Below are 118,549 nucleotides of genomic sequence, written 5' to 3'. Positions count from 1 at the left end.
TTTCATGCTGTCTATAGGAGATCAAAATATGCTTGATTCAGCAAGAAGTCAGAAGTAGCTTGACAATACCTGATCCAATAGCAAATCCTCTAGGATACTGTTAACCTTCACATTTTTTACATATACTTGAGGTTTTGGGACGGGTTTGTATGAGCTCAGGACTTTGCATCACCTGGCTTCAATGTATTTTATCCAAAACCGTGGTCCTCAAGGTGGAGAACCACCTCAGGATACTGCAACAATGACAAGGGTGCATTAATGTCAAAGATGAATTACCTCCTGTCCACAGATATGGGGGAAAAGGAGGAAGGCTGCTGAAGGTTACCTAAGACTAATTACCATGGTCAAAATTACAACCCTGAGAGAGAATCAGACCTACTAATGCCAGGCTGCCTCTGTGTAATGAACTAGTCACCAACTGGAGCGTGTGCAGAAATGCATTGGTCAAGTTGACCCACGAACAGGCTTTGAGCAACTTCCTCTTTGTTGTAACTCATCTAAAAGCATGCAAATTCTCCAAAGGGAGGTGCTAGCTTTGTGATCTATTGCCTAGCACCTCTTTCTGAGCTGAACATCATCAAAGGTCAGAACGTGGATCTTGGCTCTGTGCACTCATTGACAGTCCAGCAGAGGAAGTGTGGCTTCAGAAACCAATCCTTGGATTTAATTGGTCTGGTTTGGTTTTACTTTGGTTTGGTTTGTTGTTCTAATGAAAGCACCCAGGTAACAATTTCAGTTGCACTGTGATTCTGAGTTAGTGCATTGTGAAGATTATTTTAATAGGGACAGTTTCAAGTAAAGTTTCCTTCTCATAATAGAATGTGTCACATGGAAAGTCCATTGTTTAATCTCAGGATGAAGAAGTTTTTTGGTGTGTGGTAATTGATTGTATGGTCACATTATAGATTCTCAAAAATTTGTCAGTTTTCTAATGGAAATCTAAAATTAGTATATTCTATCCATATTTAATTTTCTACATATGTAGTTTGATTTTAGGCAACAGTAATTAACACCTGCCTGGAAGTTCATTAGGAACAATCAGGTATCAAATTTGAAAATCAGTTGCTTATTCAGTGCCTATCTTAGTATCTCATTCTTAGCCTAATGAATACAATGATAGTGGTACAGAAAAGCAGCAGAAACAAACTTAACACCAGTTTATAGGTATTAAAAGGGCACTGTTTATTCAGCATGCTGGAGGTATGGAGGATAGCTCCTCTAATCCAGTGTGCCAAAGGACACATGGACAGGGGGGTTTATTACACATACTGTTTACATATTCATTAGCTAGCCTCACTTAATACATATTCATTAGTTTGCTCTACCTAGTCACACCCCTATTGGAAGTCATTCTTTGGTCCTTCTGGGTCTTTTACCTCTTGACCTCAGTCCTTGAGCAGGCACAGCATCATTGTGTTTCACCACCAAGAACTGTAATGTTTGTTCTTTATTTTATCTGGGTACACAGAATTTAGTTTACATCCTTCTTGTTTGAGTTACATCCCTTATCTAATTCTTGAGGACTTCTCTAAGGTTACATTGTTCCTTATTTGGGCATTCCGGGATACTTTGAGTAACGTTTCTATTTCTCCTATCAATAGAAAAATCTACCTGATCTGAATAATGCGATTCAAGAGCTTTTTTAGGACATTGAGAGTTAACTTTATGAAGGTAAGGATTAAAGCATAGATATTATATTCTAGTGCCTGCTGTCTATCTCCTGGAGCAATATTCTTAAAGAGAAATCTTGGACTTGTATTTAAAACTTAAAAAGCAAATTTCCAATCATGTGGTGGTGAAGGAAATGCTGCAATCATGAATTATGTATGACTGACTGAGGGTGTGTAATCTCCAAGCGTAAATAAGAAATGTAAGCAGAAACCACCACTTAGTGAAAGAACTCTGAGAACAAAAGAAGTCACAGATGACTTCTTTCAGACTAAGACACTTGCATAGCTTAGCTACAGAGGAGTATTGTCTATGAATACCTCCTCCTGCTCCTGCTTCTTCTCTGAAGAGAGATAAGTATTCCTGCTTCATTGTTCCTGAGAGAAGTCATCCCCTGAGACCTGTCTGGGAGGAGATAACAGAATTGGTGCTCAGGCACATGGTGTGATTCTTGGGATTCTCTGTGCAGGGCCAGGAGTTGGACTTCAATGATCCCTGTGGGTCCCTTCCAATTCAGGATCTTCTACAATTCCATGGTACTGTTCCTGACAGGATAGTGGGGAAGGCAACTCCTGCCACTACTGCTCCAGCAGAGAACCCCCAGCAAAGCTAACTGGAACCCTTGTCCTGACATACCTTGACTGCTTCAAGAGCTAGGAGAAGATGCCCCAAAAATTTATGGAGAGTGCACTGGGATTTGTCATGCAGGTCTTTTAGGCTGAGAATTTGCTAATCCCCACTGTAACATAGGAAGGAGTAGGGAAGCCTCTGAATCTTTCCAGCATAAAAATTTACAGGATGATGAGGACGTCTTAAAATAAACAGAACCCCTGAGCATATTTGAGCAGTTACAAATCTTCAGTCTTCACTTGCTGCTTAAAGATGAATATCCCCTTTGCTCACTTCTCCACTTAAATACAACTGTTCTAAATGACTGTGTTTAAAGTCTAAATGACTTTCAATCTTAGTACATTATTCAAATTATGATCAAATTGGAGTAACAGATTTTATTGTTTTTCAGGGAACTAGAATACTAATGGGGTAAAACCTGTTGTAAAAGGACACAGATTAGGAAATAAGCAATGCTGCAGATAGTAGAGGGACATTTGAAACTGAGGGTCTTTGGACAAAGAATAAAGGAAATATATATGGGTGTCACCACAGTGGGAACTTATTATAGATCAGTAAAACAAAAGTTGTAACTAATTGTGGGCATGTAGACAAATGATCCAGAGCAACTATTTGATTGCAATGTAGATTATTAGTTAGACTTATTATTTGTTGGAAAAAGAACACAGTGGAACACAGACTATCTGGTCTGTGAAAACTTTATGTCTCAGGGGAAAGCACCTTGAAGGAAGCTTCTGCAAGATACATTTTTAGCCAGTTGAGCAACTGGTTGAAATTGGGAGGTTAGGGGAACACCTAGGAAGGAAAGACTAGAAAATAGGAACTGGAGATCTTTGAAAAAATAAAAGCAAGCAGAAATTGGAGACAAGCTGCCAGTTCCTTAATAATGTACACACACAAATGTGAACCCTTTAATTGTGTAGGAAAGATAGCAAATGTACAAAGAGACCAACCTGGTTAAACCATGAGTTCTTCTTAAAGAACAAGGAAACAGAGAAAGTGCAAAGCAGGTCAAATTATCAGAGAAGAAATAAAAATATGTAGCATAAATATAGAGGTACAAAAATCAGAGAGGCCAAGGCACACAAAAATGTACTTAAATACTTTAGCAATACCATGAATATCAGGACAAGAATTAGCCCACTTATCAATACACAAGAAAGTTATCAACTGACATAATAGTTTAATGCGTTTTTTTTTTTTGCATCAGCTTCTGTCACCAAGGTCAGTCGCAATCAGATGGTAGCAAACGGCTCATAGTTAAAGGAGTAAGTATGCAGTCAAGAATAAGTAAGAATAGATTAGAAAATTCTTTGAATTGTGTACTTTCAAATTGTCAAACTTAAGAAACCACAGTCTAGGATATGGATGAAGTAGTTAGCAGCTATCTTTGATGAATTCTTTGAAGTAATGAGAGATTAGAAAACGGAAAACATTTAAAATGGGGGAAGGATAAATCTGGGAATTATAAACCAGACTTTCCTGTAAAAGTGCTGGAACAAACTGCTTATAAGAATCAGAAAGGCCAAATTTACAACCAGCATAAACCAAATCATAGCAATCTAGTTCAGTTGTTTTCTCTGTCAGGTTAATGAATCTTACAGATGAAGAACTGGTTGATGTTTTGTATAGTAACTTAAGTAATGGTTTTGATATCCTTGTATGTGAAAGCCCAATAAACAACCTGGAGAAAGATGACCAAGATGAAACTACCACAATGCAAAACTGTCCTCTGGCTATGTGGGAGAGTGGACAAAGTGTTGACAGGAGCCCTTCACGGGCAGAGTCCAGTGTTGTTCACTATTTCAAAAGGTACCCGAGTAGTTAAACAGAAAATCCAACTTTGCACAGAAACAGGAGAGATTTTAGCTGTGTTTAGTCAGGATTAGAATTCAAAAATAAGTTAGAGAAGTCATTTGGAGGAAAAAAAGGATATAACTCAACAGGGAAAAGATGCTACCTTCAGGCAAAAATAATCAAATGTAGGATGGAGAATAATGAAGTCCTAAGGTGATTGTTCTGCAAAGAAGGATGTGAGACTTCTGCTGTATTGCCAAAATACAATAGTGTTACAAAACCCTCAGCAATAGTGGGATGAAGAAACAGAAATACAGTCTACAAGACACAGGAAATAAACACACATCATGTGGCTCTGGAGACTCTTCTAATGCAATGCTGTGTTCAATTCATGGCACTGAACAAAGTCATGCATCAACTTGCAAGAGTCCAGAGAAAATGAAAAAAAAATATTAGAGCTAGAAAGCACAGGCTGAAAGAAATTAAGAATATAGTCTGTTTACACTGGTTCTGAAAAACAAGAACAATTCAAACTGGATGGTAGAGAAAAATTTTGTATGTTGAAGGTGTGGAAGCATTGAAATTTAGTTACAGATGTTCTTTAAAGACAAGCTCAGGTTTCAAAGAGCAGGTCGGGAATGTTAAAGATATAATTCATTCTGCATTGGGCTAAAACAATGGGCTACATGACCATGAGAGATCTCTTTCTGCCTTGACATTCCATGTCTTCTCCAGAACCTACTTAGTTCTAACAGATTTCAGCCTAGTGAAGCCGAGGATAAGGATCAGTTTCAGTCTTAATTACTCCACCTTTCCAAACTGTTACTGAAATACTGGGGTTTGGGTTTTCTTAAACATGAAAACTGCCTGCTCTGATGTTTTTAGCTCCAACTATTCAGTAATAATATTTATTTTCAGTATCCTGTACTTTAAGGATTAGGACATCCTGGCGAGGACTTAAGTCCTACAAACAGTAGTGATAGAGTGTGTTTCTACAGACAGAGATTATCGTGTGGGTAACTAGCTTGAGCTAGCTAGCTTAATACCATGCAGGAATTGGAGCACAGATTGCCTTCTCAAATGGCTGAATGAATCATTTCGCTAATCCATTCATGGCAGGAGGGTAAGAGGCTGATGTGTCACTTTGATACCATTTCCTCGAAAAGCAGCTGGAACTCTTCATATGTGAACAGAGCCATTGTGGCTTATTGTCTGTTCAGGGAATTCTTCTTTGTGGGCCTTATTGCTTTCATTATTTACAATTCTTTGCATAGAATACTTTAGACTATTTTAGACACCTTTTGCACCTAATCGTACAGCACAGTAGTTGAAATGGAATTAATTATTCATCCTCTGATCAGTATCTGAGAAGTCCCAGAATATTTGTCTGATGTTCTAAATAGAGCTGGTATGGCACACTGTCACATGCTGACCCCTTCTGATCACTCGGTGTGCACAGACTGCTGCAGAGTAATTAGTCATTCCCAAAGGTGCAAGACAGTTTCTTTTACATGTATTGTGGTTGTCATTCTCCTTGACTTTGTCAGTTTTATGTGCATAAGATACTATGTCTGTAATGACTGTCATTTTTACTCCTCGCAGTGGTAAATTTCCCAGGAATAACTGTTCCAGTGCTTCACACTATCTTTGCTATATTCTAAACTGTAATTTTAACCATAAAAGATGGAGGAAGTTGTTCCCTTAAGCAAGTCCTTTTTCTCCTATAATAACATCTGTGTTAGCCAGCACTAGCACACTTTTGATTTCATGTTGCATCTTTTTGTTTCCACAGAATTCTGTTTGTGCCATTCACAAAGGACAAGCTGCTTCTAGTTGTGTATCCCGATAATCTCACCTCGCATCACTGAAGGCAAATGTGAGAAGTCCATTACTCTGCTTGTCATTACCTTTTTTATCTCCCTACTTTTACCATCGAGTGTTTGAAAACATTTGTTTCTCTAATGAGACACCTGCCATTCCAGGTATTCCTTTTTTAAAAATTACAAATAAGGATAGAAGGTCCATCTTGCACTCCTCCCAGCTTCCATTCCAGTCTCACATTAGCACACCTGCTGAGGTGCACTCTTTCTAAATAAAATTAAATATGAATATATACAATTAAAAGAGGCCACCTAAATCCAGCTATCAGTCAACAAAGGAGCTGTCTCCAGCCTGAAAATTAAAATTTGTAGATGTTACCTAGAGGTGAAGTAAGTTGCTTTATCCATATCCATACTGGTGATATTTTCCCAGTTCTCAGAACTTCTTATTAAGGCAAACATGGTTGGATTCTACACAGGTAAGAACTTTATAGTTAAAAATAGAAAAGCCTTCAGTATCAGCTTCAGATATTTCAAAATACTGCTTTTCTTGTCTCCAGAGGAAGAAGACAAGTTACATGCAAATATGTACTATGATATTAAATGATCATTTCAGAGTACAAAAATGTAATGACAACTGGAAACTTTGGTCTGCTGAGACCAACTCAATTTTTCTCTACTCTATAATGTTTCATTTTAATTTAGCTGTTCTGATCTGATCCAGTGTTAGGTAAAGGAGCTGCTTCAATGACTAAAATTCCCAGAAACAAACTTCAGCAAATCATACTACATAGTTAAAATATCTAAAATCAGCTTTTCATTGGTGGAATTGGCCTTTTCAGTGGTATTCACAGAATCACAGAATGGGTGTGGTTGGAAGAGACTGCAGTGGGTTATCTGGGCCAACCTCTCTGCTCAAGCAGGGTCTTCTTAGAGCACATTGCACAGGATTGTATCCAGATGGTTCTTGAATATCTCCAGTGAGGGAGACTCTACAACCTCTCTTGACAGCCTGTTCCAGTGCTCAGTCACCTGCACAGTAAAGAAGTTCTTCCTCACATTCAAGTGGAAATATTGCCACAAGTTCACAGTAGAACTTCTACTTTGTTTGGCTTTAAACTCTTTGTTCTGTTCCCTGTAAAATCATACTCAGCTGCAAAATACATTTTGGAACTGAGAGCTGCTGTTGCTCACTTGTGCCACTGAGAAATTCAAGAGGCATCAATGTGTGTCAAGGCTTATATCCTGTTCATAGAATCATAGAATCGATCGGGTTGGAAAAGACCTCCGAGACCATCAAGTCCAACCCTTGGTCGAGCTCCAGTCCATTTACCAGATCATGGCTCTCAGTGCCACATCCAATCTCAGTTTAAAAACCTCCAGGGATGGGGAATCCACCACCTTCTCTGGGCAGGCCATTCCAATGCCTGATTACTCTCTCTGGAAAGAATTTTTTTCTGATCTCCAAGTTAAATTTCTCCTGGCAGAGCTTGAGCCCGTGCCCCCTTGTCCTATTGCTGAGTGTCTGGGAGAGGAGACCAACCCCCACCTGGCTAGAACTTCCCTTCAGGAAAGGGAATTCTTGAGATCTGCTTTCTGCTCCTATGTTGTTTCCCCTCCCACTCCTGTACTTGCACTTGACCAGAGCAGCCCAGTCCTCTGCATACACCAGAACTTTCTTTGGTTCATTTTATCTTTGTCAGTGGACATACACTTGACTATTGACTTAATGTGGTAAATCCTTTTACAGTTCTGTCTTCCTGAGTTCAGCATCTTCTCTTTACTCACAAAGACAACCTGTGGTTTTTGGAGTGGCCTATTTGCATGTTCTATTGCTTGTTGAGAAATAGTAGGTGGAAATATTTTCAGCTATGAATACATATATGGTTTTAAGCATTTTAATTTCAAAATGCTTCTTATAACTGCTTTCAGTATCCATTGGCTTTTGCTAGACTCATCTTAGAATAATCATAGAATCATAGAATCAGTTGGGTTGGAAGAGACCTCCGAGATCATCAAGTCCAACCGTTAATCCAACCCCACGTTGATTACTAGGTCATGGCACTCAGTGCCACATCCAGTCTCACCACCTTAAAAACCTCCAGGGTCGGAGAATCCACCACCTCCCTGGGCAGGCCATTCCAATGCCTGACCACTCTGTAAAGAACTTCTTCCTGATATCCAACCTAAACCTTCCCTGGCAGAGCTTAAGCCCATTCACTCTTGTCCTACTGTTGGTTGCCTGAGAGAAGAGACCAATCCCCACCTGGCTACAACATCCTTTCAGGTAGTTGCAGAGAATGGTAAGGTCTCCCCTGAGCCTCCTCTTCTCCAGGTTAAACACCCTCAGCTTCCTCAGCCTTTCCTCATACGATTTGTGCTCAAGCCCCTTCACCAGCCTTGTTGCTCTTCTCTGGACTCTTCTCTGCTTGTCAACAGCTGATAAGGAAAACATATGTAGTATTTTAGGCAAAGAAGGTTGACCTCAAGACAGTATTATTAAACTTGCATATAAAAGGAGAACCCTCCAAGCACTTAACTTTTATGGTTTTTTCTCTATAATGCATATTTTTTTAAATTATGAACATTTTGCATTTAAATTATGAGTATTTTGCAATTGCTTGCTCTCAAATAGTACATGACTCTTTCATTTTATAGCAAAGAAGAGTATCATGGTTCCCTGGGCCAGTGCCAAACAAACAAAAAACTGCCTATCTCAGCTGGTGTACAACTGGGAATATTCAGTACATCAGCTTCTAAGGGACAATCTGCAAGTGAGAAAACTAAAACAGGAAAATGCTGCAGTTTATATTTTTCCTTAAATGATTCACATTTAATCTGAAATTTAAAAGGGATCAATGTCCAAGAAACACCTGCTTTAGAATTTCTAGAACTGAGGGAATTGGGAGGGGTAGGAATTCTGTGAAGCTTCTGAAACCCTCCTGTGAAACAGTGAAAGAAAGAAAATTAAAACACTTCTGACTGTTACTCCATATACTGAGAAATGTTTGTTACAAAAGTGCATCTCTTAAAATATATAAGTGAAGGGTTTGATGTTAATTTAATTTGTTCCATCCAAATTCTTGTTTACATCTCTGATCTAATTCTAGTAAAATAGTTTCATTTTAATTCTGAAAGCACCACATTGGATTAATGAATTTATTTTGATTATGACATTTCCATGAGTGACAGACTTGATACAGAACTGCAACAAATTCAGAATGCACTCATTAATCCACACAAAAAACCATCTGAATCATATTACTTTGTCTAGCAAATATCAACAATAATAACAATGTTATTAGTAATGTAAAATATCTGAGTTTCTATCAAGGTAAATGTGAAGAAAATTAAACCCCTTGCTGTTTGTTGCTGGAGGTAAACCAAATTAAGAAATGCAACCCAATTCAGGAAAAGTAACTGGTCAACTATTATTAACTGTTCTTTGTAAATAAACCATAAACTTTTCCTGCCATGCTTATCGTAGAATTTAACAGCACTCGAAAAGCTCTCTGAAATGTGTGATTGCTATCAACAACAAAATCAACAACACAAAGCCGCTTAGTGGAAAATACAATACTTCTGTTTAGTCAGTGAGTTTCCCAACAACTCTGGGTGTTGATTTGCTTCCTTCAGAAAAACAAAGTAATAAAGTCAGTTATTTCTTGATACAATCCCACTTCTTTCCAAAGAAATAAAAATATATATACTCTGAGGAATATGGAAACAATTTAATTTTAAATAAACAGTAACATGAAACTCATTAGTCTTCCTCTGCCAAACTGATTAGACCATGTGTAGTGTAAGTGCCACAGGACATTTTTCCCATTTGTCTTCTTAATTCTTGATTCTAGTTAAACTATCTGGGCCCTGTTATTGAAAAAAGGATATTCAGGATGGCTTCCCTGACAGAAAGTCAGGAAGTGCTGTTGTGTCTCCTCTACTGAATGATTCTAGAAGAGACCCTCAGGTGCCTAATCAACATAGAATGAAAGCCTTTATAAAAATTAATTCCCATGTGAGTTATATTATAAGTTTCAGAGGAAAAATTATTAAAACATTTGTAGTGATGAAGAATCCATACCAAAGGTGGTAAGTAGTTCCAAAGCAGCCTGTGCCTTTCTTTTGTTCTGTTATGTTTGACCTCCACATTTAGGAGCTCTACTACCAAGCATAAGTTTCTCATGGGAGAAATGTTAAATAAAGTTAGGATTTGTATAAAGCTAAAGTCACCTGAGCTTCTCAGTGCAGTGGTGACTCTCACTACAGATTGACTGCTTTCTTCAGGCATCCAAAAGCTGGCCATTTAGAATAAGCACCAAGACTACCCTACACAACCAAAGGTCAATTCAGTACTGATCCACAACTTCACCAAGTACAGTTGTAATGTAACTTCCCTATAACGTCTTAAGAATTTGTTATTTATACATTTAAGGACTATAGTGGTCCTCTTGCCTACAAAACCGTGCGGACAAATCATATTTCACTATGAACCAAATAGCACTGGCCACGATAGAGCCCTTGAAAGATAGTAAAACAACTAGAGATAGAGAAAAATACTCTATTTTTTAATCCAGTAACATGTTGTCCTAGTTCAGCAGGTGGGACCAGTTATTACTGTGTGGAGGTGATCAAAGTTGTGTATTCTACCCCCTCTATTCATTTCCTAAGAACAATAGACCATTTGCAGAAGCTGCCCAGGGACTCATTAGCACCTTCACACCCAGCCTGAGGGGGCGTGGCTGCTAATGGGCCATCAACAGTTCAACAATACCCCCTGATTCCCAGAGTTAATCACCCATTGTGTGAGTCCCCGCCCTGGGGGAGGGACTGGGTGTTCCCTGAGGATACATAAGTGGTGGGTAAGAAGGCCTTGGCAACCTCTTGTCAGATCCAGAGGAGCAGCAGGACCTTGACCAGACTACAACCGCCACTCTTGACCAGACTACAGTCATCACCTGCACCAACAGGTTTTTCACTTCCTTTTGCTTTGGACTTGGAGGAACCACCCAGGTCTTGGCCCAAGGGCTAACAGACACCTTTGGGTTTGTGCCCCAGGACACTGGGTTATACTGTTGGGTTTTGTGAGTTGAAAGCAATTTCCTTTTGTGTCAGTGTATTTATTGTAATATTCTTATTAAATTGTAGCTCTGACTTCTAATCTCTATCGTGTTGAGTTCATTTCTCCTGCCGATTTACCTTTAAACCAGCACACGTGTATGTGTTGACAATTTCCCATTAAATTAAAGGTCTATAAACTGCATGGAGTTAAAATTTATGGCACTTGGCATTGTTGTAAAGGGATTTATTATAAACAATACTTCAAGTTCAGATGAAATTTTCTCCTGTGGATTATTTGGTTGTGAGCTTCCTCTCTCATGTGCTACATCAAAGTTCTACCGCTTCCTGAGACTAAGGCAAGACCTCCTCACAGTGCTGATCTTTTGTCTCTGGTGACCAGCGGTAGAACTGAAGGGAACAGGATGAAGCTGTGTCAGGGCATGTTTGGGTTGGATATCAGGAAAAGGTTCTCCACCCAGAGGGTGGCTGCACAGTGGAACAGGTTCCTATGGAATTGGTCATGGCACCAAGCCTGCCAGAGTTCAAGAAGCATTTGGACAACACTGTCAGGCAGATGGTGTGGTTTGGGGGATTGTCCTTTCCAGAGCTGTTGTGCTAAGTGTACGAAATCTGTTGGGAAATAATCCCCCTTGTGTTCCAGCTTGTCATCAGAGATAAGAGGGACTAGGTGTGGCTGAGCTTAATTCCTGATTTATAACCAGTTAGGTACTAGAAGTGTGGTCACATTCAATGAAAACATTCACAAATCATACATTCAGTAATAATGTTGTTTACCAATTCCACACTAGAAGCCTGGCTGCAATGAATAGGAACTTTCATGATCACCGATTCACAAATGGTACAACGGGTAATAGATTTGTGTTAGATTGCTGATAAATGTACTAGACCTACAAAACGTAAGTGCATAGTACTATATACAAGTGTTCCTGGTTATGCTCCAACACACGTACAGATCTTACTGAGAGGTGTCCCTGCTTTGCAGGGCAGAAAGGAGCAAGCCCACAGACTTGTCTGCAAAGTGGGGCAGGTATTCTCATCCTTCCAAAGTGGAGACCTTCAAGTATCATTTTTATACTTTTGGAAAAATGGAGGCGTCACTGTAGTAAAAAATTGACTACCTGTTAACTGCTGTCATAGATGCAGTGCCAGGCACCACTCAGTTGTTGGGCCTTGCTCAAGCCCAGGTGCCAAGATAAGCAAGTGGCTTAGCTCATGTTTTTGCTCAAACAGCCTCATAACTTGCTGTATTTGGACATAACAAGCCAGTCAACTTTCCAGGAGCTGGACTTGATCATCCTTGTGGGTCCATTCCAACTCAGGATATTCTATGATTCTATTCTATGATTCTATGATACCCTGTCTAGAAATTAGCTGGTATCTCACTTGTATTTGAGTAGACAAACAAGCTACCTACCTTAGTGTTCTTCAGCAGTGGGTCATCTGTTCTCCAGACTTTGGCCTGGTGAGGTTGTTTTGATAATATGGTCAGTGTTAAATATCTTGATGTCTCGAATCTTCAAAATGTAACATAATGTAATTACATTAAACAAAAGTCCCATAGAAATCCACAGAAATCTCCTGTTTGTTCCAAAAGAAACCTTGAAATCAATGTATTTAACAACTATGATCTGTGATAATATATGTAACCCACCTTCTTCCCATCTCTCTCCTTCCTGATTTCAATTCACTGATCTATATTTGCAAAAGGTACAAGCTGGAGGCTGAGAGAATATTTGGGAGATATCACTCTATTGCTATCTTCTGCTGTTCTCTACATTTCCACCATTGGCCACTGTGAGAGGTGGGATCCTGGACCAAACTGGTTTTATGTTTCTGTGTTTCTCTAAGCTTGAAATTCTCTGTTTGCTCAAGTTAGCTTGTGATTGATACATTTTTAGATTACATACATGTCCTAGTTCAGCAAGTGGGACCAGTTATCACTGTGCGTGGATGATCAAAAGCTGTGTATTCTACCCCCTCTATTCATTTCCCAAGGACAATGGACCATTAGCAGCAGCTGCCCAGGAAGTCATTAGCACCTTCACACCCAGCCTGGGGGGTGTGGCTGCTAATGGGTCATCAACGGTTCAACAATACTCCCTGGCTCCCAGAGTTAATCACCCATTGTGTGAGTCCCCGCCCTGGGGGAGGGACTGGGTGCTCCCTGAGGGTACATAAGTGGTGAGTAAGAAGACCTTGGGAACTTCTCGTTGGATCCAGAGCAGCAGCAGGACCTCGACAAGAGGAGACCACCACTCTCGACCAGACTACAGCCATCACCTGCACCAACAGGTTTTTCACTTCCTTTTGCTTTGGACTTGGGGGAACCACACGGGTCTCAGCACAAGGGCAAACAAACCCCTTTGGGTTTGTGCCCCAGGACACTGGGTTATACTGTTGGGTTTTGTGAGTTAAAATCAATTTCTTCTGGTGCTATTGTATTTATTGTAATATTCTTATTAAATTGTAGCTCTGACTTCTAATCTCTCTTGAGTTGAGTTCATTTCTCCTGTTGGTTTACCTTTAAACCAGCACACATACATATTGATATGCTCCAGTTTGAGGCGCAAACTCATTTTTCCTGAACAGCTTGCTGTAATATTAAGATCTGCAAGCAGGGAAGCGGTGCTGGAATACATAAATGGGAGCAGATACGCTTGAGGGGACTGAAGGATAAAGAAAAGTATGTGAGCTGGAACAAAGTTTCAAAGAGATAGGGGATTAGGATATAAGCCTCAAATGTGCCAGGAAGTGTATCTTCAAACTGGATGTTAGGACATAAGTGAGAAAATAAAAGACTGAGACATTGGATGCAGGGCAAGTAATGATGGAGAAGAAAATGGTCCTTTTGAATGCAGCTTAAGATCCAGAATTCCTGAGGCAGCTGGTAAAGAGACAACAGAAAATATTATCTTATCTCTCCCTAATGATTGAACTGCACAGAATTCACAGATGATATTTTTCTCCTGCTTTTATTTGCTACTAGCTTATGTCACCAGAATTTGTTCTATAAATTTCTGAGTTTTGAACTTTTTGAATGAGCCCCAGGGATGTACATTTGCTGCAACAAGACAGAATTTCTGGTGGCCGTTTTTCTGGATTGCCTTTTAGAAAGTTAGCTCCTAAAAGTAATTTGGAAAGTTTTAGGAATAAAGAGACTGAAACATTAAAAAATTAAAGAGCACTCAAACTCAGGTTGATGTGAAAACTTAATTCAAACTCCTGGAGTATATGTACTATGATACAGAGTTTTATCTGTGAGATCATATGCTATTTGCACCACAGGCCATTCCTTATTTCAGTACACAGGATACCTAGTGTTGAGTAAGGAAGACATAGAAGACATGAAGGAGCCTGTTGATTGTATAACCCTTTCTTCATCTAGTACAAAAGCTACACAGTGAAGTGACTGAGGCAGATGATTCCAAAAAGAAAAAGTTAATTGTGTTTTTCTGGACAGAAGAGTATCTCCTGAACCACTGGATTCTCTCTTTGTATTATTTCAATGGATCCTGTGTGAGGATGAAACTATTTTAATTCAGTTTTGGGACAGGCAATGAGAAATAGGTATTTTCACTTTCCAGGTACCCAGCCTCTCATGCTCAGTGGACTTCTCAACTGCAAACAAAGCTTATATCAGATGTGATTGCCAGATCAAGTGAAAAAGAAATGCTATAAACTTGACAAACACAACCACCCAAAACAGGCAGCCAAAATGACACGAATTTTTGACACTAATATAATTGTATGCTCTCCTTGCATAAAATGGGGATAAATGGAGTAAGGTTTGTGAAGCTGTCATGTGCCAGTGATAGGTGTCAAAAGAACCATAGAATTGTAGAATATGTTGAGTTGGAATGGACCCATGAGGGTCATCAAGTCCAACTCCTGACTCTACAAAGAACCATAAAAGTTAAACCACATATCTGAGTATTATCCAAACTGTTCTTGAACATCTACATGCTTGGGGCCATGAGCACTACCCTGGGGAGTTTGTTCCCATGTTTGACCACCCTATCAGTGAATAACTTTCTAACATCCAATTTGAACTTACCTCATCGCAGTTTTAAGCCATTCCCTTATGTCCTATCACCAGGCACCAGAGAGAACAGCACCTTCCTCTCTGCTTCCACTCATGAAGAAGTTGTGGGCAGCAGTCTCCTCTGAGCAGAACAAACCCTCTGCTGTTCCTCGTAAGTCATACCCTCCAGTCCCTTCACCATCTTTGCTGCTCTCCTTTGAACACACTGCAATGTTTTTAGATCCTTCTTATGTGGTGGAGCCCAATACTGCAGACAGTACTCAGGGCACAGAGCAGAGCAGGATAATCACTTCTTTTGCTCTGTTAGATACACTGTGCCTAATGCCCTTTTGGCTGGTGAGGCACATTATTTACTCAATCAAAACCCTCATATCCCTTTCTGCAGGGCTGTACTTGCACTGTAGGCTCTTGTTCCCTGTTATATACATGCATAAGGGATTGCACCATCCCAAGAAAATTGTTCAGACCATGGAATGGTGTTTCTTAAAAAAACCATGAACTTAATACCCTAGCATGGGAATAAAACAAAACATGGGAAGACATTTGTTCTTCATCTTATATACTGAATGTGACAGGGGTAATATGTAAAAGGAGTATTAGTGCAATTTAGGAACATGACATAATGCATATGCTAAAATATGCATTGCCAATTAATAATTAACTCAACAGGTGCAAAGCCCAGGAGCAGATTTGAAGGTGGAACCACAGGGTGAGAATTTTTGAGTCTCACTCATCATAAGCTGACAGAGTGTGACAAGGAGCTGCCTGTTGAGCTAAACATAGGCAGCAAGAAACAAGGATAGGAGACAGCAGCTCCAAGGAGTGGAGAGTATGGGAGGCAGTTCTCAAAAGCCGTGTCATGAATTGGATGTCATCATCACAGCTGGCTTTTTAGAACTGAAGTTGTGTGGGCATGTAGGAAATGTTGCATTTCCTAACCTGTAAGCATTTGACTTTGTAAACTTACTACTGCTTCAATTCTTTTTCATGTATATTTGTTTATGATAAGCAAGAATGGTTTAGAACAAAATGAAGAGAAGTTTGTGAAAGAAAATGATAGTTTTAGAGCAAGAGCATGAGATTGAACAGAAGGTACCTTACAAGACACTAAAAAGTTAAAAGGGAATGATGGACCTTTGAAGAACCACTGAAATAAAGAGAAAACCACAACAGATTCAGCATTGAAGGTGGGGATGCAGCAGTGATGGGACTGAAATTAAGGATCAAACACTGGTTAATGCGACAAAGAAAGAAGGAAGAAAGTGTTGTAGTTTGGGATTATTATGTAAATTCTCTCCCCTGCCACTAACTGCCCATGCCAGCAGTTAACAAAAGAAGCAGTTAACTGTTGATCACTTGGATGGGGGCAGGTTTGTCTCTTTTGGTTTTTTTGGGGACATCTTTTTTTTTTTCTCAGCTCCGAAGGCAGGAGCGGTGGCTGCCGAGGAGAGATGTGGTGGCACTGCTGGGGCTTCTGGCGGAGCTGCTGCTTTTCTCCTCGCCGTGGCTGCTTCTCCCGGTTCCTGCATCTGGGATCCCGGCCTCTGTTCCAGCCTGGCCACCGCCTGCACTGACCACCGCCTGCACCGTCACAGCCTGCCCGCCCCAGCTGGGGCAGTGACCCAGGAGAGAGAGAGGTTTGCAGCTGCTTTTGCAGGACACGTGGTGGTTCCCCACTTTCAGCTTTCTTTTTCCTTCATCTGGGACAAGAGACACAGAGTTCATCTGAGAGCTAACCACTCGTCTGTCTCGCTGGAGAGGGACTGGGAACTACTGGGAACTCACTCCGCAGCCAGTCGGACTGTGACATTTGACACTGCTTAAGTATAACTTTCCTCCTGGAGGAAAACCTGCTGGGTTTTGTTGTTGTTTGTTTTTTTTTTTTCTCTTGTGGTGTTGGGGAAGCGGTTTGCACTAGTCTGTTTATATATAGCAGTTAAGAACAGTTATCCTTCTTGTATTAAAATTCCTTTTTTTTCCTTAAATTTGATAAAGAGTGATGTGATTATTGTGGAGAAGGCCCCCTCCCCCGCTTGTGGGTAAACATTTGGGTTTTTTTCCCCTCAAACCAAGACAGAAAGATTTTGGGTATGTGAAAAAGAGGTTGCAGCGTGGTGACAGACGTTTAAAGAACAAGAATTTTAGTTTTCTGGTCACAAGTCAAAGTTCCATTCTGTAGTCTTTCTGAAGGAAGAAATGCTAAGGTCACTAACAAGTCTTATGACAGTCTCATCACATAATGTTGCCTTCATGGAAAATAGGGTTGGATCCTTCCCATTTGCAAAGCTCTGTGTGGCACATATTTTGAGTCTCATAGCAAGGAAGGGGATCTGTTGTTTAGAATAGTCTCCCATATACATTACAGTTTATCAAAGCCCTGGTGGAAAGATCCTGTAGTAAATGTCCTGTGTCCTGCCCTAACTTATTTTTCCAAATGGCCTTTTTCCATATACAAGAGCAGTACATTAATCCGATCTGAAGGTAGTGGTGACTATGGCACAGTCCTCACCCAAAAGAAAAGGACAAGTTGCCTAGAAAAACAACTTTGTTCATTGCTAGAACTGGCTCAGACACTGAATGAATCTGAAGAAAAATGTCTTTCTTTTGAAAATGAAAAGGTCTGCAGAAAATTACTTTTTTCTGGTTTTTGCCTACATGTCAAAATATTGTCAAAACTATCATCACAGTGATTTGTAAGAGAATCTTACTATGATTTTAAATAATTTGATTTTTAAATTAAATTTCCTGCAAGAAATTTATTAAAGAATGTTTTTAAAACTGACCAAATTTTAGCATTAGGATTTAACATGCACTTCACAATTTCGTATTTCACAAGTTTGGTTTTTTCTCTCTGAGAGGTCTAAACAATGCTAGTAACTAATTGAAAACTACATTGTGGATCTTACTGAGATAAAGCAGAAGCCAGATCACTAGTCAAAAACTACTCATTCCTTTTCATATGTGTAGCATCACTTTGATTTATCAGTGCTGTTTCAATAATGGGATACCCATTATTCCCCTGTGCCTCCTACTGCACCCCCTTATCTGGCACTATCACTCATCTAATTGCACATGCAGCAAGATCAATGCATTGGTCCAACTGAAAATTGGCAAATTTTTATCCACATGAATGCTCATGTCAGCATAGAAAGGTGACACAAATCTATAGCCAGTCAATGAGGAGAGGACAGGACTGGTACTTTTGGCAGCAGCTCCATCACACAACGACTTGCCTGTGGCAAAGTCATACGTTAAACCTCATGGAGCGTGATCTTATTCAAGTTCCTTAGTATGAGAAATACCAGGATAAATAAAGGAATACCACATGTGAGATTTATTGGAGAGAAATAAAGGTGAAGGTGTACTGAAGCTTGCTCTTCCAACATTGTTCTTACAAACCTCACAGATCTTCAACCTCTTAAGTAGAAAGGTCTTGTTTAGGAAACTAGAAAAGGTTTGGTTTACCAAATCTAGTACTTGATGAACATTAATGATCAGACAGTTTTTGAGATCTTCTAATGAAAACCTGGAGAGAAATTGGATTTAGAAAGAATAGGGAATACAAACGCAGATGCTGCTCCAAAGATAGGTTCTGGTAAGATGAGAAGCTGGGCTCATGCAATAACTGCCTCCTGCTGAAATGGAGTCACTCTCTCCTCCTTCAGGCTGCATGCTCTTCTGTACTGTCTTTGTGGGGGCTTTAGTACCTGGCTGATATCAGTCACTTCAACTCACTAAGGTGGCAAAAAGCTATTTGCCTTTTTTTTTTTTTTACTTAATTGGTTTAGTAGGTTGGAGAACAAATGTTACTAATGGTGGCAGGGCCCCAAATATAACTGCATGTCATAGCTGACAGGTTTTCTCAGTAAAATGTCAGTAAAACAACATGAAATGATGCTGTTTTAGACTTGGACTTACAGTTCGAGGACAATATAGAAAAATTGGTTGTAGAAAATGATCCTGAAGTTGATTTGGGGTAAATTGCATGGAAAGGAAAGAAAACAAAAGCAGGTCTGCATCTAAATGTCTTGATTTCATACGGCAAATTTTGGTAAACTAAGAGACCTAGTTAACCAAGCCAACTGAACTGAGGAAGTCAAAAGTTTGAAATTAAGATTATTCATGCTTTCTTCAAGGGGCAGGTGCTAACATAGTTCATAAAAAGGATAATTAGGTAGAGAACTTTTGAAGAAAGAGGGACTGACTAGCAGAAAAGCTTTGCTATACACTGCTAAGCACAGAGATGATATTTTCTACAGCAGAATGAGGGAAATGGCAGCAGGTAGTACCAAACAGGAGAGTGTCAAATTGAATAGTGTCTGCTAATAGATTTCTTTGAAACTTATTCTTGGGATTGATCTTATTGTTTGGCAAAGAAGAGAAAATAAGCTTATTGCATTGGCTAGTTTCATGAAACTAGGCAGCATCACCAACACAGCTGCAGTGGGATGTCATATGGAAAAACAATGAATGACTTTGATGACTGAAATAGTGGAAACAAAACAAACTGCCATAATACAAATGCAAAGTCATGCACTTGGAGACCAAATTTTGCTGTTAATGGAGAACTTTCACAGTTAATGAGTGGTGTAGAACAGAACATAGATACTACTAGAAGAGATGGTGGTTATCTAATGTACTTGTGCAAAAAGGCAGGTGCACACCCAGGGCTGCAATATTTCATGGAGATACAGAAATATTGATGTACTGTACAATGGATTAATTTGGTCTAAGATGGGATATTGGAAGAATTTGGACCCATTTTCAGACAGATATGTTCAGACTGGGACAGGTAGCAATAAAGGCTAGTAAGAATGACCAGTGGAATGAATATCTGTTGAGCAAGAAGAGATTAAAAAAATCTGTGTTTAGTCAAGCAAAAGGAAGGCTGAGAGGGAACATGATTACCGTCTATAAATATATCAGGGCTAAACACCAGGGAGGCAGAAGAGCTATTTAAGCCAAAGGATGAATATTGGCACAAAACCCAACTGGATTCTTGAATAAATTTAGTCTGGAAATTAGAAGAAGGTTTCTAACCACTGAAACAATGAAGTTCTGGAACAGATTTGCAACAGAAGTAGGGGGTAAGCATATCAAACTACCATTAAGATGGAGCTTGAAAAGTTTCTGGAAGGGATTATATGACACAGTTTCCTGTAATAGCAAGAAAGTGGACTCGGTGACCTAGGGAGTCTCTTCTAGTTTAAAGATCCTATATTTTGTTTTGCAGTGTCATTTCTTGTCCATAAAGACATGAGATTTATCCAACTAAACCCCTCAAATATTTAAAAATTAATAAAAACTCTTTTGCAAGGAGATTATGTCAGTTACTGTAAACCTCCTGAAAATTATTTCAGAAGAATAATTTGTTGGGTATCATATTCCTAGTCTTTACAGTATTGAAATGTCTTCTGTGGGAAGTTTCCCAGTTTAGAATATAAACTATTAGCTACTTTTACAAAACTGAAATATGGGATGTGGCATAAAGGTAATTTGAAGGCACATTATATTATGAAATGAATAGTAATATTATAGGATAGTGTATATTGTCTCATTATTTGACCTTTTGAAAGATTACTTTTGGTTAAATAAGCTGCAAATTAAACAGATGAACACAATTTGCTTATAGATACATATTGATTAGTTTATAAATATTATGAAATGTATATGTAGTTCAACAACCATAATGAAAACCACAGGTAATGTTTTGTACAAGGCATTTTTTTATTTTTTAAAATTGTATGGATTCCGTTATGTACAGTACACACACATATGGTATCATAGAATCATAGAGTGGATTATGTTGGAAGGCACCTTGAAGATCATCCAGCTCCAACTCCCCTGCCATGGGCATGGACACCTCCAACTAAAAGAGGTTGCTCAAAGCCCCATCCAACCTGGCCTTGAACACCATCAAAGATGGGGCATCCACAACTTTCCTGGGTGACCTGTTCCAGTGCCTCACCAACCCCAGAGTAAAGAATTTTTTCCGAAGTATCTTTTCATTAAGAGCCTTAGTCTATAAATAATAGCTGCTAATGCATAAGTTAAACCAAAAATTTGAGCGCTGATAGAGGGAATATTACACAATAAATCAAAATGATCAAGGTGTTACTGGTCATAGGGTTTTAAGACTCTAGCTTTGTTTGTTGTTGTTTGGTCTTCTGTTTTTAATCTCTTTTCCATCCACAACTCTTTCTTGAAGCTGTGTTGAGCAACCAACTAGTAGACCAGAATTTCATTATGCCATGACTATGAGAACACATGTTCAATCAACCAATAGTTTGTCCACATCTTTCTTCTTTGTGATGGCCAAGTGGGATTAAGGCTAATTAGACAAAGAATGAGATTAAGGACAAAAAGCAAAGGAAATACTTGCAGAAATTGTAGGGGAAGAAAGCAGAGAAAATAATAAAATAAAGAGGATAAATCAAACTGCAAAGCAGTGATTACAAACTTTTTGGGGCAGGACAATGTAGAAGCCAACAATGATTTTTGGGGTCACATACTTTACAAAGGATTACATTTCGTTTTCATTTTCGGGTTGGTGGAAACACACAGACATTTCTATAAACATAAGCTTTATCTGCACTCCAAACACAATTTTTTTCCAAGCCAATGTTTAAATCAGTTGTAATAAACTGTGTTCAAAAGGGATTCATGAACCTCTGCTTTCCAAGTGTTACATGTACAAAGTAGTGAAAGACATCTTGCTCAAATATTTCCTCTTGTTTCCTTACAACTCTGTTCTAGACACCTGAACAATTAGGTTGATGTAAACCAAAACAGTGCTCAGGAAGAAGTCCTTCAGTCAGAGGAAGACGTTTTCTTCTAACTCTAGGATGAATGCCACTATTCTTTATCATAGAGAAATACTGCTGATAGGAGATGGTAGCTTTAAACTGTGTTCATCCTGCTCTTACAATATACAATGCATCACCTGAAGGTTGGCTTGGTAGTGTTAAGATTTCTGCTCAAACATAAACTCTTCAAAATGTATCAGATTACTCCTTCTAAGATCAAATACAAGTTGACTGCTTTTTGAGACAATTTTACTCCATGACAGATAGAAGGATATCACTCTTCTTGTAAGCTGTTGAACAAACTGTTGGTTCAGTTTTGCTTAATTTATCTACTGCCAGTCAATATATTTGATGTTTCTTAGTGAAGTTGCTGACATCAGGCCTGTCCATGAAAGCAGTGGCTGGAGCCCATAAATACAAATGTTTGAGGTCTCTGGTGTTCATGAAGAGCTTTTGATGCTTAGTGTTTGAGCTAATGCTAACTCTTTTGAACCATAAAAAGAATTGCTTTATATGGATTATTCTTTAAAATAATCGGAATTATACATGGCTTTACAGATGAAGATGAATTTACACAGGTGTCTGAGCATTTTTGCCCTTTCTCCCAATGTCTATTGAAAAAATATAGGAAAAGTGAAGGTCTATTTCATTCTTTTTGGCTATATTTGAACATAAAAATTTAAAAATAGGGTTACATGTCTATAGGGGGACAAGGGGTCCCTGGGCTTATTAAACTTACATATGAATACATTTCAATATAACTCCTATATTGCAAGAAAAAACATTACAAATTTTTTGAGCTGTATAATCTAAAACATTAATGAAAATGTTGTATTGCTACATAGTACTCCTAGATGACACCATTAGGTAATGCCTTTTGCTAGGGCAGTTGTAAGATGAAAGTCTCCACTGGTTACTTTTTTAATGACTAGTAAGAGTGATAGGTTTCTCTTATGTGTTCTAAATTAGAGAACCACTTGTTTCCACCATCCATGTCTGATGTTTAAGCCCTCTTGAATTCCTTTCTGAGTTCATCAGAACTTCAAGTGAATGGGATTCCATGTTGAAGTTTCAACAGCTGTCTGCTCACATAATTAGCAGCATGGTGTGATGCTGTAGAACAAAGATTCAATTTATAGGGCAACTTCGAGGAGACCTTCAAAATGGGTGATGATGCACCACCATGGCACTTTCTTCCTTGGCAGTGGCTGTGTTGAAGCTGTTTTGCCATCAGCTCACATACTTTTCGGCAGGCATGAGCAAGCTGCCAGCCCTGAGGTTAACTCTCTCCCCCGACACCAGGTAGCGCTTCCAAGCTTCATCAGATGAGGAGGATGTCATGAGAAAAACCAAACAATCCTAAAAGCCAAAACACACGTTGATTACCATCAACAACATGCACTAATAGAGTAGAAGATTTTGGCTTGAGTTGTTGACTAGAGCCTGTGTCTCTGGGTGGGATCATTAGGAAGAAAGTAGAGGTATTGTTGTGACAATGGAAGATAGAAATTTTCTGGCCTCTCCCACACTTGCAAATGATTAGCCAAACACATCAAGGGTGGTGGAGAAGGGAGACAGCCCTCCAGTGCCTGCGGCGCAGACCGAGGGGAAGGCTGTCCCGTGGGAGGCTCCGGCTCGGGAATGGCGCCAGCGACGGAGTGCGGCTCCTGGCGCACACGGGAGGCTCCCGCTCTGGGGACGCCGCTCCGCGTGGTTGATACTGGCTGATCCCGGCTAGAGGAGGCAGGGCGGGTGTCGCTCTCTCTCTCCCTCTTCTGGCCAGAGGAGGATGGGGCCATGGGGCAGAGCTCTCCAAGCGCGCCGCACGGACGGCTGCGCTGCGCTGGTCTTCGAAGGAGCGGGCGCGAGTGTCATGGCCATGGCGGGGGAAGGAACCGCGCAAGGAAAGCGCGCATCCTCCATTTTGGCGGAGGGCAGGCAGAGTTGGCTCCCAGCGCTGGGTCGGAGCGCTCGTCCCCTCCCTGCAGCACTGCCGGGGGCACCCGGCTGCTCTTCCCGAGGGGAAGCCGCGCAGAGGCGCTTCCAATGGACGCCCCACCGCGCCTCGGCACGTATTGGTCCCATGCTCCCCGCAGCAGCTTCCGACAAAATGGAGGACGCCACCACTGCCACCAACACCACCACCAGCACCACCAGCAGCAGCTCCTCCAGGAGCCATGTCGGCGGCTGACATGGCGCCCTCCCCCGCGCAGGGCGGGGGCAGCAGGGCGGCCTCGGGCGAGGCGGCGCTGCTCGGTGGGGCGGGCTGCGGGGCCTCGGGCCAGGCGCCCGCCCCGAGGGACGTGAACTCTCCATCTTCCCTCTGGGAGCGCTTCCATTATCCAGCTCTGTCCATGATGAGAATGGCCCCAGTTTCAACGCTCCGGTGAGGGAAGGGAAAGAGCGGAGCGGGACCCCTCGGAGGACCTTTGCCAGCCCCATGGCTTGTTGGTGGGGGACGGGGCGGGAGAGGCGCGCCCGCGCCCCACGGGCGGAGCGGTGGCTCCCACAGGGACGAGCGCACGGGCGGGACGGACGGGCGGGGCGCGGGCGGCTCGGCGGCACCGCAACTTCGGCAAGTTCCCACCATCCGGGAGCGGCGGGGGCAGCGCCGGGCAGCCCCCGGGCGAGGGTAACGCGCCGGTCGGTGGGCAACGATCCGGGTTCCTCAAACCTGATGGATCAAAATGGGAAGAACCCCGAGCATGGCCAGGAGGAAGATTGGCAGTTTATAGGGTCAACCGGCTGCGGGCGGCTCTGATGGATGGGCGGCGCACCCACTCCGCTAGCCCAGCGCCAGAGCCCGCCCTCTAGGAAAGCCAATGCCGGGGCAGGGGGGCGGATCTCCCCGAGCTCGCTTGGCCCGGTTCCTCCTCCCCTTCGCCAGCAGCTGCGCTTCGCCCGGGACTGGACCGAGTTAGAGTTGAGGCGCCGGAGGAGTAACGCAGAGTGCGTGCGTCCCCGCGGGGGGGTCCGCGCCCGCGGGCGGAGGGGACCCGGTAAGGCGGGGGCGCTGCGCCGCACCGGGGGCGCGCTGGCGAGGGGGCTGGCGGCGCTCCGCTGCCCCCAGGGCGGGGATGGGAGAGCAACCACCGTGCCTCCCAGCTCCCCGGGCGAAGTACCCCGCGGTGCTGCCGCCACCTCTGGCGACGGGGGCGCGGGCGGCCCCCGGGGGCAGCCCCGCCGGGTACCATCGCGGCACGGAGCGGGCCGGCGGGGGCGAACGGAGGGCGCCCGGGGGCAGCCTCGGGGGGGGGAGGGGGGCAGGGGCATTTGGGGGAAGGGCCGGGTTTGCTCTCGCGCCTCCTATTTTAACTCTCTCCCTCCCTTTCCCCGCCGGGCCCGCGGCTGTTGTTCTGCCCCAGTGCCTCCCCCACCACCGCCCTCGCCGCCCCCCCCCCGGGTGCCTCCCTCCCTCCCTTGCTCCCTCCCCGCTGCTGCCCGGCGCGGCGCTCCGCGGCTCCTGCCGCCGTTCTGCTCCCGTATTGTTCGGCTGGGTCCCTCTAATGGCGGACAGGAGGCGGCAGTGCTGCTGGCCGACTGCAGGGGGGCAAACCCGGCTCCGGGGGCAATTGCGGCGCGGGCGCTCGCCCGTCGCCGGGGCGCTGCCGCTGCCGGCCCGCGGCCCCCGGGGCACCGCGGCGGGGCCGCTCGGCCAAGTTCGCAGGTAATTGTCGCTGCTCCGCCGCGGGTGCCGCCGCCGCTGCCTCCTGCCCCGGCACTCGCGCGGAGGAGCCTCCGGTGCGGTGGCGCCCGGGGCGGGTGGGCTCCATGTCGCCTCTCCTTCAGCAGCGAGCGCAGGCGGCGTGGGTGTGCCGTGAGGAGTGGAATACCCCACCGCCCCCGGGGAGGGCAGTGGATCTATTTATTTATTCCTTTATTTATTTATTTATGTGAAGGGTTGGAATTGAAGGGAACTGGTGAGTGATGCAGGCGGTACCTGCCCTGACCGGGTGAAGGCAGCGCTGCTTGGGGGCGCTGCCTCGTCCGCGCTGCCCCGCGTTAACCTCGTGTCTTTCCCTTAGGCTCCAGCCCAGTTTGGTGCAGCCTTGGCAGAGACCAACAAGGAGAGGGAGCTCCATTGTGAGTGCTATTTGTGTATCTCCTTCTGCCTTTGCTGGACCTGCTTGGGCAGGGCTTCACCCACACCCCGCGTATTCTCCCGCGGGCAGGGCCGGAAGGAGGTGCCTCCAGGGTTGGGCGGGCTATTCCTGGGTCCAGCAGTTGCTGCCCTGGGGCGAAGCCCCAGTAATGGCTGTGAGACGGCTCCTCCTCGGGGTGGACGCTGCTGCTGCAGACATCGCTCCTGCAATACCAACTCCGGCAGGCAGACGACGGGCTGTGCCGCCGCTCGCCTTACCCGGCTCGGAGGGAGGAGGACGACGAGGGCATATTTCGAGTGCCCTCTAGAGTTCCAGAGCGTGTATGAAAATCCGTGACAAGACACCTTCAGCCATCTTGAATTTTTTTCCCCCGTTTCTTCAATCTCATGCCCTGCATATCATCTTGAGGCTAAGAAGAGGCATGAGAGGTTTAAAGTCACCCAGCAATTTGTGAAGCCTACTCCATCGTCTCTCCTTTGTGCATTCAGACTTGTTCTCTACACACAGAGATTTGCTTGGGTGGTTTTGTTGGGTGTCACTCACACAGTTTGTGTGCCTTTGCAGGCCTTCTGAGCTGTCTGCTTTGCCCCTTCCCTAAAAAGCTGGAGGACACTGGGGAAACCCCCAGCTTCCCAAGAAGTGACCACTTCTGGTGTTTGTGTGGGATTTTCAGAGCAGGTTGTGATCTCGGTTGGGTGTTAGGTTGGCTAAGGAGAGCCTGGGTGCCAATTTCTGTCAGCACGACTGAGGTGTAATTTGGCTTTGGTTTCTGCCCTTTTTAATGATGGGGCTGTTTTTGTACAGTGAAGGAGCCAAGTAAAGTGGTGGGCGCACGGGGAGAGGTTCGGGCGCTCCCAGATTGGGATGCGGTACCGGGCTGTGCCACTAGAGGTGCCGGTGGGTGATTCAGCGGCTCCAGCCCGAGAACAAAACAAAAAGGCAGCGCTTGTCTTGCACTCTGGGTCCCTCGCTTGGGTACAGCACGGATTCGCGTATTGCAGTCTTTCCTACCACTTGTATCTTTATTTTTTTTTCTTTATTTTCCTCCTTCGCCATTGTACGTGGTAGACTTCCCAGATTTGCAAAGCTTGCAACTGTCATTGTCACTTTTTGGTGGCTTATGAATACTACAAAGAATGAGTTGTTCGCTGCAAAACCTCATTGCTTAGGCAGAAGGTATCAGATCTGGATTTATTTTGAGCATCTAAAATTACTAACCACATGAGAGACTCTTTATGGTCTGTTATCATTAATAAAGTGGTCTGTTCTAAGCCTTGACTTCCTGCTGTAATTTAAAAATTGTAATGTTTTAACTCTTACCATGTCTTGGATGTAAGGCTACCATCTAATTTTACTTCTGATTCCTTATGCGTTCCAGTCTAACAGCTGTTCTGCTTTTTCTGATGCTTCTTCATGTCAAAAAAAGTTACTCGTAAGAGTGATCAAGGCATTTAATGCTTTGGAAGTAGGGAGGCTGCTGTGATGGGAGTGAAAAAGGCTGTTGTGTACTGGAGCTGGTTTGAAAAAAACTATTGCAGCTTTGTGTGGCTGCCTATGAAAAGATGAGAATACTGCCAAGAACAGCTGTACAGCTAAGATTCAATAAACTTTACTGAGACTCTGTAAACATCTTGCAGAAAGCATCCTAGTAGATGTCATGTTGTCCTCCAACTGCAGTGATGGTGGTACAGCCTTCTTGTGGCACATGATAGAACCATTCTGTTACATTACATGTAGGAATGTCTTTGGTGCTTAGTGTTGCAAGTTCAGCTCCAGGAACAAAACGCCTTAGCCACATTATTAGGTGGTTAAACAAAATAACTTGTTTTAATAAGAGACTGTCTTAATTAGAGCAATAAATTTGCTTTATATTACTAATCCTCTTCGATATGATTGCATTCTGCTGTTGCTGGCCCTGGAATAACATGCTAAGAGAGATTGCATCAGAAAGAATGTAAAAGGGCTAGTGAAAAAGGGAAAGCAAGTTTCTTTGTCTTCCACAGAGCATGTTCAAATATACAGAGGCATGTGGGACCAAAACTGGTACAACCTCTTTCAGATTTTTGAGGTTGTTTGTTTGTTTTTAGTTTGTTTGTTTGTTTTGTCCAGAAGCATCATGAACAGTCTTGTTACAGAGGTTTTCATTGTGGTTTTGAGGACTCAGTACGGAATTACTGAAGTTCTATCACAATGTGTGAGTTTGCAACCAATTGATACAGCCTGCAACAAAAACAGAAAGAGGAGTTCCATGAAGAATTTGTATCAAGAATTGTTACTAATAGAAAATTCACTGTTCATTGAGAACTATTTCTTTTTTCCATCACAAATAACAATGAACTGTGGAAAGGGGTTGAAATTTAGAGTTCAGAAGAGTTGGCAAGTAAGGTGTCCCCTGTGAGAAGTTTGAGATAATACTTGCCTCATGAGGCTTTTAAAACCCCGGATACTGCAGGAGTTTTGTGTCCGCTGACGTCATTGCGTTTAACTCCACAGTTGAAATTGCTTTCTTTGCAACTTCTTGTAGTGATTTAGTCTTACTAGGTAAATGTTCTGTGTGGATAACTGGGTTTCTGAGATATTAGAGTTCAGAAGAAATTCAGCTTTTCTTCCATACTTGTAGCCTGCCCTTTGTGCTGCTGGCAAGTACTTCTGGCAGTAGATGTTGATATATGAGCAATCTACTCTATTTAAATGCTAATATTAACAGTGGTTTGTACTTCTAAGAGAAATTTCAGGTAGAAAGGAGCAGTGTGAAACTTCTGGAATGCAGTTGAATGGCATGGCTTCTTCAGTTAGCACTTTGACTGTTGATTTTATATCATAGTTTTCCAGCTGCACAATAACTTCCATCTCCTTCTGTTTGTTGCCAGCGCTGCATGCATTGATGTAGATGCACTTCATTTAGGCTATTCATCCTGCCACCTATTTTGGGAGAGGCCCTAATTCCCGTGGGACTGTTTTCTAGTGTTTCTGTGGTTTCTAATGTATCAACAAGCTTTGTGTCTTTGCTGTCCTGTGGATCTCCACCCCTTACCCCACTGAGATAGCTAAGGAGCATTCTTTACTGCTCTGTTTGTCTTGGTTGAACATGAGCAGGCAGTGTGGCCAGGAAGGCTGGTGGCATCCTGCCTGTATCAGCAACAGCATGGCCAGCAGGACTCCAGGGAAGTGATTGTCCCCCTGTACTTGGCAGTGGTGAGGCCACACCTTGAGTACTGTGTTCAGTTTTGGGTCCCTCACTATTAGAAAGATGTTGAGGTGATGGAGTGTGACCAGAGTGGGGCAACAGAGCTGGGGAAGGGACAGGAGCACAAGTCGTGTGAGGAGCAGCCGAGGGAACTGGGGTTGCTTAGCCTGGAGAAAAGGAGGCTCAGGGGAGACCTTATGGCTTTTCTACAGCTGCCTAAGAAGAGAAAGTTGTAGGAAGGTGGGGTTGGACTCTTCTTGCAGGTAACAAGCAATAGGCCAAGAATAAATGGCCTCAAGTTATACTAGGGGAGGTTTAGGTTACATATTAGGAAAAATTTCTTCATATAGGGGATTGTCAAGCATTGGAATAGACAGCCCAGGGAAGTGGTGGAGTCAGTATCCCCAGAGGTAATTAAAAGATGTGTAGATATGGCACTTGACATGATTTAGTGGTGAATATGGTGGTGTCCAGTTTAATGGTTGGACCCAATGATATTAAATGTCTTTTCTGACCTAAATGATACTATGATTTCAATGCCACTTTTTTAGACTTAAATTGTTCTGACAATTTAAGGCCTTTGTCTTCTGTGAACTTCAGAAGTTATCAATTTTAAGATGATAAACGTGTTTATTCTGTGCAACTCAATGCCATTAGAGTTCAGTAGGAAACACATACATAAAAAGTTTGATTCTAAATATGTGGATGGATGATAACATCTGCAGTTGTAATAGCTCAGATTAGTGACTGTCCGTTGTATGTATCCACTGAGGTATTCTCCTGCGTTCCCCTGAAGTATCTCATGGATTGGACATGTCAGTGATGAAAGGTTATTTTTTTTTTTTACTCCAGTTTGCTATCATAACAAAAGTAATTTCAATCAAGGATTATAATACAGATGACAAATTCAGATTTTACTAATCCAGGAATTAAAATCTACAGAGATTATTAATTTTTGCGGTCAACTGAGAGTTTCCAGCGACACAACTGCCACCAATGTGTTTTTCAAATTGTGTTCAGAGGGCATTTGCCCTTTGTAAGTTTGTCCTAATGCTTAAGTGCTTTATTTTGTCCATGTTTTCTAAACTTTTTTGGAGCTAGCTTCACCATAACTTCCTTCTCTGCTCCTTCCACCATCAGCTAATGGAGAATAATCTGTTGGGGGTGGCAGGCATTTGTCACAGGGGCAGGGGTGCAGAAGCAAGTATTCAGGGCTCTGAACAGAGTAGCTGCAGTACAGGTTTGGAACATACTTGGGCATTACAGTGCTCTAGCCAAGCATGCTGTGTGTCAGTAGTGTTGTGATGGGGGTTTTATTTGCTTTAAGTTTGAGATGAGACTACCTAATGATGTTTGCTGTTGTGCAGAAATGATGGGTTTAGGTCTCTAAAAAATGTAGTGCATGCTGTGTTCCTTCTTTACTTAAAAGGCATTCACTGGGCACTCTGTGCCTTACAAGACTATCAGAATCCTTCAGTTAGCATCAGTGTAACTTCCAAAAGCTGTAATACCTAACTTTGTGTACCTAGTTCTGTGCAGAAGTCTGTTGAGGCATGGTCCTTGCTCATCTGTTTCAAAACTGACACATGCTAACCAAGATGTCATCTCAGTTCCACCTTTTCCCCTGTGTAAGAGGTTGCCTGATAGGACAACAGCTGCTTGGATACTTGCACCATAGCTCACTGATGGAACTTCTGGGGGGCCAGCAAATAAACCAGATGCTTGGGAGAAGTCAGTGGTATTATGGAAGAGTTTGTATTGATTGCTACATGCAGTTTGCTCTAATCTTCTGTTGTGAAAGATGACACTGGAAGAAGATAGCAATTCAGTGGATTATGCCAGATTTTACTATGTGCACAATTTTCTAATTGAGGGCTGTTATGGCTCATAGCCAGTCTTGGAAAGATGGGCATGTTTACTTTCCTCCTGTAGGGTTTTGTTGGAAGGGTATTGGCATCTTACGTTCTTTTAGGCTCTTCCGTGTGATACAACCATACTGAACATTAAACAAAAGCCCACTCATAATGCAACTGTGCCTTTCTTTCTTTTGCTTTTTGTTTTCTCCTTGAAACTATAACCTTGGTGAAAACCTTACATCTCTCTTGAGTTCGTTTTCTTTAGATCTGTGTAAGGTCTCTCCAGTTTGGTATTTACCCCTGGCACTACATCAAATTTCTCTAAAAGTTATTTTGTTTCATTTCATTCATACTAAGCTGTCATCCCTGTATGGATGACCTTCAAGTCTCCCTCTCTTCCAGACTTGCTGCCTTCTGTACCAGCTAAATCTGTGTGTGCTTTTGACTTCTCTTTGGGAAGGTCTGACCTTTGGCTAAGGCTACTATCACAAAGGCAATCCTTCCTCCCCAGAATGAAAACTCCTTGCTGTCTGTAACTTGTAGACAGCCTTGTCATGAGATCTTTGGTTTAGGCCCATAATGGAGCCTGTGTTTTAGACACAGCACACACTACTCTTCTACCAGGCTGCAGATTTTCCCCACATAGTAAGCTGTGTCTAAACTGTTAAAAAACAATTAAGTGTTTGTGTTAATAAATCATGTGACTACATCTCACACCATGCCTTTGATCTCTCTATTTGTGGTAACAATTTTTCTTAACTGTTGGCATAAAAATAATGATCCTTCTCTCTTGATATGGATTCAGAATCCGAAACCAGAGTGCTTTCCTGGGTATTTTTTTATAGTGGGTATTTTTTTATAGTCTGGTCTTTTTCATCTCATGGCTGTAAAACCAGCAGGTTATACTTGCCTTTAATTTAAAGTTAGAATTTAACTGTGAAGATGCTATCTGTCTGTAAAGATATTATCTATCTTTTGTTGTTGTTAGAGATTATAAGTGCTCTGTAGGAAGTGACATCATGGGCAGTTAAACAATTTTTTTTCATTGTCCTGTGCTGCTCCTTATGCTTGGAGAAGTTCCATATGTGCACCCTTACAAGAAGTTGCAACCTGTCAATGCAGAAGAAGCTGGCTTGAAAACAAAACCAAACCATCACCACCTTTCCAGTCACCCTGCGACTCAAACATACCATCCTTAGAACAAGAACTAATTCTAACCATTGTTTATGGTGGTGCTGTTTCCTTGTATTCTCATTTTTGTCTCTCTCCATTTGTTGCCCCTTATGTTTGGGTTGTTTGCTCTTTGAAAAGTCTTACTCTGTGTTTGCACAGTGGCTGCCATAATGTGGGTCTATAACTTTGACTCCTGGGAGTCTGATAAGAGTTGTAATCTATGGGTGTGGTATCAATGTTTTTATTTTTTTTAATGTGTTGTGTGTGTGGAAAGGGGAAGAAGACCTCATGTTCTCTTTCACCTGAAATAATTTCATCATTTTGTTTGAGAACCAACTGACCAAGTAAGGCATCTGTTTCTGATCTAGCCATTCAGCAACAATCTATATATGTTTAAGAATTCCTATTAAGCTGGAAGAATTTACCAGATATCTTTTGATTTGTAACTGGTTTTCTGTGTGCATGGTTGGGTTTTTGTTTATTATTATTATTATTTTTAGTAGCAGTAGTAGTACTTTTGCTTGTGATGGTGGTTATGTTAATTTGGAAAAAAAATGCACATTCAGAAAGTGATGTTTTGTTCTGGCTGGTGGTGCCTCATTAAAGAAACCAAGAAGTATCTAGAGAGATCAAGTAAGAAATCCTTTGTAATACATATAATAAAAATAATCCCAATTTAGAAGTGACACAAAATGGAGAGTACAGCTAAGGTTGGTTGCTTTTTACTGCAAACAAATGTTGACTTTATCTTGGTATTGTTGCCATTGTCACTGTTTGATCATCATTATATATACTTCTATCAAAAGAATTAACAAATAGAATTACTGAGATGGTCTGACTAATGTATAGTACAGTAGTTATGATCTAAACTAAGTCCAGCAGCTTTTAATAATTTCAAAGAACTGGAAAGTTTGGAAAAGACTTACAAGAATGACTTAAGAAGGAGTGGAAAACATGCTTTTTATTAACAGGCTTCAGAAACTCAGTCTATTCCTCAATTAATAGATTAGGGTGTGACTTTGTCCTGGTCTAGGAGAGACTATGCACCCAATAATGTGTTAGGTGATAGGGTGAGCTTTCCTACCCCATCCACCACCCCCCATCACTCCCCAATGTTAAAGGCTTAATTTCTAAGTGTCAATTCCTGCCTAAGCAGCACAAAATCAGACAGGGAACAGTGTGGTTGCCTTTCAACAGGTACAATAACTAGGAGTTAGAGTAACTCATTGAGGCATAACTTCTTTTTAGGCAAAAGTTTTAGAGTATTGGAAAAGGTCCCCAATGGAAAAGTTGATAAGAGGTTTGTTTTTTTAAACGCTCAAAATACACTTTCAGTTGCAGATTTGAACTCAAAAGACAAAATACTATCTTAAATACTGTGTAGTGTGTTTTTCATGGGTTTAATTTGAAAGTATGTATCCTTGTTTGTGTGACCATTTAAACTAGCCTAACTTGGGTTTGTTGTTTGTCATTTGTCTCCTCCTCTTTGTACCAACACTGGTCTTTTCTGGCTTTTTAAAATTATCTTTTGTTTTTAATGTTGAGAGGGAATTTAGCTCCATGATCATAGCAATGAAATTTGGGGGTGAAGAGCTGTGTAGTTGTAGGGTATTTGCTCTATTTTTTGTGTTTCTGCCATGTTAACTCCTGATATGACCCATAAACAACTAGGGAGAAAGGGAGGAAGAGTGTGCTGGAGAAAGTGGGAGATAGGAGTAGGAATTCAAAACCAGAGTAGTCCTGTCCTAGACTGTATGTGGTTTGCAGTTGTGGAACTGCAGCCTTAGATAACACAATATGCATTTTATTTAAAAATAAAACTACCTTTTACATTATAAAAATAGTTTGATAACATGGGGCCTTGATTGCATAATGTGACTTGCAGCCAGCCAGTGCAGCTGTGAAAACCTATCATACTTGCCTTGCTGACCGTATCTATTCTTGCCTTGGATCCCATTTCCACCAACCTTACCTCAGCATGGAACTTGAACTCTTTGTGACTTTTTGTTTTCTTCCCTTTCCTTTTTTATCTCGTTTCGTTTGTGGTGATAAGTTTTTCTTTTCATTGTTATTCAGTAGCTTTGTTGGCCATTTACTTGGTCACAGTCCACATGGGTTTCCAAACCTTCTACAGATAGCATAACATTCACCTACTCTTTTAAATTCAGTTTTCTTTGTTCTGAATCACTAGATGCAATGAATACTAATCAATTCAGGTAAATTGTGTTGAAGGAACTTGTCCACACCAGGCCCAAAATACTAGGTTGTTAACCAATACTTGATTATTTCTTAAGGCTGAAAATATGGTCAAGACTGTTAGCTGGTAGTAGTTGATAAAGGCCAGAAAAATGGTCTACCTCCAAACTTGTTAATTTAGGAGCTATGACATGACAGTTTTTCCTCTTTCTAAGCACATCCAAAAGTAAAAATAAAGTATTTTAGAAGCATTAGTAAAAAAATATTTGTGCCATAGGCACTGAGAAGTGATGTGCCACTAGGCATGGTGGTTAGAATCATAGGATCAGTTGGGTTGGAAGAGACCTCCGAGATCAGCAAGTCCAGCCCTTAATCCAACTCCACGTTGATTACTAGATCATGGCACTCAGTGCCACGTCCTGTCTCGCCTTAAAAACCTCCAGGGTTGGAGAATCCACCACCTCTCTGGGCAGGCCATTCCAATGCCTGAACACTCTCTCTGCAAAGAATTTTTTTCTGATCTCCGACTTAAACCTCCCCTGGCAGAGCTTAAGCCCAGGCCCTCTTGTCCTGCTGTTGGTTGCCTGAGAGAAGAGACCAATCCCCACCTGGCTACAACATCCTTTCAGAAAGTTGTAGAGAGTGACAAGGTCTCCCCTGAGCCTTCTCCAGGCTAAACACCCCCAGCTTCCTCAGCCTCTCCCCATAGGGCTTGTGCTCCAGTCCCTTCACCAGCCTTGCAGCTCTTCTCTGGACCCGCTCCAGACCCTCAATATCTTTCCTGAACTGAGGGGCCCAGAACTGAACACAACACTCAAGGTGTGGCCTCACCAATGCAGAGTACAGGGGAAGGATCACTGCCCTGGTCCTGCTGGCCATGCTATTTTTGATACAGGACAGGATCCCATTGGCCTTCTTGGCCTTACCACACAAAGCAATGTGTTTTATGGGCTGTGCATACATGAAAGTAAAGTGAGTGCTAGTTTAAAATGATAATAAAACCCCCAACAAAGTAAGAGGCATCACTAATGAAGAAAAACATTAAAAATCCATGTTGATTATTAGAAAAGTGTCCTCATTTCCAAAATGTTTGGCAATAGTACAAGCTGGGCACTGATAGGGTAGAAGGCAGCTTTGGCTAGTCCTGGTGGACAGCAAGTTCAGTATGAACAGTGTGCCCTGGCAGAGTGGATGTGAACAGCATGCTGGACTGAATGAAGCAAAACTCTAGCCAACAGTTTAAGACCACTGTTTGATACTTGGGAGAACCCATCTACAGTGTTTAGTACAGTTTTGGTTAGACCCTGTTCTAATAAAGATACGGATGTTCTGGAGTGAGTCCAGTGTAGGGCCACCAGCTTAGAGGGCTGGAGCACATAACAAAGAAGGAAAAGCTGAGAGGGATGGGTGTGTTCAGTCTAAAGAAAAGGCTAGAGGGACAGGTTACTGCTGTCTTCAACTAATTAGTGGGCAAATATGGAGAAGAAAAAGCCAGGCTCTTCTCAGCGATGCCTATTGATAGAATGGCACATAATGGGCTTAAGTAGCAACAAGGGAAACTGAATAGCTAAGACAATCAAATACTGGAAAATTCTTGCACTTGAGATTTCATCTCTCCTGTCTCTGGTTGGGTTTTTTTTCAGATTTCATTATGGGTACAGCCGATGATAGATAAACCAATTCTTTGTAACTTGGCAAATTGGAAGATTGTGTGCTATTTGTGTGTATTAGGTGCTCTTCAAATGCCAGCCAAAGCTAGGGACTTCATAGATTTGAATTCTCAATTAATCTTTATTGCTCCCTAGGGAGCTGGAGTAAGGCATGTTTTTGAAATGTGTGCTGTGACCCACTGACATTTGTCAGTGTCTTGTATTCTATTGCCCAGGCCAGACATGTAAATAATTTCACTATTCTCACATCTGTTACTGATCTAGCCATTCAGCATTTATGTTTTTCCTATTAAATGTTAAGTTTTTTAAAGTTCAGATAGATCAAATGACAATTTGACCTCTTTGCATGTTGCATTAATGCCACTTTCTGCTATTTATTTTTATTTTTCAAGATTTTGCTTTCTCTTTTCCTGTTTTTGTGTCTTTAGCATAGTGTTGCCCTACTCTTACTCTACTCCCTTTCCACTTAGGTTATCTTTCAAGTTTGTAGCTGTGGTCTGGTGTTGCCCGTTTTTCTGGAAGGAGATATGCATTTGGATATAAGTAATAGATGTAACTTCCTTTGTGGGTCCTTTGTTTCTTTGTCTTGTTTCACCTTTCTGTTCCATTTATAATAAAGGATATCTTTAAGGAGCATCTTGCTGCTTGAATAGCAGAGAGATAAAATTTACTGTCCAATGCATTATACATAATGGCGTTTAATGCTAGAATTGGTGCTGTGTTCTTGCTGATCAGTGTCTTTTCATGATTAAACAGCCTTGAAATATGTTGAAAATGTGTGTGTATAAGGGGGAAATATAGTCAGTATAGCTGCCCTAAAACTTAGACACTGTTAGTCAACATTATGATTTTGGTTGATCCTGAATTCCTGTGCCAAGTGCTGCTTATTCTCTGATGAGTAATCTTGAGAATGATTTATAGATGTTTGGTTTGGATACTCTTGCATAGAATCAAGTTTGAGGTTGACCCTGAATTTTTATTCTGTTCTTGCATGCAGAGGAGCATTTCTTAGCAGTCATTGAGTAGGAAGACTCAAGGAAGAGGCTGTGTTAAGTAAAGTTATTCAAATGTTCCTGGAAGCATAAGTTGAAAACCAGATGTTGGCATTCATATGTAACACTGATGGCTTTGGTGCAGTTAAGATGCTCAAAGGCTACCAAAGTTTGTAAGCTTTAGTTGTATGAATAGTTTCTCTTGTGAATAAACCCAAAATTTAGTGACTTACCTGCTTCAATGTATTTCTTTCACTATGTAGATCTTGCCCTTTTACTATTCTCAGTTGCTGTCTCTGCTGGATTATAGGTCTTTGCGTCTGCTTTTTTATTGAACTCTCTGACATCTGCGTGACAAACACATTTTGAGTGTTACATAATGACTTTTAGTAAGCTAATTTCTTCAATCCATACAACTTCCATGAAAATCTGAGCAAAGAATGAAATTTGAAGCAGCTCCAAACCTATTGGAAAATAAATTCTGGAGTAGTCTCTCAAGACTGAGGTAATAAGATACCAGGCTTTTATAGTGATGGTGCTCAGAATAGATAAATGAGTTGTGAACCTACACTTAGGCAAGAGCTTTCAGGAGCAGGGTACTGTGTTCTGAAAAACCAGCAATATAAATATATTGATGGGTTTATGTTAACTATTATTCAGACTCTTTTGTATAATAATGATAAAATGGTTGGGTCATTGTGGCATCAATATGTCTTAGGTTCACTTAAAGTCTTGCACATTTCAGGTATCCCAGGGATTGTAACCAGTGGATATACATGTGTTACAGAATTCAGTCTGACATGTTTTAATATTCAGTCTGTCACTGTTTCACTGTCAATTAGCACATGCCTGTTGGAGTGTTTTACACAGTAGTTGCTGTCAGGGTAGTGCAGTTCAGTCTGTGGCTATCAGCTTGTCACAACTATCCTGTCTGCTAAAAGAACCTCTGTGCTGAAGTTCAGGACTTCAGTGGTATCAGCCTTGTTATGCTGAGACACAACTGTAGGGTTCTTGCACAGAAATTTTTGTTTCAGGGAACTGATCTGGCTGGAAGGGACTCCAGCAGGAATCAGCTGGGTCAGCTTGTGTCTGGTTATGTGTGTGGTTGCAGGAATAGCTGTGCCACATGATAACGTAACAAAGTGAGTCTGTGGGTCTGGTAACCAGGTGGACCTCCAGAAGTAGAGTTGTAAAAGTTAACAGTAAATCAAAGGCACCATGTAGTGTAGCCAAGGCTTATCTGAGCATAAAATGCTCGGGCTGATGACTAGATACCCGTTGGGAAGGATATAAGGAGAAAAAAAAACACAAACCAAGACCCAACTACACTGCCCCCTTCTCCTCTTCAGCAACTAAAAGTGCTGAATGTTTATAGTAAGAATGTTTAACAAAAATTGTTTTATTGTGTGGTTGCCCATGGTAAGAGTTTCATATATCTGGTGACCCAGGAGGACCCTGCAGCTGGTTTTTGCTTGGGGCTTTGGGGACTTGAAACCCCTCATCAGATTCAGAAGAGAACCAGAACCTCAACAGGAGGAGACCACCACTCTTGACCAGACTGTGGCAGTCATCTGTACCAACAGCTTTCTTGCTTCCTTTTACTTTGGACTTGGGGGAATCACACAGGGCTCAGCACAGGGGCTCCAAACCCCTTTGTGTTTGTGCCCCAGGTTGCTGGGTTACACTTCTGGGTTTTGTGAGTTAAAACAAATTTCTCTTTGTGCCCTTGCATTTATTGTAATATTGTTATTAAATTATAACTCTGACTTACAATCTCTTTTGTGTTGGGTTCGTTTCTCCTGCCGGTTTACCTTTAAACCAGCACAGTTGCTGTACTAGGTTAACAGACAATTCAGTAGCCTGTTTGCAACAGTGATATCTAGGAGTAGAGGCTTTTCAGTTACAGCCTGATTATTCTGCAGGTGTGTTGTAGTTTTCAGATGGCTGAGAATTGTAGAGTTGCCTTTGGACCGCTGTATTTAAGTGGTCAGTGCATTTATTTCATGTTTGCCTAATCCCTGTCTGAACTGGTTGCATTTCTAGCCTCTGTAGCCTTCTACAGAAGTAACTCTCACAATTAAGAAGAAAAGAAAATGTTTTCATGCACAATATATTATTAAAGCTGTTTAATTATTTCACTTGGCACCTTTTTGTTCTTGTAAGATACTGGTCAAATCTATCTTCTGTGTATTTTTTTTTATTCTTGCAGATTTAACATCTTTCTTCAGTTGTTTTTCTTTCAATGAAAAGTCTTTTCCTATAGTATTAATTATTCATGGAACTCATCTGTTTTTCCATTTCTCTGAAAAGGAACTCATCTGCTTTTTCCCTTTCTCGGAGAAGGGAGTGACCTGAACATCTCATGATAAGCAAGATGTTAGTGAGCTGTGTTTTTTATATAGTGACAAATATGTTCTGTTTTGTTTGATTTTTTCTTTTATTTTGTTTTTTATAGTCTTTGGTTGTTGATGATTGAGTAGCTTTGATTTGAAAGAGTGAGAGACTTGCAACTTGGATCTTCAATTGTAGTTACTTTTTGCTCGCTTTCATTACCTTGCATTTATCACTACTGCTTTTGCCTATCACGCTGTCTAAGCATTCAGTGTTGTAATATCCTTTGTGCAATCAGTTTCTGTTTTCAGCTGCTGTAAGTGTATGATTAGGAAGCACTCACTTTGGGAGTCACTGTCTCTTTTGACCCATGTTGACCTATGTCATTTTATTGTGAAATCCCTCTGATAACGTCTCTTGATTCTGATAACAGCAAACAAGACATGATGTTTTTCTCTTTATATAATTATGAATCTCCTAAAGAACCCTTTCTCAAATATTCTTATATGCTGTAAACCAATTTAACCAGGGTTGATATGTGAACCTTTCAAAATATTTTTGCAGTAGCCCTATGAGACATTACTTTTCTTTGTAAAATATGTTAGTTCCCCCCCCCCTTTTCTTGATGTATTTTCAGCTGTAGTTTCTGTCAATTTATCTAATGATGGAGGTAGGACTCTAGTTCTCACCTTCTGTATAGGTAATTGCAGGTAAGTTTGCTGACTGTCTTTAGAAATCTTAAGTGTCTGCCATGTGGCCCCAGGGATTTGTTCTAAAATCCCCTCATGTTAGCACTTTCTGACATTTTTCCTCTGACCTGACCCCTAGAAAGGGAGTTTAAAGATGGTCTTCCCTTATCTTTTCCTTATTGAACATCAGTGCAAAGAATTTATTCCATGTTTTCTGCAGTGGTTCAGGCTTCTTGGGTACTCTTTTTCTTTAGAAAAGTTGTGCTGTTTGTAAAATTGACAAGAATTGGAATTTTAAACTAACTGTTGCTCTGACATAGCTCAGAAGCACATCTAGCAAAAGTTAAAGAATAGGGCAAATATGTATGAAACTTCCCCGTAGTACAATTCCATCATCTTTGTTGATCAGACTTGCTAATAGTAGTCTTCATAGGGTTTTGGGGGTCTTTTTAGACTGGTTGTATACTTACTATGGTGAGGTTTTTCAATGGCCTTTGTGCTCTCAAGCTTTTTGTTCTAGTTGCTTTATTTCTTTTCCTTACACTTAAGTTGTTCTCCTTTCTGAAGATGTTGAGGTAATGAGGTTTTTTATTTTATTCCCCTGGGAATTTAGATATGCTTTGCTGGAGTGCTATCTGGATAATTACATGTTGAACTATGTTGCACGGCTCAGAATTCGACCAGAAGTTCGTTTTCCTTCTGTCTTCTCACTGGTTGCAGTTGGCTGTGTTGTAAAAATTTGTCCCCATTGTCCAGTGGTGGGTTGGTTTGTGGTTTTTAGAGGTTGGTTTCTTTTTCCCCTTTTTTGAGTCTGTCCTCTTCCCCTTGCCTACACAACAGCAGCTGGAATCATCAATTACTACTTTGAGGTCCTGTTATCTCGCATGCCACCATTGAGTGGAAGTGGTTGATAGTATACCATTAATATGCTCTTCTAGTTTGGATGTGGAATTTAAATGTAGCACAGTACCTGTTGAGGTGAATAATTTAGTTATAATACGGTACTTGCCTAGCAGAAAGTAGTATTCTTTTGCTGGGGTACATCAATCCCTCTGTTCTTGTTCCTATGTTTGTATCTTGTATAAGAATGTCTCCTAAATTTTATTCATCTGTTTACATTTGAAGATGTATCAGTTATGCATTATCTCCAAAGTAGTCTTGCGAGATTTCCTTTATTTTTAGGCTTACAGCCTTTATATCATTCAACAATGGAGTTAAGACTGATCTGAGTGCTACCTAGCTGGCTGTCTTAAAAACTCTAGTGGTTGCCATCCTTCTAAAGAAGGGGCTTGCATTTTGCCTTTTATTGATTTGAGCAATCAAACCTTGAATATAGCAGTGGGATTGTAAATTATTTCAGTGTGAAGACCTGTACAGGTGAGTGATGTAGTCTAATTTAAGAGGGACACACATGGCTGGGTTCAGGAAGGGCTGTTGTATATTGGCAGTACCTCTCTTTCTGTCCAGCTGCAATTTTCCTGCCTGTGCATCACCACAAAGCCTTGAGCTTATTCTGGAGTAATACTGAACATGCATCTTCTGCAGAGCAGTTCTCATTAGTTTAGGATTTTTTTTTGTTTGTTTGTTTGGGTTTGTTTGTTTGGGTTTGTTTGTTTGTTTTCAAAATCTCTGCAGTTCATCCAGCAATCAGTTTAATCAATCTTACAGGTTTCTAACAGTTGTATTTCTGTCATTAACCATCTTTTGCTGTTGCCAGTTGTGAGGTGTTTTTTCCTAGTTTCCCCTTTGAAACCTCCTTTTTCACTCTAAATCACACCTGTTTTGGTTGTTCTTATTTAGAAATACTGACCGTGACATTTTGTGGGTTTTGTGTTTCTCCTTGCTACTGGTGCCTTTAGACAACAAGCTACCTCACTTTGCACATTTCTGGAAAAATAATTCTGATTTTATGGGTAATTTTTTTGCAGAGGAAGGAGCTATTTGCAAGGAAATATATCCAGATTTTGCTTATGACAATGCAGTAACCGTTAAGCACATAACCTTTTCTTAGTTTTGTAGTACCTAACAAGGTCATCAAAACCTTTCTAAGGGCTTTGTGGGAAAAGTAAATAGATTTAGGCAAAACTATACATATTTTGGGGCTTAACTTTGCAACATATTATGTGCATGAACTGTAGTACAACCCAAGTCTGTCTTTCTGCTAAGGATTTGTAAAAATAGGAATAGCAAATGTTTGAGTCAGACTTGAGGTACAGTCTTGGCAAAGTCTCATTTTTTATTTGCTTCCATCTGTTCAGGTGTATTTAAAACTTTATTAAAAAGCTTTATGTGCCTGTGATGCTTTTGTTCTTGTAGAGAAAGAAAATACATGGCATAAACCTGTGAAACTTCATTAATGGCATTAATTCTTTCAGCAAAAGCTGAGAAGCAGGAAAACCTAACTTTACATTACAGCCCTAGAGGGGAAGAGTAAGATACGTAAAGGAGAATATTGGATTAAATTAATCTTCAGTGCAACTGACTGATTTCCAGGGAGATACAAGCCAACTGCATTGATAATGCAATTTTTTTTTCATAAGAAAACCTCTTTTATTCCAATTCAATGGTACCTTTATTGTGGTTCAAATGCTATTACGTAATGGCCTTTGGCTGTAAGGCTAACATAGGAAGGAATTAAAAGGTGGTCGCCTCTCTTCTAGGATTAATCTGGTTCACAGCTTTGCTGTTAGGGCCTTGTCCTGCCCTCCCTGCTCCCACTCAGTTAATGGACCAGAGGGCTTGAGTAATGTTATAAATGTGTAGAAGAGTATCTGAGCTTTATTCCTCTGGGCATTTTTACTGTCTGGAGATTTTAAGGGCTGTCCTCAAAGAGTAGGTAACTACACAAGTTGATACTCTTTCTTTTAACAAAACTACCAAATCTGGGAAACATAATGACTGTTATAAAACCTGAAGAATAAATAGAGGCTTGAACTTTGAACATTTTCAGTCCCTTGTGAATGATCACACGTGTTACTATAAGCCGTGGATGCCTGAATCTGTGCTATCACTGCAGTGCGTATATACACCCTGTAAATTATTAGCAATGCAAGGTTTGTATTGCATTGTAGGCCTGATTTGTAATGTATGTTCTGTCATTTTCCTTTTGTATCTTAATTTTAGCATAATATGTTCTGCTGCAAGCAGCAAGGAGGTTGACCCAATATAAAAAGGAAAGAAATGTAGCTGCTAAGATTTTTTTTTCTCGATTGCTCGGTTTACTTCAACCATCTATTTCCTTAATATTTTATTGCGGATATACTTCTTAATTCAAGTGTTTGATTACTTCATTGAAGTTATGTCTGTCTGTCCCTAACCAAACATGGTATTTTTTCTCTCTACTATGGAGCATCAAACGAAGGATTCTGGAAGTATGATGTGAAAGAGCAGAAAGTCTCAAACAGTCCTGCTGCTGCTTTATTCACAGCAATGACTTGAACAGAGTCACATTCTCTAACTTTGTAGGATGATAGTGCTGAAAGTCAGGTTTGCACTTAAACTGCAAATTTAGAAGGAAGTCACTTTAGGGAACAGAGTTGGTGGATGAGGCTTGAGGTGAAGAAACCATTTTGCATATCTAATACTTGTTTTAACCCTCTTTCAGAACGCTACTGTTTTGAAGGGCAGCAAGTTGGTATACAGCAGTTTGCCTGCAGGAAAGAAAATAAAAGTGCTTGGAGCAACTTATAAGGTAAACAGATTGCAGTGGATTTCTGGATGGGTAAGTATTGATGAGCAGGATATTTTTACTTCTTGTATTTATTTTCCTGTATAAAGATTTTATTAAAAAGCACAGAAAACTACTTCTAGCCTTTCCCAGAAGCTCAATGATGTCACAGAGTGTATACTCCAAGACATACCCAAATTATAACATAATTGTGTCTATATTTTTCCTGTTGTATGAATCAAGTTCAATTTAGCTTACTGTTAATATTTAGGAGAGTGATCTCATGTCCCTTAGTTTTGATTATATCCAGATTGACTTTAATAATGTTTTAAATTCATTAGAGAACTGACTATTATGAAGAAGAGATTACCCAAAACAAACAGTACTAAAAGCAAACAAAACCCTCCAGGCAAAGTAGTTGATGAGAAGGAGCCTGACTAAGCATCAGTTGTTGTTAAAAGAGCGAAAGTTACTGAAAGTTGTGCAGTTGAACATGACATAGTAAGTCATGGACTTGAAATGAACTGTTAGTGGTAGTGGCTACAACTGAGAGGTTGATGTCCACTTTGTGCTGCTCAATAATGTATCTATTCCTGTCCTGTGCAATGGTTTCATATATCTCTTCTTTGTTCCATTTGTCTTGGGGCTACTTAAGGAGCTTTGGTTGTGTGTGGTTGGTGGAGAATCAGTTGAATTTCAAAGTTGTTAATATAGAGAAAGATGGTGCCTTTTTTTTTGCTAGGCATTTGGATATACGCTTCAGCCTTTATCATCTAAGTGTATTTATATTGAAACTGTGACATTTCTAATAAGAATGAAATTTAATAGGAATTTGGAGTTTCTGCATGTCTGACTTTTGATCTTGCTTTGCAGTATGGCAAAGGCATTGTTAAAGGCTCTTTTTGTCCTTTTGTGGGATGGGAAAGAGACTGAGAAATCAGGATAATGTAATAAATGTCATCAAAAGTTCTATTTCCTGTATATGTATGTATTGCTAAACATAACCGCATGTAGCTATTGTGTGTGAAATGTTAATTGTGGCAGTATTTTTTCCCTAGTATAGGATTAGAAAATAAATTAATGTTAAGACATTCAAAGAAGAACATAGAAAAACTTTGGTTTTCTTTTTAGATTATCTCAGGAAAAAATAAAGTAAAAGCTGAAACAATTATGTAATTATTATAAATAACTGTTATTGGAAAGTTGTATCTTACTCTGAAATTGTGGTTTCTTGCTTTGTTTTTTTTCAAACAGCACATCTGGAATGGACACAAGTCCTCTGGGAGGATTAGACCTGTCTGAATATACTCCTGGTCTGCTAGGGAATATCACCATGGCAGCAGGTCTTGCAAATGTAGGAAATACATTTGGAGGGCCACCGAGTTCTTTGGTTTCTAGACCTAATAAATTCCAAAACTTGCCTATAGAAGATGATGATGATGTAGTTTTTATTGAACCTATACAACCTCCACAAAATTCTACATCCCTGGTAGCAGATCAAAGGAACACTGCGTTTACATCATCCAAAAATGAAGAACTTCAAGGGAATGACTGCAAAATGCTTTCTCCTCCAAAAGACTTAAATTCTCAAAAGGGGAGTGTAAGTGAAACTATTATTATTGATGATGAAGAAGACATTGAGACAAATCAAGGACAGGAGAAGAATGCTTCCAGTTTTAATGAACGAAGGCTTCCAGAGTGTAAGAATAGAACCAACGAAATGGAATTCTCAGCTTCCAGTTTTTCAAGAAGTAAGGTAAATTCAGGAGTAGGTAATAGTGGTATAACCACAGAACCAGACTCTGAAATTCAGATAGCTAATGTTACTACATTAGAAACAGGTGCTATGAGCTCTGTCAGTGACGGTCATTTAGCAAATACTGGAGGGCGTGACATGAACTTAATGATTACACATGTAACGTCACTGCAGAACGCCAGCTTGGGAGATGTATCTAACGGACTGCAGTCACGTAATTTTGGTGTTAATTTGCAAACATACACCCCATCTTTGACTTCACAGACCAAGACTGGTGTAGGACCTTTCAATCCTGGTAGAATGAACGTGGCTGGAGATGTATTTCAAAATGGAGAATCTGTGACTCATCATAATCCTGGTAAGTTCTAATTTTGAGTGTTTCCTTAAAAGCTGAAAATAAATTGTGAAATATTTGATTATAGAATGTTCGATTAAAGTATTTTTAGCATTGGCACTGCTTAGTCTTTTAGCTTAGTATGTATGAAAGATCTTGGTTCCCTTCATCTCCATCACTACCTTATCTGTGACTGTAAACTAAAATATTCTCAATCACATAATACATTAGAAAAATTGTCTTCACTAAAGGGTTATCAAGTATTGGAAGAGCCTGCCCAGGGAAACATATTAAGTCTCCATCCTTGGAGGTATTTAAAAGAGGTGTAGATGGGATGGATCCCTGGGACATAGTTTAGTGGTGGACTTGGCAGTGCTGGGTTAAGGTTGGACTTGATGATCCTCAATGTCTTTTCCAACCTAAATAATTTTATGAATATATATGTCTGGTTTGGAAGATTTCTTCAGGATCAGTGTGAGTCTGTTGCTCTTGGCTAAGTACCTCCACTGTGTATGAAGCAGCAGGTGCATAACAGCGAGACTTCTGTCCAACACATTAATTGAGAACCTGATGTCCCCAGTAAGCATTGCAGTACATTTGATAGAATGGCTTTGGTTGGAAGGGACCTATCACCTAATCCAGCCACCCTGCCATGAGCAGGAACATCTTCCACTGGATGAGGTTACTCAAAGCCCCAGCCAACCTGACTTTGAACACTTTCAGGGATGGGGCATCCATAGCTCCTCTGGGTAACCCATTCCAGTGTCTTGCCACCTTTGTTTTTAAAATTTATTTGTTGTGTCCAATGTAAACCTACCTTCTTTCAGTTTGAAGGCATTGCGTCTTGCCTTGTTACTTCAGAGCTTATTATAAAAAGTCTTTCTCCATATTTTTTTTAAACTCCCTTTATATATTGAAAAGCTGCAATAAGGTCTCCCCAGTCTTCTCCAGACTGAACAACTGCCAACTCTCTGCCTTTCTTCACAGGAGCAGTGTTCCAGCCTTCTGTCACTATTTGTGTTCCTCCTGTGTACCTGCTTTGATAGGCTCATTTCTGTCTTGTACAAGGGACCCCAGAGCTGGATGCAATACTCCAGGTGGGGTGTCAAGAGAGCAGAGAAGAGGGACATAATCACCCTGCGAGTATGGTGCTCGCTCATGTCCAGTTTTTCATCTACCAGTGTTCCCAGGCCCTTTTCTGCAGGGCTGCCTTCAATACACTCAGCCCCCAGTTTGTACTGATATTGAGGATTACCCTGATGGAAAGGAAAGACCTTGCACTTGGCCTTGTTGAGCTTTATGGTGTTCATGTGGACTCATTCCTCAAGGCTGTCAAGGTCCCTCTGTGTGGCATCCTATCCCTCTGGTTTATCAACTGCACCTTAGCAGTACATCTGCTGAGGTGTGCTTAATTTCACTGTTGGGGTCGTTGATGAAACTACTAAATAGCATCCATCCCAGTGTGGACCCTTGAGGGACACAGCTCATTACTGGTTTCCACTTGGATGTTGAGCCATTAACTAGTTTTTTGGATGTAATCATCCAGCCAATTCCCTGTCCATCAAATCTGTGTCTTCAATTTAGCTGCAAGAATGTTGTAGGGGACCACAGCAAAGGTCTTGAAGAAGTCCAGGCACATGAATTTCACATGCTTTGGACTGAACTTAGGTTTTGTTTCTCTAAGTAGAAACTAGTTTTTGGGCTCCAAAGATGCTCCAGAAACAGAGCCAATATGTAGGAGATTGAGGATGCAGCTCAGAATTGCCCTGATCTGAACCATGTTATTACTGTATATGTAGCTTGATATGTTTCAAGACCTCCTGTAAAACTTCAGTACTGTGTTTCTCCTCACCTCTGCACCAAGTTGCACTGACACATTTTTTTCAGCTCTTTAAAAGATGTCTCTTTTGCAAGATGGCTTTGCAAATAAATGGTACAGATCAGAGTAAGAAATAAGTTTATAACCATTTAGAGCAGGAATGAATGAGAGAGAATGGGAACAACCTGAAAAGCCATTGTAGTTAGAAGCAGAACATGAAGCTGTATGTATGGCCAGACTTTGCAAACGCAGATATGGGCAGGGCTCTCCCCACGTGGGTGTGCCCTTCCAGCCTGCGCAGTGCATTTTTTAGGTCAGGCACAGCGTGTGCAGAACTGGCCCCACCGTTTCAGTCCTGAGGTCCATCTGCCACGGTCGAGCAAGCTTGGACAGTGACAGGGAAGTCCTCGGGACTGTCACAGCACCCGGTACTAACCGGGGCTGACCCTGCTGAGCATCCGAGATGTGATGGGATGGGATGGCAGGGGGGCATTGAACTGACAGGGGACGGTCCCACTGAGACTGGAACTCAGGTCCTTGGGATTCAGAGTCCAGAGTGCTCTCCTTTACACCACGGGACCACACATGAAGCTGTATAGTCTCATAAACTTGGCCATTAGAGTATTGCAGGTAGAAACCTGAAGGATGAAGACGTAAGGCAGTGGGGCATGGAAACTCATCAGGAATCAAAGAAGAAAGTGCGATACACCTTTTCAGTTCAAGGACATGAAAACCAGATTTTTACAGCTCCTTTGTAGAAAATATAAAGCAGAGGAGGTAACACGGTTGAGAATGAGATGTGCAAAAAAAGGCATCATATAAAAATGGAAATCAATGAAGATGGGATGTGGAAAATGTAAAGGCAAAAAAAAGCAGATATCTTTAGATTTTCTTTTGGTATGTTCACGGAAGGAGAAATGCAACAAAATGTCAAGGGAAGCTATCTGAAGCCTTAAGAAACCAATGAATAATTGAAATAGTGAGGTTCTAGGAAGTCATGTTCCAAGAAGAGTTTCAAACCCAAATGAGTCTAGCAAATTCCAAGTTTTCATGAGTGGCAGTTGAGTGCTACTGGAATTACAAGCAGATGTAACTCTACTGCACATGCTGTGCATTCCTGGTAAGAGAGACAATGTGCTTTCATTTGAAAGCTGTGAGAAAAGAGAAGAATCTCGAAATACTTTGAAGTGTTAAAGGTGCTACCAGGGTATTATTATACCTCAGGTAGTAGACATACAGAAAAATTTGAAGAAGGCACTCAAGTGAATTTTAACATTAAACATAGTGGTAGCTCATCTTATTTTGTCAGTAAGGACAAAGCTTCAAAAGTAAACCTCTTTAATGATTTTAAGAGAAGAGTGTTTTCTTCTGTGACTTTTTCCCCTCACCTCTTTATTCCAGCTCTCCTGTTTACCTTCAGCCATTACAATGGATAGATTCCTAGATTGTCATACATGCCAGAGAATTAGGACATCCTTGACAGCTACAAGTCACACCAGAAAATTATCTTTTAACTGCTAAGGAATATGTGTCATTCATTGCACTAGCTCAAGGGTTCTTGGAATTTTGTCCCAAAAATGAATTTTAAAGTTATGCAGCAGTGTATGTTAATAAAACCCTTTGGGTAAAGAAAGGACTTCAAAGAATAGTATGAGGAAAGGATGCCTTTCAGTTATGGACCAAGGTGTGCCTTAAGAACGAGGTATAGACTGTTGCTGATGTCTGTAGGTTAAAGTTTTTGTTATCTGAAGTCATAGAATTTAAAATAATCTTTTTTATATTTGTGTAGTAATACTGGTTGTAATAACACTCCAGGTATACACTGAATTACTGCACAAAGACATTCAAGGCTGTAAGTCCCAAGTGCCATGCCAGTATTTGGTACAACTGCCACTGTTGAAAATCTGTGTAAATGTTTTTTATAATGCAAAGTTGTTTGTTGTTCACTTTTAATTCATGTTTAAGTAATTTATTATTATTTGTAGTTTTCAGAAACTCAGCTTTCCTAAATTCAAGTGATAATTATTTTGAATGAAATCTTAAATCCTAGAGAAAAGCCTAGAAACGACGTTTTATTGGGAGATTTCTTTTCCTCCCACAACTGTGTATTCTGCTCCAAACCAAGATACAGGACATATAATTTAACACCTGATTTTTCTGGATCTATTTCTTTCAGCAAAAATGTTTTACTTACATTCTTGTTATGCAATTTGCTCCTGTAGCAGGTTATGCTACAAAAGGTTGGGCAAAGTTGGCTTTGTTCCATGATAATCTATTTTCCAAAAATACAGATGGAAGACTAATGGACTCTGCAACACAGCAACATGAATTTGTGTACTGCCAGAAATTAATGAAAAATTATTTTCTAGGTTCATTGATTTCTACTGAGGAAGACCTGGAACTCTCATGACCTTGCAAGTTTTGCACACTAACTGTTATTCCTTGCATTGAAAATGTTATTGAGAAAACCACAAACTTTTACAGGAAATCAGTGATAATAGATGCAGATCTCAGCTGTGGACCCATTGTGTTTCACTCTGTCTGCAATACATTTCTCTGGCTGTGGGCTGGACTAGGAAACTAGTATGGGAAACCCCAGTTCTGGATTTAGCCCTGAGGCTGGACACCAGAGGCTTGTTACAGCCTTTTTATTTTTTAATTGCAGTTGCTAACTGCAGTTTTGTTTGTCTGAACATAAAGTTGCCATTTTGCAAACCCAGTGCAAGGTGAATCAAAGTCTGCAAAACTTGTCACTACTTGTAGGATGGAACCATCTTGAAATTTGTTAATGTTTGAAACTTTGTAACAGTGGAGAGTGGTACCATCAAACAGGATTTTGCTTTAAACCCGAATTGAAAGTATCTTTCTTCTGTTTTCAGTTCCAACAGAAAAATGATTTTATGATCATACATGGGTGAGTGTTTTTCTATGTGTATGTATGTGCCTCTTCACTTACTTTTATTTTTCTTTGGGTTTTTTGTCTTGAAGATTCTTGGATATCCCAGTCAGCTTCCTTCCCTAGGAATCAGAAGCAACCAGGTGTGGATTCCTTGTCACCTGTAGCATCACTTCCTAAGCAAATTTTCCAGCCTTCTGCCCAGCAACAGCCTTCTAAACAGGTTAAAGTCACATGTGCAAACTGCAAAAAGCCTTTACAGAAGGGACAGACTGCGTATCAGCGGAAGGGATCAGCTCACCTTTTCTGTTCTACTACCTGCCTCTCGTCATTTTCACACAAACCCACTCCAAAGAAACTCTGTGTTATGTGCAGAAAGTGAGTTTTTTTACTTTGTTTTACATTAGCAGCTAAATCCAGTCATACTGAGATTCTCATGCATGTGTGAGAGTTGCTTCATTGATAATACAAAATCTGACTATATGAGTACTTTATATAGTGTCACTTTAATGTTGTTTGCACATGTTGAATTCACTGTATCTGCTATAACAAAAAAAATGCACCAGCTTTTGAATTCAGAGTATGGGAGACTATTTCCTTAAAAGCCAATACATTATAAAAAATGATTTTTCTTTTTTTTTAAGACAAGTTGTCCAATTGTAATACATTCTGTGGTGAGATATACTTTACATACCAAGTCCTTAATGAAAATGGACCTCACATAGAAAGCACTCATTTTGATAGATGATGATACAAAATCAAGAGGCTTTAAAAGGAGGATAAAGGGCTAATTACAAGAACCTGGAAGAAGCTTGGGAGCTCTTTCAGTCTTGGCAGTATGAGGAGAGGAAGAGCCTTAGATTTTCCCCATAAATGGGGCAACTATGGCAATTTTAAGCAGGAGATACCTGAAGTGGGCAGTGCAGAGGGAGTGACAAGCATACCTAGAAGTGGCTTGTTTTAAATTACTGTTTAGGTTTGACTTGTAATATTTCATTATTTGTCAAACTTAAATTGCCAAAGAGAGGTCTTCTGTAATTGTGATCTTTTAGTGTTAAGTCTACAAAATAGCTGTATCATATTTTTCAGTGTACTGATTACTGAGTTACGTGCACTTTTTCTCAGTCTGGTACATGCTGTGGTGACCCTGGTTAAAAGGCAGAATCTTGCTGAACTAAAGAAGGCTTGCAGTAAAGACTGCCTTTGTTAATGTGTGCTTTGCAGAGGGTGGTCTTTACTCACAGATTTAAACTCATGAAAAAGTTTTACTTCAGTGTGCTGTGTGGTGGATTACTGGTTTGGAGCCAGTTGTAAGCTCCTGTCTTTTTTTTTGCTTCTATTTTTTTTCTTCTTGACACTCAGTAAAAATAAGCTATAGAAAGTGTGGATATCTTGTGTATACATACCTTGGTATACTAAAAACCTGGAAGAGGTAACATATTGTAGATTTTCAAAAATGCATGTAAAAGCTCCAGTTCTCTGAACCCTTTCCTTTATAGGGCTAGTTAAAAGCAATCTATACTCCTTCTGTTGGCTTGTTATGTGTTTATACACTATTCCATTTTTTAGAAGTAATCTGGTGACTACCATATTCAGCTAGCTGTATGATATATGAAGATACACGTAGTCCGTATATTTTAAGAGGCTACATACAAAACTGTCCCAAATGAAAGGCTTTATTTTTGAGTAATGAGGAAAATACTTTATTTCTAGATTTTGGGGTTATTTAAAATAGTTTTACTATGTTTAATCTCTAGACAACCTCTGTGAAATCACCCTTGTCGATTTTTGAGGTGATGGAGGTCTTTTGCTCTTGCACAACTACACAGTTTTTAGTCAACTGCAGTTAAATAGAAGTTAGTATATGTGTTAAATTGTTCCTCTGTAGTGTGACTTCATTATGAATACCAATCATACCCACCTTTTTTTACTTTGTTGCTGTGTTTTTGCTACCTGGTGGTAGCAGACCAGGTCCTCTGCCTGATACTTGTGTCTGTGTTCTTTTCCTGCTAAAGCAGGCATAATGTTAGGTTGCAGTTCAGTGAAAGGCTAACAGGACTCTAGGAAAATCCAGGAGACCTTGCATGTAGGTTGCATAGATGATAATACATGTCATAGGCTAGATTTTTGGAGGTTATGCTTAGTTGTATCTTTAAAAACTTAGATTACTTTAAGTGGAGACAGTGAAGCCTACAATAAACTTTTTAAAGGAATTGTATAACCCTATCTGCAAAGTAAAAATTCCTAGGTGTTTTATTCTGATCCACTGTTTTAGCACTCTTCTGAGCCTTTGTAACTACATAAATAACATAGCAATTATTACGAAAAAGAAAGTATAGTAATTACCTGGCATTCTCCTTAGTCTTTGTAGTCTTTATTATCTTGTGTTACTCTTTGACTTTGCGTTGGTCTCCTTTGATGCAAGTTGATATGTGCTTTGATACAAGTTAATAGTGTGTGTAAGTGCTGGTGGAGTCCTGCCAGAAGCTGTGAGCTGCTCAGGGCAGGAGCTCTGCCTTTGTTTGCAGAAGTAATAGCACTCCCTAGCACAGATCTTAGTGGCTTTCGAAAGGGTAGGCCCAAATATGCTGACCTGGATGGAACAAGGCAGGCTTGCAAGGGTTAATATCCAGGGGCGGTACAATTTTATTTTCAAGGGCGTCAATCTAGGCAACCATATATTTTTCTAGGTTTTTTTAATTCATCCTTGTCTTGGGGCTCATAGTTATTGAGTGCCTGGGGCATATATTTTCCAGCTGGTGATCCAGATGTGCCCAGTCAATTTGTTTATATATTCTTTCCAGGAGTGTTTCCTGTGTGTCAATTGTAGGGGGTTTTTTGCTTAAAAGGCAAAAGGGGATGCTTTTATTTCTTCTCCTTGCTCCTTCTAATATATGGTATGTAGTGGTTTGGAACAGTATAAATAAGTTTGGTTTAAAGGTTTGTTTGACTTCAAATTAAGTTTGTTGATGGTTTTCTGGTTTTTAATGCATTGAATTGGTACAATTTCATGGGAAACTTTATGAACTGTTCAGATGCTTTGGAACTTTACTGTAGTTGTGCAATTAATTTTAAATTGTACATTATAAATTACAAATCTTCAGTACATGTTTGTGGTAGAGTTTTAAGCTTTTTGGTTGCATTTATAAGTTTTGAGAAATATGAGAAAACCTACTCTCTTCCTTTCATCCTGTCCTGAGATTAATACTTGAAAGGGTGAAACTATATATAAGAAAGACAATTTCTTAGTTTTTACTATAAATCTCAGTTTTTTCATGTGAAACTTAAGTATGTAACTCCTATGTAAAGTTAGAAAATGGCTAGTTCAAATTTGCTGTTCATGTTTTTGTATAAAATTCAGTTTGTCACAATTGTACCTAATGGTGCATTAATAGCTCTTAGTTCTAGAATAATCTACTGAGAGAAAAATAACCCAAATCCAAAGAAAATAAAATAGTATTTTGCACAGTAAAAACATACTTGCAGTACTTAGAGTGGTTGTAAAAATGCTGTTAAACTTAGTGTTCATCCTGTTACTAACAACTGTAAAGTAGAAAAACTTTTGAAATGTAAGCATTGAAAGGAAGAATGGATCGTCTAACACATGAAATGTTCTTGTTTAAATGTATATATACCTATACACAAGCACACGGAATTTCTTTTGTCTTTCAGAGATATAACAACAATGAAAGGTACCATTGTTGCTCAAGTAGATTCAAGTGAGTCTTTTCAGGAGTTTTGCAGTACATCATGTTTATCCTTCTATGAAGATAAACAGAATCCCTCAAAAGGAGCTTTGAATAAATCAAGATGCACTATCTGTGGTAAACTAACTGAGGTCTGTTTTTTCTCTTTCTCAATAATGACATATTAAATTCTGAAATAAGTGAACTGAAAATAAGGAAATTTAAAATCTTCAATATTTTCATATGCAGTGGGATATTAAGATATGCAGGCTTAATATTCATGAAAAGCCATGGAGGGAAGAAAGAATTCCAAGAGGTTAATATTTGATTTTTGTTTCAGAAACTTGAAGTGCCTTTTGCTGATAATGTGTTCTGCTAGGTGTAGAATCTTGTAATTATAACCCAGATATCCCACACAGAAGAACTGATGTTGGAATAAAGTCAAGATTTTACTGTATTACCTGCTTCTTTTACTGTATGTTTTGAAAGATATTGCAGATGGTTTTAGAAATCTGTAGAATACGTGTAATTTTAAATTCCCCTGAATGCATTTATTAACTCTTGATACCATTATTGAGTCCACTACAGTTCAGGCTACTACTTTACATAGTGTATATGTCTGGCCAGCCTTCATAGGCTATGTTGTTAACCTGTAAATCGACCATTTTATAGAATTGCATAAATTGGCCAGGTCTAATATGCAAATACTACATCCTTCTCTGTGGTCTTTCCTTTAGGCTGAGGAACAGGTGGGTCTAAGATTTTTTTCCTAGAACATTGGAGACAACAGAAACACCCATTCTTGTTCCAATATTTCATGGTCATTTCAAGCATCTCTGTTCTTAAATAGTGAGCTAGTAGAATCTGGTTTTAGTTATTGTACTTGAATATAAGACTTCTGTCTGCTCTACTATTTCAGGGAACTTTGTGCTTGTGTTGTGACAGAATACTTTTTTTTGTTTGTTTTCTAGATTCGTCATGAAGTTAGCTTTAAAAATATGACTCATAAGCTGTGTAGTGACCATTGCTTCAATAGATACAGGATGGCAAATGGTTTAATAATGAATTGCTGTGAGCATTGTGGGGAGTATTTGCCCAGTAAAGGAGCTGGAAACAATGTTCTTACTATTGATGGTCAGCAGAAACGATTCTGCTGTCAGAACTGCGTTGGTGAATACAAGCAGGTAATTACTTCTTTATCTATAAATTAACTTGAAATAAACATTGATATTTCTTAGGTTTATCCTGTTACTAATAGCATGGTTTTGCTTCTCATGAGAAAACATAAGTAGCAAAGACTTCTACAAATGAAATTAATGGCAATGAGGGCAAAGTAGGTGCAGTGGACCTTTTTTATTACTGGCTTTTTTTGATGTTGCTGTAATAGGGAATCTAATTGTTATTAGTCAAAATATAATTGAAATTAAACTTTCTGTTAATAGTTTCTATTTCCTTCTAATGGGTGTATCTGAAGTATATTAATAGCAAGTGCAACACAGGCTTACTGGTCCTTAAGTGGTATTCTTTTTTAGATAAAAATGCTTACTTGTGTGCAGTGGAAACATTTAACAATATGCAGAGCATACAGGTTGGGCATTACTGTAAGAAGGCTCTAGCTGGTTACACTTTGGCTGTGTACTTGTACGATGTCTAATCTGCACTGTACAGCATAGGATTAAAAAAGTTACTGTTACTTTCATCCTTCATTGTGTCAATATTTGTGCCTTCACTTTCTTTACTTGGTTTATTTTTCATTTGTTCTTAAGACTGTTAAGATTGTAATAATTGTTGTGGTTAAAAATAATTCCAAAGCAAGAAATCTGATGCTGGTATTTTTTATGTATTACAGAACCAGTTTAGCTCGGAAGTGTTGTTAATGCTGGTTGGAAGGTTTAAATGTTAATCACAGTATTTACAGTATAATAGGATAGCACTGAAATATTAAATATTTCTGGGGAGGATATGCCATTTGGAGATTCTGGTGTTTTTTTCCTTTGGGTTCTTTTGCTTGGTGTGTTCTGCTCTGAGTTTATAGGGGTAAGTGTTCTGAAGTACTGTTTTATCAGCAAGAAATTTCTGTTTCTGATTTTGAGATTCGGACTTGAATAAGTGAGTTGCCCCAGTGCTGCACATTGCATGGGGTTCTTTCTTCATCTCTTTCCATTTTTGAGAAACCAGTGGTCCAAGAGATGAAGAGCCATTGCAGTGCTGAATGTTGTAAGATTCTTCGATGTCGTCTCACATGCGTTTGTATTTTCTCATTGGACATCCGGTTCTGATGCTTTTGGGGTTGTCTGTTCTTGTGTATAAACTGTGTGTAAAGTGCAAATCTGGAAACTGCACATGTAAACAGTGTAACTGGAAACATAACATAAGCATTATTCTTTTGTCACAGCTATGCCAGAAGGGACAGGATAGGTAGGTTTCCAAGACACTAAATACATAGGCATGCCCAGAAGCCATAAAAAGACTTGAAGAAACATTGAATACTATATCTTGAAGAAAGAAAAAGGCCTGAGATTAAATTTGAACTTATGACATTCCCACACAGCCAGTATAACATATACTGCACATGGAATTACAAAATGAACATGGAATTTTGAGAGGTTGAATGATAAATTTGCACCTAACTTTAATGACAGAATGTACTCTATTTGTTCAGATATTGTTGTATTTTGTGTTTAGATGTGTATTTGAAAATGAGAAGGATATGGGCAACAAGTTGTATGTTCTGATTTGATTTAGGGAGGAGAAGCAGTTTTCAAGAACCAAGAATCTTCACAAGTAGTGTTGAGTATTGTGCATTATTGTGAGGATGCTTAGGAGAACTTTTAAAATTTCGACACATTCTGTGAGAAGCAGATTTTTTGCAAGCAGGTTCTTAATTCCTTTGTTAACATACTTGGTACTATGCAGCTGTAATAGACTGTGAGAAGCTTAATTTGAATGCTCATGTGCATCTGGTTTGGCATGTATTTTAGTGTATTTCTTAACTGGTAGGTTTCAAATATTCCTGGAGTGTGAGGGGTTTGGAATGTTTTTAATACCAAGAGAAACTTAAGGGGAAGTCTAGTCTGACCAGCCTAGTGGCTTTCTATGGTGGAGTGCCCCATCTTTCCTCTAAGTTCCCTTCAGGTACTGGAAAGCCACAATTAAGTCACCCTGAAACCTCTTTTTCCAGGCTGAATAATCCAAATTCTCTCAGCCTTTCCTCATAGGAGAGATTCTCCATCCCTCTGATCAACTTGTAGGCCATCCTCTGGACTCACTCCAACAGGTCGATGTCCTTCCTGTGCTGGGGACCCCAGAGCTGATGCAGCACTCCAGGTGGGGTCTCACAAGGGCAGAGTAGAGGGGCAGAATCCCCTCCCTTGACCTGCTGGCCACACTGCTTTTGATGCAGCCCGGGATTCAACTGGCTTTCTGGGCTGCAAGTGCACAGTGCCAGCTCATGCCCAGTCTCTGATCCACCAACACCCCGAAGTCATCCTTGGCAGAGCTGCTCTCAGTCTATTTATCCTCCCAGTCTGTATTGATACACTGTGGGTTGCCTTGACCCAGGTGCAGCACCTTGCACTTGGCCTTGTTAAACTTCATGAGGTTCCCATGGGCCCAACTTCTCAAGTGCTCCAGGTTCCTCTGGATGGCATCACGTCCTTCAGGTTTGCCAACAACACCACTTGGCTTGGTGTCATCCACGGAGTTGCTGAGGGTGCACTTGATCCCTTCATCTATGTCATTAATAAAGATACTAAATAACAGTAGTCCAAATATGGAGCCCTGAGGGACACCACCTGTCACTGATGTCCATTGGGACTCTGAGCCATTGACCACCATCCTCTGGATATGACCATCCAGCCAATTCCTAATCCACTTAATAGTCCACCCATCAAATCCATCATTCACCAGTACAGAGAAAAGGGTGTTTTGGTGGACTGTGTCTAAGGCTTTAAAGAAGTCCAGATAAATGACATTGTACAGCCTTTCCCTATAGATCAGGACTGTTTGCAAGAGCACATAGTGAGAGGAGAAGGGGGAACTGGTTTAAATTAAGAGTAGTTTTAGATTAGATATACTACAAAAACATTCTTCACTGTAAGGGAGGTGAGGCACTGAAACAGGTGTTCAAGGCCAGGCTGGATGGGGCTCTGATCAACCTGGTCTAGTAGAAGGTGTCTCCTCTGTCCGTGGCAGGGGCTGTGGAACTGCATGATCTTCAAAGTCCCTTCCAAGTCAAAACATTCTGTAATTCTGTGCTACTCAAAAATAGGAGTTTTAGTGTATGCTGTATGTTGGTGTCCACAGTTGCTCAGGACAAAATTATTTGGGAATATTTAGTTGTCTAGCAGGGTTTATTTAGGTCTCAACTTTTATTTGACTTGAGGTTTTTTGAACCGAATGTATTCCAAGGAATTTTTTTTAAAAAAGAAATTTAGAAGGCCACTGGCAACCCATTGGTTAACAATTGGTAAATTACAGGTTGTTTTGTTCAGTTATAATACTATTTTCTTCTGCTTTTAAAGGAGAACTAGTGAATAAGAGGGTTTGGGAAAGTCGTTAGTACATACTGAAATAGACTTAATGAAACCAGTAATACAGAAAAAGTTTGTCGTCGTTTGATTACAGCATTGTGTTGTATGACTAATTATTGTCTGTCATGTTAAGTTTTAGCAAATATTTTCTGGCAAAAATAGGTCATACTGGTATGAGCTTTGTACTAAGCAGTTTATATTGTAAATGTCATACACCTATCAATATTGCTATACATTTGTAGTAGTAACAAATGAAGACTCATTACTTGTACCTATCTATATACTTAATTCCAATTTTTTAAAATAAATATTGCACTGATTTGAACAGTTAATTTTCAGTAATTTATCATGGACATTTTTTTCCTTTTGGAATGAAAAAAGTTAAAATAATGCATAATAAATATTCCAGTGGCTCTGTGACCAAATAATTGGATTACAGCAAGTGATCCATCCGCTACAAAGGGTTTCTTTCGTCTGCTTTACACTATTGGTGGGACTAAGAAATTGTTCCTGGGATGGAGAGCAGCTTCCTGTTACCAATTTCAGAACCTGCTTTAAAACTGAGGCACACACATAATCTTTAATATTGCATCATTTTGCTTTTTTGAGAGGTGATGGCTGTCCTTTCTTTCCTAAAACTCAAAGTAATCACAGAACTTAAATGTCTTTCATATAAAAAAGTTTTGAAATACAAGTAAGTAATTTCTGTAAGAATTTTAAAAAATCAATAAATAGGCATAGCCTAACTAATATTCACTGTAGTTATATGCAAAAGAACATCAGTTTATTAATGACAACAACCATTTGTGAAGAAAGTGAAGTGCAAGTCAAGCTTTTTTAAAAAAGAGAAAACTATGATTAAATCATTACTCAAAAAAATAAATAATTCTCACAATTTAGATAAAATATAAAAACAAAACTCTTTGGAAGTGGTTATATTTTTTTAAACCTGAAGATGATGACTACTGTTAGATTGTAAATTCTTTAAATGTTGCACTGAGATTTAAACTCTTTGCATGTAGAGGGACAAGAGAGATTTAAAGAATGTCACCAAATAAATAAACCAACCAACCTAAAACACTAGAAGAGAATGAGATTAAATCTGAAAAGGAGGTGACTAAAATTGCCCATGTAATTTTGCAAATGCTGAAATATTTTACTTCTTTTTAGTTGACATTTCATATAATTAAAATGATGTAACTGTTTTAAAAATTACCTTAGTGATTCATTTGAAAATTAGTATCTATGCAACAAATTAGTACTGACCTCAAATATGCCTGCTATAAACACGTATTAACCACAAGCACACACCTATGGTTGTTTCAGTGTTTCTGATACTATTGCATGTTTTATGTCTACAAAATTAGTCAGCTTTCTTTTCAAGGTAGTTTCCATGTTGTATTGTGTTTTGGTGGATTTGGATAAAGGCTTGACAACCTTGTTCTAAGGAACAAGTGCAGTTCTGTGGCTTAGGCTGTGCAACCAACCATACCTTTTAATTTTCAGCTGTTCAACTCAGCTAAAGCTGAGTCTCTATCTAGTTTTAAAAATACTTTGCTTCCTGGCCTGATCTGTCCACAGTGCTCTTGATGAAAGCATTTAATGGCTTGCTATTTTAAAATGTTTCTTTGCTTTTTTTGCTTTGTTTCTGTAACTTAAATTCTTCTTGTTAGCATATGATCAGAAATTTGCTTTCTTTGGGTGCTTCGTAAAGTTGATGGTCTTCATCTGCTGTCAAGAAGCGGGGCAGGATCTCTAGCTATTTATTCATAGGTTTTTTAATAACTGGACAGGCTGCATATTGGAGGAATGCAAGCCAAATGAGTGTTTTTCTAGTTGGAGAGGACAATTGCAGTGTCTTTTCATCTAATTAAAAAATTTCTTTCATACTGAATAAAAGTACATTCAATTGACTTCCTTGATTAAAGCAAAGACTTGCTATTGAATATGGTTCAAGACTTAACGAGACTATACCATCCCTATAAGCTATTCCCTTGGAAAAAGCAGAAAAGAAACACTCTAGGCAGTTGTGCTTCCTTGTTTGATTTCTGCTCCTTGCCATGTTACTGCTCCTGTGAAACTCTTAAAACTCATTTTATCTCTGTGCAGGAATTCAAGAGCCTTCACTATATACAACAATACACATATCAGTTCTGCAACTTAGAGTTCACTGCTTACATAGAGGTTGTATCAGAAGGTGTATTGTTATCTACTAATTTAAACATCAGCAAATGCAGTGATAGAATGTCTTGTCACTTGGTACTTGTGGAAGCATCTAGGGTTTTCAGCTTTGTCTTGTCCCATGCAGTTGTCTGTTCCTTTTCTGGGCTTTGCCATGAAGACAGTCCTTAGAATCATAGAATCATAGAATCGATTGGGTTGGAAAAGACCTCCAAGATCATCGAGTCCCACCCTTCCTGTCCTTGTTTTTATTTTGATAGTACAAGTAGCTACAAAATATACTGCTTCCTGCTGTTCTTACTGTTTATCAACTCTGATTTCCAGGTGTCTGTTTCAAGGCAAAATACTCTGACCAAGTCAGTAATTGTGAGAGTTGAACAGCCCCTTTACAGTGAGATATTAGAAATACCAACTCTGCAATTTTTTTTTCAATTTCTGGTTGCTTTTAAAGAGAAGTTCTGTGGTTGCAGCCAGCTCAAACAATGGTTTGATAGTGGAGTCTCTTCCTCATGTGGTAAACCATTTCTGTTTGCTTCAGGTAATACTTAGTTTGGTATTAAGTAATCTCTGGTAATACTGTTGTCTGATACTATGTACACTTTTACAAATTAAGATAATTAGATGCTTTTTACCCTCTACTATGGTTAAAAGACAAAATCTTTATCAACCAAGGAATAATCATTTCCCCTTTCCTTCCTACTTAGTGATGTGGGCATTTTTTTTGGAATCCTCTTGGTCTGTGACTCTCAGTTTTTTACGTCTCAGATGCAAATCAAGGCCTTCTAGAAACTATCCCATTCTACCTTTTCTTCTACTTTTTATTTACTCCTGTTTTCTGATAACTCCTGTTTACTTCTTTTTATTGGACTGTTTGACATTTATTTTGGAGTTTGATCTTTTATCTCGGTAGGATGGATGCAACAAGGTCTCTAGACTTCAACTTGCATCCTCCTTTTTTCAGTGAGACGTAGAGGAAGATGAAGATTCCTTCTAAAATGATAGTTGCTTATAATGGCAAGAATATAAATTCCTCAAAAACCCTCTGCATGAACTTTATTTCAAGGAATTTGGATTCCTGTTGAGGCAATTCTTTTAATTCTGGAATATATCCCTTTCATATGGTTTGGCTGCAATCTTGGTAGGCACTTTTGTAGTTGCCCTTTTAAGTTTGACACTATCCTAGTGAATGGAATGAGTATTTAAAATGTATCTAGGTTTAGTGACTTGGAAGAATTTTTGTATCACATTGTTTTATAACATGCCTTTTATCTCTCATGATATACCTTTATGAAATAGATCTTTCTAGAATTGAGTTGCTAAGAGGGTATACAGCAAGTCATGAATGAATGAGTTGAGAATCAAATATAATGAGAAGAATATTCAGGCTTCTGTATCTACCCTAGACTGCTTTGGAAGAGGAACACAGCAGAATTTAGCAAAAATGAGTTCATCTCAATGCAGAATTTAGGTGGAGTGCTGAGTGACAGGTGTGGTCAGACTACTATGCATCAAGCTTCCCCTCAGAGGACACTGGCCTATTCTCTAGGAAATGGTGCCTCTGGATTAATGTTACTTACTTGTAATTATTAAATGATACAATTTTCTTAGTTTTCTTAGACTGTGTCTGGAGTACCATGGCCAGTTTTGAATTCCACAGGATGGAAGGCATCAGCACACTGATGCAAGTTCAGTGGAGAGCTACCAAGATGTTTAGATGGCTGGAGCACGTGACATAGGAAGACTGGCTCAGGAGACCCTAGTTTGTTCAGCCTTGGAAGCATAAAGGGGTATTAGTTATCCAGTGGAAGCTGGTAGAAGACGACAAAGTTGAACTCTTCTTAGAAGAGTTGCGCAGTGGAAGGAAAACACACATCTTGGAAATGAGGAAACTCATATAGATAAAGTTTTTTTTCTATAAGAGTTGTGAAATTTCTCTGAGGTGTTTTGGAATGCTTGTCCCTTGAGATGCTCAGATTTGACTGGACAAGATCCCGAGCAACCACCCTGATCCTGCTTTGAGCAAGAGGTTGCACTTGGTATCTGGAGGTCCCCTTCAGCCTATATGGTTCTGTGATTTTATACTTCTGAAACAAAAAAGGAAGCAGGGATTTTCAAAATAGAAAGTTTTGCATTTTTTGATCCCTCTTTAATTAGTCAGTAATGAAGATTTTTATATTTTGTTCTGGTTTTCCCCCTCTACCAGTGAAGTTCTTTTTGTCTCCTGCCATGTAATGTCAGTAACATTGACATGGCTTGAGAATTTTTTTAGTTTCCTTTCCAAACACCACTTTTGCTTGAGGATGTTTAAAATATTAAAGATGTGCTGTAGTAAAACCGTGAGAAAGCAGTTCTGGTTCTGGTCGGGGATTGAGACTCCCACAGTGTATGTAAGTGGGCATACAGGGAAGACTAAGACTAGGGCAGGTATTTAGGACATTTCCCCCTGAGCATTCTCTGAGCTTCTGACTCTCTCAAGGCCAAGGGATCTCTTAAACTTTGTGCAATGTTCCTGTATGCTATTTTTGTTGAATCTCTTTAATTAGTGCTTGTCCAGTTTCCTTGTGAACACATAGTTTTTCCATCTGACTTGTCTTTGGTAAGAGGTTCTGCTGACCTGCTGTTTGTTAAGAGAAGAGCTGCCTCCTGTTACTTGTTTTGAAACTTCTGTTGATATCCGTGTGATATCTCATAGTTGTTAATATTAGAAAAGACATTGAACAATTGATCCATAGTGCCCTACATCATACCATTTTTGGTTCTGTCATTATCCTCCTGAGTTACCTTGTTTCCAGGCCAAAAATCCTTCCCTCATAAGGATCGTCTTTGACCCTGTACTATAGTTTGCCTTAGTTTTAGTGAATTTTCTATTTGTTTATGCCAACTAGAAGGGTCCTTTTATGGAAAGGATTATCAAATGTTACTTTTTCTACAGAAAGGAATTAATATTATAGATTCTTAGAAATGAAAGAGAACATGATGAATTTGAGAGTAGAAATGTAAGTTACCTGAGAACCTTGAGAAGAGACAGTCTTATCTGGAAATTTCACAAGAACATGAGGAAAGTCTTGATTTGTGATACAACTATTAAAAAGCATGGAATGGGACTGTGCAAGGTTCTCTGTCGATGTTGTCAAAGAAGGAAGTCTTTGCTTTATACTATTAAATAAAGTAAATGCTTGAGACACCTATACTGATTGAATACTTTCAGGTATGCTTTAATCTTTTTTAATAACAGCATTGTACTTTTTGATTTTTTAATGGTTTTAATATTCAAGGTTGCAAGTTTGGGGAGTGCTGAAAAGAGTAATAAAAATGAAAGAAAAATGTTCAGCTTGAAGGAGATGATGACTGGCATTTTAGGAGCAGAAATTTTCAAGAGGTTATGAGCCTTCTAATTTTCTTTTTTCCGTTGGTGTCCTCTTTTCTTCACTTCTGTAACAGCACGTTTAATGCAGAAATGCTCAAACACTCTTCTTAGTTGCTATGACAAGAATAAAATGAGTGGTTTGCTATTACAATTTTGTTTCTACCCACAGAATCTTCTGCAGCCTTAAAATGTTTCTGGAAATTCATGTTCTTGATAGTCTTGATAAATTAGATCTAGGTTTGCTAGATTATTAATAGAAATTAATAAAGATTTTTCACGTTGCTTTTAAGTCTGAAAGAGCTAGGGTGAAATGAGTAAACAACTCCAGTATTTTGAGGATATATGAAATTCAGAAGTAATTGACAGTCTGTTACACTGTTCTTTGTGTGCATGACTATTTGAGGTGCTGGTCAGCAAAAGGTATTTCTGCTTTCAAGGAATTTTTGTCAAAATGTGTAGTTTGTTGACACAATGAATTTTTTCCAAGTATGCTCTGTTCAGCTTGCTATAAATTCACTTATTAAAACTTGCACTTTTATCTTGCTGTTTCTTGAAGTCACCATGGCCTGTGATTTTTATTTTGGACATGGAACTTGTGAAAGTTTAATTTACCTGTGCATTGTGTTCTGACTATATTGCTGAATGCTCTGTGTGAAGTTATTTGCCAGCTAACTGGCATGAGTGCTTCTAGACTCTACCTTTTGATTTTTCCCAGAGATACCTAGAGATAGCACATCTGTTAGTGCAAGCAGATTTTTTGATAGTGGTTGTCCATTAAGCATGTTCCAAGAAGTCAAGTCCTTCGTAAACTGTAGCCTTCTGTATTGTTACTGGTGATACAGTGTGGAGTTTGCTTGATCATAGAATCAATTGGGTTGGAAAAGACCTCCAGGATCATCAAGTCCAACCCTTGGTCCAACTCCAGTCCATTTACCAGATCATGGCACTCAGTGCCACGGCCAATCTCAGTTTAAAAACCTCCAGGGACGGTGAATCCACCACCTCTCTGGGCAGGCCATTCCAATGCCTGATTACTCTCTCTGCAAAGAATTTTTTTCTGATCTCCAACTTAAATTTCCCCTGGCAGAGCTTGAGCCCATGCCGCCTTGTCCTATTGCTGAGTGCCTGGGAGAAGAGACCAACCCCCACCTGGCCAGAACTTCCCTTCAGGTAGTTCTAGACAGTGATGAGGTCACCTCTGAGCCTGCTCTTCTCCAGGAAGATGATGGCCTGCTTTGGCTGTTAGCCTGTGAGAGGAGATGAATGTATATTGGCAGAATAGCTCTGACTCTATAACAGTGTAATTGCTGCATTTGGGCCTTGGTCCTTAGTGTGAATTTTATCAATATTGTGACTCATTAGGAAGATAATTAGGTCCTGGGTAGCATGTTTAAAGGCAAACAGAAAAAAATAAGATAGGAAGTATGAAGCTGTATTTTATACCCCCCACTAGACAGAAGTTTGATATCTTGACAGACCTCTTTTAAGGAAGAAAACCACAGCAAAGGTTTCATCAAAGCAGCATGTGGCAGTTGTGAAGTTGGATGGTAATTTTTTCTGGTCTCTGCAAGGTACTACATCCAGTTTATGGCACAGTCATGTATGTTTGTGTGTTTTTGTCTGCATGTTCTTAGTATAGGGGAGATGACATGTTACAGAACCATAAACTTCATGGCTTTAGCTAGTTTTCAAATGCAGGTAGTTAGGAAGAGCAAAGATAACCTCTGAAGGTTCTTACTCTGAACAAAATGAAGCACCTATGAAACATGCTTTGCCCTTCCTTCTCCCCTCAGTCCTTGAGAATAGGGAAAGAGAAAGAGGTAGTGCCAAAATTTCTCAACAGAAAGCAAGAAATCTAAGTGCCTAGGTAGGATATGGTCATTTCTAGTTGAAATGAGGAGTTTTCTGTGATCAGTGTCAAAAACATGATACTGTTTCTATGGGCAGGGCAGGTGTCTAGATAGTTTTTTCTGAAACCTGCTTTATGGTGCTTGAGATATTTGCCTAACAGTGACAATACAATAATGCATGTAGCACATCAGAACTATTGATTTTCTATGTTGGCTGTGTCATTGGTATTTCTGCTTGGTGCTTTTCTGTGCATTTTGTAAGAATATTTATTCCATTCTGTGGAAAACTTGATGGACTGCTGTGTCAAGAGATGTCAAAATTGAGTCTGTTATCCAATCAGAGTTCCTCATTGGCCTCAGTAGGGAACATAGAAAACTCTGCAGTGGTTTCCTCCTGCCTGGAGGATTGGATAGTACAAATTTTTTTTTTGGAAGTTCAGGTCCATTATTTAATCTTCATGTTCGTAACTTCTTTTTTGGGTGGGTGACTGTGTCATGGAACTGATTGCTCCGAGTGGTTGTGGAGTCTGCCTCACTGGAGATACCCAGATCCATCGGGATGCAATCCTATGCAGTGCGCCTTGGGAAGACCCTGCTTGAGCAGGGAGGTTGAACCACAGTTCCCTCCTGACCTTATCCATTCCGTGAATTGTATTTGCCATGCCAGATTCCGGTTTCTTTTCTTACAACCATTATCCTGTCAGCAGGGAGAGAGGAACAGAGTTGTTTCCAACTCTCCAACTTGCCACAACTTGCTCTGTACTCTTACTACCGTTCACAGTTTGCAGATGATGGGATTTGGGACGTAGTTGGATTTTTTTGGTTGGTTTGAGTTTTTGGAAGGAGGCGTGTGTATGTGTTTTGGATTTGCACAGAAGAGTTTTAGCTGACTTTTTACCTGGAGTAAGAGACCAACAATAGCTCTTGAGAAAATGATTATATGAGAGGAAGTTAATGTAGGAAGGGTCTTCTGACGGAGCAGGTTGCAGAAATAAGTTTCCTTCTATCGTTTTGTGTTTCGGTTTGGTTTTTTTTTTTAGACCATAATTTGAAGTCAAAAACCAAGCATAGTTTTAACTAATGCATTGTTTTACTTTGTTTTGTGTTTTAGAAATGTGGCAAATTAACATCTTGCACTGGCTGCAGAGCTCAGTGCAGGTTTTTTGACATGACTCAGTGCATAGGACCTAATGGATATATGGAGCCATACTGCTCAACTGTATGCATGAACACACACAAATCAAAATATGCAGAATCACAAAGTAAGTGAAAAGGATGATGGATTTTCATCACTGTTAAGAGCAGACTTTTTTGAATTTGTGCACTGGGGGTGGGTGGGTTTGTTTTACTGTTAGTCCATGAGAAGTGACTTCACAGAGTCTTTTAACTTTAAGGAAAAAAAGAAAGAGAAAAAAAGACCATCTGATATTGAACACCAGTAAATGGACCCATGAGGGGTCATTTTCCCCACCAGCCTTTTTTCTTGATGTTGGAAGCAATTTTCAACTGTCTTAAGGCTTCCTGTGAAAAAATGCTAAGACATAATGTGCTCTGTTGGGTCACAGTATGATAGTGCAGCTTTTATGCATATGGATTCATATTCTTTTGTGGGAGATCCAATCCCACCCCATTTTTTTCCCTCAAGCAAAAGATGGAGAAGGAGGGAGGTGGTTATAACACAAGGTAAAGTTTTTAATCTAGGTGAAAGGAACTGGTAGATAACTCAAAACATTTTCTTCAATATGCAAAGCAGTCATAGATGTCAACCTGAAGTTGAAAATGCTCTAGTGAATTTTATGGAAGAAGGTGCATTTTCATGTTTAATGCTGATCTTTAATTTTGTGTGACTCGTAGAAGCCAACTGGAAAACAAATTTGTAGCTTTTTACATTGAAGTAGTGGAAAGGGGTGACCTGTATATACTTCTTTTTTTTTTTACTATTATTTTGTGTTTATTTTGTTTGTAAACTACGTTTTTCTTTTAGGTATGGAAATTATTTGCCACTTTTGTAAACGAAACTGTTTACCTCAATATCAAGCCACAATGCCTGATGGAAAATTGTACAACTTTTGCAGTTCCAGTTGTGTAGCTAAATTTCAGGTTAGCTGTTGTGTTAAATCTTTTCCTCCCTAAATATTTATGTGCCTGTGTTTGTGTTAAGTATTTGCATATTAAACTAACCTGCTTATATATACATGCTTATGAGTTATAAATTAACAAAGCAGATGCTTCTGGCTCATAACAATTTCTTTGATCAAAGCACTGTTTCATAATGATAACACTGGCTGCTGTCTTAAGCTTATGGAATTGGATCATAACAACCAATTTCTCCTTGATATCATAAGAAAACACAAAACAGTATCACTATCACTGCTCATCTTATTTTTAACACCTCAGCCTCTTCATGGCTGAGCCTTCAAGGTTAGCCTTGCTGGCCTGCATTGAAGATTGACAAATCTAGTCTTTTTTATACTAAGTACAGTAACAGAGGTCTTATATTGAATATAGTACTAAAAAAAGTCTGTTGTGGGGAATAGTGACTGTCTCTGAAATGAAAGGTTACAGCCTAAGCTCTTGTGTTTATGGATGAAAGTAGCTGTTCAGCTTATGGACACAAAGTGTTGCAAGGCTAATGATAGGCACACTGGAAGTCTGCTATGCTTATTGAAAATGTTACGTTTTCAATATGACTTAAGGTTAAAGGACATGAGAAATGTGTTGCAGTGATTCATCTCTAGGTGACCAAAGAATATTTGTAAAGAAAGTGTATGTAAAAACAGTTTTGCAAGATGTAAACTGTATAATTGATAATTACCTCCTCATGTGTTACTGAGCAGTTACACCCACACAGGGTTTTCCCATTTGTTATTGAACTTTGCTGTTTTCTAATAACCTTTTGTTTCTAGCTAATTGTTCTTCTCATGGATTGAAATATGGGATAGATTCAGTTGAGTTGCTTGTTGCACAATTTATGTCCATATCTATATTCTTTTTTGTGTCCATATCTATATTCTCTTTTGTGCTGCCACCTTGCAAGATCATGGATCCTTATGAGAAAGAGACTATAAGAGGGAGAACAGCCTGCTTTATGTGATTTTTGTTTTGTAGTTGGTGGTAAAATAGTGGGACTGTATCTTGTTTTTCATGCTCTGTCTTGGAGAATGTTATTACAGAATTAAGGACAGAACTGCTCCCAAGTTGCATTGTTTTAAACCAGTTTTGCTATTGATACCATTACTGGATCAGTTGAAGATCTTGCTCCTAAGGGAAAAATTAACTCACATTTATCTATTGTGAGCATGAAGGCTGTAGTAAAAACGTCTTCTCAAAGTTAGAAATTGTGTAAGTGTCTGAAACTACAAGCTATCTTGCAAAACACAAGTCTGTGTAAAATTTTTGGAAAATCTGTGCTAAAGCTTTGATTGGTTTGGGTTTTTTTCCCAATTTATGGATGTATCTGGAAAGTAGTATGGGTATGAATTACAGATACAGTGTTTTTTAGCAGGGTACCCACTCTGGTTATGTTGTTCTCCTTCAGCATTACAGTGGAGTTTGGAAATGTTCTTTGTTCTCTACCTTACATCTCTCTCTCTCTTGTACACACACAGAAATACTTTCGTATGTTTGATCATAGTAGCAATAATTGAAGCTTCCATGCTCAGGCTAGAAGGTCTGCGTGTGCACGTGTTTAGTTGCTTCCCTGTTTAATTTCATGCCCTTCATTTTGCTTGTGGAAGAGTCCTGGTGGATGACAGTATGTAGAAGATTCCTCATGTGTGTTTGCCTCTCTCATTCTCATTTAGAATAATTTGGTTCTTTCAAAGACTCCTTTTTTTTCTCAACTAGGAAAAAAACCTAACCACAGTCTGGCTGCCTGTTAGCTCTCCCACAGGTACAGAAATGTTTGCACAGTTTGGTTTTGTGTTGCTGTGAGCAAGGGTATCCCCTCTGTCCCACACGCTGCGGTGGCAGGGGCAGGCCAGAGGCTGTGCTGCCATGGTGGTCCTCTCAGAAGTCCTGGGCTGTGCCTGGACTGCTGTGCTACTGTGCATTAGTCATTTGGCAGCTTAGGCCGGTTTGAGTTGGTTGCACTGAAGGCTGAAAAGGGCTTTACAAGGAATTTTTGCTTTGCTTGGCACTTCTCTTGCTCTTGTTGTTCCGGGCAGTCTCTCTAAAGAGGGAATAGATGTTCATGCCTTCCAAGATACCTTTTTAAAAGCACAACATAGATAAAACCATGCTGATCAGGGTGACCTGTGAAAACTTTTAATGAATTTATGATCATTTTTGATGTTTAATTCTCTGTGTGTAGTAATGCTCCCAGATACTTTAAGTATTTTTTAAGTTAGAGACAAAGCAGGATGATGAAGATACTGTATGCATGTCATCTTGACTCATTAAAATATTGTGCAGAAGCAGTCCTTAATTGTAAGCAGGATAATAGAAACTTTAAACAGGCATACAAAATAATCTTGTTATTAATTGTTGATTTTAAAACTATCTTCTGCTTGGTTTGTTGCTTTCAGTAATACGAATTCAGTTCTTTACAGATTTCTGGGAAAATACCTGGTTGATCATAGGAGTTCATGACAAAAAACATGGGGTTTATTTGATAAGCAGTAATGCTTACTAGTTTAGATTTAATTTAATCTGTAGTTCTGTGTAAATACTCTCTAGAACACTTCTCTACTTTTAAAGATTCTCAAACTCAGGTGTTCTCACATCTCTAGCTTTTGTTATTGTTCTGTTGCTTGTCCCCTAGACTGTGTGGATCTGAATTTCTACCCCAGAAAACAGTTGGGAAAAGAAATAAAAGAAGCTAAGAGTGGCATACCTCAGAAAACAAGAAAAAAACGCTTTAATTTTAACTCGTAGCCCTTCGAATAGGGTGTTTTGCTCCCGTATTTAAAGTTAACTACATGAAAACACTTTTGCTTTTCATTTGATGATCACTTAGTAAATCTTGTCTTCATTCCTCCCTCTGTCTCCTCTGTTTCTGTACAGTTTGCCCCATCTGCTATTTCTTTACATTTCCTTCATTCCTGAAATAGAGGTGGTGGGTATATTGCTTCTTGATTTCTTCTAGTTTTTAGCCAGAGCCTCTGGGACTCCACTGTGCTTACATAACCCACGTGGCAGCCTGTGTTGAGCATGGTGTTTGCTCTGGCAATAAACCTGCAAATAAGTGCCTAGATTGGACCTTTATGGCTCCCATGTTAGTGCAAATCTTCAGCTACCTTGTTTAGAGCAGCCAAAGAATAGGAAACCTCACTCAACCACAGGGACACTTGTTGCATATAGTGGGAAAAATATGACAATACTGTGTGTGGCCATCAGACTGTGCAAAAGTTGTTACGGGCCAGTGGGCCATTGGGAGAAAGGTGTTGTATCTTCTGCTTTATGGCATTTGGTTTTCAGGTCCTGTCTGTGACTGGGAGGTGTGCATGACTGTTTCATGCCTGCAAACTCCTGATACAGATTTAATGCAAAATGACACTGTATGCACTGCTAGCTAGAACTCTGCAGCACCACTTGTGTCAGGGTTTGTATCAGTAATAAGTCTCATGGCAATTTTTCTTTATTTTTTAGTATAGCTGGACCCTTACTAACCTGACAGTCTGAAGAAAAGTGTCACGTAGCAGAAATGTTTTGAATTTTCACTATTATAAGGTGTAGAGGTAGTAACAAAGCTGTCTAAAGAGAATTTATCTTTAAATATATTTGTCTTGTAGCAAATAGTGTGAGAAAGTTTTTTGAGAAGAGAGATGTAAGAAATTTTTCCTCTGGATTCTTCAAGTCTCTGTGATCGCAGTGATTCATTTTTTTTGTCTTGAACATGGCATATGTAATGCACCAATAGTTTTTGCTTGATTAGGGAATGTGCAAAAAGACTGTTCTGTAGGCACGTAAGATGTACTTGGAAAAGATACTAGTACTGTATAATTGAGTTCTCTTATCTTCTGATTGCCTCAGAAATGTATTAAGGAAATTACTCAGTTACAGAATTGAGTTGTCATACCTGTACATGCAATCCGTAGTATTTTTCTCAATCTTAAAACCTTAGATTGTTTGAATAATTGTCTAAAAATTGCGTAGTTCTATCTTCCTGCAATGGTAATTGAGGCTAGCTGGGACTGTTAACTGGTTTTCTCTTAATCTGAGTGGATGCTCAGTTTCTCACTGAAAGCCTTTTACTATAGTATTTGTATCTTCAAGTGGTATGCTTACCTAAGGTGTTGATAATATGCCTTGGTAACATTTGGATTTGAAAATACTTGTTTGTGGGTCTTTATCTGAAGTTCTGTGACCAAAATAATGCAAACTGTGAAGTGTATTTTTGTGAAAAGATGTGTTTTGTAATTAACAGGTGTTCAGGTTTTTTTTCATTTTTACAAAAATTTACCCTGAAATAACAGGTATTAGAAAGGTAAGGTAAAAAAATATGAGTTAAAGTAATAATGATGGAAGCAAGGGTAAAGATTCAGAATGGGAAAATGTAAGGGAAAAGGAATTAAGGTAGAAGACCTACCTGCTGTGCTTTTGCCATAACGCTGCTGAGTTTATAAACAAACTCCCAAATTCTCAAACACTGTAAGCTTAATTGGAAAACCCCACCATTCTAAAGTAAATTCCTTCTTTAGTTATGTGTGTATAATATGTGTTTATGTTTTTCAGACTCTCAGTGTACAGTCTTCAACAAATGGTCAGTTTGTCTCTTCCAGTGATATTCAGTTGAAATGTAATTATTGCAAAAGTTCTTTTTGTTCAAAGCCAGAAGTACTGGAATGGGAGGTAAGGGAGTTTTTGGTGTTATATTAGAATGTTGAAGTGTTAAAAAGTTTAAACTTTGAACTCCAATACAATTTTTGTACTTAGCTACTTCATAAGCTTAAAAAGTTCAGTTAAAATCTACCTCGTTCTGTAGAGTGTCATATAACTTCAGTATGAATAAAAGCAGGAGTCTTTGATCATAAATAGTATCTGTGCAACTTAAAGAAAAATGTAATTTCTCAGATCAGCTCAAAGTCTGAAATCTGCTTTCATCTTCAGTTATTGCAGATATGATGGACTATTATTACACTTCTCTATGAACTGACAGAAGTATCGGAAGAGTATGCTAAGATTGATTGGTGTATTTTCTGTTTAGTATTTTCCTGTGAAATAATGAGTATTTGTAGCACTGACTATCAGCTTAACTGGGATTTATTAATTTTTAGCATTAGATTCATACCCTAACTGTGTGTTTGCACTTCTGTTTACTTTACAAGTTGTGTCTTAATGGGAACTATTATTTAATGTTGCACTATCCAGCCCTCAAGATTTTATCCATTAACCCTATTCATGATGCTTTGCAACTTTGCATTTAGAACAAAGTGTATCAGTTCTGCAGCAGAGCATGTTCTGATGATTATAAGAAACTGCACTGCATTGTTACATACTGTGAATACTGTCAAGAAGAGAAAACGCTGCATGAGACGGTGAATTTCTCTGGTATCAAAAGACCCTTTTGTAGTGAAGGTATGTATGCATTTGGTTTTTCCTAAGGTATTGGTCATTGTGGTTCTACTGCGGTGGACTTAGTTAATAGGTAATGTTAAAATTTAAGGAAGCAAGTCATTCTGTTGTATTTGAGACTAAAACAAGTTTCTTCCTTCTTATTATTAATAACGTGCATATACCTATTATTATTAATGCATGTACTTGTGAATTTATCTGAGCCACCTTTAGAGCTTTTCATGACTTACTGCAGGTTAAGGAAGAGCGAGTAACACTCCTGAGTGTGTGTGTATATAAATCCGTACACATATGTAGGCACATGCATATATACCTGTGCACAAAACAATTAATTTTTTTTAAATGTATGCAACAGAACATATACCAACAGTAACTGCATTGATGAATACCAGGCTTTCTCTTTGATTAGTGTTTTCAAAATTTAATACAACAGTGGATGTTCTTTGTTGTCTTAGAATGGTTATTTAAGCAGTAGCTTGAATGATGCCTGTTGATCTGTGTTGATTACTGTCACTATAATTTTCTTGACTAATTACTTAAATTTTCAAAAAGAATACAACCTAAAAAGGAATTACATGGCCCTAGGATTCTTGAAAGTTGCATTATAACATGGTTTTAACAGAAACAGCAAAACAGAGTCTTAAAAAGGACATATCCTTTCCACTTCTGATGAGCTCTCCTTTGATACTGGTATTTAATCATGATCTTAGATAGAAGTCCTTAGAAGTTTTAACTATGAGTTTGGATGACCTATCTCTGAAGAATATGGTGAATATTATTTTTCTTTAGTTACAATATTAACACCTTCACTGTCATTTGTTAAACCCTACTGAAGATTTCTGCTTTCAAGCAGATTAAACAGTAGAGGTGCCCATTTACATGGAGGATCCTGTTGAGCTGGGAAGGAGTTGAGTGCAGAATTGGAGGCAGCCTTCCTTCCATGCCATTCCCCTGCAGCTCTGGACTCTGCAGTCTTTTGTTTCCGAGGAGTGGAGTGTGGTGACAGGTTTTTTTGCCGTGTTCTGGAATGGTGAAGTGGTAACTGGAGAGTAAAGAAAGGACCAAGCAAGGCCCAGCTTTACAGTGTATCATTGCTGTGCTCTAGCTAGAAATTGTTTCTGTGGATAAAACAATTCTACAGAATATATGCAAACAAGAACAAACTGCTTTTCTGGAGATTGCAGTATATGCTTGTATTACTGAGAATTTTTACAGCTCCCTCATTTTAAAGCCTGGTGGCTGTTACAATGAACTCAGTATGATTCATAATGCCAGCTATACCATTTATTACTTTTGTATGAGGAGGCTTGAGATAAGTGAGGACTTGTGTTTCCTATTTGAAAATTTGAGGAAGGAGAGAAATAAAAGCAGTCTCTGCTGTTTGAATGTAGTTACCAAGTGGGGGGGGAATCTATTTCCAGATATCTTTGTGTGAGTCTTGAGTTTGCAAGTGTTGGACTGCCAGCTTAAGAGTAAACACCTGTGTTTGTGAGGGTGAATATGTGAAATGTTACCATAAACCCAAAGTTTTATCATCTTACTGTGGTGGTCTGAACCACTGAATAATGGAGGGAGAGTAGTCAGAAGCATCATGAAGTAGATTATAACTTGAATAAATCTGTCATGTAACTGTCAGCTGTAGCTGAGGTGATGCTCATGACAAAGAGCTGATGTGTTCCTGATGCAAATAAACTGATGACCTGGAGAGAAATTCCATAGGAATAACCTAGACCATGTATTTTAAAGGAAAACCAGTGACAGTCATCAATGGCTGCAGGTATAGTGCAATCCAGAGTTAACAGTGTTTAGATATGACATGGGGAAGAGAGTACCAGGACTTTTGATGGACTGAGTGGAGGTCAACAAGTAGTTTTATCTTCAGAGCTGATCGATGCTACTTCCCCCTTTTCCAGGCACCTAACACCACCAGTTTGTCCTCGGTGTCCTAGCCTTTTCCCAGATCCATGTCCAACTGCTTGTGAAGTAGAAAAACTAGTAGAAGTACCAAATACTTGTTGGATATGGAGGTCATCCTGGTTTTGATATTGCACAGTGTTCAAGAAACCTCACCAATACTGTATCACAATTTGAGAAGGAATAGCCAAAAGTACTCAGTCACTAAAGTTACTGGCATTTTTGGAAGAAATTGAATTCTGGGGGAATTTCAAGGGTGTGTTTTTAAAAGGCTCCTAGATAAAATCAGCAGAAACAAACAGGTGTTGAAATTTCTGCAATTGTACTTATTTGTGCATTTTGAAGCATGTGTAAGCTCAACCACAAATATCTCTTGACTGCTTACAACTGCCTAGCTGGAGCACTGAAGATGTCATCATTGCTCTGCTCACATTCTTCATACTCAAAAAGGTTTTTTTTCACCTGCATATGCATATGTATTTACACGCAAACCCTGGCACCCACATTAAAGTCTCTGGGATCAGTATTTCTGTGCAGTTTTATTCCAGCTCTGTTTTGTTTGAGATACTTAAAAATATGTTCAGGGAGTAGCTGAAACTTCCATTACAGTAAGGTGTAATTAGAACTGACCTAGATTTTGTACTAAAGATGATTATTAATTCTTTCATGAAGTATAGTAGGCTTTTTTCTGGTTTTGTCCAAAAGTCAGATGCTTTGTGGCGAATGAACAACCCGAGTGGACTAGTGGAAAGAGTTTTATCTGTTCCCCTGGTGCTGAATTCCCCTGAATGCAGCATTGCAAAATACCAGTATCCAAATTAAATAAGTTACCTATTACATACACTTAAAGTAAGAAGACCAAAGTTGCATGCAGATTTTTATGTATGTATAGTTGGGTGAATGACAGTTGAGGATAGACTATGGAAGTTTTTAATCCTGAAGAAATCTTCCAAGTTATTGGGGCTTGGATTTTTTGGTTTTGTTAACATATATCCTTTCTGAGAGTCTAGGATAAAAAAAATTTTTGCAATCCAACAATGAAACTATTTTATTGAGTATCATCATGATTTTTTTTCACTTGTAAACTAGAACTGAGTGTTATTATTTAAATAACACAGGCTTAATAACTTTATGATGCAAATTTTAATAACTGATTCACATCTGGTAGTCTCCTTCTTGGAAGGAGAAGGTCAATAAGCTGTGGAGTAACTCAGTTATCTGATGCTTGAGAATTCCTTTCAAATGGATAATACAGATAAAAGACAGCTATGAAAACAGCAACTGTACTATCATCTTGATAGCATGCTAACAACTTTGTGGGAATTATGGATTCTGCAGATTAAACTCAGTGTAGACAATTCTGATATTTCATCTGAGTAGAGATAGACTTCTTTAAAATACTGTCAGGCTAGCAAGTGGAAAAAGAAATTTAGAACATTAGGTTATCTCTTGGAAAGGTGTATATTCATTTAAAGCATTGTAGATTTTAGAGTGGGATTTTTCCAACCACTGCTGCACAGAGAATTGTTCAGTAAAGTAAACTATTAAATGATCAGTTGATTAATATTTAGATTTATATGTAAACATACAGATATTGAGATTATCCTAAACACAAGTGTGTTAAATCTTGCAAAGGTGCTTACAGAACAGTGTTTCACAACCAATTAAGATACTGCCTGAAATTTACTGCAATCTTGTTGTTATTAGAAACAGAAAAAAAGTAATTTAAAAACTGTTGTATGATATGAAGTTTGCTAAGACTGTTATAGTTGCTGGGCTTCTCTGATGGGCCAAGGAAGTTTGATGTGTTCCCCTCTGACAAAGGGAGTTGCCATCAAGCCTGCTTGAATCACTTTGTTCCTTTGTTTGGTCTCATTATTTTTAAAGTGAGGGCTGTAGAAACAGCTTATTAATACTTCGCATTATCAGCTATCTAATTTAGAGACACTGTCACAGCTTTTAGAAATAAAATGGACATAATTTGGGCTAGCATACAGAAATTTTTGAAAGCCATAGAAAAGCACCTTTTTATGCAAATAGCATATAGCTATCAAGCTATCAAACAATTGGTAAGTAGTACAGAATGTGGTTAGAGGGGGGGAAAAGATACTTAGTATCTGTAAAATTCATGTCACAGTTAAGTGTTTTGCATAATGAAATCTTCTTTTACCAGCTCTTGGATTTGTACTTCATAGAGCTGTTACCTCCCTTTCTGCAGCTCTTGACAGAGGCCAACTTTGTTAAAATAACTTGGTCTTGCTATGGTGCTTGTTTAGTTCTAGCCTACAATGTTAGAATGTTTGGTTTTGCTCATGACCATTTGTTTTGGCAGTGTCCCTCTTGAGATAAATTTTAACCTAAAGTGTCAGCTTCCTGGTGGCTTTCTTTGAAGGTTTATTTGGTGCTGGGTTGGAATATCCTGGCAAAAGGGTATAAATGAAAAGGAAAGCTTGTCTTAAATACTGTAAAATGTATGATACATAAAAATGCGCTTTCACAGTTGCAAGAATCATGTTGTTGCTGAGGGAATGTATTCCTTTCCCACAAATAATGTTAGTAGAGAGGTGAAAGTCAGCTTTGGAGAGATTTTGAGGTGCCCAGGCTTTCTGAGAGAACATGACCTGCTTTGACTCCTGTGGACAAAAGTTACAGTGGGACTGTTTTTGTTAGGAGACTCTGATGGTAGAGCTCAGTTGTTCAGGCTGTAGTCTGGGCTGAAATCTTTGAGCTGCAAATGACTATTCCAAACAAATGTTGTTACTGTAAAAGCTCAAATACTCTTTTCTGCTGATAAAAATGACTTAAGGGAAAAGAGACAACATTCAGATCTGACAAGTCCCTTACAAAATATTTAACAGGGTCCCTTGCAACAGAAGCACCAAGTGAAGGCTCCTGGCTATGCTGAAGGAAAACATAGTTCCACAGCTTCTGGTCAAATGCACATGGTAGAGCTTGACAGTTGGTTCTTGGGGTATTCTAGATGTGGTAGAGTCTGGTTGTGTAGATGTCATTTCCATTTAGTGCTCTTTGGATGCATATCTTCTGAAATTACGTGAAATTTTTAACTTGTTAACCTGGAATTTGATATTTCTGGCAGTGTTTTTGTAGCTGAAAAGGAGATTGTGTTTATCTTCCTTCTGTCTGTGGAGAGGGAACATTGATACTGTTGAAGTAATGCCATTTAAATTTTGAGTGCAAGTTGTGCTCAACTTTGATATTTTTTTTTATTTGTGGAGAGTTAATCTCTGATAACGTGAAGAGTGTCAAGGGAAATCCTGTGCATTGTTCAACACCAGTGGTCCTTGTTACATTATCATTCCTCAGTGTTAATTCCACGGTTGTGTCTTTGAAAGAGATTTGAGATAGTTCTTTAAGTGAAGACAACATTGGCTGTTATAGGTAAAGGGTGATGCACTGTAAGATGCTGAGATTATGAGCACAAGAAGAAGGAAGCTTATAAAGATGCTTCTTATTAACCTGAAAGAATAATCAACCTGGAAAGGTTTCAGAACAAGCAAAACATGAGTAACTGGGTGAGAGTGGAAGGAAGGAGAAAGGAAGGAGATAGTATCTAATTATCAGAAAATATTAGGATAAACTGCAGGTGTCTAAAAGTGGAATTAAATAATAATAGTAAAAGGTTTTTAAGCTAATGACAAGGAAGGATGTAGTACACAACTTCTGTTACATAGAGAGGATGAGGTCTACTTTAGTGGCAATCCAAGCAGGACCCAAAATTTGGATGCCTTGCATCAGTTTTCCTAAGGATAGTGATGTTTATTATGAATCCAGAGACAGCAGATGATAGGGGTGAGGGTATGGAAGAGGTAGCTATTCCATGCAAAACAGTTCAAAGGGAGATACAGCAGAAAAATGGGGATGGAACATAGCTCCAGGAATCTTTAAGACCTAGGTTGTGATGCTGCAGGCTTGAGATAGTACAGGCCCATTGGATTCTTCTCTAGATGAAGTTGTTAATGGTTAACACTGGGAGTTATTACAAGATAGGACAGCAGGTCTTGTGTATTATTGGAAGGACAAATACAGTCTAGTAAGTACAGCCCTCAGAGTTAAAAATCCAATTTCTTTTAGAGTGGAACAATTACTTTCTGTAAAAGATGTTCTTCTCTGTGATAAAAAGAGACTGGTGATGAGGATTTGGGAATATTTCTAAGTTCAGCATTCCTTTTCACAGCTACTTGATGTGGAAATGTACTGAGGTTTCTGTAATTCAGGTAGGTACTGGTGGAATAGGATCAGGTTCTTAAGTAGCTTGCTTGCACTGAGTCTACAGTCAAGTCAAGTGAAGCAGGTTTCCTGCTATGGGCAGCTCCACAGGGCTGGACCTGGCAGCTCTTGGATCTGCCGAGAGAAAGGAAGCTCTCTTAACCTGGAACCTCCCTGAGGTGAAGGTTTGGAGGAACTGCTTGGGTGCTGCCTTGTCAGTAATCTTCTCTCTACCATTTATGTGGGGAACCAAAATTCCAGACTGTTGGAAGAGGTGGGTTTTGTGCTGGGCTTTGTTTGGAAGCCAGAATTCTAATAGCATAATTAATGATATGTTATGATAATTTAGCAGACACTCAGCTGCTACTTTTTTGCCTGCTTCAGATTTTGAGATACACTTTGAGAAATACTTTGTCTGAAAATGCTTCTTAGTGATCTTTCTCAGATGGCTGACTTGCAGGCTGGTCTGTTAGAAATTTGATAATTGATTCCTGGTGCACCTTGAGTCAAGTGACCTGTGCTTACATGTTCCTTTGAAAATAAGTGCTGTTTTCTCTCAGTCACTTTAGACCACTAGAGGTTGCATCTGGTCACACTGTAACTTGCACGTCTGGTGTTGTAGCCGAAATCCTGAGGAATTTAGGATTTGACTCATAACTTTCTGCTCCAAATGTTGATGTTGTCAGCTGTTTGTTTTAGGCAGTGCTTATACTCATGAACTCCCAAGTCCTCAGGGGAGTTAGGCTGGCCAAACTCTCAGGATTTTAGTGTTGATATTAGAAAGGTCAGTGCTTTTTGTATTACACAATGTACTGTAAGTCAAAGCCCACTTCACAGTCACATCTACAAAGCCATCCTGTCTGCTGCTGCTGTATTGATTCAGGATTTCCCTTGTGTGTGCACCATGAAGACCAAGTTGCTGGAGCTCAGAATGCCGAAGGTGAATGCTTTTTTCCATACAAAGAAAGACTTACTATTCCAGCCAGAACCATAGCATTTATCATAAAATGTGTATCCTAGGTTGCACCAAGGACCTAGAAAAGTTATTTTGTTTTCTCTTTGAAGTGACAAGATCTTGAAGCTAAACCAAATATTCCCTGGCCGGGTAGGTTAAGTTACCTATTACAAAGACTTTTAAAAAGTTTCAGACAAAGCTGAAGAATTTTACACATGATGTTGCAAAAGAAAGCCTTTGTACTTGGATTTTAGCAGTCAATGTCAATATCTGAAGTTTTATAGACATGGATTTTCTATCTGCTGTAGAGGCCTCCTTCAGCAAGTACCCCAGTGATCTATGAAAAAAACCCCATGTTTTTCAGGTATTTAGTCTTGATGGCTGGAATGTTGGACTTTTTGTTTCCCCTTACTTAAAGTTCACTTCTCATTTTTACCATGAGTCCTTAGAGCTGTGGGAGATGTTTCACTGTAAAATGGAAAATTTCTTACCTGATAACTTTTTTTGTCTAATATTACAGCAGCAGCATCTTAATTTTACTTCCTGTAGTTTAGCAGCCAAGAAAAATGTCAACTTTGTCCATCTCTTTTTGTAAACTATTTAGCCAGGTGGACACAGGTTACCTAATTGGTAGTAGTGGAGGACTACTAATCTGGACTACTAATCTGTAGCTTTGAAAAGCTGATGCAGCATTGGATGGCTTTTCTAAGACACAGCTGAAGAGAAGGGTACATTGTGGTGCTAAACTGTCTCTGGAATTGTACAGAACTGGGAAGAGTCTGACGGACCATGCAATAATAGAGAGATACAGCCAGGAGTCAAAAATACGGGCAAGAAGTGTTGTATGCTTGCAATGGGTACTTTCAACTAATAGCTTGCACACACTGGTATCTATAGAATTGCTATTCCTTCAAAGCAGTATATTTAAAATACAAATTAGTTGTACTGTAAGGATGGTTGCTTGATTTATCACTTTCCATCTGCGCTGCCTGTTTTCTGTGTTGATAATTTTCTTTATCTGTTGTTAAAGAACCAGATAGAGAACTTTAAAAAAAAGAAGTTTAAAACTGTTATTACTTAACAGTGTCTTATTAGTGCAATATTCTCTGATGGTCTTGTTTTGCAAAGACTAGTAAATTTAATTTGTTAGCAAAGCTTGTTGCATTGCAAGGTAAAGTTCCTCAGTAACCTTTTGGAAGATGCTGTCTGCTGCAGCTTCCATTTACTTTTGTGCTTTTAGTGATTTAAAAGTAGTATCTCAGTTTCACACATGTGAACTCCACCCTAATAGACAACAGCACAAGTCAGTTAATTGAAATTACTGAATATGGTATTCTGTATGGCAGAGGAAGTGCAGCTTGTTTGTTACATACTGAGTTTCATAACATACTGGAATAGAGGTGTCTGCATCTGTTAGATCGTATATATGCCCTTCCAGAGTGGACAGCTGAAGGGCATATGTACAGTCCACTGGTCTTTGATGGTATTGTGATATTTGGGAGGTCGTAAAAACAGGGTGCAGTACCTTAGGTCTGTGTAAATGTTATCTTGTCCCTCCAGTGGTTGACATAGAGTTACTTTGTCTTCTTGTTCTGTTCTCTTCTATAAAATTAGGGCAATTACAGAGGCATGTGGTATATGATTTTAGGCACCAGCTGAATAGAGACTAGATTTGAGGTAGTTTAAATACATTATATTCTCAAAATAGCCTGTATAATAGCTACAGTGTTCATCTTTTAACACATTTAATACGTTAGAATGTCTTTTCTAATTTGCTTGAGGGAGGATCAGATAATGGAAGAATACAGCTGTCATTATGGCAACCTTGGATTTATGACTGCATAACAAATGGAAAAAAAAAACCAAAACAAAACCAACACAAAAATACCCAACCAACCCAAACTAAAATAACCAATACCCCCACCCAACCCCAGTGTGAGAAGAAAAATTAAAATATTAATTGCATACAAATTCTTCACAAATTTCATATGTAATCTCCTTTCATTGCATAATTATTCTCAGTACTGGTCATTACTTACTTTATAGTCATATTTTTTAACAAACTCCTTAGTTCTTGGGTCATCTTGTACATATTAGTGTTTGTAAAAATTGATGAGTTGTCATAAGTGGTTTGTGGTATTAATGTGAATAAAGGTAGTAATTAAATAAAGTTGATCGCTGCAGATAGGTATTTCTTTAGCAGATAGTGTTGTCTGGATGTCTGGCATTCTAAGGATGTGTAACCGAGCAATGTAATTCCAAGTCAATGCTTTTGTATGTCTATATTAAAAGAAAATCATGTATTTTTTCCTGACTGTTTATTCAAGGCTTTGATAAGCAAAGATTCACCACGGAGTTTTGAAAAAGATGCAGGCATCACAGAAAACTATAGAGTTGTGCAGGAAAGGTGTTCAGATAAATGTCTTGAAATACAGTTTTATTATGCAACCTGAATTTGCCTGAAGCCCCACTTGTTAGCTGTTGTTGTATTCATTTAATTTTCGATATTTAACTCTTAACTGTGATATCTCTCTGTAAAAATTACTTTGTTCCTAATGTTTAAAATCTGTTTCCAGGCTGCAAGCTGCTATATAAACAAGACTTTGCAAGACGGTTAGGACTGAGATGTGTTTCTTGTAATTACTGCTCACAGCTGTGCAAAAAGGGAGCAACTAAGGAACTTGATGGTGTAGTGAGAGATTTCTGCAGTGAAGAGTGCTGTAAAAAATTTCAGGACTGGTACTACAAGGCAAGTAACTCAGAATTTTTGACGAGAGCTCCACAGTTAAAAAAACCAAAAATGCACATGTGAGGATATCTCAAGGACTGTGCAGCAAATATGGATTACTTCAGCAAAGCATTTGCTATACAACAAGCAAATGTATTAATTTCATCATTTGAGTTTTCGTAGATCTTAGAGCAGCATTTCTGTCACCTGATTTTATTAATTCATTTGGCAAGGAAGTCTTGAGTTACATAAAACCAAGAAATTACTATGTATATTTGTTACTTTACAATTCTAATTTTTTCTCATTTGATACCACATTTTTCTTGTCAAAACTTCTTAAATGTGTGTTCAGAATGTTGACAACACTGTTAGTAGCAGGAGGATACCTTCAGTTCACTGACAATAAACTAGGTTAGCGGAGTTTTTCTTCTTCCTGTTTTTGCCTCCTTTTTTGCCTTTTCCCTTCTCCCACAGTTTGAACTGCAGAGGCTTTGATTGTTCAGTATTTCCCAGTGGAAAGGATGCCAAAGGGAAAAGCAAGACCAAATGGATTTCTAATAAAAGTTTAAATCAAACCGATGGCATCTATTTCTTAATCTCTGGAAGTTTAACTACCTTGTGAAGCACAACCAGCAAAGAGTTCACATTAAGAGGTTTTGTTTACATTTTTTGTGAAAGAAAAAGATGAAAACCTGCGATTAGTGCCATGGATATAAAATATTTGATCTCTGGTGTGAACATCCTGGAAAGCTACACTGATAATATCAAAACAAGAACTACACTTGTGGATGCAATTGCAAAAAGACAGTACAAAATTCATCACAGTACCAAAACTCTGCACGCAGCCTGGAAGGCAATAAAAAGCTTGAAATGTTAGAGGGCTAGACACAAGTCTGTAATTCAAGATGATCTACCTACCATAAAAGAACTGAATATGAAGATGTAGCTGATATTTTGGAATGGCTGGTTCCAGAAATGTTACAGCCAAACACTGTGAATTCTTTATTTTGAAAAATGTATGTAGGGTCTTGTTAGACATTTTGAAAACTATTGAAGACCTCAATGTGTTTCTTTTGTCTCTTTTGAAAATAGGGGGATGAAGCTTGGCTGCAAAGTTCTTAACTAAAATGTTAACTTCATACAATAATATTGAATCTATATGCCTTAAAACTTGGGGTATGAGGTGAAATTTATCCCTGCATAAAAAGTGCCTTCTGATAGAGAACTTACTGAATCTTTGGTGTGCTTTAGAAATCTTTGGTGATCCAGCAAATAATGTAGTCTGGGGTTGTGCATACCAAACCAGTTCCGTGTGCATAAGCTTCTATGGAAGCTTGTACTGTGATTCAGCTTTGAGAACCACTTGAAAACTCAGACTTCAGGTTACCCTGATTCATGGGATGAAGTAATAACTTAATTGGCCCATGAAATCTGTTTAAGCAATGCTGATGGTACAGTGTTCCAGGAAGGTTAGATATGACGATGTGAAATCCTTTTAAATGGATTTGCTGGTAAATAGTGACTTTCGATGTTTTTGATGAGGCTGAGGTGGTAGATATTTCTACTTTTTGACTGTTACACTTGCATGTTAAAGAATTGTTGATAGTCATTTTTTTCAAGTGCTTCTTAAAGCCTTTACATAGTTGGGCTTTGGTTATAAAGGTTTGGAATTTACTATACGGGGAAGACATATAATAGGTTTTGGGAAATTGTGTCTTTTGCTTAAATTGTTTTTTTTTTCTCTACACCCTTGCTCCTAACATTTCCCACTTTTATAAAAGTCACTCCAGATATCTTAGATTTGGTACTACATTGTTAGCTCATGTTCTTACCTAGCCATGAATAGATGATGATCGAAATGTAGGAAGACAGAATAGATAAAGACCACTCCCCGAATTTGTACTTCATTAGCTGTTTTGTCTGTTAGCTTCTTAAAAGAATAGTTACATATGTATGAGCTTTGTCTCATTTATGCAATGTTCAGTGTTATTTTGGAGTTTCAATGACTGTATACCTGAAAGAGAACTAAGTAGTAATAACCTAGTAATGTTTTAACACCATCATTGTGTTCATTAAACAAGTGTTTGTCTCCATCTTCTTTGTCTACTTTTTTTTATGGACACATCTTTCTCATGTAGTATTATCTGAAAAACACCGTAACCTTTAAAAATAGTCAAGCATTATGGGAGAATGTCCCTGAATGCTAAAATTCTCCTATCAAAAACCCAGAAAAAGCTAGCAATGGTTAGAAGCACAACAACTGTTACCTAGGAGTGTTACAAGTTCATCAGACTGATCTAAAAGTGTCCTTTAAACCTAATATGAGACATTGCAATATAAAAGAATAGGTTAGTCCTAATCATCTGTTGGGCAGCAGCTACAGTTACCAGCTGGTGCCTATTCTGAGGAAATTTCTACTTTATTTTGTCCATGCACCTCTTAGACAAGAGGTAAAGTTTTTGTGTCTTAAGGTTAGTTCCCTAAGCGATTAGAAGTCCTCCTGTAAACTTGCATGCAATGGTTTGGTTATTAATCTGAAAAATGCCTGGGAAATTTCAATATAAAAGTTTTAATAGCTTGATGTTTGATGACCATTTCAATCATTTGATGTTATCCTGGAGCATTGCAAGTACCTTGTAAAAGAGTGTACAGTTCTGAGAACAGCACAGAAATCTTTTTCTTTAAATATACATTGAGAAACATTGCTGAAAGTACTGCAGCTGAGGCGTACACAGGTCATTCAAGGCTACAGTGGAGAATAAATAAGACTCAGCATGTGCAGTGGGACTGTGTATACAGTGGAGGTCAGGTTTCTGCAGCAAGAAGGAGTAGGAGGTGGGGGAGCTACAGTCTGAGTCATAGAAAAATGATTGTGGATGGTGAGCTCAGATAGCAACGATTGTCAGCAGTGGTAAAATGCGAAACTGGAGCCAGCGTTAATCAAAATGGTAAAGGCAGCAAGACAGCCTTGTGGAGTTTCTCTTGTCTGAATTCAGCCGTTCTGTAGATGGCATCTCAATTTCCAGTAAGTACACTTTCAGAATAGTTGATCTCCTTTCTCTTACTCACTCTCTGGAAATATCTTTCGCTTCCTATTTGTTGCAACTGAAGTCGTAATAGACAGCTAAGATTAGGTCAAGTTAATACTGTTGAAGAACATTTAGGAACAGGTGATGGAAGGATTAAAAATGTAAGTAAAAGTCCCCACATATGAAAAGTTTGTTCTTTAACCCTAATTTGGGGCAAACATCAGTGATTTATACTAGTCACCATGCTCATTTGAACATGTTGAAGAAATGGGAAAAGAAATACACCAAAACGTAGTCATGAGTGGCAAAGGACTTAAGTGCAGTTGAAGCACAGGAAGTAGAGATGGGCTTTTTGGAAACACAGAGACAGAGCAGACTTGAAGGCAGTTTTTTTGTAGAGTCAACGTATAATGCCAGTATCCCAAATGAAAACAAATGGAAAGGGGAAGGAAGGAAGGAAGGAAAAAGCAGAAAGTCATAAAATCGTAGAATGTCGTGAAAACCATTAGTTCACTTTCTCTTCCAATAAATTTCATGGTCAGGGCAGTGGGTAAGCAAGAAAGTAACAGGAAACTTGAGTGCATGGAAGGATGTATAATACTGACTGTAAGCACAATTAATTAAATGATAGAATGATGTAGCAAATGTAGGGATGAGAAGTGAAACATCGCTATTAAAGGAATCTCAAGTTTGCTAAGAAATAGTAACTTCCATGGGGAAGCAAACCGAATTTTTTTTCATCTAATTAACTTTGGAGAAGCACAAAAGATACAATAATACACTTGTTCAAAGGCCTAAACGAACAAAATAAACCAGAAGAGGAAGAGAACAGTTGCAGAAATCATAGAATCACAGAAGAGTTTAGGTTGGAAGGGACCTTTAAAGGGCTTCTAGTACAACACCTGTGCAATGAGCAGGGACATCGTCAACAAGATGAAGTTGCCCAGAGTCTCATCCGACCTGGCCTTGAATATTTCCTGGGATGGACTATCTACAGCCTCTCTGGGTAACCTGTTCCAGTGTTTCACCACCCTCATTCTAAAAAACTTCTTTTAGAAAATCCTAATCCAAATTGACCCTCCTTCAATTTAAAACCATTACTCCTTGTCCTATCACAACAGGCCCTGCTGTAGGAAGGCTGTAGTTGCTGAATTTGATGAGATTTGACCCCTTTTTCTTTCTCTGAAGGAGATTAAAAATTGAGCAAAAAGTGGTGTTTTGATAGTCAAGCAGTGTGCAGCAGGTCAGAAGAGATGGGCTTTTCTGTACATGGGTCAGCTGTCAAACAGTGTTAGGCGGGACTGAGGTTTAAAATTAGAGTGAATTATACATAATTTTTATCTACTGGTATTTCAGTCTTTTTGGTAGCTTTGGAAGATGCATTGAATGTGTGAATTCACAGCTTCCCTGAACTGATTAATCTAGACTATTTTGGCAACACTCTACACTTCATCATCTTCCCCACACCCTTCCAAGAATACAACTTACTTGCTCTTTTGTCCCACTGAGAAGATCTCTGCTGCAAAAAGAACTGTGGATCAGCATCAGCAGAAAGTCCAAGTGATAAATGTAACAAATTTGAGGGAGGATGGGGATAATGCAGTGCTGTAAGGTCTCTGACCTTGTGTGTCCTGCAGGTGTGTAAGCACTCCTGCTGACACCTGCACAGAGGAGGGGAAAGAGAAATACCTGCCCTTTCTGTGAGGTAATCCTGAAGCTGCAGCTTTAATTGCTCCCAATTAAAAGCTGGTTACACTGTTAGAATCAAGTCTCTCTATGTATCATCTTTAAATACTTGAAAATTACAACTGAGAGCTCAATTTCTTACATTGCCAGAGGATGGTACTGGACTGTTCAAGTAACAGAGAAGGAATTTTTTAAGTTTGAACTAATTGGCCTGTTCATATGTTTTGGAGTCACTTAAAACTACAGTTGGGCTTTTGTTTTGTTTCTTAAGCCATCAGAGCCTTGTGCATAACTGCAGTGTTGTGTATGGTTTTATGTATTAATGTTTTATGTTGCATATTGTTATAACTTCCCTCTTACTCTCCTGGCTATATTGTTGACTTACTTTGGATTCCTGAGCATCTATAAAACTTTTATTTTTCAAGGTCTGCTTTAGGATGGAAGTTGCAAGCAATATCAAGGCGAGCTGAGCTGTTCAGATACCACTGTTCAGACAATAATTTCTAGCCTGGCAGATTCAATGCAGTGGAATCCCTTTTGGAAGAAAACAGTATCTCTTAGGGATGCCTCACGAAAATATTGTGTAGGCTGGTGAAAGATCGTGTTTGAGTTTCAAGTTGCTGGCCAACTAGATTGTGGGGAGCCCTCTTTAGTTTGAGAGCAATTGTTTATAAATCACATAGAAATTTGGATGAACTAAAGAATTGGAATGTATAATTGTTGCCAAACAATGAAAATAACAAAGATATAAAATCTACTTAACACTAAAGGGCTGATTTGATACCTAGAGAAGTGATTCTATTGGTGACTTAAAACAAAAAAACACCAAACTTTGCGGGGATCAAAAAAGAACTCTATTTGCCAATAGAGTCATTAAGGAGTCTGTCACTTTCTGCTCTTGTTTTGCAGAATGCTTAAATGGAATTAATTAGAATAAATACCTAAAATTAATTTTTTGCTGACTGTTTAGAAGTCAGCAATTTTTAAAGATTTAATGAAGAATTAGTAAAACAAAGCAGATTTATTGTGGGTGTTAACCCTCAGCACACAATCAAGCGTGATGTAACAGACATGCCTATGTACACAGGTTAGAAGGTAGTGTGACTGCTGTAAGTGAGCGAGATTTAACTGTGTAGTGGTAATGAGTCCTCAGTGCTCTTGAAAATGTAACCTTTTAAAATGTAGAAATAGTTTTTCTTCCAAGGCTTGTTTAAAAATGTCCAAATCTTCCTTTGCATTAAGGCTGTGCGGTGTGACTGTTGTAAGTCCCAAGGAACCCTCAAAGAGAAGGTGCAGTGGCGCGGTGAAATGAAACACTTCTGCGATCAGCACTGCCTGCTCCGCTTCTACTGCCAACAGAACGAGCCAAACCTGGCAACCCAGAAAGGACCTGAGAACTTGTACTATGGTATGTTCTGCTTCATGGCTCATAAATGTCAAACAGGATGCTTCCTTTACATGAACAATTGAAAGCTGCATGAATTATTTATGTGTTATAATAAACAGCATTAGAGATCATCCCATTTTATGTTGTCATCAGGGGCATCACTGAGCTGTTTTGGGTTGTGTAACTTTAGTGTTGTATCATTATGGGAACAGAAGATGTTTTCCTCCTTTTGTTGTGCTAGTTTGTCACTAGTTGCTCTGCAAACACTTCTCAAAATGCCTTTTAGTCACAGAGTAGATAAATGCACTAGGAATGAGAAAAAAATGGAATTAAAAGGAAATAAGTGAAATTGAAATGAAAATTAAATTTAGTTAAAGTATCTAGATAAGAGGCACACATTACTTTTTTTTCCTTTCTGTTGGCAATAGGTACTATGTAAATTTGCTGAGTGCATATTTGTGTGGTATAAATGGCAAGTCAGTCAAAGTTCAAATAAATCAGCTTTTAAATGCAATTATGGGAACACACCTTCTTTGTATAGCCATTTTCATATCTGAACGTTATGGTATTTACTTTTCTGGAAGAGGCTGTATTCACATCTGGTAAGAGCACTGAGTTTAGCGTTTGCATTTGTGTAAGACTCAATACTGGAGTAGTGAGGTGGCTGTGAAGGAAGAGTCTTGTGTGCTGTTCTCACCTGCAGTGTGGTGCTCATCAGTGCCGTTAATTTAATGTTATATTGATTAGAGTTGTTGCCAGGGGTTGCTTACTGAAATGTGCTTAGATTTTCAAAGAGGGGAAAAAATAATTCTAAAAATGTTTCCTTATACTTTTAGATCAGGGCTGTCAAACCCCCCGGTCAAAAATGACGGTAAGTACATATATTTAACACACACACTCATAAATATATATATAAAATATATACATAAATAAAAATGATGTATTTAAAATGTGAGATCCTGGGGACTTAAAAGGGGATGCTATTAAAAACAAAAAATTAGTCTCTTTGAATGATAATTTATGGAGTTTTTTTAGTTTTTTTCATGTCAGTAGTTGAAATAAAATTTTTAAATGTTCATACTTTATCCTTTCTATGTGTTCTGGGAAACTAGATCATCAGCCATGTGTTTTATACCTATAGTACGTTCAAGTGTTGCTTCAAAGTTAATCAACTAACTGTGTGTCTTATTCACATGTTTAGGTGCCTTTATTGAGTATAGAAAGGGAAGAGAATTCCACTGACCAATTAGAATATTAAGATTGTAGCTAAGCTTTGAAAGGCTGAAAATAGGGCTTAGGATCTTAAATTTTATCATTCCCAATAGCAGAATGCTCTGGTTGCTGAAGGTCTGTCTAATTGACTTTGCTGCAGGTGACAGAGTAGGGAAGCATAACTAACCTTTTGCAGGATTCCTGTCTGGGAGAGTGGGAATCATCAGTGGAGCATTTTAGAGTTTCAGTGTTTGTCAGCTTGTCAAAAATACTAGTATTGTTTCAGTTAGTTTAGTGTGTTTTGTTTGAAACAGTTTTATTTTGATTTGCTTGTCACATGGGAGGTCTCGGAACTGCCTGTTCCTCCAAGGAGAAAATTGACTCACCTTTTAAATGCAAATAGGCATTAAAGATAAATCTTGTATTCAAGTGCAGGTTTTTTGATGGCATTATAAATATATTTATGAAAAACACAGAAAATAAAATTGCTTAGGTTACTAGAGACATCAGACAAGCTAAACTGTCATGTTAAGAACTTCTAGCATTTTATGTTTAATTAAAAGACCATGTCAAAGCTATATGTGAAGCAGTATCTTTTAGTGTATTTTAGAAAGTGTACACCTGTTAGAGTGTAGTGCTGTTCTTGGGACTTGATTTTCGTGCTGGATTTAGAAGGACAAGTGGAGCTAATCTTCCTACATATGGCCAAATAAAACTGAGTATTTCTTAAATCGGGTTCTAAAACAGGTGCTAGGGTACAAAAACCATGTCTGGAACAAGGGGTATTTTTTTCCTTCTTGTCTCTAAGGCTGCAGTTTGAGCAATATGGGATGTTCCCAAGTATTTTTTGTCACTATTGCAGAGCCAGCAGAGGGAGCTCGAAGTCTATACTTTAGGTACTAAAAAATTGTTTAGAGAATTTTTATTCAGAAATACTTTTTTTTTAAATGTGATCTTTGGATTATAGCATATTTCAAGAAGCTTAGACCTTGAGCTTAAAGTTTGCTACGCTGCTTATAGTGAATTCTTTGTACAGCTAAAATTATTTTTTACATTATAAAATTGCTTAAATTGTGCTTTCATTTAAACAAGAATGTAAACAAAATCTTTCCCTTAAATTTAAAAAAAAAGGGCAAATGAGCCAGAAGTTGTTACAGTGAGTCAAACACAACTGAATGTTGTTATGTTCCTGGCACTGGCAGCTCATGACTAGGCATGTAGAATAGCTTGCAGTTACAGAATAGTAGTTGATGCTGGTGTGTTGAGCTTTTGTGAGCTTCCTCTTCAGTATCTCCTTTATGAAAAGTATCAACTGATACATTAAGTCAAGAACTTCATATTGGAATCGGTTTGGTGCAATAGCACATTCTCTTATTTGCTTGTCTGCAGGGCTCAGCACCACCACCTTCTCCAACACCTAACAGAGAAATGAAGAACAAGGCAGTTCTCTGTAAGCCTTTGACAATGACAAAAGCCACGTACTGTAAACCTCATATGCAGACAAAGTCTTCTCAGACAGGTAACTCCTGAACTCTGCTGGAACTGCCAATTTCTTCATTGCAGATTTTCCTTAACTGTAACTTTCTTTGAACATACTGCAAATATTCTGATTTTTTTCACTATATGGCAGGTGTAAAATGTATTTGAAAACATGGCAGTGTTTGCCTTTTTCTTGTTTCTTTTAATAGAAGGTGATTGGAAAAAAGAGTATGTCCCAGTGCCTATTCCTGTACCTATCTATGTTCCGGTGCCTATGAACATGTATAGTCAGACTGTTCCTGTTCCTACAACAGTTCCTGTTCCTGTAAGTGAAACTTCAGCTTCATTTCAAAATTGGCATCTATTCACGTGTGTGTGTGTGTTTGTGGAACCACTTCATATTGGCTGTTCTTGTTTGGATCTGTTTAAAGGATTGCAGGATGCTGCAGCACTAATTGAAAAAGCATTAGAGTCTGCCAGTGGCACTTAAGTACCTGATTTTAATTTAGGAATTATCTGCCTGCTTCTTGTGTGCAAATCTCGTGCTGCTGAACGTTTTAGGAACAATTCTGAGTGTGCTGAATAGGCCTGAAAGAGCAAGATTTGTTCTGGTAACGAGGAAGCCAAAAAGGTTACATTGAGAAGGAATGGCAGAATGGGATAAACAGAAGGAAGAAAAGCAAAGGAAAATAACCCCAAACCTGGACTTTTATTGGCAAAAGAAAATAACTCCTTAATTTGTTATCACTTATATACCTAATCTCATCCAAATGGTGGGGAAAAAAAGCCCTGATTTCCTAAAATTCCGTATTTCACAAACAAACCACTAAGAGAGGATGCTGATTTGTTCAATCTATTAGTCTGAGGTTCTAATCAGATCTGTTTGAAACTTCGAAGTCCATTTGACCATCTATATTTTGTCATGTTTTTATTTTTTTCTGTATTCTTTCCTGCTTTTCCTTCTGTTCTCAGTCATTTATATTGAGCTTTTTAACCTGTCAGCATGTTTTGTTAGCTCACATTGGAGTGATTTGTTTCTAATCTGCAGTAACTCTGTCTTTTGGAAGAGGAGTATAGAGTTTTCTTCTGTGTTGGCTACTGTTGATGCTTTGTTGCAGCATTTTTTCTAATTATCTCTGTCTCCTTGACTGCACAGGTGCCAGTTCCAGTGTTTTTGCCCAGTACTCTGGATAGCAGTGAAAAAATCCATGCACCAATAGAAGAGCTGAGGGGCAAAGTGCCCTCAGATCCTTTAGAAACTGAGCTACTGAACTTGTCAGGGGTGGTACCTGAGCACATTGGAAAAGCTGAAGCTTCTGACATGGCTGGTGAGTTTCCTGATGAGTTTCTAGCTCTTTGGACTGCTGAGGGATGTGTGTGAATCAAGAGAAGTGTTGGGTTTAGTGGGAAAGTTTGAGTACAACAGTGCTGTCATTGAGATCTTATATTAAGTTGCCTTGATGGTTTAACCCCAGAAGGCAACTAAATACTACACAGCCACTTGCTTACTTCCCCCACACCTGGTGGGGAGGAGAATCAGAAAAAAAGTAAACCTTGTGAGTTAAGAACAGTTTAATAATTGAAATAAAATATAATAATGGTACTAATAGTAATAAATACCATGAAAAGGGGAGAGAGAGGACTAAAACACAAGAAAACTATGTGATACAGAATGCAGTTGCTCACCACCTGCTGATGGATGCCCATCCTACCCCAAGCAGCATTCACTGGATCCCCAGACAACTCCCCTTCATATATAGTGAACATCGCATTCTGTGGTATGGGATGTCCCTTTGGATGTTTCAGCTCAGCTGTTCTGGACATGCTCCCTCTCAGCTTCTTGTGTACCTGCTCTCTGGCAGAACATGGGAAACTGAACAACCAACACACCAGTGCATTATCAACATTATTCTCATAATAAAACTTTATGTCTGAAGATCAGAATTACGTATCCTATAATTATATTTTCTCAGTGCACATGTCTCTGTTCCCCTTTCCTGGCCCTGCCTGCCAAAATTCCCAAGCCTCTTCTGTATTTTTAAATTTGCCTTCACTCAAGTGAAATTTTGGGACTTTTTCAAGCCTTTGAACAGGTGTCTGAAAAGATGTTGATAAATTATATGAACTTTTGCCTTGTGCCTGGTAAACAGGAGGCCAGTGGAACTACAGTCCCAGGAGGCTTACTGCTTTCAAACATTGCCATTCCCTCACTACAAGTGCACATTTCTGGTAGTGCTGCAAGATTGCCACTTGCAGGTCCTTGCTCTGTTTTGTGAGGTACAGCCAAATGAGCAGATGTATGTCATCAGAGCTTGCTTGTTTGCAGAGGACTGAATTTGGAGAAAGCTGTCTTTGCCAGAAGTTGGAAAGAGGTCAAGCTTTGTTCTTCCCTGCTTGCTTGCCTTGTTTGTGAAACAGATACTACAAAAACAAACTTGAAAATTTGTTCCATTGTGACAGAATCAGGTAGAAAAATAGTTAGGTTTGTCAGGCTTGTTTGAGTTCTGTGATTGGCTGATAGGATCTCAAATATTTGATTTTCTATACATGTGCTTTGCTGATTCATCTTAATGAAGAAGGATAAAGGGCTAGTATGTCTCTCTTATGTCTGAAGGAAATGAGGTTGGAGAAGAAGATCTGATAACCCAAGAACAATAAAATGTGGGGCAGTGACAAGCAGAACAAGCAGCTTTAGAACCACTTGGCATCTAAAGTTCTAAATCTGCAGTGTTTACTAATCCATGTGTTGGTTAAAATAATGAGTTTTTCCTTTTCTTTCTGTTTTTTTTTTTAACAGGGGTGATAGCTGACTCAAATCTACTAAACTCAGAAACAGAGTCACGGACAAGCTTGCCTGATGTTCCATATGAGCCAGACCTTGATATTGAAATAGACTTTCCAAGAGGTAATTTTTCTATGCTTTTAATAAATATTGTGACATTGTGAGTGGCCGTTGTACTTTGTTTAATCATCCTTTCAGAGAAGCTTTATTTGGTTGCAGGATCCAGTTGACTGACTGTTATGTAAAACTTTGCCATTTCTTTGTAAGAATGGGGACTTCTGAATTAGTTCTTCCATCTTTCTAAACACAGTATTTGAAACAATGCAAAGAAAAGGGGAATTTACATTTCACAAACAAGTTAGCTGCATAATTTGGTTTGAATGTGGACTTAGGAAAGCTGTTGTGAGGGCTCGAGGATTCAGATGGAATATGTCTTGGCAAACATGGTGAATGCATTCTTCAGTCACCAAGTACTCCCATGGTTGAGAACAGAAATGACAAAAGGGTAAATTTCCCACTCAAATTTGTTAGAAAATTGCAAGTTGGCATGCTACCCACCACTTGTATTACCTTTTAATATCTTGTTAATGTTCATATTTTAAAAGGTAGCATCATTCCAGTTAGCAGCAGAATCACTTCTTTGAGACCTTTGTTGAAGAAACGCTTGATTTTTACATAGTACAATTTCTGCCGCTCTGCAGAATGCAGGGAGCAGTGTCTGTTTCCTGACACCATGTCCTAATCAATCCAAGATCCAGGAAAGCTTCTGGCTGTGGTTAGTGTCTTGACATAGATTCTGTTGGACATACAACTCTGATACCTCACCTGGGTAGCTGTTGGTGACAGTCTCCTTTTGTGTTCTGCTGTAGATAACTGCAGAAGATGCCCAGACTGGCTTTCTCACTTTGCTGTAAGTCTAACGTAAAGAGAAAGCCTGAGAATTAGTCTGACCTTCATTTTAGGACATGTACTAGTCAGATGCATACCAGATTTTTAACTGCCTCTTTAAGTGAGGCTTGGTACATGAGTAAGGAAAACTCTGGAAGAAAGAAATAATCAAAGAGGAATAGTAAGTAACAGCAGTCTGTAGGAGATACTGATTGCACTTAAGTGCTTCTGAGATAAGATTGAGAAGGAGAAGGATTGCTTTTTAGACAGGTAACTGAGTTCTTAAATCTTTGGATGTGAGTGCTGTTTCATCTGGACCAGTTTGAGAGGTGTCTTGAGAAGTAAGATGGTGAAATGAGACTATCAGAAGGGCATTCAATTTTGAGTGAAGGCATTGTTTGATGGCCAAAAGAAGGATGAACCATCTTCAGTAAAGTAAATAAAAGTGGAATTTGCAACATTAAATCCATTCATATGTTGTCTAGTTCCACTGTGTTGCCTGCAATTGAGTCCTTCATCCTACCCATTCACACAGTATTTTGGGAACTGCCATATATCTGCCTAATGAACTTACTGTAACATCCATCATGAGCTAGACCTCCACCACTGGTATAGACTAAAGGGAGTTTCACTGAAGGAGTTTGACTTCTGATTCTTAATGTTTTTAATCAAATATCATGTTTATTAAATCTAAAACATTAATAGAAATTATGGAAATGCATGAACAAAAGTGCATGTACTCAGTTAATCTGTATTTTTCCAGTCATAGCTGCTCGTTCTCACCATAATTTAAACTTGATACCAAGACAACCTGGGCAGAAAAAATTTATGTAAGAGTCCACTGTAAAATATGCTGCCTTAGTGACTTAAGATAATGCTTGAAAATGTTGAGCATTGTGTCCTCTGTAATTTTTTTAGAAATAAACATTTTGACAGCTTTGTCCTACTTTAAATATAGAATAGATCTTTGAATATAAGAATCCAGTGTTTGATTTATCTGTGCCTTTGTGGACCCCCTTATGTTAATACACACTGATATAGCTCATGGTTTTTTTCAAAGCAGTATTATTCAAAAGGTGTTTAGAAACAAATTTCTGTTAATGTATTTTCAGCAACTGAGGAGCTTGATACAGAAAATGAGTTTTTGTTACCTCCTGTTTTTGGTGAAGAATATGAGGAACAGCCAAGGCCTCGGTCCAAAAAGAAGGTAATTTTCTCATGCTATTAAAAATATCGAAAGAAGCATAAAATTTAAGTTTAGTTGTCATACTGCTCTAAAATATGGTACTCTCGATTCATATCTAATATCCTATCCTAATGATGTAAATTGATATATTTCATATGATCAATTATTTCAGTCCAATGTCTATTGCAGATAACTGTTGAAATTAAAAGGAGTGTGATTTGTGAATTCTGATCCCATTTCTGCTTCTTAGTGGTGGAACTATTGATGTAATGTGCTAGTTTGTATATACCTACTGTACTCTTAGTAATGTTTTTCTACCTTGTACTTTGAACAAAGCTGTCTTGGTTTAATTTGGTAGTAAAGTGGAAGAATGTTGGCAGTACCATGGTTTATAGTGGGAGCTGTAACATCTCCTATATAAAAGAGTTTAAAAAGAAACATTTTTATTTGCTTGTAATTTTCAATCAATCTTAGTTTAGGCATTGCAAATAAATGACCTGTATTGTTTTATCTAGAACAATACTAACAGGAAATAGTTTCCTTGTGCCTAGCACAAAGCTGAAATTATTTTGTTCCATTAACAGCAATAGATATTGCAGCTTTAAAAAATCCAGCCAACTTCTAGTAAAGCTTTCTAAGAACAAATATGTCTTTCTGGTATGAAATTTGGAGTCTAAACTGTCAGCATTATCCACTGTGCATTATCCACATATTTACTGCTGGACATGCTTTAATTTGGGACCAGTGTATCATGTGTTTGTTGCATAATAAATACACTAGAACCAATAGAGCAACTATATTACCAAAAGTTACTGTGTCTATTAAGAACCAGTTTCAGAGGCAAATTAGAAACACCTGTCAGCTGAAGTAGATGCTGTCCTTAGAAGGATGATCCCCAAAGAAACCACCTACTGAATGAAGCATGTGCTTCATTACATTGAATGTTCAGTGCCAGGCTCTGTGTCACAGCTGCTGGCAGTGTTAACCACTGTGTGTCCATGGCAGGGAGTCAAGAGGAAAGCAGTGTCTGAGTACCAGTCACATGATGACAGCTCTGAGAACTCAGAGTGTAGTTTCCCGTTCAAATACGCGTACGGTGTGAATGCGTGGAAGCACTGGGTGAAGTCACGGTGTTTAGATGAAGAGCTTCCAGAACTAGAAGAACTAAAATCAAGTAAGTATTTCCAAAAGTTTGGCACCTGGATTCTTATTTGGTAGCGAAAATTGCTGTACTCGTGATTCTCAGGTGGAATTTTTAATGCACATGTCCCAAATGTTCCCACCATGACTATGATTATTTTACCACAGAGTTGCCCAACTCTTTTCTTTTTTTTCTCCTGGTTTCTCTATTTGGTTCAAAATGCTGAGTGTCATGCTTCTTGTGCAAGCTAGGACAGCACCTTCTTGGCTCTTCTGACTTTCGGTGACCATTTTGATTTTTTTGTTTGCATCCTATTTTTCCTCATATTTTAACTCACCTCAGAGTTCTCATTATTTCTGGACTTCTATTTTGCAAGTCAAGGATATTCTACTCTTTGTCCTGGAAAGAGATCTTCATCTGAGGCTGGCTCTGCCTGACTGTGGAGCTCTGGTACGAGGTGGCCCTCGATCTTGTGGAGCCTGCTGCTCTTTCTGCAGCGTTCCTCTCTATGTACATTCGTACTGTGACAGAAAAGGGGAATTGCTGCTACTCCTGCTGTCCTTCACCTCCCACAGGCATCCTTGCACCCTTGTGTTATGCTGTTGGATCTTTGGAAACTGCCATTTCCCCTGAAGGTGCCCCTCCACGCCACTGTCTTCACATCTTGGGCTGCTTCTGTGCCATCCACAACTGTGCATGACCGTGCATTTGCTAGGATTGTTACTGCATTTGGTTAACTGGATTTTACTCTTGCAGCTTGTTTATTCTAATACAGACCTAACATTTTAACTACTTAATACGTTTTAGTCTTGTTCACTGGTTAGTGGAGAGGAAATCAAGCCAGTTTTCCACTTTCTAGTTAAAAAATACCCCATCTCACCCTCACTGTGTGATAATTCTGTTGTATAATGTAGCATTTTTTCTCTATTTTACAGTAAAGTCTGTGAAATTAAAGGAAGATCTATTATCACATACTTCAGCTGAGTTAAACTATGGGTTGACACATTTTGTCAATGAAATTCGAAGGCCAAATGGAGAGAACTATGCACCTGACAGCATCTATTATCTGTGTCTTGGGATTCAGGAGGTTAGTAGAGGCTGTAGAGATGGGAAATGGAGCTGCTGGTTTGACTGTAACCCATTTCAGGGAAGAAGGGAGATAACATGGATTTACTGGCTAGGAGCTTTTCTTAATATATGGCTATGATCTGCAACACAGGCTCTGCTCTGTAAATCACATCATGGAAAGCTCTCTGTGTAGGAAATGATTTTGCAGACCCATCCTGAAAACTCAAATACAAATTGGGATATTGTGATAATTTTACCATCCTTGCTGTGTTAAAAGCAAGTAATTAGCAGTCAAAAATGACATAGTTATTTCAAATTATGTGCTTCATTTTGTTTGGTAAAGTTGTCTATTGCAAAAACAGAATGAAACAAGGCATGATCTGTAAAGGTTTTACTACTTCAGTTACTTAACATATAATGCAAATGAGCTAATTGAAGTGTCTTTTGGAGAGGGTCTAACTTACTGAATATTACTAACTGTAGACAGGACTGAGTGCAGGAAACTGCTATATTGGCTGTCTTACACACAGTAAGGTAGAAGGGAGTCAAGTTAAATGTATGTGAAAGCAGTAACATGTATCGCTAGATAATTAGAAAAACTGTTCCACAGCTTATCTTGTAAGCAGGTGATGTCTTAATTATTGGTACATAAGGCAAAACACAGATAAAATAAGCAGTGTTCAGAGCTGAAAGCACAGAAACTTTCATTCAAGATAATGAAAAATGCATATGATATGGAAAGCAAGCTATTTACAGGGTTTGCAATCCTATTTAGACTCTTCCATACATGAGGCAAAAGGCTTGAATCAAGTAAGTTTTTTAATTGAAATATTTTAAAAATAAGTTGTATCTGCACTAATTTTTCTGTGTTGCAAGTATGCAAAACTGTAGTTAGCTGGTATCTTTACCTCATGGTTGAAATTTGACAAGCGAACATTGTTTTTAGTCAATATTGCTGCAAGGTGTTTCAAATTCAGCTAGCTTTCTGCTTCTGCACTTGCATGATACACTGTCTCTCTGTATCTTTCTGTTGAATTGAAAATACTCTCGTTAAGCCGAGCAACGATACACAGAATGAGGCATGTGTTTATAAAATGGAACTCAAATAGTTTATTTTATTTACCTTTCTCTTTGTGCATTTGACATGGTCTATTTTGTCAGTCATGAAAGCTAGTTATGTGTAAAACTTTTTTCAGCTCTTCAGAACTATAGTTTGTGTGGCATAACACAATTATCATGAGTCCCAATACACATACACAGTGGTGCAACACTAGTGGAAGAGCAGGTGATCATTTTACCGTAATTGCTGCTTATACTTAGTGTCCAGTGTTTAATTCAGGTGATGTTAGCAGCCCTGATTTGTTGGCCAAATTGTGCCACTGCTGTTCAGACTGGTAGGAAGATGTGCCCTGTTTTGATGAGTTTGCATTTGACAAAGGCAGACAGTGAGTGAGGGACGTGGGAGCAATAGCAATAGGCAGTCAGCAACAGGACAAGGGGGCAAAGGCTCAAGCTCTGCCAGGGGAAATTTAAGTTGGAGATCAGAAAAAAATTCTTTCCAGAGAGGTGGTGGATTCACTATCCCTGGAGGTTTTTAAACTGAGGTTGGACCTGGCACTGAATGCCATGATCTGGTAAAGGGACTGGAGTTGGACCAAGGGTTGGACTTGATGATCTCAGAGGTCTTTTCCAACCCAATCGATTCTATGAGCTGTGAAGGGCTGCAGTCATCATCTGTGTGATAATGGCAAACTGTACCCCAATGGGTGTCTGTTACCCTTCTGAAGAAACATGTTTAAACTACATTGCACTTCACAGGTTCCTATTAGGGCTGTCAGGGTTTTGCCAAACACTTACTCTGAACCAGGAGGCAGAAATACTTCTGAGTTCTCACAAGCTTGTGTGTGAATTGGGTTTGAACCAATTTTCAGTCTGATTTCATTTTCACTGCCAGCATTCAGTGTGAGTGTTTAATGCAAACCAGAAAAAAAGAAAAATTCATGAGGGAAAAATGGGCCAGGAACAGAGGGGCAAAGCCCAGGAAGCTTCTAATTCGCTGTTACCTGGTTTAGAATTGCTTTATCAAATCAAAACTGATATATGTAAAAACAAGCACATTTGGGGGAAGACTGTGCTTTGAAGAACTAGTTTTACATGTATTATATGAAATAGTTATCTAAGTGAAGGTGTCGTGTTGGAGACTTCTAGGAAGTGTATTAATTCATTTTGCCTTGTTATAAAACTAATTGAAATGACCGTGACCACCTAGTATGAATAAGAGCTGTGTTTAATGTTATTTCAAGTATGTGTACAGAAATAGATGCCATTTCCAGAAGTGAGTACATACCTTGTCTGTCCCCTTTATTGTATTCACTAACAGGCTTGTTCATGCAAAGACAACACTGAAGTGGAAAATTTAAGAAGCCAATACTCCCTTTTTTAGAAATATCTCTAGAGAGGATAATGTCAAATACTGGTATAGCCCTCAGCCAGTAATTCTTGGTAAAGGTTTAGAAAAATTTCTGTCTCTGAGGTCAAGAGGGTTAAGATAATCAGATTGCAGAATAGGCAAGCACCTTGCGCCATCCTGTCATTTTTCTCTCACTGCTATATATTGTTGCAACAAATGTATTGCATTTTTTTTGCTCCCACTTCTCTGTTGAAGATGCTGATGTCAATGTCAAGAGTTCATATTTAAAATTGCTGACTTTTGCTATATATAGGGTTTTCTTCTTTGAAGACCTAGGTGGAGGAAAAGATAAATAAGTTGTTTGTGGTTTGGTTTTTTTAATTACTCCCCATTCACTGATACAGTGTTGCACACAGGACGTTTTAGAGACAAATGTTAGAGTTGTAATTAAACTGTGATTCAGATACAATTAGGAATTTACAACGTACATTATATTGGAGGTAACTTTTAACTGTTAAATATTGGAAAAGTGTCATAGCTTTACTTTTAGATACTGTTTTTCAGTGCAATGCTTGCACATTTGTAAAAAAAGAACCCTGCACCACAGGAGTGGTTCTAATCTGGATTTGTAAATGCTGTGTCTCTCTCTCTTTGCTGTAGTATTTGTATGGAAGTAATCGAAAAGACAACATATTTATTGATCCAATCTACCAGACATTTGAACAGGAGTTAAATAAAATCCTGAGAAGTTGGCAACCAAGCATACTTCCAGATGGTAATTTTCTTTTTGGTTGTATATGTTTTTCATCTCTTAATAGTTCTGTATTCTTAAGCATGTGTATAGATATATATCCATATATCTATATATGTATATGCATCTAAACATTTTATGCATTGCAATATTAATTGATAAGGAATTATAAAGATATTATCTAAGATATCAGTTAAGACTGTACCTGTTCTTATTGACTTGTTTCTGGGTAATCCATGCTGCAAGAGTTGATTTTGCCACTGCCTGTTAAAATTAACTGTCCGTTCTTAGGAGCAAAAGTTCGAATAAGCTCTTTGATGTGTAGTTTTTACCTTAGCTGAATTTGGTTTTTGGTCTATTTTTTCCCAGGTGGAAGTAGACAGACAGACACTGGGCTATGTGCGGGTAGGGCTACCAAGTGAAGTATTTTAGTCTTTCTTGGCTCAATTAGGAGGACTCTCTTGTAGGAGTCTTCTGCTGAGGAGGATCATCAGTTCATGGAGAAAGCAGATTTTCCCCAGCAGATAAATATTGGTGCCTCCATCTTGCTCACAATCCTCTCTTGAGTGAGGGCTTGTCCTTGCCAGACCCTTTCCTCTCTCTTTTTGATATTGGCTTCTCTCTGTATAGCTCTTGAGAGCCTTTGTGTTGGGTCCTCCCTGTGCTCTGTTACTGATCCTGTTAAGGAGTGCTTTCAAGTGAGATAGCCATTAGTAATAAGAAATAAGGTATGCTATTTGGAGGCCTTACTTGAGCAGAATAAAATTAACATAAAAATGTGCTTTTTATGACTGAACTAAGATTTCCCCCTGAGCATTTGCTTTTATGTAATAACATGAGAGAGCAGCATGTCAGCAGTGCTGTCCTAATGAAACAGAAATGTGTTCCCTGTGAGATTGCCTGTACTGGTCTTTCCCATGGACTGTCTCAGTGAATGTCAGTGTCTTTAAGAAGTGGTTTTGGTGCTGGGGACATATAATTAAATATGTCTATTAGAGGCTTCTGTCATGAGCATTTTGATACGTTTCATGGTAAACAGGATCTTGTTTTTTTGCACCTGGACAGTTTATGGGCTAATCCATTGTATTTTCTCTAATGTTCTTTTTTTTCCCCCCAAGGATCAATATTCTCTCGAGTTGAAGAAGATTATCTGTGGAGGATTAAACAGCTAGGATCACATTCACCTGTTGCTCTTCTGAATACTCTCTTCTACTTTAACACTAAATATTTTGGCCTGAAAACAGTGGAGCAGCACTTAAGACTTTCTTTTGGCACTGTATTTAGACAGTGGAAGAAAAATTCTATAACAATGGAAAGCAAAGCTTGTCTTCGATATCAAGTGTCTTCCCTGTGCAGAGCTGATAGTGAAGGTACTATGGCAGTTGAAAGTTAGTATTGCAGGAGCATCCACGTTGTGCTGTTCTGAGGAACATTTGAGCATCTTGCCAGGAGCCAGAGCTCTGCCTTTGCGTAAAGTTTAGCTGCTCTCAGCTCCCCGATCTCTAGTTGGAGTGTGTGGTCCATGGAGACTACAGGGTCTCTGCACTAAGTGATCCCTTTGAGCCCACTGGTTTCCATGTTAAATGCTGTGACTTTACTGTGGCTGGGGGAGGGCATTTCCAGTTTGCAGATATGTACAGTTTTGGTGACTGCCCTGCAGTACTTGGTGGGCTGCCCACACGGGGAACTGTACTGCAAAATGTGAAATAATTTGAAGTTGTGTCTTAGATATTGTTGATTTTCTTCTTAAAGATAAAATTACTCCTGGGAAAAGGAAACACGAAGATGATGTACCAGTATTTGAACAAATTGAAAACACGTCTGATCCAGCTAGATGCCCTGTGAAAATGTTTGAGTGCTATCTCTCTAAAAGGTAAGTATGATACAGGGTAGTACAAAAGGGTTCTAGAGTAAACCAGGTACAGAAGCCAATTGTTTTAATGCAACATGGAATGCATTCCAGCAAAGGGAATGGATTGGGGTCTTCTAAAAAATACCTAAATGAAAGTATTGAAACCTCTAGTTCTGTATCTGAGCAAGATGTGCAGAAAGGGTGGGAGCAGTGGAGTACTTTGGTGTTCACTGTCAAGGACTCTTCCTGAGAATGGCAATATGATTCCATTTTCTTATCTGGGAACACTAAGTGTCTCTGCAGAAAATTACCAGCAAGGGATCTGGTAGGCTTTACTGCTGAGGATTTCGTTGGTGGGGTCTCTGTCTCCTCTGCATCATCAGAAATACAATTATGTTGTTATAGAAAGAAACAAGTAAAGAGTAGCTTGTGGTCTGTTAATGCAACCACCTGTTTTTCATAACCTCAGTTAATTCTAGTTGTTGCAGGGGTATTTTGCCTTCACTCTGTCTCCTGTCATGGTTTGGAGAGGGTATGTTGTTAAAAAGTTGAAGTTGGATTTTGAACTAAGTTACACAGCTACTAGGGGAGAGAGGACACATAATTCTTTTTTTTTGCCTTTAGAGACATCTAAAGCTTTGGGGAAAAGAATACACTTAAATCCATTTAGAGCATCATTTATGGTGTGATTTCAAGTCATGCTGCCGTGCAGACATTAGTCACCATTGTTGACTAAAGCAGCAGACTGCTTCTGTTGGTTCTGCTTCTAATAAAATATACTTTGCATCTTTGTTGAAATAATTTTAATGAAATATTTAACACTTTAAAAACTATTGTAAAATTTTAGGTAATGCCAGCTGTTTGAAATATACTTGGCAACCAGTGAACAGCTGCAGCTGAAATTTCAGAATACTTCCATTCACAGCTATGAACACTGTATCATTGTCTCATTATATCTCAACTTGTGCCAGAAGAGGTGAAGGCTGGACATTAGGAGGAATTTCATCACAGAAAGGGTGATTAAAGTTCAGAATGAACTTAGCAGGGAGGTGGTGGAGTCACTGTCCCTGGAGGTGTTTAAGGAAAGACTGGATGTGGCACTCAGTGTCAAGGTCCAGTTGACATGGTGGTGTTCAGTCATAGTTTGGACTCGACAATCTTGTCTTTTCTAACCTAATTGATTCTGTGATTGCCTGCTCCTATAAAAATACTGGATTTCTAAGAAAGAAGGAAGGAGGTTAAAATATTTAAATTATTAGAATATTTTAAACATTCATATTTTGTTTCTTATCTGACTCTTAATGTGATGTGTGGGAGAGCAGAATAAGCCAACATTTACCCTAGCAGGTGAAGAGCAACACCTGAAATCTTAGCAGCCAGTTTGAGAAGGTGAGCTGATAAAAATTTTTATTTTTACTGAAGAAATATGAAATAGAGTTGATTTCTGAGATCTACAGTATTTATGAAGGAGGGAGCATGAGTGAACACCTGCACATACAGAATTGAAAATTCTTTTCTGAGACTTGCCTGAATGGACAAACTGCTAGAAATTCCCCAAAGGAGTCTTCTCTAGTGGCTTGGAGCTTGTTTCTGAGCTGGATTGAACTCCATAGTATAGTGGCTAAGGAATTAAGGAATTAAGCTTTAAAACAACCAACCTTTAAGTAAAGGAGGAGGAGGAGTTTTAGCTTGTTGTATTTCTATGCTTCTCAGAAGTACCATTCTCAGTTTTTCAAGGGAATCCCAGCCTCTGCAGTCAGATATAGCCAAATCAACCAGCACTTGTATGAGCAATTACTGATGTCAGGGTTTGGAAATCATAGAAAGTACTTCCTGGTTTAGCAAGTCCTGGATCTTCAGATTTTTGATAGCTGGAACAGTCTGTGGACTCTCGTATGCTTGCTAAGTCCCAAGCCTGTGGGACTGAGGCTGCTCAGAGGATGTGGGGCTGTCTGGGCGTGGGCTGGACCTGGCATGGCTCCTTCTCTGAACAAGTCTGCATTTCCCCACACTGTAACCTGCCTGGGCACAGTTAGAGTTTTGATGGTGCAGGATTTTGGAATTGCTAACATACTGTTTTGTCCTGTGAGGCTGTTTGCTAACCCCCTTTTTCCCCCCTCCTTCCAGCCCCCAGAATCTGAATCAGAGGACAGACATGTTCTATCTGCAGCCAGAGTGCTCTGTCTCAGCGGAGAGTCCCATCTGGTACACTGCCACCTCACTGGACCGCAACACTTTGGAAAACATGCTCGTACGGGTTCTTCTAGTAAAAGATATTTATGATAAAGACAATTATGAACTGGATGAAGACATAGATTAAAACAAGCTTCCAAAAACTGTCAAGGAAACAAAAACAGCATTAGATATAGTCATGCTGCTAGACCTTTACTATGGAAAACATTTCAAGTTTACCCTTTGTTTTATGAGTTTTGTAGCAGTGTGTACCCTCACCTGGGTATTACCATGTAAATAGTCTGTGAGTGAAAGTTTCCATATTCTGCGTAGTGGTTTTAGGATACATAACAAACACATTTCAGATTCTTTTTTTATTATTTATTTGATTAGGTATGTTTGTAACTTTTTACATTGCAAAATATGAATGAGAATGTGCCATGTGTAATTTTTTTTTCCCCTTGTAGTAAGAGACATCCATGTTGCACAACTCTGCTGTTGGAAGCTCTCTTGAAAGGAGGCTCTTTTAATGGCTTCTTAAACCGGATGGTTGTGTATGGGTAGCACTACTAAAGTTTAGAACTTGCTGTGTCTTTCCGAATTTTTAAATGAATTGTAAACTAATAGGTTTTTTACTTTTTAGTTACTGAAGCCTTATAAGGTTATGTAGAGAGATTCCATCTTATGTACCAAAAATAGAAAAAAGAGAATGCTGTCAATATTGGTGTACTGTAATGTGAATCTATTCTGGTGAAAACATTTTTTGTTGCCCTTATTAAAACCTTAGTGTCCTTTCGTTATTTGTGACTCTCTCTCAATTGCCCCTACAAATAAAAAATATATATTCAAATAAATGAATATAAGCTTAGAGCATGTGGTCATCAAGACATGTATTTTGTAAAAAAGAAAACTAAAACCAAAAACCCCTCAAAAAAAAAGGAAAAAGAAAAGAAAAAAAATAAATGTCTGATGACAATGCTATATAATCCTTTTTCATCTTTCCCAATCATAAATGCCAGTACCTCATATTAATGTAAATTTGTCCTTTGTAGCCTTAGAAAAAGGGGTTCTATGCCATATTACATGAAGTAATGTGGTATGCTAAATTTTAAACTTTCGTTTGTCCTTCCATTGCTGTATTTAAATACAGGCAATACTTGACTATGAGTGGGAAAATTCTTTCAACTAATGCCTCCATTCAAAAGCCATATGAGATGTGAAGTTAGAGAAAGTCGAAAGATAATTTTTCTTGAAGAAAAGTCCTTTCGTTTGTTCTATATCCTTTTGTTGTGCTTACTTTGCATAAGTAGTCTGATTTCCAGATACATGTTTAACTGCTTAAGTTTTGTTATTTGCTCATATTTAATTGATGCAAACAATATGGTGGTTCCAGCAATGGATTTACTATTGTACTGAAAAAATGTAGTAGAATATTCTACTATAAAGTAGTCATAAGTTTAAGTCTCTCCTTAATGGCATTAGTCATCTACTAAAGGAGAAACTTTCTATGTATATATATCACCACCTAAGCATTTATTTCTTGCAAGGGCTGCATGGCTTTTTCATTTTCCTTAGCTAAAAAGAATGCACATAAGAATGCATCTTTCTATATAGAGAAATAAAGCTTCAGTTGCTTTGTTTTGTTAAGTAAGTTATTTAAATTTCTGCTATTCTGGTGTGTCTGAGTATGTGTTCTTTTTAGATTTACTACTATTTCAAATGGAGACAGAGATGTACATATTTAATTTTAAATTTCTTTCTGGTGGCGTTGCCCTTCCTGTGAAATCAAGAAATACTGCACAGCACCAGTGAGTAGTTCACTAGCAGCTTCAATGCACTTTTCCCTCTGTGAACTTAGTTCGTTAACACTTTTTTCAAACAGCAGCCATAGAATGTGCCCATGATACATAAAGGGGATGAAATCAGGAATTGTAGTCATTGTTTTATTCTGGTCTCTCCTGCTTTTTTAACACCTGAATTGACCATAAGTTAAATTTTATGTATGGGAGTTGTTACTCATTACCTGTGTAAAATGCATCATGTACATAACCTGATATATTTCATTTAAACATACCTCTAAGTGTTTTGATAAATAGCAGTAAGAATCACTTGCAGCCCCTTCTCTGTATTCAGACTTCAGATACTTCATCAGAGACTTCACTCACTCCCTGATTACAACAGTATTTAACCACAAACACACTTTTATAAAACTGCAAACTTTGAACGTGAAGCTTAAAGTTTAATATATGTGTTGAGTGTTTTGTCCTAAACAGAGATTTAAATTCTTGTTCTCAAAATCAGAGTAGAGCTATTTCTTAAATAGTAAGATCAGTCTTTAGTATGGCATGTTGAACAATGTATAGGCATTTTCAGCATCATTAGGAAATAAGTAATGCTTCCTAAAGTTTATAAGAAATCACATTGTCCTTAATTCCTCACATTTTCTACCCAAGATTCATCTGCCATCAGAAAAAATATGTAAGTTGGGTCTTGAAATAGAAGTTTTTACATAGACATCCATGTTGGAAATATAAAGATGGTTGTCAAGAACAGAACTTTTATTCCAGAAGATGGAGCTGTTCCATCATCAGCAATAATGTTTTTCAAGTGGTTCATGTGTTCAGATTGAACATTGTAAACTGCAGAGGTACTGCAGTCAAGTATGCATCATGGTTCAATGTATGCATTTTATTCCTAAATTTGAATGGTGATGCAAAATGCAATAAAATACCTTAGTTCTGAAAAAATAAAGACATGCAATTTTATAATAATTAGGAGTTCAGGGCAAATACTTCTTTTTTTTCTTTGTAAGAACTCGCAGCAGCTGGACTTACAGAATAAGGTTGGTGCCAAGGAGTTAGATGTGCACTGCAGTGCAGGACAATGTTTGACTTCCTGTTCTATGCAAGCACTCAGCTTTCGGGTTAGTGATATGTATCAGAAACCTGCCCTTGCTGTGCCCCTCAGCAGGGTGTGAAGTGGCACCTCGGCTCATCCCTGTGAGCTCTGGCCGAACTCACCTGAGAAATGAAGTGTGGGGACTGCTCTGTCCACACAGAGCACTGCAGATGGTCCTGGAAATGCAGTCCAGTCCAGGCAGGGTTTTCTTAACTTTTCCAATTGTGCCAGCCTGTGCTCAGCATCCCCTTGGATAGAGATTGAATTTTGAACAATTCCCAGGTGAAGTAGTAACCTTAGGACACTAAAGAAATTAGCAGCAGTAAGCAAATTATATAGAAAATTTAGTTCAGTGTTAGAAATAGTGAAAAGTTCATGCAATTTTCAGATTACTTTGTTACTCGTCTTTCTTTTTGTAAGTAATTGCGTTCAGTCATTGAGGAAAATGTAGCTTTTTGTAATTAGTGAACTAAGCATAAATTATGACAGTTAATATTGGCTGAACAAAAAGCTGTGGAGTAATTTCAATGTGTACAATATTAATTACCTTTAAAGTACTCACAGTTGGATTCTATCATGCAGCAAAATTTGTTTTCCTAGTATGTATGACTCTGTCCCATGAGAGGCTGTGTGAATAGGTGGGGAAAACAGAAGAGGTGGTCCATAAACCTTGCAGTCCCAAAAAGAGATGGTGTGTGAGATGTAAGAGAAAAGGCATGAGTGGTGGTAGGCACTCATACCATACCCATTTTCGCTGTTTTGGGGGGGTTTTATGTGGAAGGGTTTTTTCTGATACACTTTCCCATTTTTGTCTGTTATGAATGGCAGTAAAGATTTTAATTTCCATTTTATCAAACATCCACCTTTCAATGTGTTGCACTTAATGCTGTACATTCATGTGATACATGCTATATGGAGAACTAAGTATGACACAGACTAAGTGGAGTGGGAACTTAGTTATTGAGATTTAAGGGGGTGTTTGGTCATCATATGTGAGACAAGAGTCTCTGGATTATAACAGCAAAGGTTGATGATATTTTGGAAGAATTAAAAATTGAGTTATGTTTTGTTTAGTTAGAACTAAGCCATAGAGTTTGTCTGTGTCTCACGAGGGTTGTGAGTGTGGCCACAGCACAGGACTCGCTGTCTCCAGGGGCTCGGTTGAATGTGGCAATTTCCCATTTCTCAAGTGAGAAATAAATCTTTCCTCTGGCAGCTTTTGAATGTGAAATGTTGAAACCTGAAAGCCTCGGCACAGGAGCCACAGCACAGATGCTTGGAACCAGCATGTCATGGGGCATTGCTTCAAAACTTAGGCTGGTGTTTCAGAGTATGTGGTGCTCATGAGCCGTCTCTGTGGGCATCTCGCAGGTGCCCAGCGCTGCTGCAGGGATTAGCCTGCTCATTGTGCTGCTCCAGTTGGAGCTGGCAGCCAGCTGGCAAGTGGCTCAGCCTTGGCAGGGCCCCAGCTCACTGCAGGCAGTGGTGGGCAGTGCTCCCCTCTCCTGCTCCCAGGCAGGGCAGGACCTGCTCTGCACATGGGGTGTCTCTCATGCTCTTTGCTGTGCTATCAAGGAGGCCCTGGTCACTTCTGAGTTCCTTGCTGTTGGTCTATAATGGAAAATGTGTGACTACAACATAAGCCAAGTTCATGATCCCTTTATATGGCATAATTGCACCTTAATGTTACCTTTACAAAAGCCTGTGCTCTCCCCAGCCCAGTTCTCCACCCAGTTGTCCAAGGTAAAATATCAGAATGGTTTTGTGTGAGACACCAGTGTAATAAAGAGCATTGGGATGCAGGGGGAGACAGGCTGGTGTTGGGCAAGGGGACTAAGCAAATTCACAGGGAGACAGGACAGAGAAGGTTGATGTATCCACTTCGAACAACTAGTGGGGTTTAAAAGTTGCAGGGTTAATATGTACTCTCTGATGATGCCTTCTGAGCTTCTGTCACCTCTTAAAACTTCCCACATAGCCTGGCTCAAAATTTTTCACCTGGCAACCACTCTATGTTGTGGAAATAAGGTATGTATTTGAAAGCCTAGTTTTTATTTTCAGGATGTTGATGTGCTGGTGTTTCCAAAGACATATGTTTAGAAAATATTTTTATTTCCTCACCCAAGAACTAGTTGCCTTTATGTAGTAAAGGCACTGATACAGCAGGTATGGCACATTTGCAGGTGCGTAACTTGAGTAGAGAAGGATACTGTTAACTTCTTGTATTGTGTCCCAGGTACCAGTGAGGTATTGTGGCACTTCTAATTTTTCAGTCAAGTTTTTTTCTATCTCCAGTGTGCTTTTTCCCTTTGTCTTACTTTTTTTTTTCCTTTCTGTGAATTGAAAGGAGAAAATCTTTGAAAATAACAGAATTCTTGGAAAAGTCCTTCAAGTATACAGTCAGTCATTTCTTCTGTTGTTCCTGGTTCGTACGTTAAAAACAAAAGCTTTGGTGGCTGGGCCTTCCCAAACATGAGCAGGCTGGTTTGGTTTCTCTCAGAAGAACTTCTCAAGGATGTCTTCTCCCCAGTACAAGAAGAGTTAGATATATTAGCATCTTCTTCCTTTATTTACCTATTTGGTGATTTATTTATTTATATAATTGTCCCTGGTTTACAGTCATAGAGGAGGGAAGTGTTGAGAGCATTAGGGGGTGTGTCATGCACAATGTGCCTAAGGTAAATATAAGTCCTCTATTTTGTTTTTGCACTAAAATTCTGGTTCACAAAACATGAAACATGTATATCCTTTCTGGGAAAGGAACAGGAATGTCCTTGTCATCTGTGTCACTTAAACTGATGACATTTCATTTGTGCCAAACCACTGGAAGTGCTTTACTGATTTAAAATATGTAATATTATATTCATTTTTAGTATCTTTGCTAAGCCATGAAGACTACTTCCAGTCATAAAGCTTCATTTTTCCTGCATTCAGCATTTGTTATACAAGGCAATATGTGTAGTATCTGCATTTCTAGTTTTCAATGAGTATTCTTTAATACCTTACTTGGAAGTGAATAAGAAGCTTTTCAGCTCAGGGTAAAGCTGTGTCACTAAGATAAAGGAAGGGGCAAACCATCATTGCAAAATCTTCAGCCTCAGTACCTCTGGGAAAAAACTAATCCCAAAACTCTTCCCTCCTCATTACATCTTAAAGTATCTTCTGTTTGTCTTTTCTCCAGCCCCAGATATGACACCCACACTAACATGTAACAACTCTATTGAGGTAATCAAAAGAATAAATACAGAAAGATTTAAAGTCTGATGTCTATTAACTAAAGAAAAAAAACTTTTTTTTTCCCCCTCTGATGAATTCTGGCTGTATCAGTGACCTTAGCAGAATTAAAAGTGAAAGTTTTAAAAAATAAAAAATAAAAAAGACAAGCTTTGAAAAAGAACAGGAGGAAGAGCAGTCTTTGGCCCTATGTCAGCTGGGGGAACTGAAAAGGCCGTAATTTGAATTCTCTACCAGTGTGTCCATTCAGTTCAGGTTGGTTGGAGGACAGGACCCCAGGCATTTTTTGCAATGGGCAGGCTTGTTCATATAGGTGTTCTTGTATCTTGGACAGCTCCTGTAGCCAATGTACTTGAAGTGATATCCTTCAAAGATGTATCTATGATATACCTATGTATGATTGTTCATCCAGAAAGTTGGCTACATTACACTAAAGCAGTCACCTCTGATGGTCTTCAGGCAAAAATTATTTCTTATAATAAAATCCCACCTCATCCCCAGAGGCAACATCCAATGTGCATTTCAGCATATTTTAAATAAGTGTGCTGATCCTCGGGGGAGGACATTGTCATCTGCGTCATTGGTGTCTCGTCTAGATAGTATGTGATTGCTCCTCAAGCTTCAACAGGAGAATCCCACAAAAGAAGAAAGGATGAGGTACTTACTGCTCTGAAATTCCTCACATCAACTGAATCTCCAGAAGCACGGGCAAGTGGTGAGTTAAGTTTCAGTACGTTGCTGGAACAAGAGAGAATCATGAAATTCCTTGGTGGCTCTGCAGTCAGTTTAACAAGGGGGCCAGCATTAGTGCTGAAGTTACTGACCTTTCTAAGGATCAGAGCCTAGCAAAGATGTGAAAAGGATTTTCTGGGAGAAAAGCTGAATTATTTGGATTGTTTGAACTCACTAGGGAGGAAATGAAGAACAAGGGATGTCACTGCAAACTGTTGAGCAAAAGAAATAAAAATCAACAAGAAGAGCAATGTCCCCTTCACAGTGTTTTGTTACTCTGCAGAAAGCCATCTCAGAAGGGAGGAGCAATGCTAAGTCTTTAGGTAGGGCTGCATGTATTTTTGCGTCAGGAGAGCCATCACAGAAATAATGTATAGATTCTTTAAATTTTATTTTTTTAAATGCAAGAAAGTGACACTTCTTCCCTGTTTGTATTCTTTTAAGCAAGTGTTCCACCTCCTACTCTTCCAGTAGGACCCTGGGACAGATTTTGCAAGGCAGGGAGAAACAGGTGAGGAAAAAGGGCCTCAGAAAAACTAGACCATCTGAGTTGTTTCATACTCTGCCTTCTCAAAAACGCAGTTGTTACCAGCATAGGGGAGGAGGCTCCTGAATTAAGGGGGAGCTGTGTAATGCTGCTGTCATCTTCTGAGATGAAAATTACCAGGAGGAAAACATTTCTTGGTGCCATTGTCATCCTCATTGCCACCATGGACTAGAGTGCACTGATGTGGGCTGCATTTGGTCTGGTGGAGAAGGCTGGGAGCCGAGATGCTGTGCTGCTCATGGTGTTGGATGTGCCTGTCTCGGGAGACACCTCAACAGCCCACTCTAGTGTTTGTTCCTGTGTTTGCCTGCTCCTGTTCCTTCTCATTAACAGAGTAATTCCCATGTCCTGCTGGAAAGGATCCCGCCTGGTGTAGCAATGGCAGCTCCACCCTGGTGTCACAGGATGACCACATTACCCTGTCCACAGAGTTCCCATGGTGGAAGCAACCACCAGGAGACTGACCTCACAGATCTTGCAGGGCTTGTGGGAATCTCATCAGCCTGCAGGGCTGGGAAGATGAGTGATGTGAGACCTGCTTACACAATTCTTGGGGGTACATTTGGGCACTACTCCAGACTCTGGTCAAGATGCCTCAGATGGTAATGGATCTTTCAGGCTGGGAGCTGAAGAAAGTGAGCTGTAGCATAGATGTGTGGCTTTCCCATGTGTATCAATTGCAGGTGATCTGCTGTAACTTTACAGACCTGAGGTATGTTGGCCCTGGCAGCATTTTGATGTGTTTTGCCAGCAGAGTCCAGAGGTGTATCCATCCAGAACCTGCTGTGATTTCTCACATCCTGGTGCTTGTAATAGTTGTTATCCTGTTGTTAAAAGAGCAAAATAATAAAGCAAGATATTTTTATGAATGTCTTATGCAGTGGAACCATGTGCACCAGTCATGCCTGAGAACTGATCTGCACTCCCCTGACAGAATCCTCCCAGCTCCCCTCGCTGTGGTGTTCCTGGTGTGCATGGTGGAGGGACAGGGAATTTGACATAAGCTGGCTCATTTCAATGTGGCTCTGGGAGCTCTGCTGCCACCTGGTTGTGTGTGATTCTTAACTTCCCAGGAGAAAGAAACTTTCAGCTTACTTCCCAAACTGTATCTTACAGAAAATGCAGGTACCAGGGAGAGTGCTTAGGAACCTTTAAGGACTTAGGTTGCTTTTTCTTCAAAAAGATTTTTAAGATGAACATTTATAGCCTGCTGTTTCTAGTTCATGACAATCACATTGCTGAACTGTTGCTACAGGAACCAAGAGATCCAATCTTGTGTTTCGGGAAGGTAACTAACAACACAGTAGTGAAGGCTTTGAAACAGCTTTACTAGCTCTGCAAATTGAGACCATGACTATAGCAAGTCATGGTTTGGACTCTGTGAAGGTCTTGTGGTTTCTCTGTCTGTGGTTAAGAAAGGTGATAGAAAAATTGCCAGGTTCAAAGGGCAGGCCTATTGCAGGATGCCCAGCAAGGTACCTACTAATAAAGGGGTCCAATTCAAGAATACCCAGTGTTGTCATCAAGACAGTATTTCAACTTCTGAGAAAAGCCTTATTTCAGTACAACAGGGAGATCGGGGACATCTGATCTTTTCAAGAATCATTTTCAGCCCACGAGGAACTCGGTTTGATCATGCAGAGACTCTGAATGAAACCTGATTTCCTACAGAAGTACCAAGTGATAAATATTATTGTGAGGGCATATCTCAACCAATGGCAGATGCACGTGATGCACAGTCATAATGATCAATTTCCTTGGAAGGAAGCTTCTGTGGTCAGAGCAAGAAATACGTGACAGGAGGACACACATATATATAACCAGAAACGTTTATGGCTCTTGGCATGTTTCTGGCTAGCACACAGCAGATCTTTCAAGTAGAGAACATGGACTATTTTGTCTGCCTCAAGAGTCAAATCTTGTTGAAGATAGTCAGGATTGCTGTTTTGCCCCCTACATGCTTCTGGAGATGTTTTGCTGCCCAGCAGGCCACCCACACTCCCCACCTTCTCCTCTTCCATAGAAACACCAGAGGTGCTGCCATCTTGCAGCAATGTGTCTTAAACTGTACCCCTAGCAAGAGTAAGAGGCAGCAGATTTATTTAGCTGATACGGCATAGATTAAAAAATATTCATGTTTATGGTTTTTTTAGAAGGCAGCCCTTTAGGCTGCCCACACTGCTCTGTGTCTTATGTGAATGGGATAAAGCCTGGCTAAGAAATGCTGATATTGAAAGAGGAACTCTTACTTTTCTCCTGCAGATAATTTGCAACATCATAGATCATGAAAAAAGGGAAATTCTACATCAGCTTTTTGATGTAGAATTTTTGATGATGTTTGATGCATGAAACTCAGGGAAATACAAGTGCATCCTCCACCAAGTAAGGAATCTCATTTTAGAGTTGTTGCCATGGTAGTTTAAGCCTGTATGTATACATCCCTCCCTAAAACTGCTGAAATATCAGAAATAGCCCTTGTGAGAAGGCATCTACTCTCTTTTCAGCTGTGTGAACCTAAAAGCCAACAAACCAAAGAAATACCTAAACTTCCTAAGTTGTTACACTACTGATACAGGGCTTGCTTATGGAATTTGTACATGAAACCATTACTGAATACAACACAGAAATGGTGTGCTCAATAGGGAAGAAAGCACAGGTTTCCCCTCCTTTATGTTCGTGCTTTAAGCTGCAGTTGTGCTCATTTTACTTGTTCTCTGCCCTAGAGGCTCTACCTGTTCTATGCCAAAGTGTTAGTTTAGGCAGATTTTTGGTGCAGCCCAATCTGGTGGAAAAGATCCATCCTTGCAGCAGACCCCTGTGGCCTGAAAGCCGATTGGCTGGTGGCCACCACCCAAACCGAGGTCCACCTGGATGTGCCCTTTAGGACTGGACTAGTTGGTGACTGGTGTGTCAGGGATTTTTGCCACCAACCTTATTGCTTTGAATGACCCAGAAAGCCAAAGTGGAAAGGAGGTAGGACAGGAACTGCCCGTACCTTTTCTAGGATAAGGTTGCTGCTGCAGAGCAACAGGGACCTTGCTTGTTTTCTTAACTCCAAGGCTTCACTCTGAGCTTGTGGAGCAAAGGGTCTGTAAAGCAGTTGCTAGCCAAAACTGTTTTGCCAAATAATCTCCCCATCATGACTGCCTGGCAGTTTGCAGGGCTGCTCCAGTTTCTTTGCATGTATGCAAAGATGGACATCAGTGAAGAGTGGTGCCCCTCAAGGGTCCATGTTGGAACCATGAGTGTTTAATGTCTTCATCAATTATACAAACAGTGGGATTGAATACACCCTCAGCAAGTTTGCAGATGACACCAAGCTGAGCAATGTGTTTGACACTGCTGAAGGATGGGATGCCATCCAGAAGGACCTGGACATGCTTGAGAAGTGGGTCCATGGGAATTTCATGAGGTTCAATGAGAGAAAGTGCAAGGTACTGCACCTGGCTCAGGGCAACCTGCAGTATCCATACAGGCTGAAGGATGAAGGGATTGAGAGCAGCCCTGCCAAGAAGGACTTAGGAGTTCTGGTGGATGAGAGGCTGGACATGAGCCAACACTGTGCTCTTGCAGCCTGGAAAGCCACTTGTGTCCTGGGCTGCATCAAAAGCAGCAAGAACAGCAGGTCAAAGGAGGTGATTCTGCCCCTCTGCTCTGCCCTCATGAGAGCCCACCTGGAGTGCTGTGTCCAACTCTAGTCCTCAGCACAGGAAAGACACAGACCTGTGCAGAGGAGGACCATGAAGATGTCCACAGCTGGAGCACCTCTTCAATGAGTAAAGACTAAGAGGGCTGGGGTTGTTCAGGTGAGAACAGAAGGATGTTAGAGACTTTACAACAGCCTTCCAGTACCTGGATAGGGCTTATAAGAAAGATGGGGACAAATTTTTTAGCAAATTTTTCACCTATAGTGATAGGAAAAGGGGAATGTTTTAAACTGAGAGAGAGTAGATTTGGACTGGATATAAGGAAGACATTTTTTGCGGTAGGGGTGGTGAAACACTGGAATAGGTTGCCCACAGAGGTGGTGGATGCCTCATTGCTGCAAGGATTCCTGGTCAGGTTAGGCTGGGCTCTGAGCAACCAAACTATTGCATGATTCTGATTCTAAGTTGTTTCTCCCACTGAGATCGTGGTCTTTGAACATATATAACATGCCTGAGACAAATAACTTTTTTCTTTTAACAGAAAATGTTATCTTCAAGCTAAGTCTTTTATATAATATTTACATTTTTCCTCAATGTCAAGTACTATTTCTTTGCTACAAAAATGCATCATGTCTTTTAGCCTTTCTTAGAGGCACATCTCACAGCAGCTGTATCACTTGCCACTGAAAGGTTCTGACCAGTCAGTGGTGGCTGCAGGAAAGGAAAGCAGAGACATTTGCTTTTATGAGCTTTGTACACAGCTCTGTGGGCATACATGATTCTGTTTCTCAGTTACAATAAGAATTAAATCAGGGTTTTTTTCCTGTAAATGGGAACATTAACTCTGTTTACTGTATACTGCTGTAGTCTCTGCCAGGTTTGACTTCCATATGTCTTGAGTTACAATTTCATCTCTCATTTTCACAGAAGAAACACTATATGTCAGCAGTAACTTATATATAGTGCTAGTCCATAATTT

The 118,549-nt window shown here is 39.3% G+C and overlaps 1 protein-coding gene across 6 annotated transcripts; it reads left to right on the top strand.

Moving 5' to 3' along the window:
* Nucleotides 1-23,900: 23,900 nt before the first annotated feature.
* On the top strand, nucleotides 23,901-107,307 carry ZMYM2 (zinc finger MYM-type containing 2). 6 transcript variants are annotated; one of them, XM_071554421.1, is made up of 25 exons: nucleotides 24,724-24,844; nucleotides 43,647-43,763; nucleotides 44,964-45,465; nucleotides 45,730-45,823; nucleotides 50,607-50,892; nucleotides 54,187-54,352; nucleotides 55,172-55,384; nucleotides 67,242-67,392; nucleotides 68,115-68,230; nucleotides 72,806-72,922; nucleotides 73,498-73,648; nucleotides 83,318-83,490; nucleotides 89,427-89,592; nucleotides 90,408-90,442; nucleotides 92,173-92,302; nucleotides 92,472-92,587; nucleotides 93,419-93,590; nucleotides 95,060-95,167; nucleotides 97,045-97,139; nucleotides 98,124-98,292; nucleotides 99,195-99,346; nucleotides 102,398-102,512; nucleotides 103,607-103,858; nucleotides 104,241-104,361; nucleotides 106,468-107,307. In XM_071554421.1, exons 3-25 carry the CDS (start codon nucleotides 44,974-44,976, stop codon nucleotides 106,658-106,660), a joined length of 3,783 nt encoding a protein of 1,260 aa, XP_071410522.1. In that variant the 5' UTR covers nucleotides 24,724-24,844; nucleotides 43,647-43,763; nucleotides 44,964-44,973; the 3' UTR covers nucleotides 106,661-107,307. The 6 variants fall into 6 exon arrangements, with proteins under 6 accessions (XP_071410494.1, XP_071410522.1, XP_071410513.1 ...); XM_071554393.1 differs by lacking the exon at nucleotides 24,724-24,844 and adding an exon at nucleotides 23,901-24,231 and having other exon boundaries at nucleotides 44,964-45,823; XM_071554412.1 differs by having other exon boundaries at nucleotides 43,647-43,733; nucleotides 44,964-45,823.
* The last annotated feature ends 11,242 nt before the right edge of the window (nucleotides 107,308-118,549 follow it).

This window comes from Pithys albifrons, chromosome 1, assembly GCF_047495875.1.
Source record: "Pithys albifrons albifrons isolate INPA30051 chromosome 1, PitAlb_v1, whole genome shotgun sequence".
Classification (NCBI taxonomy): Eukaryota; Metazoa; Chordata; class Aves; order Passeriformes; family Thamnophilidae; genus Pithys; species Pithys albifrons.
Note: the sequence above shows the minus strand (reverse complement) of the source record. Positions and strands in the feature narration are given on the sequence as shown.

What these genes read in the sequence shown, in the direction of transcription:
- ZMYM2 (XM_071554393.1), top strand. Translation starts at nt 44,974, where the DNA reads ATGGACACAAGTCCTCTGGGAGGATTAGACCTGTCTGAATATACTCCT. An exon ending in AAAATATGCAGAATCACAAA is followed by an intron (nt 67,393 to 68,114) that starts GTAAGTGAAAAG and finishes TTTTTCTTTTAG; the next exon opens with GTATGGAAATTATTTGCCAC. An exon ending in CAGAAGTACTGGAATGGGAG is followed by an intron (nt 72,923 to 73,497) that starts GTAAGGGAGTTT and finishes CTTTGCATTTAG; the next exon opens with AACAAAGTGTATCAGTTCTG.